Source organism: Hippoglossus stenolepis, chromosome 7, assembly GCF_022539355.2.
Source record: "Hippoglossus stenolepis isolate QCI-W04-F060 chromosome 7, HSTE1.2, whole genome shotgun sequence".
NCBI classification, from domain to species: domain Eukaryota; kingdom Metazoa; phylum Chordata; class Actinopteri; order Pleuronectiformes; family Pleuronectidae; genus Hippoglossus; species Hippoglossus stenolepis.
The window spans coordinates 10610443-10732338 of NC_061489.1; the positions used below are offsets into that span (position 1 = coordinate 10610443).

A 121896-nucleotide genomic window follows, 5' to 3' on the forward strand; every position below is an offset into this window, starting at 1 on the left:
GACTTCATCCTGCTAATTGCAAGACTGATTGCATCTTCTGTCATCATATTATAAGATGACATTTTTGGTGGAGGTTGCTGTACAGGGAGATCAAAGAGCTGTTTCATCCACACTAGCATCACTGGCTCTTATAGCGATAACTTTTTCATCTGAGAAATTCAAATAATTCTCAAACACTGGTGGAATCAGAGCCTCCACAGCTGCAGACACCCAGGCAGAACATAGAGGTGACAGTAATGCTACTACCAGAAAAAGTGTAATAAAGACTTCAGCAAAAGTTAGCCAAGCTTATAGTCTACTACCATCAGTTCACTCCCGCTACCGATTTGAACAAGTACCAGACAACCTCCGTAAAAAAAGAGCCTGTGCATGTGCATCTAAATAAACAACCCACTTGTCCATACAGGGGGGTGAGATGTTAATTTTTAGCTTATGGTTTAAAAACAGAAAGGCTACAATGTTTCTGTTAAATTTATGCCATATTTTACTACACTTTCTGTTATGGAAGTTTTCTGGAAGCTGGTGAACCCAGGCAGCAACTGATGTCTTATGCAGAAGATTTTAATGTAGACTTGATGCATCAAGGAGACCAGAAGGTGAAACAATCTACAAACGCTAACAGAGTAACATGAGCAATTGTCAGCCCCAAGTCTGAAGATGTCTCCCACAGCATCCGAGTACATCTTCCTCTACTTGTGTCACCCATTCTAACAGCCCATCCATGAAAGGCTAGAATTGCCGTCACTCTCTATGCTACATGTAGGTGTTCGTATCGTATCGGATTGTTAAGCTTAAAGTTTGCATTCCTAAATCACATTGTGTCCTAACGTCTTGCCACTGGTTTCTCTGTCTGGGCATCTGAAATAGAAGTGAAAGTCGTAGACACTACAATGTACTGCTAGTTGGCCCTTTACAACCTGACCTTGGGTATTGCTTGGAGAGAGAAGGGAGTATGTGTGGAATTTGACAGGCTCTGCTCCCCTAACGGTGTACAGATGTAATGTGTGAGGATGGTCAAAAATTCCTAAACACTTTTATGTCAAATAGCGATGCACTTCACCACTGTTCACCACTTGTGGAAGGAGAGGCGTGTAAGATATGAGAAAGTGAGGGATATGTCCACACAGCTTGAAAGAAACAACATATATTTATTAACTATTATGGACATTTTTACATTTATAATCAGCTGTCTTTCTGGGGCACTTTTCATGGAAGCAAGGGCTGTAACAAGGAGACATACTGTACAAAATAGAATAATAAAAACAAAGTCTACTAATGCTTCTTTGGCTTTTATTGTTCAGTTATATGAGAAATGTTAAAAGTTTCACAATGGCCTTCCTTCACCTCCACCACAGATAAAAAGTTGTTTATTGCATGTTATTTTTGTTTGATGTGGATAAAAGCCGCTGTAGATGTATATAAACTGGGCAATAATCCGTTTTTGGCAGACAATCATCATGAACACTCACTAATTTCTGATGCACTCTATGTAATTTTGTTCTGGATCCAAGCCTGTAAGCACCAGCTGCTTTGTTCACTACAGCTACGATTCCAAAGGGTAGAAAGTCACAAAAATTGGAAAACTTTTCAGAATTACTAGACTTTTTGGGATCAACAGCACCAATAGCAAATTTGCTGTTTCCTTTATTATCAATTAAATACTGAATTGACAGTTTGAGTCGGATCAATCAGAACATATCAGAAACATATTACACAGTTGAAGTAAGTATTGCCAATCAGTGGCTGCATGGTTTATTTATTCATGCTTTAGAATGCTTGTCTGCAATGGAATTAAACTTGTTCATGAAATAATCGGAGGCCAAGTATGGAACAGGAATAAACACACTATCAATAATACAGTGTGACAGCGACAGTTAAATTAAGTCAATAGAGTTAGATACAAATTGAGGCCATGCAGGGAAATAAAATCATTAATGGAAAACTCTTGACAAAAAAGGATGTCATATTTCAAACAAGCAATGATACTAGATGATGTAACTCTCTTACCTGTGGTACTGTCTCACCAGGACACTGACACAGTTGGATGGAATTCAGCCATTGCTCATAAATAATTAAATTATAGTGTTTACACCTATAGGCCCCTATGTTAGCCCCCCCAAAATGAAGCCATAAATATCTTTAACAACCCCTGTTGGCTGGTCGCAGTATAGGTAAAAAACAGCCCCTTCTCCATGTTAGTTGATAGGACATGGAGCAAATTAAAACAAGTCTAAACACAACACAATCACTGCTGCGCAAACTGGCTCCAAATGACATCAAAGGTGCAAGATGGGGGGGGGGTTAAAAACAGCTCACTTATTTACACATATACCTCAACCCTCTGCAACCGGTGATGCATCTAAATCAGATTTCAATGTGACACAAAGTGTGTCATTAGATATGTAATTTAAAAGGAACATTATAGTTAACAAGACCCCAGTGAGCTTTAAAAGCAGCTTACCAATATCCTATTGCGTACAAAGTAATAATACATAATTAAACTCTTTGATGTCCCTTTTCAGTTATTAATTCAAGGCATTAACTGAGTCCCTGCACCTGTAGGACTTGAATTAAAGTGTGCAATAAGAGCAGAGTAACTTAAGTTCAAATCTTAGGCTGTAAACTGCAATGGACCATTCAGTGTTAAATGAACAGTTGCGCTAAATTATTTTTGGGGGTTCTTACAAGTGTATGTAAGAAGCTAATGTGATTCAGTATCATTTTATATTTTATGGGAAGGGCCTAAGCTGATAATATACAAACTGCACAATTACATTGGCCCATGGGTAATGTGAAATGTAGGTCAGACGAAGAGGGAAATGACGGCAAGAAAGAGGTTGATTCTTCCTCCTCTGCTGAAGGGGTTGATAGATAATACAACCTGCAAATTTCCAAAAAAGGTTTTAAGTCATAATCCCTCCTTCATGGCTCCTAAAGTCAGAACTGCTACTGAACCCTGTGTGACCAAATGGGTTTAAACAGACCAGTCAAGTAAGCAGCCACTATTCCCATCATTGGAGTCCCACGATCTTACAGGTACATAGATACAGTGGAGGGACAATATCCAACACCACGGGCATAAATTAACGTGCAAATGGGACTTTAAAAGAAAAGATCCACCCACACTTTTAAGCTCTGTTCAAAAAGCTTACACTTAAGAGTCCTATACATCATCACACATACAGGGGGAGAAGCACTTCAGGGACAAGCTGCCCTGGCAGCAGATATCTATTAAAGTTCCAGATTAAATTATCTTTCATATCTTTCCCAATTCAATTTAAACAGTGCAATTTAAATCATGGGATACTTTGGTGGAACTACTAATGGTAGTTAGATACAAATTATACAGTGAGAAACACTCTGTTACACTTATATAAACTATGTTGGCAACAAGGGTGCACATGCACACACACAATGGTCACGCTCACACACAAGCAATTCAAGTGATAGATACACAGACTAGAGAGTGAAAGATAAGTTCTCGCGTTAGAGAAAACTGCAGCTGAAACTCTGAGGTCTGACTGTGCATGGACAATAAAAACATTATGGACCATTGCGCGAGCACACGGTACGACAACGTGAGCGAGCAAGCGGCAAATAGGACTGCACACGCCAAGTTAGACATCTCATATTATTATGAGAAATGTAACAAAATGTGTTCATTAATAAACTGTGGGACAAATTAGAATATGGCGAGCACCCACAGTATAATTAATGGGAAGCATTGGTGACATGTTGCTTGAAAATCGATTCGGTTTCCATTGCTGCCGTTTGTTCAAATGTATTACTAATTAAAAACAGACATGAAATAAAGATTAACTTATATTAATATCTTGATATGTATCTTACACAATTTTTATGAAGCAATGCCACTGAAAAAAAGTAGTAGGAAGATACTTTTGTCAATTTACAAATTAAGCACAATGTCTCATTGTGTGTCACCTTTTCCTAATCCTGAGAGCCTTAAAAAATTCCTACTAATGATCCACAAAATGGACACAAAAGCAAAGCTCTTGTGTAGGTGATACTTGATGAGAATGCTGGGAAGAGCATGTGCTGAATTTATCCTGCACACCTTGCACTGCTCACTGCGCATAAACATGGTGTCTGAAGATATTAAATAAACATTGTTCCTGTGGTTAGTTATTTCGAATTGAATAATTGGAAGCAAGTGCTTTATTGCATGCAGTGAAACATGTCTGTGAGATTTGAATTTCAAATTAGCATCCTTTGAAGATTGTGAAAAAAATGTTGTGCATTTGAAAGAAGTGAATATGTCCCAGTGGGGGTCTGTGCGGGGAGGTGCAATGCGATCATCTCTTGTCGTCAGAAAGCAACACTGGGTCAAACAAGCGCACACAGAATTTGCTCCGAGAGTGGATAATGATTACAGGGTCGCCGGAGAACATGTTACAATGCAGACCAATTGAGCAGATGGACATCTGTGATTGAAGATGTTGCTTCAGCGGGGAGTTATCGCCAGAGTTATCGTACAGCGGGGGCTGAAGACTTCTCCATCTGATTGTGCACTTGTCTAATAGAGCTGCTTTCACATACAGTGGCCTCCCAATGAAAACAAGATTAAAGCTGGGAATACATGCTGTTGTTACGTTCTGTGTGTGCTGTCAGGTTTATCGCATCATTTATTTTATTTTCCATGTTCTAACTTCTCTATTCACTCGACAAACTGTTGTGAGACGTGTATTTACCAGCTGAATGTTGAGCACCAAGTTAAAGCTTTGCTGATTGAAGAAGTGAAACAGATCAAATTCTTCTTCTTTTGTTGATTTTTGTTAGAAACATTGTTTTACAAGTGGATAGCCTGAACCCAGTCCCTCTGCTTCTGACACCACACATTCTTCTAAAGTTAAATAGATCTCTGGATACAGGGGTCGTAAGTGTAGACTTCTCTCCTTGTGTTTTCTTCACCGAATATCAGGCAAGATGAGGCTCTCACAGTGATAGTGAGCAGCAAGCTTCTGAATTCTGAGTATTGCTGCTGAATTTCTCTTACGAGGATTATTCTTTCTGTTGGGTTGAGCTCTGTCAGGTTGAAAGATAAAGAAAACTTAATTTCCGGTACAGAATTGTCATACCTAAATTAAAAAAGGTAACACTTTTAGACTCGTGTAAAAAAAAAAAAAAAAGAGGAAAAAAATCTAAAGTGAAAATTAAAGACCCAATTTACATGTCTAGTGATAATGGGCAGTAATTAACATGTTCAGGTTTACTTGACTTCATTCGGATTCATAATAGACTTTTTGCATTTTTTATTCTGAGAAAAGGTCTGCTCCTGACCAGAGACGTTCAAAGAGATTTAGAGCCAATGGAGGAACAGAGCATGAGAGAACATAATAATTAACGGCTCAAATGTCACCATCACCAAAGACCGACCAATTTCGCATGCAGACAATTCGGCCTCATTCTATTGAGGACAGAGGCAGAAAGAGGGTGCTAGAAAGAGAATCATCCTCAGTAGAAACAATTATAGGCAAAAACAATGACTGTAAGAGAAGTGAGCGCCTGTACTACCCTCCCCGAGGAGTTCCCCAGCCTCTCTGCCTCCCACAGGGCTGCAGCTTTAAGGCATGGCCAGACTCTGCCCGTCCTCCTGGGACATGAGGCCCCACCTGCTGCTGTAAGAATAATCATCCACTGGAGAATCTGGGTTCTGTGCGGCAGCAATCAGCCTTCAGCTCAATTACAGCCAGAGCCACCAGAGCAGTGAATCTCTAACAAAAAGTTTGACAATGCGATGCTATCTGTGCGTGTCTGCGGCAGCGTGTTGTGTTCTCCATTTGATGTGCGTTGTCTGTTTGAAGTGAGGACTTAATGTTGGCATGTGTGGCATGTTGCCTGTGTATAGAGCAGTGTTGTGGAGAGCTATCAAAGAGAACAGCTCGGCAATATAAACCGCACTCAGGTTTCCACACAGAGCTCTCGTGATTAGATTCTCTAAAAGCTTCAGTAAAGATAACACTTGTGAGGATAAGCCTTTGCATGGCAGGGCGTGTGTGCGAGTGTGTGCGTGTATGTGTGAGAGGGCATTTATTGGAGGAGGTGGTGGTGGTGAGGGTCATATACCTCGCCTGGTGAGCATGTAATGTTGTTGTCAAGGCCACAGACACCTCCACAGTGCACAGAGAAGATGAAGGCCGACGCTTCTTTACCGCCATTTCTAAGCAGATTATTTCTCCTCTGTATTGAACTCTTTCCTGTGCGCTTCTTCACCTCACCGCCAATACACAAATGGCAGGTAATGTTAATCTAGAAAATTCATCACCAAGGTCAAGGTGTCAGCGTCAGTATTAAATGGAAACTTATTCAGCGCCTGCTGCTGAATCCTGCGGAGGCACTTTGAGACACCATGCCTGGAGCTCGGGCAGACCCAGGCATTAGTGGATATCACACCGCCACAGGTTTGGACCATCGCAGTAACTATCACATTAATAGGTAGTGGCCATGAGGAGCAGCACCTCCGTTTCACTGCATACTCAAGTGGCAGCAGCATGAGATGTGCAGAGATGGTGGAAACAAAGATACAGACACAAAGACAACTGAGACAGAACTGTTTGAATTATATTTTATCACAAAGGATAAAGATAATTTACTTCACCTTTTGTTCAGCAATGGGTCAAAAACCCTACAATGGAGCATGACACTGGGGGACTGAAACCCTATCTATTCAGTATGGTCCCATTCTATGGTGTTCATTACAACATACGTTTTTTTTTCTTTTGCTTTTAGATAAAATCCATCATTCTGTTCCCCACCCTGGGACACAAGCTACGATGCAACATCACATTCACCCCTCCATCCCTGGACGTATAACTGCAGCAATCTACCATCAGCTGTGTGGACAGCAAGGGGTGTGTTACAGTTTCAATGTATTTTTTAAAGCTGTACAATATAGGCTGAAACATTTTTACCATATATTGTTCAATGACACAAATACAATATTGCAGTCAAAGACCCTCTACAGGTTCAACGTGAAGTGAACAAAATGGGTGCTTTAGTGCATAGATTTAAGAGCCTCAGTGCAGAAACAACATGAAATCCAAATGCCTCTATTAAATGAAATCCATTTCCTCTCTGAATAACATTCTAGGACAATGGTGTCCATCAGCCACACACTCAAAAAGATAACAAATTTAGAACATGTATTGACATTTCTAAGTGTATTGTATTATTGAGTTTTAGTGTGAAGACACTACCGACTCTGTCACAGCCAGCTGAAAGGAAAATGTTGGAAATAGAGCAAAGGCCTGCATCTGCAAAGAAAGGCTCCTCTCTGTCCAAACTAATGTGAATTTGAGCTTTTACATACATCTGCTAATGTTGGATTCCAAAGATGTCCTAAGATCAAACTCTTAGGACAAAGAAATGTAATTGAGGCTTGAATTTAACAGATTAACCACAAACTTTATAATAAATAACTATGAATACAAAGAAAACAAATACAACTAAATATATAGACCTCGAAATAAGCAAATACCATAAAGATCATCATGTAAATTCGTAAAGATAAATGCACATTTCTTCGCATTGTTTATTCTGTAAATAATAGTTTTCATATCTTCTCATATTCAGATAATAATAAATCGGTAAAAGGCTCATATTAGCTAATTTCGTTTAGCCAACTCATAACAACTCTGCACTATATCCATAGTATTGTCTGAATAGGATTTCTATTTTACCTGGCAACAGCTTCACTATGAGCAACACTGTAATAAAACTGCTGTACACAGAATAAAGACCCCACTCTGCCTAGAGATGCAACTGATTCAGCAAAGAGCAGCACAGCAGCTGCTAAACACAGTATTCTCACTATTGTCTCACTGTCAGCCACGTGTGTCCCTGAGGGACCACAGTTGGAAAAAGCTTGGCCATGATGCCATTCTTCATCCCAGTGGCAGAAAGACGACCCTCTCGGGTTGTACATTCAAGTTGTTTAGATCTTTTTTAAATACTTCAAACCATTCTCAAGAATACACAGTTATTAATTGAAAGCTTAAAAATGCACTGAATTGTTTTCTCCCCACGCCTGACCTTGTAAACTATCTGTGTATTGAAAGAGATGAGAAGCGGACTCTTGCATGCTCCAGCAGCGGAGGGAAACGGGGGCTGGTACATCTACACACCACATCTCGGAGGCCCCAAGGCACCAGTGATAGCGGTAAATTGACAAAGCAACTAGATGTGACAGGAGGAGTCATAAAATTGCATTTTGTAGGATCAGTGTTTTACCCTCCTCTCTTTTCCCTCAGCACTTCAAAAATTAGATCATTGCTCAATTTAAACTGATATGATTTATCTTAAGCTGGATCCACTTTACCCACTCGTTGAGTTAACATGGAGGAGAATGAACCCTGGAGCCCCTGGGGACAGAGCATGTAGATTTGATGCGGCCGCACAAAACTGCGAGTTGTCTTGTCTTTGACAAATACACGTCATCTTTATGACTCTGTGACTGTAAGATGTTTCATCAGAGATTATATATTAAATCAGTGTCATTTCAGGCCATTCGTGGCTTCCAGGTGAAACATTTTCCTCATATTTTCTTGACGTATTATAAAAGGTGATGACTGCAGCAGAGCCATACTGACAGCAGGGCGCCCATCCATTTTTAGATAGATTGAAACGTTTGCCATCGGCATCAGAAGTGTTCATAATCTGGAAGATGGTCATGTGGTATGCCACACCTCAGTTATGCGTGCAACCATTATGACGGAATAATTGTTACTTCCCAGGGAATAACCTATAAAACCCAAATGACTTCGCTGGGATTCATGGCTCTTTTTTTACAGAACACTGTGGCTGCTGGCTACCCACTTTTTGATTGCATGAGAGAGAGAGAGAGAGAGAGAGAGATGGACCTCTGAGCAAAGATGAAATGTATCAATGCTACTGTAGCTCCCGCCCTAATTTCATGGGGGCTACAGTAGAGTAGATTGCATAGAGGCTCGGTGAAGCATGAAGCCCTGTCTGAATACTGGGTCATCTAACAATCTCAGACCACTAAGATACAGTGGCCCAAGTTTCATATTGGCCCACACCTACTGTCCAGCAAACTGAGATGAGATATAATTGAAAACACTGGACTGAAGCTCTGTGCGACTCAGAACTGCTCCTGAAAACAGACCCTAGAGTTTTCTTCACAATTGCCTCCAATGTTAAGGCCAGGTTTCTTTTCACATTTATCAATTTCACCAGGAAATCTGCACTTCCATTAAAAAAAAAGTTTTGTCATGCATGTCTTTCCATCGTTTAAATAGCTCATTGTGTAAAAGGGCCAGAACCTCTCGCCTTCACTCGTAAATGAATTGTGCTTCATGTAAATTATCTGCTCTTTATGCAAATCCACTTCCAGTTAATAGCGGCTGATTGCTGTGCTATTACTGGTTGTTGGTGTGGAATAAGACACTGCAGCGTACCATTTATTGTCTCCCATAACCTACCACCTCTGTGCAATCACATACCAGGGCAAGAGCATTTATAAACATTAATATCACAGGCTCTAATAAAAAAGAATAATGTGATGAACGATGTCCAAACGAGACCAAAGGACAAAGTCATTTCCATTTGTAGTGGGATTCTCCGTAGCTGCGAGCAGGGATGAAGTAACATTTGGCTGCTCAATTAATTTTAAAGGTTTTTACACTATTAAGCACAATTTATCCTCTCCTCTCTCGTTCTGGTTTCCCTTTGATATTTTTGTTGCACAAGCAAAATTCCTGTATTTTCATCTTGTGTATTAATATGCAGGTTGAGCGTGAAAGGCTGTTTGTCAGCTTGGTTCCTCTCCAGCAGCTGAGCAGACCTACATTTTCCCGTAATTTTTATGTTGTGGCTGGAAGCAGGACCAGTGCTGCTGCTAAGACTGCAGCTCCTCATCCTGACGATAATCATACTGAGTGTGATCATAAATGTCCTTCTCGGTAAAAACCTTTAAATCAAAATTTTTTTTAAAAGGTAATTTTCCAGGATTTATCATCTTTTCTATATTGTGATATGAGATTATTATAAGATTATAATTAATATTTACTGTCAATGATGACGATGTAAAGTTTATTGAATCTAACAAGCATGTTTCCTTACATCTCAGGAATGATTTGTAGGACCATAGGAAAGTATCTCTGTAGCAACACAATTATAAAATGTATGTTGTGACACATTTTCCCTTTATTAAAAAAAATTGTAGCTTGTGCGATTTGGATACAGCATTTGTGAATATTCAATTGCATTATATGATATCAATCACATATCAACCATGAACGCAACAATTTGCAGACTGGTGCCCTCGATCTGATTAAAATATTGAAATAATCCAGACAAACAATTATTTTAGTAATTTAACTTTTTTCATTTATTTGCTGGTTTACATCAGTTTATACATAGATTGATAAATTAAATTGCACATTGTGAGACCATGTATTTGGCCAGGTGCAGATTGTTGGTGTTTACCATAATGAATTCAAGTTTTTACTTTACATTATCATATTGTGTTGTTTAATGTTGTTTTGTTGTGTGTGTGTTTTTACCTACCTAAATTACAGCTAAAGTGATGAAAACGATTTGAAGTTGAACCTTTTTATTTGCAAAACTGCAACTACCTGTAAGGTAAGAAACCACCCAGGGTGAACTGACCCTTTGTTTAAACCATTTTAGAAAACACAGCAAATAAGTCTATTTGAAGTTTTAGATGCTGTGTGTCAACAGCCACTGGTATTGTCTATGCAGTTTAATGGTACAGACCTCAAAGAAGAGGGAAAGTTGTAACAGGCACATCCTAGAAAGAAAATGTATTCTGCCACCAGCGAACACAGTCATGTCAAAATAGAACATATATTATTTATCACATGCTGTGCTTTCAGTCCAGGTATGTAATGTATTTTAGTGAAGAAACATGAAAGGACTTGTAAGCCTAAAATGTCTCAGCAGCGGGCGCCACATTCCATCCACACATTTGATTGTAAAAGGCAGCTCTATCCTTTACAGTTGTTTCGTCTCGCTAGTTTTCATATTCAGTTCTGCGGGGAAGCAAACGCTACACTGATTCTTACCTGTCCACAGGAACTGTGACAACAGCAGGATGATTGCAAAGTGGATTTGGTTCCACAGAGTCGTGTTTATTGGCAGCAACGAAGCCAAGTGTGTCTTCAAACCTTGACAGAATAATGCATCTGTTGGTCGCATGTAGCAGTATTTTCACAGGGTAAAGAAACGGTGGAACTGCAGGAGAAACGTTTTTAGATTAGAGATATGTAGTCTGGTCTCACTGTGTTAACTCTGGGAATTCAGCCCCAACCAGTCTTTGTGGGAAGATTTTCCAATTTAACTGGTTAAACAACAACTAAATCAATCCACACCAACAGAAACAAACATATGACTTCTTGCAATTCTTTCTTTGGCTTCATTCGAAATTTCTCTTACTTAAGATATCACATTTCATTAGAAAGGAACCTGCCGCCAATCCCGACAACAAAGCCACATTATGGGAAATGGCCCGTGTCAAGTAGTGCTGCTTCGAAGGGAAAAATTAAAAGATAAATCCTGCTTCTTGATAAGATATTTACACAGTGCCTTGGCTTGTGAACACTAAGATCCATAGTAAACTGGAATGCAAGCCCTGGCCCTCTAAAGCAATAAAACAGACTATGATATTTCATATTTGCCAGGTGCTTTGGAAAGGCTCACCTCAGAGTTTATGATGCCACGTCACCTCTGCTACTGCTGCATCATCTGCATACTTTAATGTGAAGTGGTGTCAGTGTAGAGAGGGAAAAAATAAACTCATCTGCACTTCAACGTTATATAACATCTCGTTTTTTTCAGGAAAACTTCACGGCACATTGCATGTGAGCACATATCATGAATGACAGCATTTCTATTTGCAGTTATTTACAATGTGCTGTAAGATAACAAATCAAACACCCATCCTGCACTGTGGCACACAAACAACAGTATGGATTTTATCAAGTTGGAAAAAAACAAGCGCAGAAATCTGAATTTCCATCTTGGACTTAATCTGTTCACACTGCCTGGGGCTTGGTGTCCAACCTCAGGGGAGCCCTGGCAATCCCCTGACTCTCTCTGGAGACCAGCAGAGAGAAATGTGCAACAGAATGGAAATCGCAACACACTCAGCCCTCCCAGATTGCTAGTGAAAGCATTTACAGTACACTGGGTACAACATGCAACCAAGCATTGATAATGAGGGAAAGGGAGAGAGAGAGAGATAAAGTGTTAGTTAGGCAATATTTGCAGACAAATACAAGGCAAGAGAGTCAACTCTTGTTTTTATTTACCCCTCTAGTGGGGTTGGGATTCTGGCCTTTGTGCTTCGGCCCCTTTGATGCAGCATTAGTGATCTTATGAATGGCCTTCAGGGGGGGAGGTGTGAGGGATTTCAGATAGAGCAGAGCTGGAGGAAAAGCCCTGAACAGTAGGTCTACCTGAAACATGCAACGACAGAATCTGTCCCATAGAGAGACAGAGAGTCAAAAACAGAGAGAAGAGAGGACGAGAGAGCGGCATCTATAAAACAATTATAATGGACAGCAGTGACATGCCTTATAGAACTGATTGCTTTCCCCGACTTGGGAACAGACGGATTTGAGAGGGAGTGCAGTCTGCAGATGACTACATTATTTATGGATGAAAGAGGATCCAAAACAGAGCGATCAATGCACAGATGAGACCCGCCACCAAACGACTCCAACCTGAGCGTTTGAGTGCACAGCAGAGTGAGAGGTGAGCACTGCAGAACGGACAAGTGCAGCACTGTTTTAATGGCTCCCTGCCCCCTTTCCCCCAAAGACAAGCAGCCATTAAACGGCCACGTCAGAATGACGGCGGGAGAAAAAGTCCAGGCTTGTCCTCATTTGGGTGAACCAGTAAATGAGCCAGCGTGACCACCGAGGAGTTACAGCCATTTGGACAGATCCATCAGAGCAGTTTGCGGCCATGTTTCCACGTTTGAACACATTCCTGCACAGAAGCACCCTCACAAATCTTTTGTTATCACCAAAGTGGCCGCTGTGAAACCACTACACCATGTGTGATATGGCCTGCTCATGCTAGCCAGGGAGGTGCACAGGGATAGGAAGTAGGACCTCAGAGAGTGCATTAACTTCGCACCGATCTGCCAAATACAGCAGCAATTTCACACCTGAGTGGATAAAAACATGACCATTCATTGTTGCCGGTGACAGGGAAAAACCTCACGGCTTGTATTCATCCATCGTGTATAAGACATATGTTCTTCATCATTCATGAGACCATTTTCAGCAGCTGGAGAAGACACTACATTTATTTCACTAATTATCTATTCTCATATTTTGTCAAATTACTCGTCTTCATACCTTCATCTTCTTTGTTTAGATTTCACAGTTCAGTGTGATCATATGACATCATTTTTAGGATGACTAACTCTTATTGGCCACGTCTGATGTGTGGGATGTTGAGAAACAAAACAACAGCTTTTCAGGGAGATCATTATTTCATGATTGATGGTAAACACAACAGCAATTGTTAAGAAAATGTACATTGCGTGTGGTGTCCTTAAATATGTTGACAGAATGGAAAAAAACACTTCACGTGAATGGTTTTAATGTTGAACTACACAGTCCACTGTACCATGCAACAATTGCTTTAAGTAGTCCCAGAGTCCAAGGTTAAAGGGCATGTGTCAAGTCCCATTGAATAATTATAAGTGATCCACTTGACATGTTTAAACCTTCATTTCTTCTTCTATAAAAATATGTACAATTATTGTTTTCATGCAACTAGTTCCATGCAGTACATTTAATTTTGTCAATGTGATCATTGATAGTGTAAATCTGTCCAGGATATGTATCTACTCAGGAAGAAGAGAGATCTCTTTCCCAGGTTTCTCTTATTTTCTGTTTTTCCTCATGTGATCGAAGAGTCTAAGGACCTATAAGGTTTTGTACATGTCCACATGGAAAAGCTCCTTGAGACAAATTTGTGTTATAAGGCAACATAAATTTAATTTGACTTGCAAAACAATAAGATGGTGTTTCATGTTACAAGTTTGAGAGATAACCTTAAAAAATGAATTATTGAATTGCTGCTGTAAATGTCAGCTGTAGATATAATGCTGGCTTCAATTTGTTTTATCTTTTCCCAGTTCACAAAATGTTTTGATGCACAGCCCCTATCAAGACCTCAGTGGTATGAACTTTGAGTTGACACTGCAGGAGAGGAGTTTTTAGATCATTTGATGTGTGATTTCTAGTGAACAAGGGCGAATGGGATGTACATGCGAGAAAAGACACCAATTAAGGAAGGCGCCAGGCTCCCAAAGAAATCACACCATTATTTCTTTGAGATCCACTCAAACTCTGACAAAGGGCATGAATCAAACCAAACCCCGAGGCGAGGGCAGGAAAGGAGAGAGTGAGTGTGTGTGTGTGTGTACAGTACTTGCTCTTCTGGCTTTGTGAGGACCAGTTTCAGCTATAGACCTTAATGGAGAGGGGTCAATTTGGCAAAGTAAGGACATTTGGTCTGTCCTCACAACTTCATATGGGTTGTGAGAGGTGAGGCTTGGCAATATGAGCAAACATTTTATTTTAAAAAAAAAGTGTAATTCAATCAAAAATCATCACGATAAATGTCACGTTATTATTTTTTTTATTTTTTTTTGCTCCCGAGTGAAGGTTGTGGTTTTTTAAAGCAGAGAATGAACAGCAAAACAGATCAGTAAAAACTGATATTTTCAGGGGGTCTTCATGAAGTGGAAGCTCTTGAGATGAACAAGGTGATGCTCTCAGCCCTGAGGCACATGCTCTCAGCACACTGAGCACTTGATGGTTGTTTCTTGAATTCTGGAGAGCTGATTACTTTTAATTGGCTGTATGGGCAGGTGTCACCAGGGCCATTATTTGGTGTGCACCAAGTAACTGCACTTGGTTTGCCTAAAAACGTGTCTTCTGTGTTGTCAGTCAGAATCTAGTCTGAATCAAACCACCTGCACTCAAAGCAACCACTAAATACTTACCTTGACATCAACATTTAAAAATGGGAATTGAAAACTAATGAGGTTAAATTATGTTCACATCATTTCAGTAGCATCAAAGAGCAGTCCGCAATTTTAAGCTGTGACGATAGCAGTTCAACGGTTATTAACTTCTACTTTAATTGTCTGGTTGACCCTGGACCTCAAACATCTCTACTGGTGTGACAGTTGACCATCAGGTCAGTCTGATTAAAAGGATCTGGACAGACAGCCAGAAGGAACCACCCTGAAGGGCATGTTGGTCTTCTATTTTATGTATCTATTTTATGGACCAGAGGTTTCCTACCCCTGTTCCACATAGCAGTTCTTCTGAATGGGACCAAAACAAATAGTTCAACTCAAAGCGACTTCTTGACACTTGTCCTGGGAACCTAACTGAACCAAAAATAAAATGTCTACAAAGTGAATCTTTCCCCTTTCCTCTAGGATCCGTCTAAGCAACCCAGCTCAGGTTATCCATTAAACAGAACGTCTGCAAACCTGCACCCAACTCGCATTTTACACAAATTACAGGACATTTGTTTTTTTTAGAAAAGAATGACCAATAGTTACAATAGAAATAGCTATTGTAGAATTAGAAATGATGGAGGGGGAACTTTACCTGCCAAGTGGTTTAAAAAACGCCTGCATCGTGAAAGTCAGCTTGAAAAATAAGAAAAGAAAAAGGCTTTGTAAATGAGCTGTGTCCAGGTTAGCAATGATTGGCTTGTGCAGTGGAAGCGACAGCCCATCAATAACCTCAGCTATGGCAGCTGGTCTGCTATTATCTGTGTGAGCTCAATACTTCAGTGCTACTGAGCAGGTGTTTTTCTTCTGCTCATTCTACTTTAGAAAATAGCTGCAATAAAATAGGAAACAAATAGAGCCACATCTGTATGGTCTCAGATCGGAATGCAGTTTTACCAGTTCTGTGAACATCAATAATATTAATAAGAATTCCCATGTGGCAACATCTGTCTGCTTCAAACAGAGATTTAATTTCACTGAGCAGAGAAGCTGCTTCAACATGGATGCATCAAAATACACAGATTGTTCATAAAGTCCATTGTGTTGAACTATGATTGCAGAAACCACGAGTGCTTTTTGTAATTTACTGGAATTCAAACATGACAGACCTAACATATAAGGCAGTACAATTAATCGTAATAAAATCGTGATTACGATTCACACCCATGTGTGATCTCATTTCTAATCGACAACGATTCTGCTGCATTTTAATTAGGGACTTCAGCTGCATCAAATCAAGGTCTCCTGCTTTCTCCCTCAACCAACAACACAGTTTTCTTCTCGATTCACTCATGGACGTATACGAGCTCAGTGGGTGCTCGTATGTCATTTATGTTCATGAGGACCAAATGATGTTTTAACCCAGTCTGACTTTACAGATGCATCCATGACAATGTTTGTGTGTCTGTGTTGGTGCAGGCGAGAAATGGAGGAAAATAGCAAGCAGGGTCAGGAGGGGCCGCTCACAGATCTACTATGGAAGTATGATTTTTAAAAATTTTAAACAAACTGAAATTATGTGTTGGTCAGAGTTGATATGTGGTGGTGGCCACAGAAAAATAATTAACGTGTGTACATTGAGAGTAAAAATAATTTTGATTCATTTTAAAAATAAGTCAAAACTCTGTGCGTTGCAAGCAGTGTTGCTGCCGTGACAAATTCACTTTGACCTTAAGAAATTATAAAAAATGAGTAAACATATATATTATTCATAGCATAATATATTCATATAACCATAAGAGTATCTGTAGATTATTGCATTATTCCACTACAATAGTAACACCACAAATTTATATCATCAGCTTAAACACCACGAAATGCAATAAGACAAGATGAGATGATAAGATGTAAAGGCCCAAAAAACATCAAAGACATCAATAACAGAGAAGACACAACCATCTTTTTTGTGGCTTTCTAGTTCAATGAGTGCAAAAAACTTTTATAATGGAAAATAAATGTGAGCGAGAATCTCCGTTCTAAGCAACAAAATAGTGATTCTAATTTTGTCCAGGATCGTGTAGTCCTACTGTTAGGAACATTGCACTACACTGTGTATAAAAACTGTGGTGTTTTCATAAAATGTATGAATTGTTACAAACCAGAATCGTGTATGTATGACAGCTCTTTGGTATTTACCTACTACCATAATTCTGGTGTGGCTGGTCACACTAAATGAGTGTCTAATGCCCTGTGCGATTCACAGTTGTGTGTGTCTAAGTGATATAGGACACATCAGGTCAGAGCGAATGTCACGAGTTGTCAGAGAGCCCAGAATTCATAGTGGCTCTCCTCCAGACAGTGCTGCATGGCTGTGCAGAAAGGACATCGGATATATATACAGTAAGTCCCTCACTACATTTTAATAGCCCCCACCTTAATGAAACAAAGTGCTTTCTGTATTTTACATGACGTTACAAGTCATTTACGAGTTGGTCAAGTCAATTTTAATTAGTTAACTGATTCTCTATCTACCTTAAATCAGCATATGATAAAAAAAAAGGTATTTTGTAGGTTAGGGTTCATGGAGCCACAATAGACAGACATTCAAACTGATGTAGCCACCGATGGTTTGACTTCAAACTTTCCTGACTTTGAGATGATAAATAGAGAAAAAAATAATGCCGACATTTTTTAAAACCTCTCAAATGGAAGAGATTTAGCAATTGCTAAGCTACGGTTGCTATGGTACAGAATAATTAGTAAGTGTGCACATGAGAGTGTGACTCAGCACTATCAGTGTACGAATGGGAGCCAGTGAATAAACATTAAGAGGATGTGAAATAAAGCATTGTTTATGCAGCTGCTGCCTCCGTTGAGTAAGTAGCCCATGCCAGCATCTCAATTCTATTCCTGTTCTTCAAGACTGTCCAAGGGAGAGAGAAGCACAAAGAGACGAAACCTGCTTTTATGGCTGCTTATATAAATGCAGATGAGGAGTCCAGAGTCCTTAAATCTGTGAAAAAGTGAGCACACCCTCCAGATAAGATGCAGGGGTTTGTGCTTTGAGCTGTGAGAATGCAGTGATCTGTTCACAACGTTGGTATATTTAGCAGAGATTAAAGAACCATGTGATGCAACAACAACACATGTGGTTGAAAGATGCATGTTCTGTTTTGTGTTTTTGTGAGGTTCAGTGTGTAATTCGTTTAAAAAGAGAACAAGTTGATTAAACACAGTGGCAGGTAACATTACCTTCTCCCTCTCCATTCTACATATTAGGATGAGCGCTGCAGTCTCATAATACATGTCATGTATATAAGGCCCGACCTTCATTTTCTAGGAATCATCCTTTTTAATTTTCCCTTTTCATTTTCAGGCGAATATCCTCTCTAACATTAGGCTACATTTCACTTAATGGTATGTGAGAATTTATGTCCCCAAGGATTTTCCACACTAGAGCTATGCAATAACCGCATAGTGAAAAAGCAGCTCCAAACATCCATCATTCCCTGCTCTGCTATGATCCACTTTAAACACTACTGGGCTTTGGCAGCAAAGCTGCAATAAAAGCAACTTGACATTGTACGTCGTCACGTGATTCCTACGGTAGTCTCTGTGAGAGTTCAACACAAGAGTGGTGAATCTGAATATGCTTCTACACAGTCAAGTATTTAAACAGGTACACATGTTCTTGTTCTTCAGGCTCTGAGACTCAGCACATTCACTTTGAAATAAAATAATGTGCCAAGTACCTGCCTCAATTTGAGTTGGTGTACAGACATGCCAACGATCCTTGTCAACGATCAAGAGAAGACCACATCACCATAACCTCAGAGGATTCACCACAAGGTGCAACGCTCAAAAACAGAAAGGCTTCACAACAAAAATAATAAGAACAACATTTTAGAGAAGCCTTGATGAAAGTGGACCAAATGATACTATAATTACAGAACATGGCCTGTAAAATCCCTTTGAAAAAGAGCAGAGACAAGTGGGACATTTATAAAGAACACAGGTAAAACAAAAAGCTTGACATATTGTGTCTGATCCTGTTCATCCCGTTTTAACAATTTATGAAACTGCCCTCAGGAGGATGCAGGAGGTCCGCGGCAGCAACCTAGAACATTTACAAAAAGTCTTTCATACAAAATGCAATAACTTTGCTGAATTCGGAACCACCATTCCCCCTAGAACCATGGTCGTTATTTTTGTTTGTACTGTGTATGCTGTGTTATTTATTATTGTCAATTGTTATTTACTCTGACATTCTTTTTTACCCAAAATGTGAAGGCTAAAGCAGATTTCCAATTCTTATCCAAAATAATGGAAAGGGGAAATTGTGTAGGGGGGGAAAGGAGCAGCGATCAAACAAAGCATCAACTCACGTGTCAAACATGGATCTGGTTGTGTTACAGTATGGCTCAGACATGTGTGGCTGCCAATGGAACTGGCATTTACTGAAGATTGAACAGACGACCAGAGCAACCAAAGAGCTTTAGGGTGAAGAGGGGAAAGATCTTTGACTGGAGGAGTCAGTCACCTGATCTCAGTCTGACTGAGCAAAAGACGACTTGGTGAAGACCAGACTAAAGGCAGAGAGCGCTGCAGGAGGCAGCAGTGAATCACCGGGGATGATGAGTCGGCTGATGTCTGTGGGTCGAAGACTTCAGACAGTCAATGGCTGCCAATGATTTTCCACAATATATTAAATATGATTTTGTTTGACTTAATGAGTCCATCCAATTACATTTGAAGCCCTAAAATTTGGGCACTATGTGTTAAATATATCTCCCACTCAGTTCTTTCCATATCGACGTAAACCTACTGAAATTAAAGCTGTCTTGGCACTTGGCACTAATGTAGTGTCCATTATTTTATTTCAAATTGAATGTGCTGAAGCTCATAGCCTGAAGAACAAAAATGTGCAACTTTTCAAAAACGTTTTGTACTTAATATATAAAAAGAAATTGCAGGCAGCTTCATTTACATTTTGTTGCATGTTTCCTCTGTGTTCTTGTCATGTATAAACTAAAAGCTCTAGTATTTTTTATATCTGTAAATCCTCAGGCTCATCCTCAAGAAAAGCTCCATGCACTTTAGGAGAGGCAAATGGAAATCTATGGGTGCACGACCCGATCAATAAGTGAGACACAGACTCCAGGTTTGGAGTGTTACAGATTTCTTTGTATTTATCCATTTTATTTTGCCAGCAACAACAAATGTGTCACTGTAAGTCTGTGAGTGGAAGCTTACAAAAGACTAAGACCCAGCTAGTTCCAGGTCACATGTGGTGATGCGCTGGACCTCACAAAACAATGGGCAGGATGAGCGAGAACTGCCGGGGGCGGTGTGCTGCAAAGCCTCGGATTACACCCTGGTGGAGAAGCTAATTGGTCAGTGGTGTGTTTTAAGTCTGGTCTACACATGATTTAACTCCCTCATCAATTGGTGTTTGTTTTTATCATCTACAGTTGCAACAAACTCAAATTAAGGAGTTTATGGAAAAGATGTACTTGAGCCTCATTTATGAATTACTCTGTGCATTTTGCACTGCAGCAGGACACAGTCTCTAACTGCCGTCCTCTGAGCAAACACTTTATGTTTGTGTTTGGTACAAAAACACAAGCACAGATTAAATTTTGCGTGGCTAGTCTAGTGGGAAATTTGAATCAGCCAAATCCTCAGATGAACAGGTTTTAGTTGCAGAGATGAAACAACCAAACAACAAGCATAGTGAGACATTTTAACCAGGAGCCCAGGTCCAATTATTGACTGAACAGATGTCGTGTTATTATTTCAGGGCACAGTTGTCATGTCAACCGACAGAAACTCAAAGGGATCCGTCCATTTACCTTATACGGCTGACTCTAATTGAGGGACAAACTAATACGCTTTTGGGATGTGCTGTTCCCCAGTAGAGGCCCTTTTTATCCTGGCACAGAAAAGATCGGGACAATGCATATGTCTATTTATAAATGGCTATGATGGCAGCTGTACAGAGCATATTTGAATTTGTCTAACCATGCAGGGAGGCAAAGATGTGCCACTGACCGCAGTTACTGCAGGTCAATTAACCAGTGATTTTGCAGTCACGGCCACCAAGTTCAGCACAACATCAGTTATGATGTGCAATGACGGCTGCCAGTGCTGCTGTCACACTGAACACCAGTGCAGTTCGGGTGGCCACGGGCTCACCATGGCTGACTGCTACAAAACATTACGTTTTACAAACAACACGATCACACCTCACTAAAAGGTCATTTAAAATAGATAAAACCAGATGGCATAAAAGTAAATGCATTCAAAGACGAAGCCAAGCGTTTACTATTATTCGAATTCTGTCACGAAGGCATAACTCCTGCTCGATAAAGTACACATTTATGCAAATGGTTCATGTAACATTTAAATCAAATTGGTGACTGTATTCATATTCATATAGAGACACTTGGCACGTTATGAAGTATTTACATCAAGGACCTTTGTAAAGGATTCTACATACTGGAGCACTTAAACTTTCTTGCACCGCTTGGGGCGAGCGCAGAGGCAGGAGGCCTCTGCAGATGCCCCGGACATGCTGATTACCCGAGTCCAAAAATCACTGCTGCCACTAGAAAGAGTGTGTGCTCTTCATTTTGCTGCACACCTATTACTTTGCACTCCGTCTGTCTGGGCAGAATCTATAGGGCAACAAAAATTACCCGCACGCAGATGTTTGAGTGTTTCTCCGAAGCGTTTAAGGCTTGATGTATGCCATTATAAAAGCAGTGTGACGGCAGCTGCATTGTCAGCACTTTGGTGTTCTACTGGCTGATGGCGGGGCTGGGGTCTGTTTGAGAACAGGCTGACTGGGGATATGACAAGATAAAGAATATGGAATTACACACTTTTTAAAATAATTACATATTAATTTAAGCATGTACTTATTAAGGAATACTGGCTAATTTAATGATTCTCTCAAGACAACTTACTTCTGTTTTTTTATATTATTTGACATGCTAATTGCTAAATTTAAAATGTGTTTTTTCAGTTCATAGCTTGGTTCCAACGAGAGAAGCACAGCAGATATTTACTGATTCTCATTCATGACAGACAGATATCACGATGTCGGTCATGTTATGTTTAACAAAATGAAAAATTCTTTCGGTGGAATTTAAATTGAAGATATGTCTGCAGTATCATCCTCCATGAACCACAGTGAATTCGCTCTAATGAGGCTGAATCATATTGTAATATATGACTTCATCCTAAGTCTATTTCTATGCGACAGAATCAATCTCCAGTAAAAACAGGATAGTGTGTGTGTGTGTGTGCGCGTGATGCCATGACAAGTCCACTCAACCCTGAGACAAATTTAATAGTGCTCCCCTCCTCTCCACTTTCATATTGAACTGTGTCGTCCATATTACAGAGCCTTCGAGGAACAGTGCAATCAAGTCAAGAAAGCAGATCCTCCTGGGGCACTGTTCCAAAGCCTCATTTTGTGTTGTCCTGCAACCCACTTTATCAGATACAGAGACATGCAATCACTTTGACTCACCATTTACTCACCCTGCAAAGGGTTACCAGGTGGGGTGGGGCAAATCGAAACTGAATGGTAGGGGTTGGTTCTGTAATGTAAGATAAACGCTGCCTGATAAATGGAGCTTCTCAAGTGTGCGTGATGACTGAGATCAGGCGTAGAGAAGAGGACCAGGTCGCACTGTGAGGCTGAGTCGAGTTCGTGGCACGATCACCAGAGAGAAATTATTTAACATCACTTTTGATTAAGTCAGCCTACACAGCAGCTGATTACAATGGAAGGTTGATTTACTCATGTATTTCGAACTCAGCTCAGTTTAGTGGCGTTTACACCCCTGTCTTTGTCCATTCAAGCTCACCCCCACACTCACTGTTACTGAAAGCCTACAAACATTACAAGCTGACAGCACTAATGTGGGAACTGACAGTGGAATAAGAATAGCATTGGTAATTGTGATGCATTAGTCTAAATGACCTCCAAAAGAGATACCAGTCTGGGCATCGTGATGAATGCAATGTTTTTCTGAAGGTTACACCTACCCTTCATGGAATTACTTCATTCTTAATGCATCAGTCTGGACCTCCGAAATGTTGTGGAATAAAGATAATGTGTGCTCTGTGCACAACACATGAGAAACCTTTATCAGAATTGAAAGAATAGTGCAGTACTTTGGTGTTATGGTCACCGTTATTAATCACTGTAAGCCTCCATCTTCAGCGTGACATCCATATAATGTCTATAAAGATGGACGACATGGCAGCTCCCCAATTGTGATGCTAAATCATGATGACTGCCCCTGGTGGCAGGCTACAGTATAGGTCATAAATCCCTGCCTCCTCCTTATTAGTTGATGGGACATGGACCAAACTAAAAAGTCAAAGCACATGTCAAATAAATTCTTCTCGAAGATGGTTTCTGTCATTTTAGGCAGTTCTCATCACACTGATGTATGTTCAAGTGTTCATTTGTCTGGAAAGTTTGGTTTCGATTGGTGCTATGCTGTAAAATGATGTAAAAATGGCGTGAAATGTCAGGAGTGACATCCGAGAGTGGGACCTTTATACGATCGTTCAACACCACAATCACTACTGCACAGATTCTGGCTCCAAATGTTGTCAAAAGCCAAATAACGTCCAGAGCTCAAGAGGGTGGCACCCGTATCGAGATATTGTAGCTTCAATTATGTAGAACTGGAGAAGAAGGAGATGCATCATCCATCTTTATTTACAGACGATGGTCACAACCTTGCTTCAACTCCCACCTTGTATTTTAAGCCCAAGGCTAGTTTTTCTTTAATTTACTTATTCAATACATAATGAAACCCAAACCTTTACTTTAGTCAAACTGTCATAAAAGTTTTGCCATAACGGATCGTTCTGAACACCGTTAACCTTGTCTTATTTAGTCAATATATTTAATGTCAGAATATGGAGATTTTTTTCTTGTAGTTATTTTAGAACAAAACAATTAACTAAGCAACTTAGCTTTTTCCTCTGTGCCATAGAGCTCCACCACACGAATGATGTTTGTGCACATTTCACTGACTTTTTATGAGACTCTTTTGGAGGTACTGGCATTTACCTCATTAAATACTGAAATACACATAAAGCGTTAACTCCCCACCTGAGGGCTGTATTAGCCACTTGCATTCGGATGCAGATCATTTAGGCCAACACAGCAAAATAGGTGTGTATACAGCTGGCAGAGAAGGCCCTCTAAGTGAGGAAAAAGACAGAACAAACATTTCCAACAGTGTGGAGGGACAAGTTTCACAGCAGATAAATCTGTGAACTGTGGAGGGATTCATAAGTGAAAAATAAACTGGATGCGTTGCTGCTGTTGCAGGTCTCACTTATTATAATTAACAAGTGACACCAGCAGCATCACAGAAGAAGAAACAGACCAATTAGTGAATTATATTGTCATCATCCCACTCAATCACTTCCAGTTCTCACTCTATCAAGATGAAGTCCGGACTAATGAATTGGTTATTATGCATGTTCCTGACTGAATGTCACAGCTTGCTCAGGTAACCATGGAGACTGAGGCAACTGCCCAATTGGTAAACCATCTCTTTCTGAGAGATGCCCCAATGCCTCTCTCCCATCTGGTTTACTAATAACCCCACTACATGCTGGTCTTTTCATCTGCACCCTGTATTATATTAGACTTCGCTGCCCGTCTACAAAGGGAATTTGGTCCCACTGTGGATTGTGGCCTTTGTTTCACCATCAGCCAACTCACTGCCCCCGAGCAAACATACATTTTTGTGGTCTTAACTAACTCTCGCCCTAATTAGCCACAAATCACTGAGTGCATTTGAAAATCATCACTAACTTTACCTATAAAGAACACCAATAAAAATGAGCAGGTCTTCGATTTAAGCGTTTAAAGCCCATATGTAGAGTGGGGCAGTAGAGTACATTAAGTGATTGTAGTGGATTTCTATTGACATTATGCTATGAAGAGAGAGGAATGCACACACACCCACACCCTATTGCAACCATGACCTACAGAGGTCCATGGTTTCTCTGCTAAATTACTCTATTATGTAGTGCTGGGCTCTGTGCCTCACAAAAAACAACTCTCCATCAAAGTAGTCTTCTTCCTTTTCAAGGTCCACAAATACATTTATACTCTAAGAGAACAGATATTTATCAAAACTCTCACTCTTTAATCCCCCCCAAAATATTTTCACAATGTGGTTTTGATCGGTGTCATATCGTTTTTATGCATTTCTGTATTGTGTAAACATACTGCAAATATGCCAAACCAAGATAAATTAGAGTAATATTAATGGAATTAATAGTTCACAAGCATCTCTCCCAGCACCATATATCTGAATAACCTTCACTGTGGCTCATGCACATACAGAGCCCTCCAAAATCCTCCAGCCCATCTGTGTACAGTATTTATGCATGCAAGGGCCTTTCTGAACAAATAAACGCTGCTTCACAGTCTGGAACCACAGGGGAAGACATGTAGGACACATTCTCTCAATCTCCAAATGCAGAGAATATGTCTGGCTATTTGATTAATGCCGCAGCTGGGAGCGAGATTTAATTGTAAAAGCAGGATGAAGACTTACTCGGAGAAGGAAGAGAAGGAAACGGTGCAAATCAGACCACTCCCCAGAGAATTGAGGAAGGAAATTGGTTTAAGGATGAGACTCGTACTAGCGTACCAATGCGGAGCCCTGTTACCCCTCTCTTACTCTCTCCATGTACTCTCTCCACCCCTACTGCGGCACCTTTGAGGAAATTTTCACAAAAAATTGGGAACATGACATAGTTCCTTTTTTTCCCCTCTCTTTCCCCTCCCCTCTGTATTAGCTATGCTCGTCCAGCGGGCACAAAGTCAGATCCTTGGATCTGATTGTAACTGATGACTTGAGAAGATATAAATCACACTTGAATTGCAGCCCTGAGATGTCAGCCATTAAAATACAGTGCCGGCTAAAGTGGGTACCCGGAATACATATGAGATGATTGGTAGTCAGCAATGCCGTATGACTGCTGGATTACCTTATGCAAAGGTGTTCGGCTGAATGTTTAATATTTAGGTCTGTTTAAATAGCTGTCAGGGTGTATTTCAAGTAAAGCACCTGACCGTATCATTGAGGGAATCTTAACGCCCAGGATGAGGAATATATATTCAAAGTAGTTCTTCCTTGGGGGTTTAAGAAATCACTTTCATCACTGCACACAAGAGAGAGCTGAGCAAGTGATCGAACGAGTCCGGCTCAACAAACTGGATTTAGGTGTTTGCAAATAATCCACTGGCCTTGACTGAAGACAACACTGTGCCATGAGGGAAAACCTGGTAGCCACAAATCACTTGAGCCAAAAGTCAATTAAAGAGCCAGCTAAAAAGCATTTTACATCTAATTACGTCACACAAATCGTCCCAGGCAGCACACACACATGTTCGCCACAGCCATTTATTTGCAATACAATGACAGCAGCCCTCATTGCGAGGCTTACAGTATTTAGCTTCTTTATTCTTCCCTTCTTGCATTGAGAAAGGAGTTTTTAACATAATTACCCATTGTATGTCTGTGCCACTACTGATTCTATTAATTTTTACTGCCTTTTTTTGCGATTCCTTGGGAGCAGATTATAAAAGTGTCTTTAAATGAAAAGATATTGCTCTCTTTAATGCTGGCACCATTTCCCTGGATTACACAACATTCAACTCCACTCTAGTCTGTTTTCCGACTCACAACCCCAGGGATAAGTACCCTGGGCCTGCACTCACATTAGAGAGAGGTGATTTTAGGATATGGATTTTAGGTAACTGCTCTCAGAAGCCGTGCCATGAAAAGGTGAAGGTAGGAAATTATGCTTAGTGAGATAACTACGTGTGGGTGGGTTGTTGTGTGGTGGTTGGGAATTCTTCATAAGAGGGAATGATAATGGTCTTACAGCTAGATGAGGTATTTCCATCAGTATTTACTACACGCAATCTACTGTAAAACGTTGATTTTAAACCCGCAGTCAATATTTGATCATGTGTAATATTTCATATCAAAAGTTTCATTCTGTAGTGTTCAGTGCCTGGTTTGCCACCATAACCAGTCCTGACAGGCTGAGTAACAGCGCTGCGTGAAAAGCTGAACTCCTCCTCGTCTTTGGCTAACGTGGCCAAACGCCGGCAGAGTCGTGCCTATAAAAAGACTGGCCATAAGACTCAGCAGTCACAATAAAATCTCTGACCGGCCAACAGGGGAGAAATTCTTGAGTTTATGGGATGAACGCTAAGGAGATTGAAAGCCCCGTACCACATCACTAATTACACTTCTACGAAGAAAAGCTAAATGAAATCCCCCAATGGACAATACTTCTATTAAACATGATAAGTGGGTTACTATGCTACTATAAACCTGACACAGGCAGGCCAATATACAATTTAGTACCTTACGATAGTTACCCATTTCTCCTGCTGGCCCTCAGGTAATTAATGTTCTCCCAAATTCCCAGCCCTCAGCCTGTAGCTGTGGCTTTAGGGGAATTCGAGATCCCTTTTTCCTCCAGACAGCTCCAGGCAAAAAATTGTTATTAATGTGAAGATGACATTATCAATGAGGATCTAGTCGAGGAAAATGATGGAAGACCTACAAACTGGAATAAATACATTTCCATTCACGTCGAGGACATTTCATTGTCTGTGCTGCGACTGTTGAGTAACTCATCTGAATAATAATCAGACAATGATCCAATATCTTGTTTTAGTTTGATGTCGTACATTTAAAACCTTCTCCCGTCGAATTATTACACAACAAAGTAGCTCAACGCAACATGTAACAACGAGCTGCTGTGTGTTTGGAGGCACCGGGTGGTGCTGGACTCGCTGGACTCCTGGATCCTGCGTAGAGCTCTTGACATTTTAGTAAGGACTACCTTATTTGGCATCATTGCACTCCAGTGTGGTTCACTGGTCCTTTCAACCAGTCATATTTAACATTTATACTCCGACAGTCAGAGTCTATCTATCTGAGACGTCCACCTCGGCACTGACAGACTGTCAGTCCAGCAGCCTCTGTTTACTGCCAATTCTCAGGGCTAATCCTTCAGAAACTTCTCTCTTCCTGTGCTTATGCATGGCACAGCTCGACAGCCCCTCCCCCAAACAACCTCGTCTCCCCATACCTTCCTCCCCCAGCCCCTTTAATTTTAAAATAATGGAAATCTCTGGGAAAAACTTACTCCATTGATTAAACTGTCACACTTGGCCACTGTGATTGATAAAACTTTATTCAAGCATGTCATGCGACGACATCGGTTTGAGTGACACAGCAAAACACGAATGGGAGGAAACTAGCAGCGGAGGGGTTTTGACACGAGGGGCTGTTCTGTGCTGTCACCTTTGGATCATATCTGCATTTAAATGCCTCGTGCAGCACCACTGTGTTGTTTCACTCTACAAGGCCTCGGCGGACTGAGGTCTCCTGTTTCACATCAGAGGGAAACGTGTTCTCCTCTTATCTGTCAAGAATCGCGTCACGTTGGGGAGGCAGCTATTTTTACAGAGATGCATTCATCTGAGGACGAGTGTAGCGGGTTCCATCTTAAACACGAGGTGGGGTGACAGCAATGACATGGTGTCAGCTTAACCACATCAATATATTCAGTTTATGCACTTTGCAGTATGAGTATTAGGGACACTTAAAAAAGGGGGAAAATGTGAGATTACAAGAATTAAGTCAAAATATTACGAGAATAAAGTCATAATTTTCGGCTAAGCATCATGTTAGAGGAGAAATATAAGAAGATCAGCCTACGTTAAAAGTAGGAATGTGGAGCATCTTCTTAATTTAAACTTCAGCAAAACTTTCACAAATATTAAAATACTTTTTGGCTCATTAGAACCACATAATCATAAGAATCGAGACTTTTAGAGGTTGTGGAAGAAACTGTTTATTTTATAAATCTTAGAATATGTTTCTTCAATACAGCCGCAATACTCCGTCTGGTAATGCAGACACTTCAGGGCTTAAACAACTTTAACAGTGATTGTGTTTTGTATGACCACACATAACATCTTGCAAAATGGAGCATGAATTTAACAGAGCAGTTGTGAAGAGAAATAAAACTACTAATCCATTTTACGAAATGCCCTAAAAATGTATCTTGTTGTTGTATTAATTCGAATAATGGACAGCACCAGGTTTTTGCCCATATGCATTTTAAGTCCCACTGGATCGGCGTTCTGACTCTGTATGGTTTAGCAGTTGCTCAACGGCATCAGATCATTACATCAGAAGTTAGGGATATTTTTTTGTCTTCAATAAACAATCGCTACAGTTTACATGCCGACATCTGCTGGCTACAGCTGCCAAAAAGTCTGCGGAGAAAAAAAAATACAGGGGTGCAGCATTGTCCACAAAGTTCTGCTGCACTCAGAGATGAGGGTCAACTACCAGATCAGAAATTTAGATCTCTTACGGTAGACAGATGCTTATTGTCTCACAGTATACCATCATATTGCCAGACCCCAAATCCAACCATGTAATTTATTTTCTACCCAAATAGTAATCAACACGGCAGCGGATTAGTCAGCTCCTCCTCAAGTTAACCAAGGGTCATAACAGCTATGATGAACCAGAAACAATACAGTGAATATGATGCAGACTTATATTTATCTGGGACTGAATGCCTCATGTTTACATCTGAAATTATCTACAGAATGTAATCTGATATGGGGCTATATTGTAAATTTAACAGCTGTGATTGGACCATGGGGATTTGGGCTGCACTGATAAGGAGTTGCACAGTGATTGCAGTATCAGGCGGCTCTGGGGGGAAATGTTTTGCATAAGAATACAATAGTTTTTGATAGAAGGCAAAAAAAAAAAGAAAAAAGTATTACAAGAGAATGCAAAGTTATTTTCACAATTGCCTCCTATAGCCCTTGAGGGACCCCATAAAACACAGAGAGTATTGCAAAGTGGTGTAGGTGTATGCGAACAATATTGCAAGCCAAGTCAAAAAAGATGCCACTGTGGCGTCTTCTGAACTCCACGAGCTGAAAACCTTACTTTATGGAGCAGGGTTTTCGAGTGTGACAGAAAACGATCACATTTCTCGGTAAATTTGCTTTACAACCATTTAGTCTGCATTGTTGTCTGTACACTGTCTACAACTTTCAGTTGCTGCAATTTTAACTGTGTGTTACCTGGATCAGCCTGTGCAGAGCGGAGGGAAAGATATTTCCACTTGTTTTGAACAAATGTAACTCATATGACTCCCTGAAACACGGATTACCATTAAATGTTGAAGCTTTTAAATTTTGGAACTTGACAGCTTCTTTTGACAGGTTGACTGATTCAAACCACCCATACGAGCGCTGTAGGAAAAGGACTCAATATATTCACTCAGAATAGTCAGTGCAGGATCCACTCACATAAAAATCAAGTGGATCAAGATTTACATTTTAAAACCCTATTCATGTTAATGATTATGAGTAATATTGAACGGGTCATTATAAAACTCCAGTCCTACCATGAATTTAGGGCAAGAGCTTAAATACCACAGAGGAATGTGCAGCTCGTGTGGACCAGGTCTGCACAGGCTGCATCCGCCCCCCCCTTATTTTTTTCAGTCAACAGTGTGAGCATGGCAGCACATACAGAATCACTTCACAAAGTATAAAGTAGAAGTTCCCTGAAGATGTCAGGGCCTGGTGTCCGTGACATTTTCTGGAGTGGGAAAGACAGCTTCATGTGGCAGTCCAAGAACTTTTCAGATCCTTGACTTTAGGAAAGGTAGCAACACAACAGCCCAAACAGAGGTGGATTACACACATGGCATTCATACACTATGACAGACAGACTCAGAGTTATCTTAAACTTAGCCACTGGCTAAATATTGCATGACAACACACACACACACCAGACACAGGGCGAGCCGAGCATCCCATTGTTTGTCGCAGCTGTAGCAACATACCGTCAGACATGGCTCTGGCAGCGTTCGCCCACAGTTAGCTAGTAGCCACCTCAAAGTCCAGTCAACACAACAACAAATGAACTAAAGCAAAACGGTCGAAAATGTGAAAGGATTCCGACACTAGGACGTGAAGCAAATGTTCAAGCAAACGCAAAGAGCTAGGTTTTATTATTTTTTATTATTATTATTATTATTATTATTATTATTATTATGTGATGTTGTCATGTACATTTATTAAGAGTCTTGCACTTATTTATATATGTACAATTAAGTTAAACGTACTATAAATTGTTAGATTTAAGGTTGTGAAATGTTTTGTTAAATTTCCACTTTCAATTTGCCTTAGCAATAAAAAAAAAGCTGTATTTATCGTCAACTGTCTGTCAGTGCTTTTTGGAAGATGCGGGTATCGGTACCGGCACCGTTTTAAAAGAATGGATTTAGCACCTGTATAGGAAAAGACCCAGACCATACCCCACCCTACTGAAAAACAGAGACCAGTTCTCCCAGATACACAGTCGCTGTTTTCAGGGCAAAGGCTGGTCACACCAAACACAAACATTCATTTTAGTTCCTCTCATGTTGACTGCAGGTTTTAGGATGTTCATCGATAAATAAAAACAATTTCCACCACCACATTTCTGAAAACGTCCTCACTTTGCTTTTCAACATCAAGTGCGTCAACAGAGCATTGCTGTCTCGCATCCATCCTGAAACTACCCGAGTTTCATAAATGGTCTGGTAAATGGTTTGCTTTCATAAAGAGCTTTTCTAGTCTTGACCACCACTGATTTACGGTACAGCTTTTTTTTGCCATTCCCACATTCATACAGTGCATCTGGGGGAACTGTTTGGTTTGATTTTGTGCTTAAAATGAAAACTTTTTGTGATGGATTTTGTGAAGCACTTTGTAACCTTGTATGGATAAGTGCTATACAAATAAAGTTATTCTTGTTGTTGTTATTATGATTAATATCTGTGTGCCTGGCATGCAGAATGGGGGGGCTGGGGTTGAACCACCAACCTTCTGTTTAGTGGACAACCCGCTCTACCTCCATGAGCAGCAGTAAGTGTAAATACATACAGATTAATGGACAAATAAAGCTGATAATGACCTGTTTTTGATCTGTCACCTGCTCAGTGTTGACATTAGCCTGCAGGTACAGTGTGTATAATAATCAGGGGAGACAGGGGGAACGAACAGGGCTCCACTGAAACAACACAGCAGCAGGTGTCTCCAGGTCACAGTGGTCCTGTCAAAGGTCAACTGGGCCTCTGCTCCCACACGTGTAAACCACCATTTGCTGATGTTATTCAAGGTTACAGCACAAACGTCACCGCAGGATTTCGAGGCGTAGATACCACTGAGGATGTGTGGGTCCACCGACAGTACATCGAGCAGCCCGCCGCCATGACACCACCGTGTTCCTCCTCATTCTCTTGCACACCCTCTCACACCTGGACGTCTCTTACCTGTGTGGAGTCGTCCTGGCTGTTGGGTTGGTCTGACAGCACCGACCCGCAGAGCAGCAGCAGCAGCAGGGTGAGGGAGAGGAGAGGCCCGGCCGACACACCCGCTCCGGGGCTGGAGGCTTCCGGCGGAGACGTTAGCTTCTGTTCACCGACACTGATGTAGCTCTGGCCGGGTTCCCTCTGTGGTCCCCTCCGCCCTGCCCTCTCCGCCCTCTCTGCTTCTTTTTTGACACATTAAAGCTTGTTTTATCTCTCTGTTGGGGATAAGACATGTCAGCTGGACACCGACCCTCCTCAGGACAGACATGTCAGCTGGACACCGACCCTCCTCAGGACAGACATGTCAGCCGGACACCGACCCTCCTCAGGACAGACATGTCAGCCGGACACCGACCCTCCTCAGGGTCATGTTCAGGCATGTTGACTTGTCACACGCACAGGTGAGGATCATAACTCTGATGAAGGCTGCGTTCCATTCAGGTCCCTGGGCTCTGGTCCCGAGCAGCCTCACTGCTACATGGAATGGAGCCATGGTTAAAGGGATAGGTCACCCAAAAATCCAATACAATTGAAGTAACTGGTGACTCCAGAAAAAAACATAACACACGTCCATACTGCTACTGTGGTGTCATCCAAGTGTCCGTAAGCCCCGAGATTCAAATTCGACTCAAAACAAGGTCATTTACACCGTGTTTTAAGCCTAAATGTCCCCTGAGACATACGGACACTTGGATGACACCACAGGAACAGTATGGGGGCATTTTCCCAAAATTTATTTTTGAAGAAACGATCACCAGTTACTTCATTTGCATTGGATTTGGCTGCAACGCTGTTTACCTCTGAGACTCCAAAAGTGTTTTGTCGACTCAAACACTTCACCCACCCCTCCATCGGCATAGTGGTGAGTAGATAAATAGTGCGTTTAGATTTTTGGGTGAACTATACCTTTAATGTCAACCTGTTCTTGCCTTGACAAGTCAAAGAAGTTACTTGCAGTCAACATATTTATCCAAAGTGAAGTTTTACACCACTCTGTCCTGTGTAAAAACATGCAGCATTGTGGGGAAATAAAGTTACTCATAGCATGTTTTTGTTCCGTGATGAGGGAATAGCTTTAATTGTCTAAAATTTGAAATGGTTACAAAAGCATTTGATATTTATATTACTTGTGAATACCAAAAATCAAATACTCATTAACAATTCAAGATTCCTTTATAATGAATTGACTTTACTTGTATTTATTTAAAAGGGACAGTGTACATTAATTAATATGAGCACAATGGTTCATATAAATGTACCAGAGTTAGTCTCTCGCACAAATTTCCATCTGCAGTCCCAGGCAGGTTGATGTTTAAAAGAGAACAGACAAACAAAGAAAGAGAGAACAAGCAACAAACAAATGGACAACAAACTTACAGATAAAAATAACAAAATTTAAAAAACATACACGCTGAGGCAAAATCCACAAAAAACAACAGTTAGACAGTAACACAATTTGACAGTTAAATGGAGACAAAGGGAATTAGATTAACAATAACAAGACAAATCCAGATGATGACATATTTGAGTATTCAGTAACCATTGTTTTACAGAATAGGAGAAATGAGTAGAAAGTTATGTTCCTTAGTTCAGACATCTCATTATACTTGTAAAATTCTTGCAGCAATACACAATGATTGTATGTGTTAAGTGCTAATGTGTGTGTGTTGTGCTCGCGTTGTACGATAAGATACAATACGATAAAATATGAAATAATACAACACAATGAGTTGAGATATGGTACGATGAGATACAATACAATACAATACGATAGGATAGGATAATCCTTTATTAGTAGCACTATGGGGAATTCACAGCAGCAAAGAGGATCGCAAAAACAGACACATCATTAAAAGTATTATAAACATAAGGAAATTATAGTAATAGAAAATGATACATACAATGTAAACATAATATTTAACATTATTGCACATGTATGATATTGAAATTGCACAGATAGAAAATGATAATCACACAGTTGAATTAGTAAGATACTCTGGATGATTGTTGCCGACTGGAAGCAGCAGTGTTACAGCAACAATCTGCGATACCTTTAGACGTGTTGGGGGACTCAGTGTGTGGCTGTGGTGGTGTCCTGCAGAGCGTGGGACTTCTTAGCTCTCACTCTCCCCTGTCCCTCCACCTCCACTGGGTCAAGGGGGAATCCCAGGACTGAGCTGGCCCTCCGAATCCGTCTGTCCAGTCTCTTCCTGTCTGCTGTCCAGATGCTGCTGCCCCAGCACGTCACGCTGAAGAAGATGGCTGATACCACCTCAGAGGCGGAGAGAACCTCCAGGAGCAACACTTGTCTGGCCCTTAATCTGTACAGTCCAGTTTACAAACAATACATAGTCGATGGTTACAAATGAAACCACGTTTGTGTGTGACTGTATTCACTGAACCATCTCTTCAGTCTTGTTCTTTACCATTTAGAGATCTGGAAATGATTGGGGCAATGATGTTTTATGGACCTCCTGCATTCTTCCAATTAACTGCTTTATTATTGTGTATTTCTGCAGTTAAACTTCCAGTTATTGTTAGAGCAAATACATAGTTGTAGTTTAACCATAACAATGGGTCACAGGTGACGTAAAACCACACCACGGGATTTTGTAACATTCCCCCAGAAGACCTTTAATTTTGTGCAATTAGACAAGGAAAAAAGTGTCACCATTGATCAAGTCAACAGAACACATGTTGTACAATCTGAGGAGTATTACTTTGTTTATTGATTTTAAACCTCTCAATTTTTATTCCATTTACAGCTTTTTCTCTCCTCGTGAAGTTTAAAACCACAATCTTTACTCAGGAGAAATAATCACTGTAAACTTATAAGAAATAATATCAATATCGGCTGATATGAACATTTTATCTATAAGAATATTAATTGGCCATATCTTCATATCATCCAGCCGTATGACTCAGTTAAGTCTATGATCAGTATGGTCTCCATTCTTTCAGATAAATTACTCTGTATTTATGAGTGTCTGTGTGTTTGCATCAGATCTGACAAAGCACTCGACAAAATATATCCCGGTGTGATGCAGCTTTCAAGAGTTCTCTTCTGTTTCACGTCAATTCTCTGTGGGGTGTTCAAAGTTATTCTGGGAAACTGAAGTAAGAGGAATCTGAAGTGGATGTAGATGTGTGAAGGTGAGGGGTCTGTCTCTTCAACACAATGAATCAAAATCATCACTAAACACAACCATACGTAAACTGACTTGTGGTAGAATATGAAAAGGTGAGCGCCTCTCCTCAGAATCCTCTCTGCGATAAGTCAGACTCTGATGTGCATTCACTACGACACTTCAGGGAAAAACAAGACGATTCATTCCAAATCCTCTGTTTGGTTTGGATGAATTTATTTTCCCACCGTGCAGTTAAATCTAACACCACATTTCTTTTAAAGACAAAATAACAAGAGCAAACTAATTACAGGAGTTTCATGAGCACATTGTATATAGCCCTCAAGTCAGTAATGCAGACTATATGGGAAGAAAGTATACATAATATAATGCCTTTAATTATGCACGGCAGCATATTTGAGGATGTTCTAAAACGTGTTTTACATTTTACAGCAAAAATGACTCTTAAGGGCTTTCACTTTCAAAGTACTAAACCTGATTAGTACAACACAAATCTGCCGTGATGGCAAAACAAGGCATACAAGAAAAGCATGGGTTCAAGTGAGGGGAGAAAGCAGAGTTTCATTCTGCAGTACAGACAAAAAAAAAATGAAGAAAGTAGTTTAATTTCAATTGTTTATTAGGATATAAAGCGGGCACATGATTTTGAGAAACGTGTGCACTAATAAGTCAGCTCTCAATAACAAACAAAAAAACAAATCCACAGCAAAGTAGTTTGATGCCACTCCAGATTGAAATCCAAACTCTAATACAGCATTAGGAAAACAAACTGCGAGGAAAAAACATACTGGAAGTTCTACAGTATAAAAAAATCCACCTATCAAATAACCATATACCTGCTCACCCTGCTATAGTTCACAGATGTCAAACGAGCCAAACAAAAGATTCAGCCCCAAGTCCAAAGCAGCAGGAGTTCAGAGCCTCGCTGTTCACCAATGCAGCAGAAATCTGTATGACTGGAGAACAGGCAGCACAGTGACCACCCCACAGCTGTTGCCTGAAGTACAGAAAAACTTCCTCCTGTGTTATTTTAAAGCTCCAACACCTCGCAACTTGTTTCTAGTTTTTTGTTGTTAAGATTGTGCTTGACATAACAAAATCTGGATTAGAGTTTAACAGTAAGAATAAGAAGGCTAACAAGGAGACTTCAAAGTCACGGAAATCCCCTCTGTTCTTCAAATACCTCCAAACTGTGGAGACAAAACATATTGATCCCTCAAGCTGGTCTCATTCCGAGATTGTGGAAGTGTTTGGTCTCATTGACATTTAATGAAGCTCATCTGCTGTGGAGAGGACCAGCACGTGGTCGAGTCGTTGTTTAGTCCACTGGGTTCTCCTTGACTGAGCAGCGTCGAGGCTTCTTTACAAAGTTTGGACTGCGTAGATCTGTGTGCCCCAAGTTTACGAGAGGGGACATGTACTAGTCCTGTAGCAAAACAGAAGCCTGAGAAGACCTTTGGTTTGCTGCATCATGTGAACATAAAAAATAACATCAAGAAAAATGTATGTGAGATGCTTAAATTAAAAAATGACATGATCAGTCCAAATGTTAACAGGCTGTGTATAAATCAGGAGTTTGAAAATAGTGTTTATAGTCAGTTTAAACTGATTTGACTGTTTATAGTGGCATAACAATGTTTACAATTAGAGAAATGTAGGGTAACATGGAAATAGATTGACTTTGGTTCTTTCAGGTTGAACCATAACATATTTATATCTATTAGTTATCCCAGCACATCCATGTGAACTACAATAAGGCAGTTGAGATTTTGCATAGTTGACATCTGCAGTACAGAGGGTATTTTTGCCTTTATCAAACATTATAGCGTAAAACACCAGAGACCCCATAGTATTACTTTAAAACTGGTTAGAACACAACAATTAAATGCCTCCTGGAATAAATTCGTATAACATCTATGAAATCAACACCTTTTCCTCCCATTAACGTGAGAGGAAAAGGAAAAATATAAAAAAAAATGCCTTTGTCCAGTTGATTTCCCTCCGACTGTATTTTCCAGATAAGAGACAGTTAATACTACAGACTAGAGCACATCTGAACTTATGGAAGAGAAATTAGGCCGTGTAGGAATATAATTGGTCAAACAAACAAGCCGTCTATAGGAAGATAGAACAAATATGTTAAAACATTTTTTTTTTCTCTTTGAAAGAACGACAAGCTCGATCTCTATATAAACTCACTGGTCGATATTTTGTGTTGTCTGGAATCAAACGCAGACGAGTCTAGATGCTATCCATGGCTTTGAACTCGCTCAGAGCCTGCACGGGGTTGATGTGCTTCTTTTGCGAGGATCTCTTGACTCTGTTGGTCTGGTCATCCTGCTTCTCTCTCTTCACCAGAGGCTTCTTCTCAGGAGCTTTCATCCTCCAGGAGATGGCCGGCATATTGAGGGACTCCATGCCTTTGCTCTTCTGGTACTTAGTGGATGCCACGTAGGAGGCCTTGACGGTGGACACCACTGTGTTCATCAGGTTCTTTGCAGCCTGGATGAGCGACATGGCGCTGTCCAGCTGTTGACATGAAAGAGGCGTGAGAGAAGAGCGGAGAAACAATTAGCCTTGTGCTGTTGTTATTTGGCATCATCTTTTAATTCAAGCCGAGTGAAAGTAACCTGCTTCCGTTCATGTCATTTTGCAAAGGAAAACCAAAAACCAAAATAACAACCTTTCTAAGTTCGCCTGGCTTACAAACAGATGTGAGGAATTGGAGTATATAGAAAAAGGTCACACTAATTTAATCTCCGCAGTTTAATAGCCTCACAGACACCGCTGACACTTGACTGGACGTTTTGGAGCATTCGCAGCCCCACAGAGAGGAGGGAGGAATTCATTATTTCCTGCACACACAGGCAATGCATCTGAATTAATCTGACTAGCAAGTGAGTGGTTAATTATTGCTTAAAGGGTTCGTAAACAGCGGCCTTGTACAATGTTATCTTACGGTTAGGAAACAATTGGGCAGCATTACTTCTTGGTAGCAGACAAATCCATTATTTCTGTTATCTGATCATTCGATGTAAATATAAGCTGCAAATTACAGTGCAGAGAATGAAACATTAACTCATGACAAACAGCAGGCAATGCCATTAAGTCTTTAGTATCATTTCTTTCTTTCAGTAACAGCACATAATAAAACTTAAGAAAGAAGCCAATGCTTTATATCGATTTTATAATCTTTATAGTCAGAAATTAAAAGGTACGATGACGGAATTTCACTAGAACTAAAAGCAGTTCAGTTTACTTTCATCGTTTCTCACCAAAATACAGCATGTGCTCCAGAAAAGACCACACTGCTTATCTCACTTTGAAGTTTTACTCTCTTTTAGGTGACTGTTTTGAATCCTGCTCTGTCTTCATCATTATTCCTGCTCTTCTTTTATCAGCACGTTGCAACCTTTGAAAGTGCATTACTGCCACCAACTCGTACGGCCCTCTGCAGTCTTTAGTTTGGATTTAAAACCTCATTTAAACTGCTCAACTACTCTTTAGCTACTGTGGAGCTTTCCTAAAATGAAGATTGTAAATTGACGTGTGATGTTTCTGCGGATGAAGAGTGAACTTACCCCCGACACAACCAGCTCTCCTCCCAGGTTCTGAACCTCGGCCTTGACTTTGCTGCAGATGTTCAGCTGGTGACAGTACAGGGCGATACGCTGCAGGTAGGCCAGCAGGTCCTGCTTGCAGGTAGAGTCGGGGCACTGCAAGAAAGACAACACATGTCAACTTGTGTACATCAATTAGTGTATAAGCACAAACAGGTTGATTCTAATACTACCTGCTTGTAAGTGGTACAATGAATTAATTTGTGACACCTTATTCATTTGCTGGCACTACTTAATCTGAATATTTATGTGATTCTACAGATGCAACCATCCCGCACTTTATCATGATGAGTTAGTACCAGTGTGACAGGTCGACACCCACATAAGGGACGTGCTCAGAGCCAAAATGACAAATGCACACCCACAACCTGCTAGATTGATAACTCATCTTCACAGGGTTAAGCATGATCAACTTCTACAGAATGCTAATTCTATTAAGAGGTAAAACTTATGTCAATCATTTATTTTCAGCAGGTGGAGATAATCCTGTGTGGAGTCTCTTCGGAACCAAAATTACTTGCTCTCAAAAGTGACACAGGATCCCTGCTCATAGTTTAAAATGGTATTTAAACTATTTAAACAGTTGAACGTCTCATCATCCCATCATCAGTGATCTGGATTCTTGTGACAAAAAACGATCAACATGTTTACATGGACACCAGTATTCTGATATTAACCAGATTAAAACAATAGTCTGAATACAAACTGCCATGTGAATACCTTTTTTCATAATCAGACTATACTCTTTAAAATGTAAACGGGAATATGAATGGAAGATTGTCGTTGCACCTCATGTAAATATCATAATTGGATGTGAAAACTCACTCTAAACGGCTTCAATATGTACATGTGTAAGTACATGTGTTAAAACTATTCTTTAGGACAAATTAAGAACAAAGTTGAAAAGGCCTCTTTGCTATGAGGCATAACAATATTGTCAAAAGTCAGCTAAGAACACAAAACAAAATACATTGGAGCCATAAAAACACCATCAACTTCACAAAATCCAATAAATTCTCATAAAGCCTCCTTGAAAGTGGCACTATGTGAAGAGCCACACAAATGCATCTAATTTAGATTTGGCAATCGTTTAGAAATATTTCATCTCATTATAATTAGACTGGGCTCTACTTTGGAACAATCCCTCTACTAGTTTGCTAAACAAGTCCCCTGCCAGCATAGTAATTAGGCCTCAATATTCTTCTTCAAGCAAGGGATGTAAACACCCTGACCGTTTACTACAGATCGTTAGAGTGACCTGACACCCACAACAGGTAGGGCCGCAATCCTCACGACACAGCTAGACTGAGACTGCTACAGATAATAAGAGGCTAACAGCTTCACGTCACTAAACTTACTACACCTGTGAAAAGCAACCGAGGGACCATGTGACGGAGCAAGCCGAAAGGAGAAACTGGCATAGACACCAGAATTGGCAGGTGCTTGGCTGTGTGAAGGAGTTGTCCTTTGGCAGCTGTTAATTCTGAGTGCATGGAAAAGGTGAAAGGGAGGTAATAGCAGCCAATATTTAATTGATGGAATCTCTACAGGAAGTAGTTGGCAAGGTCGGTACTGTGGAAGTGAAGTACGCTGCGAGTCAAAAATGAAGAGGCATTTTTTTCTGGCTGTAAGTGAGGAAATGACACAGAGTGGACGTCAGTTTTCTTTTTCCATTTGTCAATAATGGCAATTACCACAATTAAAGTGCTCTAATCCACAGAGAAGAAATCCAGCTTTTCTTTTCTCTTTGCAAACAGGAAGAGGAAACGTATTTGGGATCGTAATTTTTGGACACTTCAAACAGACTAGGACTTATGATGCGTCTAATCCTGCCGAGTCCCTGGTGGGAGTGTGGAGCGCTCATCTGAATATAGTACACTCGCTCGCAGACATACAGCCATGCATGCCTGCATTTACACACCACCCCAGCCAGCACAGCCATGCTTATTCATACACATCGTACATCATGACGGTGGGAGACTTCAGCTGAATAAGGACAAAAACACATTTATCAGCAACACATCCTTTTACCATGCTCAATATAGCCCCACTTCATCTATACATGCTAACACAAATTGGTCACACATCCAAAGTACACAACTAACTCCATTACAAATGTCTTTCTTACTGAGAGCTCTACAGATGTTTTGTGATGATGATGAAATTATTTTGGCATTCTATTAAAAGGAGGTATGCATGAGGTGATGAAGGGAAAGGGAGCTGGAGGGGATGATCATCATACAGGAGAGGACTAATACATGGCTGAGAGGCTGGATAAATGGGAGGGGGGGAGTGAGAGAGAGGAGAAAAAAGAGAGGAAAGAACCAGAGAAAGATAAGTAGTTGGAGAAAAGACGAGGAGCCAGAGCCAGAGGGGGGAACAGTATGGAGAAGTAAATAAGGGGGCGAAATCCAACTGGGGAAAAGGGACGCAGACAGGAGGATTCAACTGTAGATGAGAGGGAGGGGGTATAAGCAAGTTATTCTGTGTGTGTGTGTGTGCACGTATTCCTGTACTTATATCTTTGTGAGGACCATTTTAAGCATAGAAACTACAGAGTGGGGACATTTTTGGAAAGTGAGGACATTTTGACTGGTTTCAGGGTTAAGACTTGGTTTTAAGGTTAGGTTCAGAATGAGTGTAGGTTAGGGTTCGGCATTTAGTTTTGATGGTTAATGTGAGTGTTAGGGGCTAGGGATTATGTCAAGGAGTGTCCTCACTAAGATAGAAGTACAAACATGTGTGTGTGTGTGCGCGCACATGCAGCAGCAGCAGAGACCTGGGATGAGGCTGAATGCAGCAGCCATGCTAATGAGGGCTTGGGGAAGTATTCAGACGGCTGAGAGCAGGGCGCTGTGAAAGCATCACTTGTGCTCATACTCCGCTCAGCTGCTGGCTTCACTCAGCACTCAGGAAACTCTGTAAGGCTGCGCTGACTCTGACACGTGAATACAGAAGTTACACGGGGTACAGATAAGACCACCTTGGATTGTTTTGGTAACACAAACAAAAGCCCCAGTGGGCCTCTTACTCGAGGAGTATTCACAATTTGATGATTGCTCCAGAGGCTAAACATGCTACGGACTACCTTCACTGTGCTGTATCAATGTTTTCTGAAACCACATGCAACAACAGATAACTCACATACTACGTACAATCTTTTTAGATCACTTCTTATACTTGAGGGTATAAATAATTAACAGTGAGAAAAACAATTAGTAAATGGGGCATATAATCTATGTATTTACTCAACGTATGTGTCTATGTATATTCAGGTTGTGCAAACACCAAAATCCAACAGTTATGATGAAAGTCAGATCTTGCATTACTATCTTAACAACTCATTTCCATTTCACGGGACTTAATTCACTCATGCGAAAAACATTGGGACAATCACTGAGTGATTCAAGCTTCTAATCGTGACTTCAACCATTACAGGCTATCATTGTAATTGTCCTCGTCTTGCCTGAGTGCTACTGTGGTGATACAGCTTTTCTCAACATGCTGTGTGGCCACTTATGGACTGGGACGGATAACCTTGCATGGTCAGCTACTATTGAGATATGGCAAAGCGGGAAGAGGAGCACTGGAGACTTCATCACACAACTCTGGATACCTTTTCAAGGCAAACTGATAAAAAAGGTGAGACATCTTTCAAAAAGGAGTCAGGAAGAAATGTCAATGATTCTTGTGTAGTGGTTCTCGTCTCTGCACTTCTAGCTTTAAGATCCTTCCCGAAAAATAAAGGTGAAACATCAAAGTTGTGACAAAAGGTAGCAGGTCATTGGTTTCATTTGCTCATTCTCTTTATCTCTTACGCACAGTGGCAAGAGTGTATGCAGCACAGTAGAGTGTGGATTCCCAACCTGAGCTAGGTAGAGCCAGGATTGGGGTCAGTCAAGCTAGCTGGGCTCATTTTTATTTATAAACTGCACTAGGGATGTCACGAAAAAATTGAACAGTCGATACCATGAAATTTTCATGATTCGTGAGACCGTATTCGATACCACGGCAAAAAACAAAACCAGGAAATCCCATAGACTATTTTTTTTCTTTTAACACACTGAACTTTTTTCAGGTTATAGTCAGGTTCTGTTAGTTTCTCTTGGGCTCGGACGGGTCGGGACAGAAAAATGTTACCCGAGCTACACTGATTATTTTAATTATGTCTTCAGTATGAACAAGAACAATACAATGATACAAATTTATACATAAATGATCATACAAAAGGATTAACTAACTTTTTCTTCCTCTTCATGACTATGTTCATTCCATATTCGTAGGGTTTCAGTTCATAAGTGAGTTTTTTATTTGGCATCCATAAGATTAAGCTGTTGCTCTAGAGACGGTCCAGAGTAGAGTGCAAAAAAGGTAAAATCCCCAAAAATACGAAAAATAAGTGAGGGAACAAGAATGACAGAGCAGGATGCTGAACAGAAGGATTGCGCTGTGCTACGTGTTGGGTAATGTCAATGATATAAATGATGATCAGGAAGGTCAGGTCCCATCATTGGAAATGCCATGCAGTTCCACTGAATTCCATTATACAGACCAGAGACAGCAGCAGAGCCACTGTGCTTCTGACGCCCAGCACTGACCTTTCAGGACGAATCACCCAGAGGAAATGCCAATTTCCAATATTTACTGACACGGCAGCATTCTAATGTGCCACTGCCAGCAACCTGTTGGAGAGGGCCACAGGCGCTGAGCAGAATTTGTGTTTTCTCATTTGGTTTTGATGAAAGTGTTTTTAGACCGGAGAGGGGTAATTTTGAGTATTTTTGCTTAATGTCTTCTTTGGAGCGCCAGTTTCTTCTAAACTGATTAACAGTGTGGAAGAAAACTGTTAAGCTAAGCCGAGCTATTGAAATATACAATTATACTTTTTTTCCACCCGTTCCATGAAGCTTATTTTCATTTAAGCTGAGAAACTACAATAAGGAGGGAACACAGATGGAATCATTTCTAAAAGGTAGTGTTTACTGATAACTATGCCTAAAACCTATTAATCAGCCTATATAATAATGTAGTGACAGGGCAATTTGTTCTCCCACCGCAGTTAAATGACGAACACACAAAAAAACCTTCATTGAGGGAAGCTGGGGTGTGCGATGCGGTGGCTGGATTTTCATGGGTCAAAGGGAGGAAGACAAATCCCGAACCTTGGACCAGCCAGCAGGTTTCACTATGCAGCTTTACTGCTCTGACATATAAAGCATCCAACAGGGGGAGGGAGGAAAAAAAATCAGACATTCGTGTGTCCGTGTTACAGGGTTGTGGATAATTAACTATGCCTAACCTGAGAAAGAACCTCCAGGACATAATGCCACAGGGCAACTTTATCTACCATTACAACTCAAAACTGCCATGAGGGTTGCAGGCATGGGGAGATATATATTTTAGTTTTCTGTGGGGAAAATACTGTGAGCGAGATCCATGGCAAAGTTTAAGGAGATAGAGGGAACAAAGCAGTGGAAAGACCATTCTGTTACTTTAGGCAGGAGCTGAAGTAGGAGATAACGCTACGCAGGGGTAGGAAATGATTGATTCCAAGCTGTAGTCCGTAGACACTTCAAGATGAATACACTGCCACATAAAAAATGTTTGATATATTAAATGCAATTTTAAAAGGTGAAAACAGTGGTGGGGATAAAATAGTGAAAAGTGAAGTTAAAAGTGAGGACTTCGAAGGCAGTGACAAATTTAACAAGAGTTTTGTTGGTGGATAAAAGCTTGAGCAGACTTCCTATTCACCAGACCTCAGATAAAGTTGGGTATGATGGTGTTTTCTGTGTACGACCTAGTTATTGGGTTTTACAGTTAATATGTTCAACACTAGATTTCAACCTTTTGGTGCGAATTATATTACGGTTGACGGCAAAATACAAATCTGCCATAGGCGAACAATATCAATCAAGATGCATTTCCAACAGAATGACAGCCAGGTCTCTTCCGCTTACTGCACCTGCTAAAAAGATTCTGCTGCATATTTGGGCGGGGCTGATTGAATCACACTGGAACTCGGGAATGATAATGTGAGATTGAAGCAGACTGAGCGCCTGGCTATGACAGGAGAAAATCAAGCTGGGGGCAAGCCAAAAAAACAACTTCAGAGGTAACCACGGGGACCAATTAAATGGCCCTCATCAATATTTAATGTTCAGGCTGCACCTGTCAGTCCGACACTTCACTGTGGTAGTTGTAAACTGATAACTTAACATTGCCTCAACAGAATAGGTATGCACAAACAGTGTCGATAAATCATTTATGCTCTCAACTTTTTCACATTCAGAAACTGACTTTCATTTGACCCTTGACAGCTTTTTTGTCACATTTCACACCTGACTGTGCCAAAACCTCTGATTTGCATTTTGCAGGTTGAGAGACAAAGACAAAGGCCCTCACATCTTTTAAATATGTATTCAGAAGCTCAACACCATTTAGTCATCCCAAACCATAGTAATCCATTCTCTCCTCAAGTTTTTAACGTCTCTCCACGGGTAAGGTAACAATGCCTTTATGTGGCAATATCAATATAGCTGTGTTTCCCATGCTCCTTCCGCTGACTCCTCCACCTTTAGGAGCTCTTTTGTTGTAAGTCGCTTCTTTTAATCGCAGACTTATGAATATAAAAAAAACATTAAAATAATGAATTATTGTGGGTAAATGCACTTCAAGGATAAGGTGAGCTACATTTGGTTGGGTTGACTTAGGGCAGTTAGCTCAGAGCTGACCCTTGAACTGCTGAGCTGAGAATTTGTGGGATCTTTGGGTTATTTTGCTTCTCCACTGCAGTGGATAATTTACAACCCTGTCTGCTGTAAAGCGTCTTGGGCCAGAGCTGGGATTAGACTGTGACCAGCAACAGAGCCCATGGATCACCATAAATTCCCACTGATTGAATGCAAATTGGAAAAGAACACTATATGTGTCAGTATACATCATGAGAATAAAGCTTGCACAACAAACACGCACACAGCACGTGCATGCCCGTTCTCTAAATATGCAAGCCTTATTTCATGTGTATGTGTACATGTGCTTGCTTGGTTAGCAGGCAAGGAGCAACAATTTATGGCCTACATAGTGGCTAACACATTTGCATTATAAATCTCAATTACATAGCATTATTTGTTTACCAGCCTGCTAAGATGGAATTCTTATAAGGTGCCCTGCAGAGCAGGGTCATAAATTCTTAATAAACTGCAGTGCAGACCTTTGTGTGGTACTGACCTAAATCCTGCAGCTCATCTGAGCACTACACTCATTTCTTTAAACTTTAATAAGCCTCTATTACACATATTTAACAGGTTTTCAGAAACCCCAAACTAAACATTGTCCACCTGCATATTTCTGTACCAAAACATGCCTCGACACGGTCCTGTGGATGAAGACGTGGGTTAAGATGCTGTGCTATCAGTCTAGGACCATCTGCTGATGTGTTTTATATGAGGAGTAAACCCGCATAGGCCCTCCAGGCCAAAGGCACAGAGCACAAGTAATTAATATGCCTAGGTTAATGAGCAGTCCCAGCATTGCCTTTGCTCCTCTGACTGTCAGTATGTGCATCTTGGTACTCACTGTACTACTGCTGCTGCTGGAGTGTAGAGACTATCCCAACATACAATGCCTTTGCCCAGAGTGGGCCTGTGGCATCTCCTGCTTTGTTAGAGATATGGCCCTAAATATAAACCGCTTGTGTAAATAAATAAATTTGAAAAAACTGCCACCTGGCAATTATACTGCTAATTAAAAGGCAAAGCACTCTTAATGGATTCATCTCTCAGGAGGGATGTTCCTGTCTTCACACAAATGCACTGCCCACTCTTCCTAGCTCTCCTATCTTTCCATCATTCTCCTCCCCTCTACCCCACGTCCGTCCCTGGGAGCCCTGGCTGATGCGCTACGGGTGTGTGTTGCCTGGTCTGCTAGTGTTTTGGTCTCTGCTGAGAGATAAAGGCTAAGGGGGACAGCTGGATGGGTACAGAGGCTGGAGGGGTCCTCGCTCTTGGCAAAGACTTCTGTTCCAGCAACCAAAGCTCTTAATTTATTCATACTTTGAGTGCTTCAAACCACCAAATCCCCAAATGGTGTATACACATACAAACATACACATAGGCAGAGAAAAAGATAAAGAAACAAGTCACTACAAATAGTTGAGGTTGGAAGAATAAAACAGTTAACTAAATCCAACACATCCATACACATGTGCCTGCAGAGACCCAGCCCAGTCAACAGTCGTGTTTGCATGCAAGCACACACACACACACACACACACACACACACACACACACACACACACACACACACACACACACACACACACACACACACACACACACACACACACACACACACACACACACACACACACACACCCATCTGTTTTCTTTAGGGGATTACAGTGTTTTCATTAAAGTGAATAAGCATCTTCAAAAGCGGTAGTGAGGCATAAAAAAAAAGTCACTTTCCAGAACGGCTTATTCCCTGTTCAGATGATTCAGATGCAATTAGGTCAGTACAGGTAAGACTATGACTTTGTGATAGATGTGGACCTGTAATATTAAGGATCTTAGGGCACCTTAAATAAAATATCACACGTAGAGGGTTCTTGGAGTCCAGCAGCTCATTATGTCAGACTGAGGGAGAGATCTATGCTGAGATCTGGATGCAGATGTTTCCAGCATATGTTGGCATAATTGAATCCCCCGCTTGTGCCGAAAATCGGACAAAGGTAATTGATATACCTCTTACGCCCCATTTGAGTATGAGCTAAATTTATGGTGAAGCTCTCTATAAGCTTTGGGCTTTTTTGCCGTATCAGCATATGTGGAATATACTCCTCATGTGCACGCTAACAACCGGCTAAAAAGAAGCTGTGATGTAAAACTACATGATCCATAAATTAATTATTTACTACTGCCTTGTGTAGGAAACCCTGTGTAGAGGCAAATATTTAAACTATAGTGCAAAATAGACGAGAGGAAGACAAAGACTGATGCCTCCAAACAAACCAATGTTATTAAAATCCAGCAAACATGTCAAGTCAGCACAAGGCCTGAAGAGCGACCATGTTCTTGGACAGAACTGGAATAAACCAGCAGCTGGTTCATTTCAACCATGGAAGCAAGCAGCATCTCAAGTGGAGAGAAGATCATGTCTTGTTGCAAACATCACAACTAAACTCTTCCACGATTTAACAACAAAGTGTATACATATTTCAGACATGGAGGCAATAAGTCTCTGCCGTAGAGATGGCACATGAATAAGTTGGGGGATAAATCATGTACAGTGTTTCCCTGGGGAGTTGTACAGTGCAAGTATTTAAGTGAAATATGAGGCCATGGATAATTGAATGCGTGTTTCCCTATGTCATGGACCATGGTCTCTTGGGAAAAGGATATATGTGGAGGGATGATGGAATAGGGAATTGGGGAGTGGGAGATGGAAGGATGAGAGAGAGGAGGGGGAGTGTTTGAAAGAAATTGGTAAAGACTGGTAAGGGGTGTCTCATGAATAACACAAATCAAAGCAGTTGTTCACATCGGAAGGACTCTGCTGTGTGAGCCTTTTACTTGGATTTGATCTTTAATGTGCAAATGAGACGAAATTAAATTAATTAAAAAGGAATTTCATGTAGTGAAAGTTGTTTAGTTATTTTTTTAGACATGGATTACAGGAACATTGGCACAGAATACTCCAAAAGTAACGTTTTCTGCTATTTGAGTCTTTAAATCCGGCTTACGTGCACCGCGGTTAAAAGGACATTTAAAAACAAGGAGGGGCTGTCAAGATGTAATCAGTATGAAAGCTTTGCTTTTTCTAACTCTGAGCACTAAAGCACGCAGCAATGTCAGTTCCTTCTGCAACACAGGAGCAGAGAACAAGTTGTGCATTTGGATAATGAAAAAGTTTGTTAAATTCTAGCTCAATAGTGTCAACTTGTGCAATGTAGTCAGAACATCCATGACTTAGAAGATAGTGAATTTAATTAATTAATGTCAATTAATGACCACCACTATGATAAAATGCATCCCTTGTTGAAATATAACTGAACATTGTGCTCGAGGGAGGAGCCTTAGTGAAAAATGTCCCCCCATCTTACAACATCTGCATCTGCTGATATCTTCCGACGAGGTGCATTCGGGGACCGTCAGAAATGAGTGGACATTTAGGCTTTAAAACAAGGTGTAAATGACCATGTTTAGAGTCGAATATGAATGTCGGGGCTTGTGGACACCTAGATGATACCACCGGAGCAGTATGGAGGCATGTTATGTTTTTTTTCTGTTTTTTTTTTTACATCTGAAGATAAGTCCCTAATATCTTCAGTTGTATTATATTTGGCTGCTACGCTGTTTACCCCTGAAACTCCAGCAGTGTTTTGTGCACTCAAACACTTCACCCACCCCTCCAACGGCATAGTGGTGAGTAGATAATGAGGGAATTATCATTTTTGGGTGAACTATTCTTTTTAAGATTTTTCTTACTCAGAAACTGAGTAAATTCCCCTTATCGTTTGTGTTGCTGCACTTGTTGCTGATTTATCAGACCCTGACAGTGACACTACAATTCTGGTTATATATTGGTGTTGCAGGCACAAAGGTGTAGTCTACATCCAACCCTTGGGGACGAAGGTTCATTAACAACTTACATTGTCAGCGATGGTGCGGCCCAGCTTGTCCATCCTTGATCCTGCCTCCGCGATTTTTTTGGCAGCGCTGATGACATCAGACGTATTCTTCAGTGGCCCTTTTCCTCTGGGGAGAAAAAGTGGAAGGATCAGTCACAGTTTCTGATCTACTGCAGCCTCATTCAATATGCAGGATGAGCATCTCAGTCATGGCGCAGCGGTTGGTTTTGGATGGTTGTTTTTCAGTTAGCGACAAGTATGGATAGAGTGGCATGACTTATGGGAGTAGTTCAGGGAAACTTCACAAAATAAATGTATATGCCAACAGACAAATGATGCTACAAATGCAAAACAGTAGGCACCATACTGTTCAGTCAGAGAAGAGAACGTTTTATAACCCATTGTAAAAAGTGCAGAGAGGCAGCCTTCCCTGTCAGGGCTGGGACCAGAATGGGACGATGGAGCTGCTGCTTTCACCCACCCTCTTACAAAATAGGCTATTACCCCCATTTTTCAGCAGTTAAGCATATGATAGACAATATCTATTGATAATGTGCTTTTAAAAAATGCCAGCACTGGTGGCATTTTTTCTGGTGAAAACCCTGATTCAAGGGTCCATCGTATTTTAACGAACACCAGCTTTCACATCACAAACAAATTCTCAATTCAATCTAGTTTTCCCTTTTATTCAAGCAGCTTTGCAGAGTTTATTAGAAGCAAATTGGATTGGTTTCAGGTCTATTGGTGGAGATAAATTGGCTGCCCCCAAAAACCCTTCACTCTTGCACACACAAACAAGCAATGTATTTGCATTGTCATTTTCATCCAGGTTTGGGATTAAGAAGGAGAACCACAGAAAAGAGGGGAGAATTGAGAGTATAGAGATGAGAATATGACTCAACTTTCAGGCACCATTCATTGTTATAACATAATACAGCCGTTCTTGACCCTTCTTAAGCCAAACAAAGCCGGTCCCAACATGGGTCAGCCCAGTCCAGTCCAGCCCTGACCTGATCCACTGTAAAGCTTGTCAACCATTTTCCTTTTTTTTCTCTACCCCCACAAGGGACTCTGGGACACAGTTGGCAAGAGGCACAAATTGGATTCAAAGCTGCTCTCTCCAGGCTAAAAAATGAGCCATCCAACCCAGAACAGATGGAATTTTGTGTTCTGTTCTCCCGCTTCCTCTTCCCTCCCCTCGCATCTCCAACCCTTCCCCTCCCTTGCTCTGCTATAAAGCACGTCGGGGTCCTAGGCCAATGCATCAGAGCACATACTGGAATCTCTCTGGGGGCAAGTCAACCCCCGGAGACAGATCTAGGGGCACTGTGCGGAGTACTGGGAAAAAAAGACAGCATGAAGTGTTTTTAAATTGAGTGTTCCTAGTATAATGTCCCAATAAAATAAACCCCATCACATCATGGTGCTTAAAAGACAACAACCACTGATTTCGTTCCTATAACACCACTTGCTTTAGCCCTAAGAGATAAATGGCTAGATTCCTCGCCATTTCCAGCTCTGTCTCAGTGATATTGTGGCGACTGGGAAAAGCACAAAGAGAACATGTCAAGAGACAGGAAAACTCTTGACAAGGACACCCGAGTAAGATTTTTTTATAGGGAATTCATACATGTAGAAAGGGCTGGGAACTTCAGGTCTGGTGACAGCTGCAGGCCTCCAGATGGGTGTAAACCACATCAGACCGAGCACTCCACAGCACAGAATGCTCCGAGACAGGTGGCTCCCAAATATGTTGCATGCATCCAAGCCACACATGCCTTATTCATGAAAGCTGCCACACAGCCATAAGCGATGCACGAGTCAACGAGAATCTCTCTCTCTCTGTGCAGCTTTGTCAGGAGAGAGGTCCAGATCAATTACCTCATACAGCATTAACCTTGGCAGGGCTTTGTGCCAGCTCAAGGTTGAGGGGGCAATAATTTGGGCGTGGGCTGAATTAGCCAGCGACTGACCTTCCATGTGCTACTGCCGCATGCAAGAGTGGGGGCATAATATGAAGATATATATTCAGCCCTCAGACACACAGCAGGATATATAGACTGCAATCCACAGTCTGAGTGTGCCACATAAAAAGTTCCAGTATTAGCCCATAAATTAGCAAACTCTCCAGAGTAACTGCACTGATAACACAAGCAAAAGAAAATCCTTTCCCTTGGGTTTCTTCTAGAAACTCTGTTTCAATTACGAATAACCATTCTGGCCATATTGACATCTCTAAGGTCAAAGATATTAAAGCTTACAGTTGTGTACATCACAGGGTAAATATAACAAACAATTAAAATATTGTTTTCGAGAAATTAAAAACAACTAAAAACAAGCTTCCTTGGAGTGCTTGACAACTCACACAACTGATGCCATCTGTTAAAAATTATCAACAGCCCTAAGATGGAAGCAGCATCATTTACATTTCATTTACATCCGTGTCTATAGAGGTTGTAATATAAAAAAGAGCTATTCATTTTTTATTATTTGGATGAATAGGAAGCAAATTACAAATTGCAGGGTTCTGTGTAACCTCAGTTAAAGCCTGGCTGTGTTATTATTTTTAACTCTGCTGCCGCTCTCCAGAGTTGTACTTCTTTGGCCGAGGAGACAGGATCTTTGACCCATTCAGAAGATGAAGGCAGAGTGGCAGAATTTCATCATCATTGCGGATGTGACTCAGAGTCGGGCACAAAATGTCCTCTGAGTAATTCACTTGAAATTTTAAAAAGACAGTCATACAAATAGTCAGGCGCAAATATATTCAACCAGTTAAAATGTCCTCACATCCTCCACATACACAAACACATTTTCACAGCATGAGCTGCTCACACAGACGCATAGAAATGCTGTTCAATAAAACAAATCTCAGTAATCCAGGTCATATTTCTAATATATTATATTCATATTGTGCAATACAAAGCATGTGAACTTAAGGTTCTTGAATATGTTTTACCTCTCATCTGAAAAACCTGTAACCTGTTCACAAGTGGACAGCTCTAAGTTCTGATCACTCAGACCATATTTGGAGGTCAGGGTAAATCAAAATGCTTTTACATGCTTGTACATTTATTCAGATTTTTTTCAAAAGGGTAAAATCTTATTTCATTGTAAAGCTATGTGACTCACATAGATTCACTCAGCCGCTCCTGGCTCTGCTTTCTCTCTGTCCCTCTCTCAAATTGACACACACCAACGCACACACAAAACACATCGACAGTGGACCCATCAGTATATAGTCAGACTAAAGACAGGTTAAATAAACAGCATAATTTGGTCTGAACAGGGCTACAGACATTTAACCTACGCAGCCGTTGGCACCTGTAGAGTTGTTGGGGTCATGATTTGTGTGTGTTTTATTAAACTGCATCCATGTGTACACTTAAAGCCCGGTAACACGTTGGCCCTGTTCGTACCTGGCATTAACATGAGTCATGGGTGATCAGATCACAAGTGGACAGCTCTAAGTAAGTCGGTTCACAACTGGCATTAAAATCAGAGCATCGGCTGCTCATTGAAGTCCAGGTGGCTACTTTATCACCACATGTCCTCAAATAGTGACCAGGACCTTCATTTAACTCAACTGCAAACGGTAGCCGGCCTTTGAGACAGGCTTGTATTATTTCCATTTCCTTGTGTTTGATATATATAACTGGCCATATTTTAATAGGAAGCCTTGTTTGCCCTCCTCTCTCTGCCTGAGGCACGACTGCAGTGCATTCCCAAAAACACGCATACAGAGCGAGCTGGGCGGAGAGGTCGTGGTGGCCATGGTGAACCAGGTGAAGTGAAGAAAACCTGAGTTCACAACAAGTACACTTTTTACTGGGAGTGCAATAAAAAGTGAAAGGCCAATTAAGTACTTTGTAATTTTGAAAAGAATTGTTCAACAAACTTGTCGAAAAGCTATATTCACACCCATTTTGTCCAATTTCCCATCATATTTTACCAAACCCCATCGTGGTGGTTAAGTGAGGTTGATTCTAGTACGGACCAAATTCACACACACACACACACACACACACACACACACACACACACACACACACACACACACACACACACACACACACACACACACACACACACACACACACACACACACACACACACACACACACACACACAATTAATTTCTTTATAGTTAAAACATGTATGAAAAGAGCCAAAATGAACACTAAGCGGTGTCTGCCCTGGGTTTGGTGGTAATGTGGCTGTTCTAGTACCACTCTGGCATGGGCAGATGTTAGCTTAGCTACTGTCTGAGACAATCCAGTGACCCCACCTTCTCCATCTGCAGACAGTGAATCACAGCAGCAGCAGGAGGTCAGACTGATATCTGTTCTTCTTACTCTCTAAACTTTACTCTGGAATATTGTTTATTTTACTGACATTTTACATTTGTATCCAGTGACGCATTGAGTTAATAGAGTCTTTGCTGTGATTGCTATAGAAACAGTCTTAAATTGTCATGACAGATCCAAATCATGTTTTAAGAATAAAATACAATATAACAGAGCTTCCTGCAGTAAAATAAAAACCAAAATAGGAAACCAAATTTGGCCTTTTAAAGCCCAAACTTTTCTCCAAGAGGCTACTTATTCCCACTCACTACTCCATAACCCGTGCACTATGTGTCTCCACATGAGTGACAACTTTTGATCAGATCTTGCCTCCCCGCTCTATATGCAAATAAACACGTACATCATTGCTGTTTTCAAAGAACAAATGTGTTGCTGTTTTTAGCTGTCTGACAATGACAGACGGGGCCATAGTCAGCGAGAAAGAGAGAGAGAGAAAGAGAGAGAGTGAAAGAGAGTGAGTGAGTGAAACAATGTAAACAAATCTGCAATGAAATAAGATTTTACCCCTTTGAAATAATAAAAAACAACAACAGAATAACAATATGTGGCGGTCAATGTTAATATTGTTTTAGTGACCACAAATAAATCAATGTATGGAAAAGACTGAGAAGTATAAAAAAAAAATTGGTTGATTCCTGTCGGTTCATTATGAAATCTAGTTGTGAACCAGAGGAAGTCAGCTGAGCAGATTGTCCTTCAAGGTGGCCCGGGACACATTTGGGTTCATACAGCTAAAGAACGTGGCCACATGAGTCTCTTATGACCTCTGTATGTGGTGAGTGATCTGATCTCAAATGTATCCTTGATGCGTCTTCTGTGTTTTTACACTTGTACTTAGAGCTGTCCACTGGTGATTGGATTACTCGCCATGCTTCTACATCCTGAAGGCCAGTGTATTATCATAAGAAAAATAAAAAAATCTTGCAGAGAGATAAGATGCCAACTTGTTTGGTTCAGTGTAAAAAAATCGAAAACAGCACAACATGGGGCCTCCTTAATGCCAATATAGTGGGATCTCTTGGATTTGTGACTCCAATGACTCATACTGTATATGACCTCAATGATTGTTAGGGTGTTAATGGCTCCACAAGAGGTGTGACTTCCCTCAAGTCAGTCAACACTGATGACGCCTTTATGGCCCTGTTAAGACGTGGTACTAACGTCTGCCCTGAGAGATCCAATCAAAAATGTTCAGCTCTAAGAACGTCTGTTCACACCTAGCAATAGAATGTGTCCTGAATGAGTCTCTTGTGACCGGATGTCCCCCGTTCTATATGCAAATAAACATGTACACCATTTCTGTTCGCAATCACATGAGTATTAAAGATGTGTGCTGTCAATATCGTTGTGTTTGAGAAGGAAAGATGGAGAGGAGAGAGTGGAGCCAGGAGAGGCTGAGCGAATCAATGCTAGTAGCTTAACAATGAAATAAGATATTTCCCATTTGGGGGAAAAAAGGAAAAAAAGGAAATCAAAACTGTCTGTGAGTGCTGCTATCGTGGCCACAAATAATTCAATGTATGGGTACTGAGAAGTGTAAAAATACTTGTGTAGGTGGTACTTCACAGCTAAAGAATGTGGCTGCATGCGTCCCAAAGTGATCAGATCTCAAATTTCCTTTACCAAAAACAATATTCATTACTATATTTTTCCTGGAGTGTATAAAAGTCTGGTTTATCAGTGTCACTTTCTTTGGCAAAGGCCTGCCAGAGGAGAAAACCAGTAGGATTTTAAAGCTGCTGAGCAAGAAGCATGGGGCAGCAGGGAGCTCTGTGAGAGCTTGAGAATCTAAGTACACTGCATTGCTAAAAGCACCAAGAGTTCATTACACTTGTCTATCAACACAAGAGGGATTACCGAACTAATATGTCAAGGGGAAAGAATTCAGATGCATTATTTTTAATAGTTATAATGTCTGATGTCTGTTATATTCTGTTATGATTCTTAAGAGGTTTATGAATAGTGCCTAAGAAAATAAAACAATTACAGTAGAGTAACAATTAATTTTGGAGTGACAAGCCTCTGTTTATGTTTTGGTGAGGGTGATACCTCTTTGTTGGCATTTGGTCACATTTTGTTTGAAATGAAAAATGTCCCCATTGTGGGACTAATAAAGGACTTCTTATTCTTATTATACCCATGTGATTTTGATTAAAATCTAAACATTTTTAATCCCTCTTAAATTTTTTTTTTTGGGTTACATTAGAAATCGTATCTGCTTTAATCGATAGTTAAATATGAACCAAGTTTGTGAGTTTCCTGAAAATACTGACAGCTTGAAACCACAGAATCTTCCACACATTCTTCTTTTAGTAGAGGCCGATTTTGTAGGAGTATTTCCAGCAAAGATGTTTCATATTATAGCAGGACACATTATGATTCTGGAGATGGTTTTCCAACCATTTCTCTGCCATCTTTATTGTCTCAGCAAACCACTGACACGGGCGGATAAGGCCACCCTGTAGCAGCTCTGCGTTTAAGATTTACAGTGCTCACCCAGCTGTATTCATGAACCAGAGAGAGGGAGATTTGATGCACTGCTTATGGTTGTGCATATTAAGATTAGGGAAGGATGGAAAAATAATCAAGAAGAAAATCCTACCTACAGTGCTGCTTAAGGAAAATGAAGAGCATTGATGCATGAATAGTAGTATTTTACTGGATGCATAGCATTGTGCAGATATGGGCAAGTGCTTGGAAACAAAAGTAAGCTTATTGGACGATGTTGGGTGTATTTGACACAGGCTTAACTTAAACATGTGTTCTGTCTTGCAGGCATTTTGCTTGAATTGCACAACTAGAGTAATATTAATGTGAGGAGAAGTTAAGACGGCACATATACATATATATATATATATATATATATATATATAAAAAAGGACAAATACACAGACTAAATTTTGGCCGACATCAATCAAAGTGATTATTTAAAATGTATAAATCATTAATTAAGATGAATTGTAAGGCAAGGAAAATATCTAAACTTTGGCTGTGGGAGGGAACGAGCTTGTCAGTCAAAACTCACCTGGTGAAGTCTGTCATCTCCATCATGATCATGCACATCTGCTTGGCCAACACAATGATGTCATTGCCGCTGTCATCCCACTTGGATACCTCGGCATCCAGCTTGCTCTTCTCTTCTTGGAAGCTAGCCACCTGTTCTGCAATCTGCGCCCTCTGCTCCTGGGGCAACTGGGCCATGATAGCCTGAAGGAGGAATTATGGAAAATGTGGTGGGTTAGCACACTATACATCAACATACTGTGAGTGAGGCCATTTCTGTGTCTCCGGGGCTTTTTGTTTTACATCATTCCCTATGGTTTCCATGGATGCACAATAGTTTTCTTGCCAGGCAAGTACCCGAGCCACAGTTGGACTATATATTGCAACACTGCTGTGTTCCTAGTTTGAGTTCTAACTATACTCTCTGGACACTTTATGTTCACCTGAACTACCATACTACTCCCTTATGAAGGTTATAATGCTCAGTTCTTATTAAAACATTCCGTTATATGTTACATAGGTAGGTGTTGTACAAAACTGCAATATAAAGGATCCAAATGGGGTTCACAGTAACTTAGAAATATACAACCTCTCCTGAAAAAAGGAAATTACATTGATCTCTGAGCTTTGGGCCAAAGAAAAAGATAAATATAAAGCATTTGTTTAGCAGTAATTAATATCATCGGCAAGCGTGTTTAGCAGCATTTCTATTCATCCTGGCTGAATGTTCTATGGACAGTTTCAAAAAAGGAAGTCAGACATTCAGTGAATGAGGTTGCGAGGCTGAGGAGGGCTGAGACACGTGAGAGCATGAAATCAAATATCATCACAGGAGCGTTTATTCCCTTACTGGTAAATAAGACCCTCAACTAAGCTTCAGTAAAGCTGTTCAGGCGAGTGCAAAGATGAAAAAACACCCCCATCTGAAAAAATAAAAAAACACCATGGTGGAAATGTACTGAATGATCATTCGCCCATTAGATATTTTCAAGATTAAATTATTACTCTATTCCATTTAGGATTGTAAATCACTCAGAGTTGTCCCCTCCTCCCCCCTCAAATACATTCAAACGCCTGGCATCTCATGATCTATTACGAGTCTTCTCAGGTAGCTTTCAACATGTCGCCTAACACTGGTTCACACACAAAACAGAATGTGGGGATAATTGAAATAACTCTAAAATGCTGATTGAGATGAATTCACTGTGGCTACTCGAGAGTCACTGCATGTATTAAACAGGAGGGAGGAGATCATGAGAAGATCATAACTCTGATATCTTGCTAGAGTCTGAAGTATACCACTGCAGTGTTTCCCAACTGACGGAGGGTATGAGTCAAATTGATATGCTGTTGTATAAGCTGTAAAAATGAATTACTTTATAAAAATACTTGGGTCTCATATTCTGTGTTGGTAACATGCCAACTGTGGATGATCAATAGCGTAGGAGGGTGGGGCATTTTGAAAGAAAAACTGTCTGGTACATTAACATGAGTGTACTGTTACAAAAGGATCATAAATTAATCTGAATTCTAATAAATCTAAAAATTATATGAGTACTGTTCTACAGCCTAATGTATATGGCATCAAACTGTAATGTATTTTATTGTACAGTGTTTACATTTTCCACTACATTGTCAAACATTAATTTAATCAAGTTGAATGGCAATATTCAACTCAATAACTGAACATATATTAAAACTTGTAAGCCAATATTCAACTATCCTCAACTAAGCTTCAATTCTGTGGGCCACTAGTGAACGAATCACCTAAATACGTACTGTACGTTCAATATGTATATTTCTTTTGCACTTATCTCCCATTTCTCACAAGCTATCATTGATGCCATATTAAGAGGCAGGGCATTAGACTCAGTAATATCTGTAAATACTACGAGAAGCAATTTACAACTTACCCGTGCACTCTGGCCAGCAATAAGCTGGTCATCCTCTGTCTGCACGCTGGTCCTGCTGCGAACATCAAAGTCCTCAGTTTCAAAGTCGGAGTCGTCCAACTCCTCTGGAGTCTGTAATGGCACAACAGAGAGGGAGGACGTATTAAAGGAAGGGTACAGGAGGGGAGACGGATCAAAAGAGCCAAATGTATAGGGTGGGGAGGGGCAACAAGAGAAAGGGTAGAAAAGGGAGAATTGGTCAAAGAAAAAGCAGTAAGCTTTGAGTAATGAACATAAAATAATGCTGGCATACCATAGCCTTTTGAGCACTATTAAATAAGCAGTCTGTTTATTAACAATGAGAAATACCTTGGCACTACGAGCCACAGCAGGGTCAGATAAATGTCTTCTTCCCTATAGTACCCCATGGTACTAGAAACTGCAAAGTCTAAATGTATTCGCAAATCAAGTGTAACGTGCTGCCTGTGCATTTTGAGAGGGAAAATGAAGGTACGGGCTGGTATGAAACACATTAGGAGCAAAATGCTTCAGAGTTCCATCTGTCGCTCTCTGTAAAAAAAAAAAAAAGAAAAAGAAAACGGGTAAGGCATGAGTGGCCTTCTTCTAGAGTGTCGCTACTTCATCTCCAATTCTTCACCTCTTCCCTAACATTGAATGCAAAACAAGACACGAGCAACTAATTCCCCATAAATATTAATACTAAAAAAAAAATCCATCCCAACAGCTCATGCTTACTGTGAAAATCCAACACTGACTGACGGGAAAATGTATTTCGTTGTGATATGGGCACAGGAAAGATGATGTGGACAGATTACGGAGCATTATCACACCTCTGCGGTTACTTGTGCTTATCAAGCTGTCTCAATACGTCTCTTCTGTAATGGATTTGGAACCGTCACATCTAAAAATAGCTGAAGGTCTCTGAACAACCTTACATTCCTTTATGCAATGTAGAGATGCTCTTGTTCTCAAAGGAATGGGGGTACGGTTTCAGAAAGCTACAAAGCTGTAGTGACTCATAGGCATCTCTTTCAACCCAGACAATGCTGTTCAGTGGGGCAGAGATATCACCTGCTGTGGCCTGTGCAACAGATAACCTGTGGACGTGGGAGGCTCTGAAATGATAGTTCATGGTGAGCACCCAATGGTAAATTGCTGTAGAGAAGCAACAGCAGTTATGCTGTTTAATAAAATGAAGTGTTGACGAGGTAAATGATGCCACAGTAAATTAAATCTGAATACTTCTTTTCATGATTAGGCAAAGTAACGTCCAGCAACTCCAGTGTGACTCTGGAAGCTGAAATACCCAGTTTCACCTGGATCCACCCACTAGAGGGGTTCTAATACCATTTTTCCCTTCACGATACGGACACCTGGACTTTGTGCATCGACCGATAATGACTTAAGATCAGATACCAAAATAACTAGTACAACTAATTTTGAAATTTTGAAATTGCGTACTTGCTGATGCCCAACCAAACATTTTCCTCAATATACGGGACATTTACGATTCTGGTATTAGATCATTTCTAATTAACACAAAGTGCAAAACATAACTAGACAGTAGCTGTGCAATAATAAAAGAAAACAACATAGTTAAAGTCACAGTTTCATGACTGGAAAATCGTATCTAGCTTTTCTGCCTGCTGATGTACATGGACAGAGTATAACCCTCATTGTTTTTCTTTGACATTCTGCTCATTACATCTGTGAGAAGAGCACTTTCTTTTTTTGGGGACACAGCCGGGAGAAACACCTTGTGGTGTAACGTACTTCACAAATCACAAGGTAACGACAGCTGTCCCCTGTATCTTCCTGTCAGCATCTTGCTGACTTTGAGACAGTTCAATGTCTGGGAGGCATTTTCTGTGATGTGACTGTGGGTGAGGAGAGGGTCCTGACCACCAACATAGACTGTGTCTGCACCACTTAGAGAGGTTAAAGACTTGTCTATCTTAAGTAGCCCAAGCCACACACTTGTCTGTTCTGATTTAATAGTAGGTCACTGTGCAGTGCGAGCAATGAGGGTTTATAGAAAGATGGATAGAGAGTGTGTTCTTGTGCGTTTGTGTGGACTTGCCCTGTAGAGAAGTTGTATCATAGTGTTCTCCAGCTGATTTGCAATATTTGAGATCTCTTTGGACTCATTGCTCAACGTTCCTAGTTTCACATATGACCTGTGCCATTAAGGGACTGTTCAGCCAAACAAAGCATTATGTTTTTTGATCCATTTCTCTGATCTCATCCCAAACAACAGCAATTGACGTTAAGCATTAAGAGATTACTGTGTAGATGCTGATGGGAATTCAATAACCATTTGCCACTAAATGATCAGCTAAATAATCACCTCTAAACCGGTGGTGATTACCTCTCACACCTGACCAAAAATCTCAGGAAACTGGATCATTTTTCACTTTAGATAATGGATGAAGTCTGAGTTGAGCCTCATTGCTATCTCCTGCTCTCACTTAATGGCCAACTGAATCTGACAGATTAATTATAAATAAGCAAGATTTTTCATAAATCCTCAGGTTTCTTTAAACACATATGCACACCTACACACACACCCACCCACCCACATAGTTCAGCCCACTCAGCCCGCCCCACGGGTCCAGTGTTTTCAGCTTAATCATTCTGGATAACAAGAGCCGAGCTGGGGCAGATGGATATTGAATGTATTTCTCAGTCCGACTAAAAAATGCTAATTAAAACCCCCATCTTAAATCAATTGCTTATTATAATGCAAATACTGCATAATGGTCTCCCTCTCATTTGGTTTTTGTCTATGTCTGTGCAGCATTATTAATGAGAGCCCATGCTTAGTTTTAGAGCACTACTGTCAACACAACATGTGCTGTCAAGACCAACGATTCAAATTAAAGTGTTGAAAATAATGGAAGAGGGCATGATACAACCAACCAGCACATTGTAACTCATCGCAGTAAATACATAATTGGGTACTGTTGGACATGAGGAGCAGTTTAGACAAATCAACTTACTTACTAGTTAAACTATACCATCTTAAGAACTATCAATTTCTCGCTACAGTGCATTTTGTTGTCAGTCACTTACATAACGCTTCAGTGGTACCCATCCACCATCTGTCTCAGTTATACTTCTACTCAAGCAAAGGCCATTAACCCACAGACAACTAAGACTGTTAGACTAGATTGCAAGTCTGGTCAATTAGGTCGGCTCTTGCCTGAGACAAGTTAATCATTGGCTTCTAGGGCTGCACGCATATACAGTTTCTCACATACCATTAAAAACAGCATCTGGTGCTCCAAGACCAAGAGCCATATTATACATTCACACACACATTAAACTACTATAACCAAGCACTGTTACAATGTTGTGACCTGTGTCGAAACACTTCAAATTAAACCACATCAAAATGAATACTGCCCATGAATAATGAATGTTTATCTTTACACAGGGTTTGTGTTTCTTTTAGGGCGTTGCAGCTTCTGAATGTGATCAAAAGGAAACCTTGCTATACGTGCAAAAACATCCAGAAATAAAAGAGAATTATTTACTCAACACATTTAAAACTCACTCCATGCTCCAGGGACAAAAAAGGTAGATAATGCAAATGCAAATGGATTAGGGAAGAGCAGATGACATCATTAAAGATTAAAAACTGATTTTCACACTGCGATGAGCTCAAGAGTCATGTTTGAAAAATGGAGGGGGAAAAAAAACTGTGCAACTTACTCGGATCATGAGGACAGCCTTGCGGATGTCGCGAATGCCATCATACACCAGACGGGATGCGTCAATGAACTCGTTCTCGTCCACAGGTTGTGAAGGATTTGAACTCAAGGCCTCCACCGCACACTCCACTTGCTCGGTGAACCGTGGCATGACTGAAGGAGGGTGAGATGAAAGGTTGGAAGAAGAATGGAAAAACAAAAGAGAAAAGAAACACAAATGAAAATCCACTCCATAAACTCTGAGAGAAAAGGTACAGAAGTAAAGAAAGCAGTTTATAAGACAAACTATTAATATGCCTTGAGTGAAGCATAGCATGTGTCACATTAATATTTGAAATAAAACTTGAAGACACACAGAACAATACCTTGCATAAACCTACCGACAACAACCCCGTTATTTTCATACAGCCAACACAGAGGCAGTAGGTTTGTGTAAGCAATGGCAATAAAGTGAGAATTTACATCTCTTCCACGTCTAATGTTGACAAAAGGAAATTTGTTCTATTGATCTATTGACTGCCTTATATGGTTGCAGGGCAAATATGGGAAATGATGAAGGAAATAGATCCCATTTTCCAATAGAAGGAATCACAAAGCTGTCCCAGAGGACATGAATTTTAACAACAGCTCCAGAGGGCTCTCCAGCAGCACATCTGCAATAATAGTATTTCTGATTGAGGATTAAAATTTAGATTCAGGATTCAGCTGGGCCTTCGTGGGAGAGGAATGGATGTAAGGATGCAGAGAACAGCAGGAGTAAGAAACACAGGGGACCAGGGTTTTGTGCTCACAGGTTGTTGATAACCTGCAGGCTTGTGTGGGAAAATTCAAATAGGTGCTGGTGTAGAGACCCTGTGAAATGTTCACTCTTTTCACTATATTTTATTCTGTCACATAATGAAGACAAGATTTCAGTTTTCATTCTGTTGTGAAATATATTCATGTTTTTAATTTGTCTATGTTTTATGCATTTGCAACTAAATTCATACATGAATATCCAGCAGCATACACAACATTCCCTGTTAATTTTAATCAATGATGAATGAAAGGAATAAATACTTTAAAAAACCTACAAGTTTCATAAAACTTGATTCAGGTTCAACAAACTAATACTTACATATTTCTATTCATATACTTACTGTACATTTGTTACACAAATGCACGTGCATGTCAGAAATTCTATAATTAAAAAGTGACTGTTGAGTTTTAAGCTGAATCTCATCACTTTACTGTTGACATGGTGTGAAAGAATCTGACAAGCAGTCTGTGTCTCCAGATAGCGTCACCTCTCTGAGCCTATGTTAAAATCCAACTTGAACTACAACAACTACAACTGAACAGTGCCTGCTGTGCAGATAAATAGTGTCAGTAGAGTCAGACCTGGTTGGATCTCACGGCAATAATAATAATATAACTGAACAGTCAACTTCACAGAAGGAAAATACACTTTTCTATGCCAAGTCAGTGCATATCTGAATTTGTTTTGGCAATTTAATGTGACTAATATTTCAAGTAACAATAAAGATTGAACTAGCCTTTTAAAAATAGACTTCTGAGGAACAAGAAACAGCACTCATATCTGGGTGTGGCTTAGGCAGTGACAAAAACACTTAAGCAGGCTAGGATAGATGTGTTCAGATCATTTAAAGGAGACATATTCTCATTCAGCTTCATCATTTAAATTTGTGTTATTTGTTTAAAAGATTAACATGCTCTTGTTTTCTAAACACATCAGTTCTTCATACTGTCCATTGCAGCAGCTCCTCTGATTGGCTAGCCGGCCCACTGTACTGTCATTGGTCAACTGCTATATAAGGGGGCATGCCAGAGTAGCTTGGCTGATACAGACACAAAAACCTATATAATATGCTGAAAAAATGAAAAGCAGGTCTCCTTTAGGAGATGCTGCATTCATAATAAGCGATTAAGTACCAAAACCTTCAAGGCTGGATACCAGTTTCACTGATAAAGACCATGGAAGGAATTAAGATAAGAAATTGGGAGGAATGTTCAACCCTGTTCCTCGTCACACTGGGACAAAACATGGAATCCCTGCAGGGAAATTTGTATCTGGTTTTATGTGTGTAATCCACAAATATGGACACATCCATTGTTGAAAAGCAAGTTAGGTTTTACTTTTATATAATATCAGTCAATAACCCTACCCTATTAGTCAATTTTAATTGTGCATGTGCAGAATCACTAACACAAAGGCACATAACATAACAAACAAACATTGTGCAATAAATAAAAAAGCCACAATAGTACTCCTGGTGAGTCCAAGTCCAAGTCATGAAAACTTAGTCAAATGATTTAAGAACATGTAAATGCACATGTCTGTTTGGCAGAAGCAGATTTCCAATTGGATAATAATATATTTGTATGGTACCTGTGTTAGTGAGGAGCTTGGTGGCCTCCAACACTTTCTCTGTGTAGATTCCAGGTTCATAGTTGTCCATTTCACAAGTGACCACATGGACGACTCTTGCAGCTCGGCCTCGAATCGCCCCGGCAGTGCGATCCAACCCATCAACATCTTTCTCCTGCAGTGCGATGACACACTTATTCACATCCTCCAGGATGTGGTTCTCTGGGGACAAACGAACATAATGCTATGAGTGGCATATATGTCTTATTAGTTTAACACGTTGCTCCAAACATGCCATCAGCCTGCCTCAACTTTAAATGTCATTTTCATTTGTTGATCTGAAACACACTTTAATCAAACCTGGATCATCTTAATGAGAGTAAATGAGAAAATACATATATTAAGCAACACCCGTGTGTTTGCATAGGGATGAAATTAAGAGGACCACTGGGAAGCTTAAGTGTATATTGGAGAGGGCTGAAGACAAATTCTCAGACTGCTTATTAATGGGAGCCTGTAAAATGCAAATGTCCACTGTGTAAATTACAGTCTGTCCTTGGCTGGAGGTGAGAGAAGTCAGTCTGCTTAATGCTTAATGAGAACTCTTTAAGGGTATGCCTGACAAACCATTTGTGTGCTTTAACGCACAGGACAGGGTGTCAATTTCAGATGTAGTTCTGCTGATGCTTCAGTGCTTTCCTCTGTGGAAACCAATCAGCCTTGGTATGTATGGCTCTCATCAGAAAAAACAAATAACACAGATCCTTTACAGCAGTTTTACCTCCTCTTAAGAATGGTCTTAAAAGCTTTGTGCAAATCCATCTTAATTCTGACCAAAAGTGCTGTCTACCAATAAACAGTGCCCCGCCTGTTTACACATCACTAATCCAAATCATCCCAACAGTACATTTTTATTTGTCCATGCAGAAGAATACCACTTACCAGACACACAAAGGAAGTCGTCAATGGATGTTATGTCATCAACAGCATCAGTGAGGACGCGAACCTGCTTCTCCCACTGCTCCTTGAACAAATCCATATTGTCCTGGGCCACCTTACTGTTGGGCTTGGCAGCAAGGGCTAACGCTGCATTAATCACCTGTAATCACCCAATTACAGCCATTAAAGCTCCATTACAGCATAGCCCTGAGCCACAACATTTGCATAGGTTGATTGCACGAAGCCCCCCCCACTCTCCCGCCTCGATGTTGGGACTGTAGTATGAAGCCAATTCATTCCTGGGAGTGATTATAGACACAGGGTGTTTTGAAGGATTGATTGAAATAAAACTAATAGCTGCTTGTTTTGGGGGTAGAAACATCTGTGGGTATCAAAGCTCAGGATGAATGGGAGTCATTAGATGAGATTAAAAAGAGCAGTGGCAGCATAGTGAAGGGAGCTGGCACGGCTCAAAGGTACAGTTGAGGGACTGGTAGTTAGGGTGGTAAGAGGTATAAAAAGATGGGCTCAATGATGGACAAGACTTAGGGTACTGATGTTTTTATATTTTCCCCTTGCTATTTCTGACTTGTCCACTTTAGTTAATATAGTATGTATGAAAATGGAAATACAAACTGCAGGTATTTCCACTGTCTATGCAATTTCAACTACATTTAAAACTGGCATCAAAATCTGTATTTGGTTGATAGGGTTGCAACCGGATAGTGCTTGACCACATGAAAGTGGAGAAAAAAATGAACCAGCGGTGCATTGAGGGCGGACTGCAATTGGTCAGGGATGCACTGTGACAACATTGAACACAAGTATAAATGCAACTAGGTTGTCAGTCCAAATACAGTAACTAGATGGGGGCGGATAAAATAATCACACATGACTGGTCCAAACCATTAGCCCATAAACACACAAAGCAGTTACATCATGGATGGCTACCATCCTCTGTTCTTTCTTTATTTGTTGTTTTAATGGACTGAAATTAGCAAACGTGACGTGAGCTGGAGAAAGCGATCAGATCTGCAGTCTGATCTGTGAGGTGGACACTGGAGACATAATACCAGGTGTAAATGTAAACAGGATCAGATTATATCCAGATACAAAACACATTTTAATGCCAGGTGTAAATGAAGTCTTTGAGTGGCATGTTCTGTGCCCATTTTTCATTTCAGTATTGTTCAAGTTAATTATTTGAGAAAAAGGGAACAACGCCCACACAATGTTTCATGTCCAGTTTGACTGTGATTTTGTCCTACAATTGATCATTCCATCAAGGTTTGTACATGGCAGATGGGAATCTTCCGTTTTTTAAATCAGGTATTAAAATACTAAACTGCTTGTAAGTGGATCAAAAAAGTATTTTTATCAAAATGATGATTTGGTGGAAAAAACTGTAAGACTGTGTGCTGCAAAATGCTTTAGACACTGTCTATAAGCTGCAGTTTTAACATTGACAATGCTGTTTCTAGTAAGAGACAACGAGGACACATCAAAGAGTTGTATTATCAATGAACTGAGTAAAAGTCAGGGGTGCAATTGCCTGGTACCTGTGGGCATAGAACTTCCAGTTGAGATGCTGCCATGCGAACCAGTTTCACTCCCTCCTCATTGTTTGAGATGGAGCATGCCAGGTTGGCAACCTAAAAAGAAGAAGAAAAAAAAACACAATCTACTTTTAAAACACAGACAGAGACACTAACACAAATGTATTTTGAGAAAAGCAAATAGAGCAATACATAATTAAACTTAGATAAGTTCATTATGGTAGCCTGGTTTCTTCTCTATCAGAAATGGAGCAGCTCTGCAACACAACTAATCCCAGTGGAATACAAACACACGGCCAAGGATTAATTTATAGAGATGCTAAAATGATACAATACGATGCCACAGAGGGGGGAAAAAAAGAGAAGTAGGAGGGTAAACCAAAGCTAAGTGAGTGAATTGATAAAATATAAGTTTTGTATTTGTTTCCTCAAGGAAGGGGTAGTTCTCAGCAAGGAAGGGGTAGTTCTCAGCAAGGAAGGGGTAGTTCTCAGCAACTAAATCACAAGGCTGCCAGATTGCCATTACACTCCTGGAATCAGAGAGGCAAATATTCCTGACACTTTCAAAAACCGAGCAGCCGAGTGAGAGCTGGAGTGCTGAAGTAAGCAGGTCTTTGCTTTGCAAGTGCCAACATTTATGGTTTGTGAGTATATTTTCTTGTACTGACCAACAAATCAAGCTCTCCAGCAATTATTTGTAAATGTTCTTGCATCTTGCAGAGTAACAGTATGTTTCTACTCATACTCCAGAATTTAGGTCACAGACGTTGAAGATTCCCATTGGTTGGTCGGGATGTGTTGGCAACAGTTTTGAAACAGAATGCCTGGGTTATGAGGAACTGTGCCAGAGTGGGATTATCCAATAGAAAGAAAATGTGCTGAAACATAAGCAATTACAAAGGCAAAAACCAACTGCTGATTGCTTTAAAACAATAAGAAGGAGTGAAAGGTTATTGTTACAATGTGGGTCTTATTTTTGTAGTTGCTGCAAACCGATTCCCAATTTAAATGCTGAAATCTGGGTCACGCTGTAATGTAAGCAGTGACGATATCCAACATGTAAACAAAACCCTAGTTTTACCATGGCATCTAACATTGAGTGCAACAAGACTGTTATGATTGCATATGATTTTAAGCACTACGTGTTCACAGCTATAGAAGTCGGATTGGACAAAGCAAAAGCAGGTTGTTTTATTTAAAAATTTAAATTAATGTTTATAATGGACAGCTTGGTTGTAAATTTTAATATGTGTAATAATTTTCTCTTCAAAATGAAAAGATCAGGATTAGTCATTTGAATTGAACCCATGTGATCTTGTCATTGCACATGTTTTTAAGGTCTTAAGAATTAAACAGCTACGTAAAAAGCTACGATTTAAGCATAGAAATGTGGGATAAAACAATTAAAAATAGATACAGTGGTTAAAAACTTCTAAGCAATTTATATATATATATAAATCAGCAATTTTTCTGATGAGAAGCACTTATTCTAGTGCGCTGGTGAAGCACTGAAACATTGACACAAAAATATTGTGCATTACTATGCAAACCCATGTAGAGACCACAGGGAGAACATTCAGCAACCCCAGAGGAGTGGTTATGAAAAGAAAAACGGGTAATTTATTGATCGACCTGTGTTTTCTACTTTCTTGATCTTTCACGTAAACCTTTCTTATTCTCACTGTGACACCCCTGGGACTGAAGCCATTTCAACATGAAGAGACTATGGAGGTGACTGAGGAGACTTGTAAGTAAACGAACACCCTTTCACTTGCTATGCTGTACCACACATTCTAAAGTGTCAGGGAAGTCAGAGTTTAAGTCTGTGCAAACAATTACAAACAAAGTGCACCAGTCCATATTCTCAATTTTTTTTCAATGAAATTATTTTGTTTATATTAGGCTACACATATATTATTGGCTTGACTTTGCCAATAATATATTTCTTTCATACAGAGACAATGAATATGACAAATTACATCAAATGATATCTAACGCAGATACATAATGGAAGGACCATCCTATAAACATTGTGCCTATGACTTTAAAATAGTGTGTTGTTTTTGCTGCGTCATCTCTTTTACTGCAATTCTATGCACACTGGCTTATTAGAAATGCGTGAAACAACATGATGCATGTTACATAGATTTAAATGAATCAGACAGCACTGGTTGCGATCAGAAATATGTGCTCCTACTGTCTCATTATTCCAAAATTATGCATTATGAGCACAATTAATGAATCCAATACGTCTCACATATCATACTACATATCTGTATTGTTCTGAATGAGAAGACTGTAAATGCCTGGAGAATGCAGACAGAAGGCCCAAGAAAGTCTAGCCAGACAGGAGAAGGTACCAGATCGTAAATATTTTCCCTGTGGTTGCCAGGAGAGGAGAGAGGATACGAGGAGAGAAGGGGAGAGGAGGAGAGTGTGTTTTGGAGGCTAAATATGCAATGTCATCATTGTACTAAATAGAATCAGAGGTAAAAATGTGTAGCTGTATTTCTTTTTTAGTAGCCTTCGGTTGGAGACTTGATAACAGGTCAGCCATGCTTAAAACACTGACAAGAACTCTGCCTTTTCCATTTTCTTGTCTCATTTTAACAGAAAAAATGAAATAATGTCTTCTATTCTGTATATGGAAGAGAAAAGCATTCAACTTGAACATCATGTTGCTCATCGTACATTAAATAATGTAAAAGAAAAGAACATCTTAATATATTTTAACGCATTTCTGTACAACTCTCTATATGAGAGTATATTTCTGTAATTTTAGCTCCGTGCAATTATACTACAAAATAAAAAATCCAGAGTAGGGTACCATCAGGTAAATTCTGTCTTTCAACGGATTGCATTATTCCATAGGATCACTGGCAAGTCTACATGTTGGCCTGACATTTTGGAAATCTCCGACTTTTTTTTATCTAAAACTTGTCAGATCAGAGCATCAACTTATCTAAATAGCATAAACCAACCTCCTATCTTATGTCACTACCATCCCTCTGCCTGGTTAAGAAGAGCCTTACACTTGGTGCATGAAAAACTGAATATATTTTTTTAATTCCCACCGTTCTACGGCTATCAATCTTCCAATTTCATCTTCTCATTAGGATGGACAAGATACTTCTTTTTAGTCATAAGGAGAGAATTGAAATGGATTTACAGTATCTGATGAGAACATTACAGATTTCGGTATAATCAGTCGCCTTTTGAGTTACACGTTTTTTCTCTGCTACTGAATTCTCCACACAGCATCCTGAGCAGCCTGGTTAAGAAGATAGCCTTGAGGTAAAAACATTAAGCTCAGTCTATTTTTTCCTCCTGCTCTTAAGATGATGCATTTCTCAGCTTATAAATGTTTATAAACATGGGAAAACCTTTAAACCACTGGATTTGGCTATAAATGTCAATACCCATTTTTACTGCCACAGCTTGCTTTACGAAATGACTACAAAGGGCTCCAGCCATGGCAATGTCTTGTTAGGTCAAATAATCTGAACTTACTTCCTTCTGAGTAGAGGAAAACGTTGTCATGAGACATTTACTGACTATCATTAAATTATTGCAGTTCACATGAAGGAAACTTAAAGTAACACCTCTTATTATTTAATGAGATAAACATTAGGTTTCGATAAATTGATGTTCTGACAAACAAGGGTAGAGAAGCTGCTTGAAGCCTGCCTGAATGAATGTGGGTCACTCATAATGTTGCTTTTAAATAAATGTGTGTGAGCTAATGGATCATTTGCCTTTGGGCAGCCTACAGTGGCATGATGTCATACACACAGAGGCTGAGATTGGTGGCACTTTGCTGTTCGTACCGCTGAATTGGGGACATCACTTTTACTAACATATTTGCTGGTTTATTTGATAATAAACCAAAACTATTACTTCTCACTCGGGACATTGCAACACCATACATTTATATCTGTAGTGTTTGGCCGAGGGTCATTTACAGAAGTTACTTGCAGTACTGTTCGATACCCACTTTGCACATTGCATTTAGAGGGAAATGTCAACCATTTTCAGTCAGAGGTGAAAGCCAAGAGTCCTACTGTGACTAGCCTATTGCTCAGCTGAATGCATTAAATGTTAGACTGCTCCAAAGGATCGGGTTTTCACGAACAATTTGACTCTCATATCAGCCAGTGCTCTATTATACTGAAATAAAGCTGGGAGTTAACCGAAAATTATAAAAATGCGACACTGGCTGCTCTTAAAAAGATTACAATTCTTAGCCACAATGAATCCATTCTGACATCCAACCTCTTCATATTTCATTGCAAACAATACAAAAAAGTATGTAAGCAAATGAATCTACTGTATCACATACTCAACTGTATTTAAGTGCAATGTGTAACTGAATCCCCGGGATTTTAATTTATTTTTGTGTTAATTTACTGATAACATCATCACTAAACTCTTAAAATGCAGACACATGCTTCAATTTATGTCAAGAATGAATGAGCGCCTGGTTGCATTTGCACCTGCCATTACATTGTCTTCGGATGTGATAATGCTTCTTCTAGAATATATTTAGAATAATTTAGCATATTTTTGTGGTTGAACTTATGAATTTCATATTTTTAGTGGTACATTCATGGAATATAACAGTTTCCAATATTCGTTATGTAAGAGAAACAGACAAGACAAATTCTACAGGGGATTTTTTCGTAACAACTTACTGCACTTGTAGGGTGTAATAAAAGATTAAGTAGGAGTATCATTAGTTACAACAATTAGTGAGCAGTCAGTTTTGGATGTAATCATGTCTAATCTAAATAGTTATACTCATGTTTTAGTAAAAACTTACGTATAATGATCAGTTTATGTATCTTTAGTCATGAGAATTCAAGTTTGGCCAATTCTCAGGACACAGCACAACTATATGCTATTCAATGGTGCTCCTGAGATATTCAGCTTTAATTCTTAATTTATGTCTAACAAAGATCCTGTTGCTGATGAATAATTTATGAAGGATTAGATCAAGCAAGCAGTTTAGAAAGGCATGGATATTGAGCGAATTAAATATTTTGTCTAAAGGATATAACAAAACCTATCACCCAGAACTATGACTGCATGGGATTCTATTGAACAACTTCTTCTGTTTCATTGTTGATATTAAATCAGTGTATAGAGGAAAGTTTGTTCTATTTGTTCCTTAAAGAGGGGAAAACACCTTTCATCATCTCTACTTTTATGAACAGCACTGCCTCTCAATGCTAATGCAGTGCAGTCCATTGTGAGATTCACTCAATCACATCTAACTGCATGTGGCAACTGGCAAAGTATTTACATCTAATACCATTCATCTAAAACAGCCATCAAAGTTTAAGAAGCAGGAGTAGTGACCGAGCGCTCGAGAAGTTCATCAATGTCACGGTCTAATGCAACTCCTGACACTTCAGCCTTCAGGAGCTACTTAGGGCTCTACTCCCCAGTGTGGTCCCCTTTTCCCTTGGATGCCTCAGCGGTAATCCCAGTCAATGCTCACACTGCCCTGCTCTTGCTGGACAAACCGATCCAGCAACACTCATGGTAATTTGCCCATGGGAGAAAAGTGACTTTCAGCATAATGCTCTGACAAAGGCATTCAAGAGATTTAAAAGACCTCTAATTAGGTCAATGATGATTTTATGAGAATGTTGCTCATCTGAGACGTTGCCTATGCAGCTGCTTTCGTATTGCCATGTGTCAAGACAATATCTGTTGTTCCTGTTAAGCCATGAGTCCACACCACAGAAAGGGATAAGAAGTATCACTTTAGCGGACATGTGGACTTGGTCAGTAAGAAATCATACATCAATCTGTTGAGGCAAGGACAACATTTTCCCAGAGGTAGCATTATCCCTGAGTTGTGGTTGTTGCTTCTTTCAGTTGTGCTTAAATATTTGATTTGTTGTTATAGCCACAAATTGAAATGTTGTTTGTCTGCTGTCTGTAGCGTCACAGCATCAGATTACAGTCAGGATTGCCTTTAATTTACAAACAAATGCTGTTGGAAAGTATTCTCTGTGTGTATTTGTGTGTGTGGGAAAGAGTGACAGACAAAGACAGTGACCATAGAAAATAATTTCCATGTTTTAGGCTTTGTTTTCATTAGGGAAAGAACATTCCAGATTGCTGTTTTCGGAGGCCTTGTAATCCTAGAGTTGTATCACAAGGGAATCTCTGAGAACAGAGCCACAAACATAGGAGCTGGATGAAGACTGATGTTAACCATAAGCCAGGTTAAAATGTCCATAACCAGCAGGATGAAAATGAAAAATATGTTGGGTCACATCAGAATTTGACTATGGAAGAACAATAAATTGGACGTTACCTCGATCAGCTTGTTGGCATGCTCGCGGAACACCTGTGCATATTCCTTGACTTCTTTCTCGTTGCCGTTCTTCGCAGCTTCGATCAAGACCAAAAGGGGAACATTAGTCTCCAAAAAAGAGTCGGAGACATGGTCCATTACAGCTTTACGCAGCTGTGAAGGGGGGAAAAAAAGGCACCATTAAAATAATATATCCCCTTGTGTATATGCATTAACATCTTACAGTAGAGCTTGTTTACCTGACTAAATAGCATACATTACCTTCATATACAAGATAGACAAAGAAAATAGCTTATCAACTATATTAGCTAAACTACAGTGAAGACATTCCTGAGGTGAAAAAAATATACATGAGCAGTTAATAATATATATATATATATTATGCATGAAATAGATATCGTAGATGAAATTTAAACAGAGAACAAACCTGTCTGCGAAGGTCTCTGGTTTTCTTTGTCATCCTGTCGATGGCTGTGTTCAGAGCATCACTCCTGTCCTTCCTTCCAGCCTAAAGCATGAATATGGAAAAGTAATTAGTGTGCAGTAATAAAGTACCGTGACAACTGCTTCCAACATATTTGTTGTGGATGCTTGTATAAACTAGCATTGGGATGAGAACAAGGATAACACTGAATTTAATCAATCTATGTCGGAGTCTGAAAAGACTTAACATCTTACGGACTGAAGTGAATGAAGGCAAAAGGGAACAAATCTGTCTGAACTGTAGTCGGACAGTTTAGAGGAATGTTAAAAGTCATTTATCTCTCTGACGTGGCTTTCTTTTCAGCCCCATTGAATTTACTGTTACTATTGCTTTCTCTCCTCTAACTAGTACGGTTGTTGGACATCTGAAAAATGTTGTTGAAATATTTTTGTATGTGTTTTCTGCCTGAAATGAAAGAATCTGCAGCACTTTGTAGCTTTTTCAAAAGCTTTGTTCTCCCTATAAACTCTTCAACCTGAGACCAGTGCTTTCACAGATCTCCAGTTGCAGGACTGAAATCCAGAACCAAGATGAAGAAGCAAGTATTTATTTCTCCATATTAGTGTGGACATGGGCAACCGTTAATAAAAATGTAAAAAGGCTGTGACAACACTGGGCAAATGTAATGCAAAAGTCAAAATAACATTCTAATCTTGTTTTCCATTTTCACTTTCTTATCTCGAATGAGAAATGTGTGACGAATAAGAGGTGAAAATTTGTTCCACATGGGTAAATACGAAATTATGTACAGTAATACCATAGGCAGTGGTCATACAGCTAAGCACGAGGCAGTTGGCCATAAGCACTGCCCCCCCCCCCGCTGAGAGCAGAGCGATGCTCTGCAAACTGCTCAAGCAGTGAATATCTAAAACTTTCAGGAATGATGGAGGTGCAGCATGTGAGAGATTGAGAGAGAGAGAGAGAGACACTGGACTAAAATAAAATTAGAGCAAAATTAGATGAAAGGTATAGGGTAACTGAGAAAAGGCAAAGAAACAGTTGGACTCTGGGCTGTTAATCCCCCTTATAAAGCTTAAATCAAGTGCGACATAACACATGGATGGTGGTGGCATTGACCTACCCCATCCCCCACTGCCCTTTGCCTATTGAAGGGCTGTGTACATAGTTAGGGGCTGGGGAGCTCCAACGGCACTAATCCCCTGGGTTTTTTTGCAGGCTGGATGGAATGCTGCGGTAGGGTTTAGTCTGCTTTACCCCTACTCCCTCAATCCTATTTCATTCATGCCTAGCCTATATTTTATTTCCACACCAGAGGGTTCTAAAGCACTTCTTCTTCAGGTGCTTATTATGGAGGCTATTTCTCTGCGGCATCTTTTATGATACTCAAGTGAGTCTCTATCCATCTCCTTCAGGACAGATTTAGGAACATCCCTTTTCTACAAAACCACTAGTCCGCTGGATTATGGAAAGATTCAAAAGGAATAGCTTCACGTGTCAAATGATCACTGAGCTCAATGATATTGCTTTTCAATATTTCATCAAGTTCACTTAATTGGATGTGCATATATATAATTTTTTCTTGGAAAAAATGTTTTTAAACAGCTTGAATTCCAAGTGCAAATCTAGTACCCCTTAAGTAAAAGGAATATCCATCATGTCCCCTGAGATTTAAGCATTTTTCGCCATGTTTTCCACTCTCACATTCTGCAGGGGAGTCCCAGTGGGAGATGTAGTCTACCACAATAACTGTGGAGAATGACAGCAGCATGCTAGTCAGCTGACCTGGAAAGTCACAGCCAGATGTTTGTGTTGTCTTAAGAACTGAGAATTATGTGGTGATAAGATTTAATAGGACATAAACATTTGGTAACAATCATTTTCTGGCTCTCTCCACAGTTCTGTGAATTTGTGACGCAAGTTAGCTTTTAATTATTCACATTTCAATTATGAAAATAGAACATTTGTTTCAGTTAGTCTTTGACTACAATCTACTGCCAAAGCACAGTGTGAATTGCATTTCATTTCATTAAGTACAACCTATTGTCTGCAACAGGTGAAACAGGTTCAAATAAATTAAGTAAAACGATGCTTGAGTGAGGAAAGGGATGACGGGGTAGAAGACAACAGTACGCGTCTTTCGGATGTTCTTTGGTATCTAGTCTTTTGCTGCTTTCAATCTAGTTCATTGCAATTACCTTCACATCCATCTCCACCCCCATTAAATAATTAAGAGAAAGTCTTACTGTTTTCACACACTGAACAACATATATATATAACATTCTAAATGTTGCTGGAATATGGCCTTGTTTTTACAAAACCACATATCAAATCCATTTGCTCAATACCGGGGGGAAAATATCATATTAACACCATTTTAGTTTCTTTGATCTCACCTTGTGAATCGAGCAAGAATTCTGCTATTACATTACTGCAACCATTACATGTTCAAAGCCAATCTCATTTAACTTCAGAGCAGCTGGTCATACATCACATGCCAGTGCTCAAAAATTAAAGCACTGCACTCAGGATATGTAAATTATGAATATAAGCCAGACACCCCATGTTAGCTCTGCTATAGCATACTCCTATGGCAATGCAGCACACCTATTTTTAATCCTGTCCATGTTAATTTTGACTAAAGGCACGTGTTACAAATTCAGTTTAGCATTGTTATGCCATTTAGTTTATGTCTTGAGTATACTTCCATACATAGCCCATGCAATGCAACGTCAAGGCAACACTCAGATTTACAGCTGTGGTTAATTTCAACAGCAAGCTGCTGCAACACCTTCAAGATATCAATATTCTGATGGTGACGAGCCAGTGGGGGGGCCGAGGAGGGTTGGGGGAGGCAGTGGGAGGTGGGGGTAAGACTGAGGTACACAAGCAGTGTGTATGAGGCAGAGAGCAAGTGACTGAGCAAGAGAGTGAGAGGGTGTTTGTGTGTGTGTGGGAGGGAGAAAGAGAGAGAGAAACAGTAGTGATGATCGACGCCAGGCTGCCACCACTCTGTAGCAGTGAGTGGCTGCAACAAAAAGCACAGAATAACATCCCTGACTCCCTGCTCTGGTGTTTTCTCTCTCCCTGCGTCTCAGCTAGCAGACGAGAGCTTCGCTCACAGCTCTGCAGAGGCTATGCCGAGATTGAGCCGGCGTCGGAAGCAGGATCTCTAGCTGCCATCAACAAGTTAGGGTTGGAAGAACACGGCCATGAAAGAGGAACACTTGATCTTCAATTAACCATTTAAGCTGACATCATTGCCGTGGAAGGGAAACAAAAGGGTAAAAAAAGAAAGAGGAAAAAAAGGAGAAGGAGGGGGGTCTGTTCATCGGAGTCGTCTGGATGCAACTGATCAACTTAAAAAAATATAAATATTTATTTCAAGGATTTGTGGGATGAAGGAAAAGATTCAACACTCTCTTTGAGCTTGGATTTTAACGGACTGAGAAAAAAAACGGAATAAGCATCATCTCGGGACATGGAATTTCAGATTTTGTCTCATTGGGGTGGGCTCCGAATTGCTTTATTTCCAAAGAGGCTGATTCCTTTTGTGCTTACTCAAAAGGGTTTTTTCCCTTTGGATTTTTTTTCCATCTGGTTGCTCCAAGAGTCTGCAGAAAAGGACAGTTGAATGCAGCCTCCGATGTGCACAAAAGAATGGGTAAGTTAGCCTCTTTATACGGCAGGTCGGGACATGAATAGGGAATACAAGTAAGAGAGAGGGAGGCTGAGGACTAAAAGCTCTTCAGCCCAGTCTATTTACTGCAATTGTCTTTCATGTTTTCTTCTTCGCTGAATCGGTTTTGTGAATGTATACTTTTTAAATACCATTATTATTTTAGTGTAAACCTCTTGAGTGATAACAAAACTCGATAAAAAAAAAGCAGAAAAAACTAAAGATTAAAAGGATGACAGCATATCTCATATATGCTGCCCAGAAATGGGCAAGAAACATAGAAAAATTAATAAATGAATGATGTAAGCAGCAGAAAATGTATATTTACATCAAATCGCAGAGCACACATTATGAACAAAATAGATAAAATAAAAAAAAATAAGGGGGTGGAAAGAAGTGCAGCTCCTGTATGCATTTGATAATTAGATGCCTCAGTAAATGATATCTCGACTAAACCTAAGCTTAAAGATATCATGGTTAACCAGATTGGGAAAGTTGTCAATGTAAAATACCTAAACTGGTGCATGTGCATGTGTGAACCAACAAGACCACAATCGCCACCATGAATTAGTAATAAGTGCTCTGCAGAGATTAGCTTTCCCGCCCCATAGTTCATTTTCTTATCTTTGAACCCACCCAGGTTTCCATTCAAGGTGGCCATTGGTGGGACCTGCACCAGCGGCTCTGTGTCTGTGTGTGATCAGCATGCTCCTAGTGTGCCAGCTGCCTCCTGCATCGTGCACAACCTGCCCTCAAAAATGCCGCTGTGAGGACCTGCAGTTCTACTGCGACACCCAGGGGCTTCAGGCACCCCCAGATGGCGTGGACAAGGGGGCCCTGGGGTTGTCACTACGTCACAACAGCATCACTGAGCTCAGCCCTGATCAGTTCTATGGATTCGGCCAGCTGACCTGGCTACACCTTGACCACAACCAGATTACCACTGTACAAGAGGATGCCTTTCAAGGGCTCTACAAGCTGAAGGACCTCAATCTGAGCTCTAATCGTATCACCAAGTTGCCCAACACAACCTTCATCCACCTCATCAACCTCCAGATACTGGACCTGTCCTTCAATCAGATGACTGCATTGGAACCAGAACTATTTCATGGACTGAGGAAGCTCCAGATACTCCACCTTCGTTCAAATTTACTTCGCACCACACCTGTTCGAGCATTCTGGGACTGTCGCAGCCTGGAATATCTGGGCCTGAGCAGCAACCGTCTAAGGAGTCTGGCACGGAATGGATTTGCTGGGCTCATTAAGCTTAAAGAGCTCCACTTGGAGCACAATCAGCTGACCAAGATCAACTTGGCCCATTTCCCTCGCCTTGTTGCTCTGCAGTTTCTATATCTGCAATGGAATAAAATCAGCAACCTAACATGTGGCATGGAGTGGAGCTGGACCACTTTAGAGAAGCTCGACCTCACAGGAAATGAAATTCGTGTCCTCACACCTGATGTGTTTCAAACGCTGCCAAATTTAAAGATTTTGCTGCTGGATAACAACAAACTAAGCAGTCTGGATCCCCAAGTCATGGATATGTGGCAGTCTCTGGGCACCGTTGGGCTGTCTAGCAACCTGTGGGAATGTACCAAAAGGATTTGCTCTCTGGCCACTTGGCTAAGCACCTTTAAGGGAAGGTGGGAACATTCCATTCTCTGCCATAGTCCTGAATATGCCCAAGGTGAGGAGATACTTGATGCGGTCTATGGATTCCAGCTTTGTCAGAATTTTTCAGCGCCAGTTGTTCAGACAATCAGTACAACCACAGACGCTACTACAGCTACAGAGATCACAAGCTCCCTGTTTGGAATTATGCAGCCGACCCCCACGCAGGACTATGCAGAGGATTTTGGGAGCTTTACCACAGTCACTACCACGACAACCACAACACAAACACCACTCACTGCTCAAGCAACTACTGCTGCATTGGAAGAGGCAGCAGTAACGGATGACTTCTCGGCAACGGACAACACTGTTATGACTCATAGGGTTATAATTGGAACTATGGCCCTTCTATTTTCATTCTTTTTCATCATTTTTGTTGTGTATATCTCACGGAAGTGCTGCCCTCCCACCCTGCGCCGGATACGCCACTGTTCGGCCATACAGAACCGCAGACAGATGAGGACCCAGCAGCGGCAGCCTATGGCAGATCTAGCAACACAGGTACCCTATAATGAATATGAGCCCAGCCATGAAGAAGGGGCACTCGTGATCATCAATGGCTATGGGCAGTGCAAGTGTCAGCAACTGCCTTACAAAGAGTGTGAAGTATGAACTCTTATTTATTCCTAGAGCATATGGTTTTCCATTTGACCATTTCAGATGATACAGGGTTTGCTTTTTTGATTTTCTTTTCCAATTTATGTAAAAAGCATAATTTCTACCAGTGACATTTGAGAATATGTGAGAAATATTGAATGCCACAATGACAGAGGTTGGACGTGACAGTTTAGGGATGAGGTAGGGATAGTCACAAATTTATTTTTCTATGAATGCAAGGTTGTTCATATCAGGCAGGGGGCAATCATTTTAAACAAGAAAATTGTAAACTGTGAGATTTGTCTCCACATTGTCTCTATATTCTGCAGCACAGAGAGAATACTATATAACAGCCAAATGGCCCACTGCATACAGAATACATTAAGTTGAGAAATGTGATTTACATCTTTTACAGATTAAATATTTGAAATCATGATTCTAAATGCACCACAGACACTGTAAGCTAATCACTCTAACACTGAGGCAAATTAATTGGATATTGGAGTGATTATATATATGTTGTTTTACAGCTTCATTGTTTTGGGGAGAGGCATGACACATTAAAGGCTACTACGACCAAATTCACATTCTGAATTATAAATTCATGATATTATTATTACGTTATAAATAAAAATAAATCCTCTCTAGAGAGGAGAAGAATCCTATTCGGTATAGGGTAATTATATTACTTTTGAAAAATCAGACATGAGCCTATTAAGGAAGTCTATAACTTTCCATCAAACCAAAAGGCTCTCAGTGTTTCCTATTTGCAGAATTTATTTGGGCAGCCCACCCCAAAAACAGCTGTCCTTAGCCAAAAGGGGATTTTCGGGGGAAACTTGGATTTCTTCCAAAATATCTTGTGTGCAAATGCAACTAAAAGTGTATACTGATTGAAAACACTGCCAGTATGGTGAATTTATGTTCAATTATATAAATTGAAAAAAATGAACTCTTTAATCAGATGTTAGCTTGTAAATTTAATGCTGTTTTGCAGCTGCAGGTTGTTGGATGTTGGAGCACCCACACAAAGGGGCCAACTGCGACAAATAAATTCTTAACCTGTGGGAAACACTAAGCATTGTTTGTCTGTGGTTAATCTCCAATACGCTACACTGCTTAGCAAAGCACATGGATGTCTTCCTGACCTTGGACATCAAGAACAAAATTATTAGACCTTTAAATGTACCATAACTTGTACATGGATTCTTGAGCACCCAAATGCCATACACACTGTGACCATAACCATTCCAACAGCTTCACCTAGTAAGTACAGTTTACTGATTTGCTAATATATACCAGGATCAATATACAGACCAGCTAGAGTGACATGAGGGTAGCAAGTGAAAGGATAATGAACAGCGCAAATACCAGATAGGAGAGCATTTCACTCTGAAAATTAAACCTTTCCCAGTCACCCAGGATCTTAACTGCTTACACTCTAATCAGGACTGACAGGCTCAAGATTGAACCAATTAAGGCAAGGCAAAAAGAATCTAATATTCTGTCACCCACACCAGTGATCCAGCAACATTTGGCTTGTTCAGCCACTCGAAAGTAGTTCCACTAGAATCGTCCTCCACACCACACCACACAAAACATAACCTTTTATTTTAAGGCATTGCTCTGGTTAGGGACACTGAGTTGTCATTTACAGTCTTAAAAATGTGGTTAGGGTGAATAATAAATTTGAGAGCAGTTCCTTGGTTGGCAGTCACAAGTGTCAATTTAAACTGTGGTTAATACCCTGAAAGCAAATGGAGATCCAGTAATAAGCAAACAGCAAGCCTGGGTCAGGACACATTTGTATGCAGCAGGGAGAGGATGTGCATTAGCATCAGACTAAAGCTGCTGCCGCAGCTCCGCACTTCTTTGTGTTCAGTTTGGTGGTGGGGGCAGGGTGAAAGAGAGGAATTAAGAGGAATTGATGGGACGATGGAGAGGGGCAACTATGGGGTAATGTCGTAGTTTATCAAAACCATTGAGCATTTCTCTAGCCAAGTAAAGGTAGTAGAAAATGGAACGACGAATGCTGACTGATTGCACTTGGGCTTGAAATGTATACTGATCCCACAGCAGCAGCAGTTTCATTACTGGTTAACTGATGAGCTGTATGGAGCAGTTTTATAGTGAACAACATTTCACTCTGGGAATCAGGATATGGCATTTTCTAGACAGGTAAATGTGTGGCAATGTTTAACAAAGTCAGCCATTTAGACAGCAAGAAGTGTCATAGCATGTTGAAGTGAGATATCTGGTTTTGAGCAAATAGGTTGCCGTGTGTTGGCTGGTGCCCCTAGAGGTAGCCAGGGGGTAGCATTTGTGGCTTTGTGTCTTGGGAGCCTGCAAAATTTGGATTCAAACTTTTAAATGAATGTTTGTGTCAATGTTTCTCTACACATGCTCATAAAATGCATACAAGTTTGAAGAAAGTGTGTAAACCAAAACTTGTTACACTTCACATGAAAAACATACACTGATCATACCGATTTCCAAAGCCTCGCAACTCCACATTGTTTATTTTCTTCCAGCTTTTCTTCCAGCACTGCTTTTACTGTTGCCCTTCTAATCTGTCTTGCATGTTCAAAAGTCGAAATTGAGTTAAATATTCCTAATGTCATTCAGCAAACATTATGGGGGGGACCTCATTTTTGATATCACCAAGAATGGGGATGTATGTGGAATTCCTATAAAGGTTTTGTCAATCAATGAAATTAAATTTCACTGACTACAGTTGTACTGAGTGACTGAAAATCCACAGAATTTGTAGAAATATGCATCCCTTTGCACTGGGTCTTTGTAAACTGTTTTTGTTTCCTCTTGTCATCCTCTAGCCCTGGTCCCCATCCTGCCTAAAAAAAATAAACAAAAAAAAAGAAAAACCAAGTGAACCAATCCCCCTCTCTCTTACCCAACATCTTTGTGCAAAATGAATGCTTTTCTCTTCCCATTTTCCTTTTGTATTGTAAAATGTACAATTTCATATCTGTATAGTGGAAAAGATGTGCCAAACTGAAAAAAAAAAAAAACATTTTCCCCTCAAAACATATATTTTTTAAATAAAATCGTTATAATTTAGACTGTTTGCGAAATGATGGATGCTCACAACATGGTTTGGTCTTTCAATTTTTTGTTAAATGTATACACCTCACGCTCTTGAAAAAAGCCTTCCAAAAATAAACAACCCTTGATGAAGGTGAAATGCAAGAGTATATTGTGAAAATTCATATGTATCGAGCATAAACGCTTTATCTCTAACATGTTTTTCTATTAACAGTCACTAAAGTAAAAAAAGATTACCTTCCAGCAGGGTATGTCAGCAAATTTATTAAATTATCTAGTTTGCAAATGGATGTGATAAAAATACGAAGCATTAACAGAAGGCAGCATGATGGTCACAAACTGCAATCCCTGCTCCTTGGTTTCACAGAGGCCAAGGTTATTTCCAAACTGCTATTTCTGTCCAAACAACAATGGTAAACTCAGAGCTTTTGAATATGTGATATCTAAAATAGAGAAAAGTGGTAAATCTTCATATTTGAGTAAATCAAAGTACCAAATAATATTTTTACTTGATGAATTACTATCTTAACTGCCTCCACTACCTCAATAGCTAAGGTTTTCACGCAATGAAAAAATCGATATTCTAAAAATGGCCACAGGCATCAACTTCCAGATAAAATTCAAGATTAGAAATTTGACAGTTAATGGTCCATGCTAAATCACAATAATGTTGTCAGTTATAGAAAAAGACGGTGATAACAAAACTTTTATTTCCTCCCTTGTATAAAATATGAGCTACATGTCAAAGTGTTGAATAATCGTAATAGTCACATTTTAGATAAATTGACCATTTGACATTGATTCTGGTCAACTGTGGATTTTTTTTTAAGAAGGCTTTTCAAAATGGAGGTTCGGGTTGGGTGTATGTCTATAGAATTGGCATTGAACTGTAGTGAAACGTAATGGGGTGAAATCAAGGTGGTGTGTGTTCTTTACACAGTGACAGCAATGTTCTACAGTCTCACCTACAAAAAAGTACTTGACCACCAAATCTCTTTTTTGTGATTTGTGTTTTCCAGGCAACCACTTGCTGTAGTAGGAGTTTGGGTGGTGTCTCACTATTATGGTGTGTTCACATCAAACGAGGTGCAGAATTTACATTCACAATCAATGCAAAGACACATTTAGACGTTTAGCAAGTATCTCGTCTCTCACAGTGTGTCACGAATGGCACTTTAAAGGGATAGTGCACTGAAAATGTTAATTCACTCACCACTATGTGAGTATCCTTAGCAAAAACATAATTTGCTCAAAAGAAAGAATAGGACTTAAATTCAAAGTCTTGAGTTTGACAGTTTCAGGTTGATATGTATACTTTATCTAAAGGCAACTTATTTATGTCAAGCAGTTTGGAGTGCAAACATTGTGAAGAATATAGGCTGACCTGGCCTTCCAGCTCTAAGAGGTACTTCAATTTTACCTTCTCTTTTTTGATGAGGCCTTCAGAAAGCACGTAATTAACCTACAGAGTGTACCCAGGCGGGGGAGGCACTAAACTGATGAGTCTGACTGTGAGGCCTCTGTAGTCTGGAGGGTTCAAGGACTCAGAGCTCATGTATGCTGCAGGTATTATTATGAAACCTCCAATAAATCTAGAAAATGCTTGGGAAGGACATATTGATCTGGACTCTCATCAGCAAATACACCGCTAATGTATTTATTGCTTAACACATTTAAACCCATTCCTCAACTACATGATTGGGGGATTCAAGCACAAACGATAGAGGGATGAGCAACACAAAGGTCAGACTCTGTTTCTATCTGCAAAATGCTGAGCCCTTTTGTTGATCTTTTTAGAAGATAAGGCAACATTAGCTACAAGCTAAAGAAGAAGTTAAGCTAACAGTCTGAGTATAAATATGTGAAAGCAAAAACTAATGAGCCACTTGTAAAACAGCATCATTGCTATCACCTATACAGACTCGTACTGCATCTCAAATTGGATAATTTGGTCAGTGCAGTCACAGTGAGCATGGTAAACGCACTGGCATTGAGTTCAAACTCCAGCAGGATATTGTTGCCCCAAATACAACATGACCATTTACCGGTTGCTTTGAATACAATTAACATTTTACTTTCTTGCGTGTGCCCCATTTCATATGACAGGGAAATTAGGTTGCCATTGGCTCCAACAACCTGTCCTTCCTCAATTGCCATTTTCGCAAATTCAAAATCCAGTAGTGCCCCATCCAATTTCCTCTTCATAGTCAAGACGGCAACCATAGAAAATGAAAAGCGTCTTTTTATTTTATACTTTTAGACTAAGGTCAGCTGTCAGAGCCACAGACCATGGTTATTTAGCACAGTTCTAGTCTTTTGTTTGCCCCTTTTATAGTATTGGTTTAGATTAAGTGTCCAAAGAATAAAAAAACAGGCACTCCGTACTGCAAGCCTGCCATTGCTGATTTCTCTTCCCAGAAGTCAGTGTTGTGTCAAATTGTGACACATGATTTAATACAACGCACTGCTGAAATCATGTTCTCTAAGCAACAGCACTGACAGCTCCACCTCAAACCTTGTTTTCTGTGCAGAGTGGACGACAACAACTTTCAATAGGTTAGCTGAAATACCACACCATGACATATTACAAACAAACTGGTTACAAACTGGAAACGCCATTTCATTCTACCTGCTTTACTGTTGTATGCCGGTAAAATGACAATAAAGTCTGACTTGATTTGATAGTACGGCTTGAACAAAACATTGTTGCTGTCAATTATGCATGATGATTTTAGTTTTTCACTCAAAACAAAGATATCCACATTATCCATCGTCATTTAATATCTCGTTGCCAAGCTCAGTGGCATGTCTTATGATGGGACTTGCTACAATATGTAATCTGAGTGAACAAGTCAAAACATGCCTAGATGAGGTTTGCCATTACATTACATTTAGCTGACGCTTTTATCCAAAGCGACTTAGAATAAGTGCATTCAACCATGAGGGTACAAACCCAGAACAACAATAATCAAGAAAGTAATATATCTTCAAGAAAGCCAAACTACAAAGTGCTATAAGTAAGTGCCATTTAAGTGCTACTAAATTGTTAGTTTAAACTTGTATTCAAGGTATAGGCGGAAGATGTACAGACTTTCATCAAAGCTCGATTCACTTCAATTCAGTCTGTTACTAACCTGTAACCTCTAACTAATGTAATGCTCTGATACGACACCTGAGAAGAGAAGATTCTAATTTTGGTTTCCCCTCCCATTTTTAACAATGAATGCAAGTGGACATCTGACTTATCAAGGTAAGAAACAGGGTCAAAGGGTTGAATTATGTTCAGGATAAGAACATTTTGTGGATTTGATTGTATTTGTGTGTGTGATAAATGCAGTGTTCCAATGAGGGTGAAACAAAATGGACACTTCATGTACCTCTATTTCAAGTGGCTCGAATCCAAATTTTTATAGCAACAATAGAAAACCTAACTACTCTCTAACTGAAAAGACTATGCAGTTCCCCACAGTTCTATGGAGCTTTATGAGAGCTTTCCAAATTTGGTTCACTCTCACTACTGTCATCAGCATCAAAAAAGCTGCAACAATCCACAACATGCTGTGTGTAAATGAGAAACTTTCCTTACATCTCGGACTCTCCCAAGTGACCAAAACATACATAGGAATTATTACAGGTTTTACCGTAAGCTTGGTGTGGCTTCTATGTTAGTGTAAAAGCAATCAAGTTGGGCTTCACCTATGTGGTACATGTTACAGTTAAACTAGCAAGATGACCAATTCAACTACTGTAAAAGTTAAACCGGGAGTTCTTCAAATGAGTAAAGGAGTTGAATTTTTGCAGTAATTTCCAAACCTTTCAAACTGGTGTCACAGAGGATTTTAAAAATGTATTCATAATTGTGGGAGATCAATTTGTATGAGTATGTACCCAAAAAAATACTGAGAAGACAGAGCATTTATTACTGGATGGATAAACTTGAAGAGTAGCTTCTTTTTTTTTCTTCAATCCACCACAGGTTTCACAGTCTGAGCTAACGCCCTCACACTAATATGACTGCTAGGTTCTTGATGATTGTGTTACATCAGATACAATTCACTTAAAGTGAATTTTAAGCATAAAGTGCTTATCTGAATTTATCCTCGGAACTCAAATTTAACACCGTTCCATTAAATATAAATCTGTGAAGGGAACATTATAGACAAAATTATAAACACATTACCCAGTTATAAAACCTAAAACTTGGGATTTATTTTCCTTGGAAAATGCAAAACAACCAAGCCAAGACATATATTTATTTTAGCCCCAAATGTACAAAACATTTGAGCAACAATGATAAAAAAGACTGAACCACTTACAAGGACATTATTATCATGCATATTTCATAGAAATAATTTCCATCTCATATAGATACGCAAGCACGGTTGAAGGAAGATGATTCAACTAAGTACAGTGCATCAACTTTAATGATCACTTTGAGCACAGGCCGAGCAGAAACTGAAAGTCTGCTTTCTTTCTCTGTTTGTGTTGACAAGACATCAGCTTGATATCTGGAGACAGCTGTTAGCAAATATTAGCCCTGGCAGGGACAACTGAATGAAGTAAAATGCACACAACGTTTAGTTGACTTCTCCCCCCCTCACATCTTGTAGCCAAAGAAAATTTATCTTCAACAAACACAAACAGAGCTTGGATCAGTTTGCAGTTTTCTCACTTGGTCCCTGTTGCAGATGCAACATCAAGACTCTCCATGATAGCAAGAGCTGACCATTCTGATTTCCACAAGACAGTCATGACTATAGGTTTATAATATAAGAAAGCCATCAGTTATGTTTCTTTACACTGAAATTGCTTTTTTGTGCAGAGTGCAATTACTGAATTTCAACAAAGTAGCTTTTTTATGTAAAAACCCAAGCCATAGTCAATTTAATTTACACCCATAACTAATAATGTGAAGGTTAGACTTCGCTAAATGTCAAATTGTGAGGGCGTGGCCTTCCTCACTGTTTGACTACAGTGGAAAAACAAGGTGCAGGAAAGCCAATCAAAAAGCCTAGATTTAACCAGCAAGAGATCAAGGGCCAGGTCTGGGAAACGTTGCCTGACGGGCTGTTACTGACAGACTAGTGTTTTATGGAGGCCGTAAATATTCGAAAAGCCTTGGGGACACTAAATCTTTTCCCTGTTACATTGTGTAGAGTGTAATTTGTTTTAATTATGCATTTAGATGAGATTACAACTAGATAAATTGAACTCCTTTCACGCAGGTCTTGCTTTAGGTGTAGTCCCCTTGAATGTTATTCGACTTTTTTTTCTTCAAAACATGGGGAAAAAAGAAAAACCTACTTTGAGCCATTCCACTACATTCAGTTTATCAGTTCCCGACCACTAGAAAGACAAAATATCCTTACCTAACAGTATGCTGTTATAGCTTATGTTTCATGAACTGGTAAAAGGTCCACTGGGAACCGAATTAAAGATTACTTGGTGTGCAGGTGTTTTTAAACTTAAATCAATAATAATTTTCTGTTAGGTTACACATATCTCATTAATGTGTCGGGTAGACGGTCTGAAATTCATTCAACCTAAAATGTGTTTAAATGAGAGGCAACAATGTTGGCACAGAGTAGCAGGCATAAAGCAAAATTCTGTCACTCACTGCGGATGCCTGAGGCAAAAAGACTGCAAGAGTTGGCTGGGGGAAGTGAGCTGTTGCACGACAGGGATGGACATAAACGGGGGGCAGAAAGGATTGCAAGTATGGAAAAAAAGGGGAAAGAGAATTCAACCAGGAAAAAGCAAAGTGTAAGAGAAATGCTGAATCCTACAGAGTGGGAGACTTTATTGAGATACAAGGTGGCAAGCGAAGGGAGAGGCTCGGGTCCCAATGCAGTGGATAGGCATGTCCTTTTCATACAGGTCCAAATGATAATGTATGTATTATATATTGTATATATGTAAGTTGAAGAATTTAAATGTCAGTAGCCTAATATGTAAACGCGACCTAGCATCACTCTCTTATGTGAAATAAAACCCTGACAGAAACTGGGAACAAGAGATGCATTATTAATAAAAAGTGGCAGAAACAGTTACACTCAACACACACCATGCCGAACTGTCTTGACAATATGGAGTAATTGAGGTCATGCTATGTGGCAGTGCTGGGGCAACATTACCCCCCACATGCCTTTCCCCTTCAATGGCTGAGTGCACAAGCTCTAGTCTTGTTAAATGATAATCACAACACTGTGCAAACGTACATTTCCACTCAGGATTGGAGGAGGGAAAACGTGATCCAACAACAAAACATATTCTGTATATTAAGACATTTTCCAAATATCTGTTTCCCACAACCTCAAGTCCACAATCAGTTTAACCCAAGGGCATCAGAGCTTTTCAAATCAATATGCTGCAGCGTTCATCAGTTTTTCAAACTCAAATTTAGCTTTTAGGCCATAATACTAAATGCTTTAAATAGTGTAAAATAATAGAGGCATTCATTTCAGGAGAATCACACGTACTATCTTTAAATAATAAATTGAATTGGCAATTTCAACTTGTACATATTACTAGAGGGATCTCTTGTAAAGTGCAACTAGGGTTGTACAAGTGACAGTAAGCCTGTTATACTACTACAATTATACAAACCTTGACATGTTCTTAATGTCCTTGTCTGAGCTTATTTGAAAAAAATGTATTCAGTGCACAAACAGTAATCATAGCAACAGATTAATGCATTTAGGATGTCATCAAGGGTAAAGCCCTTCAACATGGTAATTTCCTTGATTGTGCAAGATTCTCATTTCTTCCATTCAGTCAAAAGTTGTAGAATTCCACCAACATTCTTTGATTTGTCCTCCTTTCTTTGAGAGGCTGTATCAAGCAAGAGAAGGTGTGAGTTTCTTCTCTGTTTAGAACAGTGGTCTTCTCTATCCATGGTCTTAATATAGCCTAAATTCTACCACGACAATAAATTATATTTTCTTTTGAGAAAACATTCAGCCTAATTATTCTCTCAAAGACTTTGGGATGCCTGAACAAATACTTTGAAATTGGGACATCTGGTCGCCGTGCTGCAAAAGTACATTCCTCAATGTCATGAAATACTTAGAATATATGGAATTTCAGAGTAAAAGCATTGCCTATCTGCATAGGTCAGATAGGGTCTGTTGTGAGCTCAGATCAAAGTAAATACTGTTGGCAATCTTAGTGAAAATTATTTTACCTGTAAAAAATTACCGGCATGCTGAACAGAACTACACAAAAGTTCATGAAATATTCTAAAGGCTTAAGTGTCATCCTTGAAATGTCACTCAAAAAATATGAGAACGAAAGGATCTCAGACAGAATTTTTTTTCTCAAGAGTCAAATAGGGAGAGGAAGAAACATGGAGAGAGGGGGGGTAGAGACATATTGTAGCTTGAGGGAATGAAGGAGCAGAAGGAATGAGAGAGAAAGTGAATAGGAGATAGGAGTCTATCAAACAGCATCAGCTGTGAGTGTAAACCCATATGCTATAATGGCAAAATATACTGATAAATGACTTGCACTGCAGTTTCCACACCCAGAATAATATGTGCTAGGTATGAACTTGTAGTGAATAATCGACTCAAAAAGGGTATTTCTTTGCTGCATAAATTACATATTTCATTCCAGCTCTACCTCAGAATCATGACAGAGACATATCCATTAAGCCAGTGTGATGTTAGGTTATTCTGTCAAGCTCAATCAGAGTTATATGTCAACGTCCAACATTGGTTTAAAGGGATAGTTCACCCCAAAATTGAAATTCACTCATTATCTACTCACCACTATGCCGATGGAGGGGTGGGTAAAGTAGAGTAGAGTCCACAAAACACTTTTGGAGTTTCAGGGGTAAACAGCGTAGTAGTAAGTTACTGGTGACCACTTCTTCAAACGTAAAAAAACAGAAAATGCCTCCATACTGTTCCTGTGGTGTCATCCAAGTGTCCGTAAGCCCCAACCTTCAAATTAAACTAAAAACGGTGTCATTTACACCATGTTTTTAGCCTTAATGTCCACTGTTATCCTTGTAGCCCGGAACCACGTTCAGGAGGGGAGCCCGATGAGCTCAGCGAAAACTTGCACGTTCTGCAGAAAGTTCCGTCTTATCTCGACTCTGGCACCTTTGGCGAGAGCTTGTGCGGTGTGTGTGCGCGAGTTATGTGAACAGCCGACATTTAGGCTAAAAACAGTGTAAAGTTTGAAGAAGGGCTCCCCAGTTACTTCAATTTTGTTGGATTTAGCCCCAATACTGTTTACTCCTGAAACTCCAAAAGTGTTTTCTGGACTCAAACACTTCACCCACCCCTCCATCCGCATAGTGGTGAGTAGATAATGATTGCATTTTAATTTTTCAGAGAACTATCCCTTTAAGGCACCAGAAAATAAAGAGTTGCACAGGGTGGGAAATGACATATGTTGCTCCTCATTCATTCCCTACATCTGGTCAAATGAGAAGCCAAATTTCTGTAATGTCCTCTTGTCAGTGTGGTGATGGATCCCAAGTTCTCAGGTCATACAAGAAGATGCTGAGTGACATGGAGGAGTTCAGTCAAGTAGAAAACTTTGAAGCAAACCAGAGATACTGCATGAATGGACTGAACCTGAAATAATCTGGCAATGTTCTGGATCACCAAAGCAAACAAACTACTGCTGCAATGCCTGTGCGGGGAGAGGATGATACACAGAGAGAAACATTTAAGCTGGATCAACATCTGGTCATCATCTTGAAAATGTCCAGTGAGAACATATTAAAACACACAACCACTAAAGCAGGAAAAGCACAGGTGTAGCACTAATCACCTTGAGTGTTTTAGAAAGACATGACTGTGAGCCAGCGTGCACAATACCAGGACCCCGAAACAGAAGGAGCACAAAATAATTCAGCCATCATTCCTTTCATCATTGTATAATTTCTGTCTGTGACATGTCAAATAGTCTGCACTGACAAAAGGCCTCTTATCAGGTTACTAATGTCATATCCACCAGCGTGAGCAATGATTTAAAACTAGAGTTTTCAAATCTGGTTTATTTGATGATTCTCCTCAACCTTTTTGTGAACATGTCATTGAAAACCCATTCAAACATCGATACAGCTACATTAATCTATTTCTCTTGCCTAATGTATTCTATAAAAGCTGATTACACGACAACAGAACAGAGGGAAAGGATAAAAATGGAGCAAAACAAAATGCTTTTACCACCCTTTTAATATCTAATACTTGCCCCCAAGGACAACCAAAGTGAAGCAAACTACTACTGTAGAATTACAAAGTACTACTTTGTCATACTTAAACAAAGCTACACGCTCCAAAATGTAAAGTTACTGCAATTCATCAAATGCCACCTTGCTATGCAGTTGTTATCTCTGCCAAAGAGTTACTTTGCAGAATCTCTCAAAACCTACTCCAACACATTTCAGTGACATTGCATGGTGCATTAGGCCAAGGGCCAGGAAGACAGAGTACATTTGGGTGCAGAAAGAACACCAATTTGCTCACCTTGTTAAGCAGGCAGGCTTAGGCTATTGCCCAGTTCTCTACTGTAGTAAATACCCTGACTGAGCAGTGAGGCAGCAGATCTGCCAGTCCTAAATTGGCCCATTTAGAATGTAATACTGTATTTAGATTATGTTAGGTTACCTCTTGGCTTAGGAGGGAAATTACTACAGGTAGTAGGCCAGTTAGCAAGACAAGCTAAAATTTGCTGCCACCAGTTCAGACTATGGCAGGTAATACAAAAAGACAGAAAATTTAACTACAAATCAATTTGCATCGTTAAGATACTTGTGTTCTGGAAAAACTACTAATGTGTGTTGATAACTTTTACACAAAAATTTGCACATGTATGCAAGCTATTTACACACAGGTAAAAAAGCTGATTGACTTATTTCCGGAAGACAAGTTTGCCTTACTGATTTGTTTTTATGGTTTGCAACGCTCAACATTAAGAATGTGACGGAAAACAGGGTTAATAAACAGTAGAAAGTGACTACGTTATAGCAGTTGTTTTTTATATCTTTTACTTCGGTCTGTTCGAACTTGATGCCAACTGAACAATATCGGTGCATTGCTTGAATGGAGATGGATGGAATTTGTGGCTGAGACAGATGGAGGCGACAAGCCATCACAGAATCGCATCAGAACAGGGGTGAAAATTAGTGTGTCCAGTGTCCACCCAGGCATCATGTTTCCATTACTGCGCTTGAAGCTGAAGCCGATAAAATACCTGTGATGACTCTATAGACAAAAGCCAGATATTGGTGGGGTTTTTTATCCAGTGTGAGAGGGGTTTAAGAGTTAAAATACAGCGATAACAACCTGCCTGACCACACATCTATCACAGACACAGGAACACTTAAATTTCACCAATGAAATAAGGAGGCTGTGCAGTTTATGATTTTTCCTCTAACAGCCAACAAAAACAGCAGCAAACACAAAGATCAGCCTCATAGATGATAAGACATTACACAGCAATGATACTCCTCACACACTGGGATCCTGTTGTTAAAGAAAGGAGCAAGTAAATATTATTTAAGGGCTCCAGACTAACTGTTTACTTTTTACTGATTTGTGATAAGTGTTGGTGTTTGTTAAAAGTGTAAAGTGAGCGCTGGTCAGCAGGAGTGTGGAGGGAGCAAACCCAGACAGGAGACTCTGACAGAGTAAAATCCAACCGCTGCTTCTGCTCTGATCCTGAATCAGTGGCACTAATCGTTTATCATTAGCAATCCGTCGTGTAGACCCTGTATTCACACTTTTTGACAGCACTGTTCGACATTCAGCACCTCGTTCACCGCCTCTCCTCTCTTATCTCCGCTCACTGTCCGTGTGTCTGTCTGGTGTCAGTGTGTGAGTGAGCCCGGGGGCCTGTGTGTGGGTTAATGTAAACTCCGCAGAGGAGAGATGAAATGAGGAAGCGACATGACTCGATTAAATACACATAGACCGACTAGCTTAATGTTTGGTGCACCGGTGCGACCAAGGGAAACTTTGAGTCGCACTTCAAGATTTTTGGTCGCACTCCTGAAATCATACATTATAAACAATTTTTGGGGAATCAGATGTTATATATATTATAGAACTATTTGTCAAAGTTAAAAAAATGTATTACTTAAATGTCTTTTGATCTCACAAATATTCAGTCAAAATTTCCAATAAAGACTAAATGTGAATAAAAAACTAGAGAACTAGTTATGCTTACAGAGTCGAAGATAGTGGCATAGCAAGAACAAGGAAAAATCAAAAGCTGTGACACTTACGTTGCCCATATACTCAGACAGAAGGTCCTGAAGAGCCTGGCGCACAGAATTGCATTCGGCCACGATACGCTCCCTGCGGTCATCACGTGTGCAAGATGAGTCGGCCATGAGGGCAGCACCACTGATAATGCTCTCAAGGCGCTCCTCCAGGGAGGGACGGAAACGCTCCTCACTAAACGCCAGAGGGTCCACGATGATTTGTTTCTGTAGGGGAAGGAGCAGAGGGGAAATTACACATGGAGGAAAAAAAATGCAAAAAGTTATTATGGTACACTGATGTCTCCTTCTCCAAGCCCAGAGAGAAAAGAGGCGAGCAAGAGGAGGGCGGATTAGACACACTGGTATATGTGTATTTAGGGTATTTATTTATATGTAGGCCAATAACTGGACAGTTTCAGAAATAGTTATGATAATGGCCACATCTTTCATAAAATTTTAAAGGATTTCACCAGGATTAAAAAGAGATAACACAACATTTCCTGACTAATTCATGATAGGGAAAGCAAAGAATTAAGACACAGTACCTTGTTTCTTTAATTCAATTTTTTAAAAAAGGCCTGTACTCAGCACTAAGAATTAAATGTGATAGTAAAAGTTGAATGTTGCTTATTAGGTACACAACATGGTAAAAAAGTTTGGGACAATATCAACATATTTTCAGAGACTTTTCTATATTAAAGTGCAATGTTGGGGGAAAAATGAAAACCTGAAACAGCTCCATTCTTTTTAAATATTTGTTATCCAGGCAACACATCACCATTAACACATCACTATACAAAAAAATAAATAAAGCATTTAAAAAGGAAAATTAACATTTCTGAATCGAAAGTCTGGTCAGAATTTCTTTTCAAGATTACCGTTTAATGCAATGCTGTATATTGATGACAATTCATATTCAACTGAAAACAATTTGAGTTGGTTTTTCTTTTCTAAACTGGACTTGAGACTGTCCTCGATTGAAAAAGTACAAAGTAAGCATGGGTGAGTATTTTTTTTTTTATAGCCTTTTTAAGCATAAGCCTGTTCTTTTGCTCTACTGATATAGTGTTTTGACTTTTATTGCTTCAACAGGCACATTTATGGGCCCTGGCTGGAGAAAAAGTGTAATTAAAAGGACCTTACTGAGGGATAGTGAGAGCATTTTCAAAGGACCTCATGAAAGAATCCACTATGAGTCAAAAAAGGACTGATGTTGTACTACTGTATGTATGCAATGTGGACAAGATCCATTTCAGACAACAGATGAACCTATATATATGTAATTGTATATATAAATGTATAATCCTTTAGTGAAAGAATTTGATTTGCTACCTTTCATTTGAGCTCTACAGTAGCACACTCCTCTTTTTTTATATCTGCAAGATGAGAGAACAGCCAAATGTCTGATTTTACAGGGACAAGCCTGCTCAGATAGGCAACTAGTTGACATTCTGAAGAGGCACTGCAGAGGGTTAAGATATCACCGTGACGCCTGTGGCAGCGAATCAAAGAAAGACAACTTCTCCATTGAACTCGGTGCTTCCACAGATGTCTTGTTGCTACAAAATATTCAACAATTCAGCGGATAAAACTGTGGTTTATTAGGCAGCCCGCCCTCTATCACATCCACCTCCAGCTCCAGCTCCCTCCATTCCGTCTCATCTGACCTCATCTGCTTGCGTGTCATATTGCCATGGCAACAGGCTCACGAGAGAGAGACAGAGGAGGAAATAGAGAAAGAGGAAATTTGGTAGGGGGGGTGAGTCATGCTAATTTTGCCTTGCTCTTGAAGGAGCTAGTCGGAAAAAGGTATGCATCCAAGTTTTTGGAGTGACTACCAGTAAAATAATAAGTGGAACTAACCCTAACCCTAAACATGCAGAAATTGGCATAGTTTAAGTACTGAGTTCAGAGACTATTTTGAAAAGCAATGCTTAATGAAGGATGCTTCAAACGTAATGTCAAAAGGACAAACTTTGCTGCTTAAAAAGCTTAGCGAAAGTATATTTTTATAAGTCTTGCTAAGTGCTACCGACTCAGGTGGAAAATCTGAAGATGGGCCTAAGAATTTTGATGATTGGGTAAAGCATTGTGGCGTGTGATTTACAAATGTAATAAGACTAAGTGATAACATTTCTTAAACTGCCACTTTGACCAGGTGTTACATTTAAAAAAGAGATAAAGTATTTCAAGGGAGTTCCTGGTTAAATAAAGGCTAAATTACAGATTTTCTCCAATTGTGTAAGCTGCATCACTTAAAATTTGACAAAAATGAAAAGCTTTACAATAACGGTAGCAGTGGTGGTAACAGGGGTACACTGAGAGGATAGGCAGGTAGAAAGAGAGAGGGCCTGTGTTATGCCAAGATCTGCCTGCCAGCTGAGAACTGAATAGTGGTCAGGGAAAAGCACAGAGCTAAACCTAAAACTACCAATGGTATGCCGAATTCTGAGTTCTAAAATCTGTGCTTCTTTTTGATGGTCCACCGACAGGAAGAGATTTCTCCTGGTGCTCCCAATCACCAGTCTGACTATGATGGACGGGTCGATTGTCAATGAGTTTGGGAGAGGGAGAGAGAGAGAGCTTGACAGCGGGGCAAAGAGAGTCAGGCATCACTTTTATGTCATTCTGAGAAGTGAAACAAAAATTCAGATCACAATTAAACTGTGGCAGGACAAATTAAACTGGTGGGCCGCCACAGTCATGGTAATTATTGAGAAACACTGCTGTGAGTTTTTAAGAGCACATTATCCCACACACACAGCAAATTGTGAAACTAAATAAATGATCAATACAAGAGAAGTGCTGTGTCTAGTGAAAGGGAGCACACAATGGACACTTGTGGGGGAGACAATGGAAACTTGTGCTTCTATAGAGCTCATTGAAAGAGAGTTAATGTGTCGCTGTGGATCTTGTAAGTGTCTTTGGAAGCTGAATATGAACAATCTTCAGTACATATTTTATTTTATTTAAAAAGGTGCAGTCTGACATAAGTCAATTTCAGAACCAAAAATCTGGTTAATCATCTTTGTTTTCTTCACCACAGACTGCACTGAGATGATTAGTTCAATTTTAAATCCAACTGATATCCTAATGTTTCATGTCAATATTATGATGATTACTGTGACATGTATCATATATATTTTCATTTAAATAATATATATTAGACTATCTTGTTTGAATAACATCTTAGAAAACCTGTTAAAGGTTGAATGGGCAGTTTCATATCAGCAATATGAACAATTAAAGATCCAGAGTAGGAAGAATAGAGAAAAAATATTCCCCAAAAAACATTGGATGACTCAACGCCTTCAAGAGAAATAAAGGTTTTCAGGAAAAATATATAAAGGACTGGACAGCAACATGCTAAATTAATTTAAGTAGATTAGGGTTTGTGCCTGCGCTAAATGCCCAAAAAGTACACTTTTGTTTGCAACTTAAGAAGCATGTATACTCCCCATCTTCCCAAAATAAAACATTATGGTAATATTGCAGTTTGCCATGTTTTTCTGATAACTTCTCTAAAATATACCAACCTACTAACAAAGCTCAATAACAACCAGCAGAGAAAGGGTTTAACTATATTTATTTAAACTCAAGTTGTTGATGAGACAGTTATAAATGCAGCCTCATGTGCGTCTCTCTGTCTGAACGACAGAGTTGTGCATATCTCCTTCGTTTGACAGATAGAAGCAAATCAAGGAATGTAGTAGTGACTCACGACTATATTTTGAGGTACCCTGAAGGCATTTTCCAATTTGTCCACATATCTCATCCTAATTTCCACCTTGACCCCAAGCCCTTCAAGGGTTTTGGTCATTTTATGATTCAGTTGGGTTTGCTCTATAAACTAAAAATATGACCTCTCTATATCCTTCAATAACACGCCTTCATCTAACTCTGTTAATAAACCCTTTTAATTGAAACTGAGCCTTGTTGGTGTTGGAAAAATATGATATTTTGAATTGATCTGGCAGATACCTGGATGTGATGTGACTAGTGAACTACTCATTTGACTTACATCAAAATTGTTGAGGGCGTAGGCAAGCTCTCCACCCCCTGCTGGATGATTGAGTGCAGAGTCCTCAGATGCGGTGGCCTGGGCAGCGTTGGAGATTCCAGAGACTGCATGCTGCAGCTGTTTGTAGATGAGGTCACGGTTAGCCTTGTAGGCTGCCACGTCGGGGTGCTGGAGGCAGGCACGGGATGCTGTGTACAGCATGGGGATGTTCCTCTGGAGAACCCCACGAGCAGCAGCCATTTGGTCCTTGTGCTGGACGTCCTTTAGTTCCTAACAGAATGAGATTAAAAGGAAAGTGAAAAATATGAAAAATAAAGGGTTAAACTAGAAGATGGAACACCTACAGGGGGCGGGGTGGTAATGTATTTTAAATTCAAAATGGGCCTGTCATGCCCTTGTGGGGACACTAAGTGTGACAGAGTTTGTTCTGGATGACCCAGATTTATTTCTGTCCCCTGCGGTAACACAACAGTCATAATCAGGCCATTATAATATGCCTTTGCAATTTAATGCGCTGCTATTCAGACCTCTGCATTATATTGCAATTACATTTTCATAGGAGGGAGGAGAGGAGATAGTGATCGCTGGCATAGACTTTCAGCGTAAAAAAATACTTTGAATACACAAGACCTCTCCTCCAAAAGGAACGCTACCAGGACTCCACTTCTGCTTGAGACATGCACCGTGAAAAAAAAGTTGTGACCCCCTTTTACTTCCTGCATTCACTTAAGTTAAACACATTTAGTTATCCATTACAAGTACAACTAACTTACTCACAAAATCATCAGATTACTCTCGCAAGTTTTCCCATTTAAAAAAGGGGTAATATGGGAAACAGTATTTACTGATTACATTTTTTTTTGCTTGAAGAATGTACATACAGTAATTCAAATATTTTTCCTATATGATGTAACGGCTGCAAAGAAAGTATTAATTTCATTAACCTACAGAATTACTGCCTCATGACTGTATGCCCCCGCCAACCAGTCAAGTTGCATCCTCGACTTTCTACACTCATGTGTAGTGGGGACATTAAAGAGATTTAATATAAAAGGCACTAAATGTATTTAATGCCATAATTAGCATATGAATTATTGAGTTAACGCATTAAAACACTATTCACTAGGCTTTCTCCATATGCAGTGGTTTGCATGTGTGTGCATCTCCTTGATCCTTGCGAAGAATGTGCTGGAAAATGTTTCCTTTGTTGAGTACCACGAACACCACAGTAGAGAAAAACATTGTAGATGCCATATCTGATCACAAGGAAAAGGCTTTTGTCATTTTGTTTTCTCAAGCCTGCATGCTCCTGCATTCCCACACCACGTCCTTGCAACTGGTAATTGATTGTTCATACATATATATCGTAGTTTATGCATAAGGCACTCTTCCTGTTTACTTTCTATTACAACTCTACTTACAATTTGCTATGACATTTGGATAACATGTTTTGTAATGATTGACAGGAGCAATAATACCCACTCATGTACATGATGACCTTCAGACACGGTCAACTCCAGCAATCCCCTTTCCCGCAATCAGAACCTGTCTCTCTTTCATGCTAACTTGCCCTTACCTGTTGTCTCTTGGCAGCCATCATATTCAGCTTGTCCACCTCTGGTTTCAAGGCTTTATATTGGATTCCCAGGTCCTGTTCTGTTCCTGCATTACGCACTTTCACCAGACTGTCCTCCACCTGCCCATGGAAGATGGAAAAGGTTAGAAAAAACTTGTTTAGTCCCAGTTCAGTTCCACTCAGCTGAAATGATCAATTTAGTATGAAGTCAATAATAATAATACAAAAATTAATACATTTATATGGGGTTTTGTCAGAAGAATCCAAACTCTTAGCTTTTGAATTCATTTATTAAAAAGAAAGATGAAAATTTGGGTTAATACCTATGACATAAGTCCAAGACAGATATAGTCCAAAAATGTGGCTTATTCAGTTTTCCTTTATTATTTACACATGTTGGGATGAGCCTCCCCTAGCCCAGAAGATATCGAGCAGGTCCCATCATACCACAGGAATAAGTTAAGTCGTTTTCAGATTCAAGTTGAGAGGAAATGATTTGGCAAAGTCTTACAAATAAGCTTGTTTATATAGTGTAATATGCATAGAAATCTGACAATCTCACCAGTTTCAGTTGCAGTAGAAGTTTGTAGACATCAGACATGTCAGCCAGCACCAACAGATGTGTGACTGCTGACAGGAGGGCTCTGGCAGCACGAACCATATTACCCCTCTTCACAGAAGAGCAGGGGTCTTCTGAAAAATCTCCAGAAGACTGGCGCATGGACTCACCTAAGAACAAATGACAAAACATCTGCTTTAACTTCTAAAGTGTAAATTACAACTTCAAATGGAATCCAATTCAAAACAGCAACAACTGTTCAAGAATGCCAGCTGTGATTAATTAGGTTTTAGTGTTAAAAAGTGCACTTAATCCTCAATTGACTGTGACCAGGAAACAGTTTTCCATCAGTTTGCAGTGATTACAGAAGAAATATTTTAGCACCAAGCTGTGACCATTTGATTACCTCAGCACTTGCCTCACCAACAGGTTATGATTTGAAAATGTGATGCAAACACAAATAAAATAATTGTTTTTTAAATGCAAGCTATTACAGTACTTCTGTCTGTTAACCATTAAATAAGACAAAATTCATCATGCATAAAACCTGTTGTTACCATTATTGGCACTATTTATGATATAACCCTACAGTAGCTGTAGTAACATCAGTGGTAGTAATAGTGGTGGTGGGAGTACTGCAGCACGTTTCTGTGAGGGGTCACAGTCACAATCACTAGAAATGAGGATGGGTGTTCAGGAGGCGGACAACTGTTTGGCACATTTTCCCTGCCTGACTTGGGTCAGCATGTGTCATAAAGAGGGGCAGCGACACACACAGACACCCACACCTCTTCAGTGTCCGGTAATAATTTCTGCTTTCAAATGGACATGCACCCACACAAAAAAAAAGAGGTCAAAGCCACAACAAAAGGCTCAGTGTCTGGTTTGTCCAGCACCCTGCTTTGTCCTACATTGGCTGGGCCTGCACAGTTGACTGGGCACACAAATGGACTTTGTAGGCTCACATTATGAACAAGACAGTAAATCCGTAAACAGTTTACATCAGAAGAGGTATGGCCGAAATTAAACTCTAAAAAAATGAATGATGGGGTCAAACCAACAAAAGGATGAGTACTTATATCGTCCACTTTGCCATGATGTGGGACAGCTCCAAAGAAGCTAAGCATTAAAAAAAAGAAAAATGATCTATATACTTCTTTACCAATGTAGTATGATCTGAATTTTTTTTTTTATGTATTCAGCAGCAGTTGTTACAATCTTGCTAAATACTATTTCTTTGACAGCAGTGTATTTAGAAAGCAGCTCTATTTTTTGGCACCAATCCTAAGAGAGAACTGCTTTCATACAGGATGTACTTTCCCTTTAGCCAAAGTGTTACAACATCACAGCTACCAAAAATTAAGAAAGGAAGTAAAAATACCTGCATTTAACATAATAAAATCACAATAGGTTAACACAAAAGACAACACTATAAACATTTAACGGTATGAAACAAAGAAGATGACGCTCAAGGCCCTTTAACCTACATTTGATCTGGGAGTCCATAGTTAATTTTAGGATCGACTGGTACACAAAGGAGTTTTTCAGTCTCACCTTATTGTGGAACCCTGTATTTCCGTTTGGATGGTAACAATCTATATTTACTGTTCAGGACATGATGGGATCAGAAACAATGTTGTTGGACAAATTCCGGTAGGCATGCAACATACTGAAAAAAGGACTGCGCAATGAACTAAGTCTTACAAACTGGCTGAGTGATCAGTCTGGAGTAAGTGCCATAGTGTATTTTATGAAGTCAAAGCATAAGTATACTCTTGCACTCCTTGATAAGAAGTGAGCTGTATTTAGATACAAAGTGAAGTTTGGCTTAGACCCCTGGAATGTATTCAAAAACAGATTTTTCAAACTGACTTAACAAGAGACGACTGGATGTGTGACGCTTAGACTCATTTCCAAACTCATCAGGGATGCCACTTTCTCTTAAGCCCAATTCATGCTTCTGCGTCAAAGCTACGTCGTAGGTATGCACATAGCCTATACAATACAAAACTACAATGAGTCATTCGTTTCATCAATATTCTTGCAAAGAAACAGTTTTAGAAAATGCACATTTAACTTCAGTGAAGCAGTGTGATTGGTAAAAAAAAAGAAGAAAAATATTGCACCATCAAATCTTTAGCACAAAGATCTGAATCAGATTCATGTTACCCCGACAGAGAGCTAAAGCTGTTGTTGCAAATGATTGACAAAACAGACCTCAAACACAGTCCACATCTTCAGGCTGTTATTCCCCCCCTGTAAGCAAAATCAATAAGGCCATTTTCAGGGGGCAGATAGTGATCAGGGCTCCTTTAATAAACTTCCATCCATCTAATGCTCACCTGCAAGTGCACGGTGAAATGATTAAAATGTATATCACGCAAAAAGCCTTCCAAAGCAGGACAACAAAGACTTGAGACGGGGAGGAAAGGACAAAAGGGAGAGAACAAGGAAAAGAACAGAGAGAAAAGGCTTAGTAAATAAAGTGTTGACAGGATAAGAAATGTCTACTGTAGAAATGTATACTGATTTCAATTGTAAATAAAAAATGAATATAATATTTAGAAAATCATTTAACTGGCGCCAAACATCCACTGCATTTCAAATCATTTGAAAAACCAACAAAAAGTCTGCTGGCCTCTTCTACATGAATTTTATGCACAGTCATCCTCAATGATCATGTCAGAAATTTTTCTCCCATTTTAAACAGCTGGTAGGCCACAGCTGGTTGGAAAATGTTTTCCGAATCCAGTGGGGGTGGGGGGGTGTTACCCTACTCAATGGCCGTATTATCAGTCTAGGCACGCTCCACTGAGCAGCATGGCATAGCTGACAGCCAGGCCTAGGCACCAGCTAACAACAGTCACTGAATTCCGGCCCAGTGACAGCTTACCACGACGACAGTAACATTCCTGGGCACTGAGCACAGCACAAGCCATCTAGCAACATGTCATCTACCACCCAACTACTCAGAGCAGTACTCGAGCAAGGGACACAGTATAACTCGCTGGGCATCTGGGGAGAGGAGACAGTGACACAGATGTTGCTTCACAAGGTGATAACAGCCACCCTGAAGTCAAAGCTCCCCGGTCTCAATGGTCTGCTATTGTGTCAAGAGAGAGACACATATTCAGAGAAGAAAGGAATAATTGAGGCTTCCAAGTGTGCTTGTTAGATGATATAACCTGTTATCACGAGACAAATGGTAATTTCATTGGCAGGTGATTTGATGGTGGATTCCTGTTTTGAGACTTGTGGGAGGTATGCAATTGAATTGGAAATGGACCGTGCATGGGTTGAGTCCCTCAGGCAGGTGGATATAGTCATTTAAATACATTTGACATCATCAATGACATCTTTAGACATTGTTTTCCCTTTATCCCTTGATGAAGGACAAGCACTTCCTTCTTCTGATCACCATGGAAACAACCAAAAAGGGAGGCATTTTCATTATAAAATCCAAATAAAAAATGTATGCGTGTGTTGATAGATACCTTGTGTGTCACTTCTGTCGCACAATGAGCAGATAACCTTTTACACAGAATGCTAGACAAATCTCAACTACCAACGCGCTCCCTACAAAGACAAGACGAGCCTCCTGGTGTTTGATGATTCACTTTTGATTTCGTCATCATCATTACAGACAAATTCAGCTCCAGAGGCTGCAAACTAATGTGCTCTACAGACTGGCACAAAGGATCCATTTACCACCAGTCTGAGCAGGATACCACAGGTAAATCAAGCTGAAACTTGTTAATGCTGCTGACAAAGAACCATCAACGGTCTACTGCTATCAAAACAGGGCAAACAGGACATGATTATTCTATTTTGCCCTTGTAGCTTAATTTCAAAAAAAAAATAATTCTCACATTTTCTCACCTTCACTGATAGGACAGATTATAAGCCTGAAAGGGGGAGAGAAAGAAGGGGAAGGCTTGCAGCAATGCAGAACCAAACCTGCAGCTGCTCCTGCAGAGGATTCAAGCCTCATTATATGGGATGCTCACTATATACACCTACATTCTATGGTGTTAAATACAAGTCAAGAAGTAGCAGTTTGGGTAGAGTTCCTGACATCGGGCCATGCTCATTTAGGTGCATATTCTCATGACGCTCTCTCAGGTTGCTGATGCCAGAATGGTGGGTTAACTGTAGCTTACAGAGCTTGCATGTAAATGTATGTTTCGATTCGACAATTCTGCGTTCTACTAACCAAAATCCAAAATGTTTTTAGATAGCTCTGAGCATAAATCACTCTGCTAATGTTGAATTATTTACTCATTTGAGCGTGACATACATCTCATTATCAATCAATGACTGTGATGTTGTGTGACTCCTGTCTGTCATGCAGTGCATACACTGCAGCGGCTCAGGCTTTTGCCACAGACAGCCTCAGCAGTGCCTCTTATTCCACCCCCAACTGAATATTAATTCACACAATAGAATATCTGTTTTTATTCGTTGACAGCCCAACAAAGGTCTTATGCTGCTCAAGCACAGGGGTGGGGGAGATTTTCTATTATAATCAGAGGACTTCAGTGGAATTATATTGCAGGGAATAGCGAGGTAAGGTGGTGCTTGGCCATGTCAAAATTATTATCCCACTATAAACATGAATATGTTCCTACTGAAAATGTAAAATGAAGATAGATTATTTTGATATTTACTGCACTATACATCAGAAAGAAACGTGTAATAAACATACTACAAAAACCTAGGACAATTTTTTCTTCACACCATATCGTTATGATAGACAATAACATTGAATTATTGCCCGGCCCTAATTTATGGAGTCTTTTATTAACCTGCTATCGCTTCATCACAATAGAACAGACAAGAAACATAAAAGAGGAGAAATACTACACAACAGCTTAGGCTTAAAAGAGTGAGGTTAGTGTTGCTGAAGTCCATATAACTTCCGAGCAAACTTACACTGAGCTACAAGAACCCATGAACGTCTGAATGGACACATAATTGTAAAGATCCTTGTAGGTGGCATGGTAATGCCAGTGTATGGACTGAACCAAATGTGAACCGTATAAAGTCTATTAATGGGAGCCCTGAAAACCCAACCGCAAATCTATCAGGCTCAAAGCATGATCTTATTGCAATGTCCTCCACTGGGGCAGATGAAATGTACATAGCTTATGATTTATTTATTATCCCAGCTATCTTAAGAGGTACTCTGTACAAGCTAGAAATCACACGCTACTGCAGTATGCATTTTCAATATACCTTGCTTGCGGACATCTTCCACAGCTGCAGTCAGCTCATCCTTAAGGAACTGACTTTCCTTTGCAATCTTTTCTCCTTTCTCCAGGAAGTTCTGGGTAGCATTTTCCACTGAAGCAGCCAAAACATGAGCCTTCTTTGAGCGTCCCTTCTTCTTGTTAGACGGACCTTTGTTGCTGGAGTTTACCAATGTGGTTACCTATGTATGGCAGGAATAAAAAATGGCTCAGTGTAACAGCTAATGTCAGAAACGGCAGCTTCAGGATTTAAATGTAGTAAACAAATGATGGTTGTAAGGGTCATTTTCACAGGTAAAACCTATGACCCCACAGTACTAGCTTTTAGTTTCTTATCAAAAGAATTAGCATCCACCAATTGAGTTTTTATGTAGAATACATCATTTCCACAAAATACATCTTTAATGATTAAATCAAAACACATTCAAATAAATGCTTGTTTTCAAGCATTTTTCTAACCAGGATGTCAATTCCCCATATGAGCTATCTGACCCTATCCCATCATTATGGATAAAAATACTCTGTGTTCACATTACCTGGGTGACCAGGGGCTCAAGCAGCCTCTCCACTGCAAGAGTGCGGATCTCCAGACTCTTTGGATCCCATTTAAAGTTGATGTTTGCTGTGTTGATGGTCGTCATGGTGTCTTGAATTTGGAGAAAGGAAACAGAAATTTAAACAGAAGACCAGGACTAAATCAATTTCATTCTACATGCAATAATGAAACACAATTCAGACGGCATCAAACGACACAAATAAGTGACTCTCTTTTCAAATAAGAAGACTGTGGTTGTATGTTACAAAAGACAGCTTTTTGCTTTAGCCAATAAAAAGGAAAACTACTTTAGAAGATGCAGTCAGTAAAAAAAGTTTGCTTCCTAAATCAATATTCCTTTATGAATTTCAGACTACTCTCTAAAGGTTTGTGCAATAGTCAAAATATTAGGTTCCTTGTGAGAGCCAGCAATGCCTCATCTCTCACAGAATGTCTGCCAAAAGCCGAGCACAGTAACACTGTGGCCCAATTTCGATTTCTCTTTTCACTAAGTGGCTGCAGCTCCATTGATTAGCTATCAAACATGGAGGGGCAGGGATAATCAGCAAGCCCTGAGGGCTGAGGGCCTTAAGCTGAAAGGCTGGCCAGTTGTATTATTAGAACAATATTTTAACTAGCCATTAGCCTATATTGTTGATTATTATACCAAAATATTAAATACACCACAAAAATATTTGAAGGACAACTACCCAACATTAAATTCAACTGTTTTTTTTACTGGGTGGAAGAGCTATGAATTTTGCTGCCAAGGATACTGACTAATATTTGCACTTGGATGGGCTATAGTTGCATTTAACCCATCTGAAAAGAAAAGAAAAAAATGCCAGCCAGTATGAATGGATGCAGATTGTCTGTCACGGTTTCAACTTGTTTTATCCAGCACAAAATTCACAAGCACAAAATGTCTTTCCACAGTATTCACTGAGGCCTTCATCTGCAATCACTTATCAACCACTGCATGTTTAACATCACACAAACCAACAGATTCAATATATAGTCATTTTAACCATGACAGTAGCTTTGTTTTGTGGGGGTTTTGAGATCTCCACTGCTGTGACATATGTGACTTTATAACAAATACTGTAACACGTGAACCGGAAAACTACTTTGAAAAAACTCGGCCCTGAAGGCTCTTTATAAAAACATCACATTCACCAGTAATTCACACGCACCTAACTGAATTATTTCAACTGAGACAACCAGTAACTATTTAGTTATTGCATTCACAGCCAGCCTGTTGATTATCCCAGGTAACTGCGACATCACTGGTGAAATTCTGTTTACTTCCTCTGTGAGGGTCTGGGTGTGGCGAGAGTAGTTTCAGGGGCAGTCCGGCAGATATCTGAGAATCTGATCAGATGAAACTAAAAGTCTGCAGGGCTAAAGGCCCCAGAATATGACTGCGGAAGAGCTGGACGATACCAAGCAAACGAATGTATTAGGTCCAAGAAAAACCAGAGGAAAAAAACTTTGATGTTGTGGTTTACGAATAAGAAAGACACAAAATAACATGTTTGGCACGTATTCGAAAGGGGCGCCAGGGTGGGTCGAGCACCAGGTGAGCTAGGTGCTAACAGCGATAGGTGGGGTTACACCTGTTGCTGCTAACTTTACCTGGATTTGTGATTGTTTACACCGCTAAAGTTCGCACAGTTCGTTGTAACGGTAACAAATAAATGGTGCGGTTAAACACACGTTAAACCCCGGTGCTGTCGCAGACTTTCAATGGGTTGTTCTTTAAATAGGACACCGATTAAATTTAAGCCAACTTGGCTAACCTGGTAGCTTAGTTGGTTACCTGCTAACGTTCGCCGTAGCAGACACGGCACCTTGCTAACGCTAATGCTAGCCGACACAACAACCATCAGCGGTAGCTCCGTTAGCCTGCTTTAAAGCTGCGGGGAACTTTAGCTGTCGACCCAAAGGCCCGTCCCATCCACTGCCAATAGCTGGAGTCTTTGTCTCGAGTGAGGTCGCAACAAAAGTTAGTAAACTTACCGACAACAGTCCGCTAGAAAACCCCGGAGTTTAAAAGTTCAAAATGGAGGAAGGAGAACTACGGAATTCCTCGGCTGAAAACTTTTCCTCCCCTCGCTGACTGCAACTCAGCTGCGCCACGAGCCACCGAGCAAACACGGCGCAAGTTTGACGACGAGTAAACCCGAGTATTTTGTTCAAGACAAAAAAGATTTGCAGCGAGTTACGTTACCTGGAAAGTTTGGGTCACGATTGTTTCGATGTCGCAGGCTGTTGCCCAACAATGGATGAAGCGGAGGGGTGGGGACGTGGGGGAGGCAGGGGGGCTGAGCTGGAGCCGGGGCGGTGACCGAGTTCCTGAACTTCCTGGCAGCGGGGGCAGGAGCAGGCCCGGGCCGACCACAGGACACAGCAAGCCCGCAGAACGAGGAGGTGTCCCGGGCGTGGCACTGGCTGTGTGTGTCCATATATGGATTAATTACTGCTTCCATGAAACTAGTGTGGGAGCAGGCTGTAGTTTCTACACAGGCACGTCTGAGAAGGGAACTTACTCAACGGCAATGACAAAACCATGGAGCCACATAGATAGTCATGTGGGGATCTGATGCTAAAGAATAAATAATGTTTTATTTTGTTGACAGTTTAACATAAAAGCTTTTATTTCTGCATTTGTTTTATCAGTGCAGACAGAAGTGTATATTTATTTTAATCCTCAAAGCAATTTGTTCCTATCATAGATTCTATACGTCTCCATTTCCTCCCACTATCCAGAAGTGAAGCCAAAACATCCCGGATACGAACGCTGCCATCTTGCACTTTTGGAGTCAGGTAGTGAGGGTCACGCTGGTACAAGGGCTTCTGTCTATCATGACGTTTCAAGGTAGTGTTTCTGTCATCCAGTAACTATATTGAATGTCACCAAGTAGACCGTACACCTTCGCCAAGGCCCACCAGGCTCCTTCAATTCAATCCCGCTGCACCAAATTTCCCACTTATAGATATCAGCTCCCTAAATGTACCTCATTATTTTCATCAAGATCCATGAACTATTCTATATTTTGCTATGTTAAAGAAAGGGAAAAAATGTATACTGTATCTTTCCCCTGATCCGGATCCACACCAACATTTTATAGCTTCTTCCCCTGACCACATCTTTCCCCCAAATTTCATTGAAATCTGTCGAGTGGTTTTTGTGTAATTTTGCTTACAAACAAACAACATACAAAGCAACACTCAGACAGGGTGAAACCATAAGCTCCTCGTCAGAGGTAATTAAACTAAGATTACCGGAAAAATTAAGACTTGAACATACATCAATTTGATAAAATCTACTTAAAATGACTGAAATTATGTGTGCTTTGACTTTTTAGCCTTTGTCCCACCAATTAACATGGAGGAGGTGGGATTTATGACCTATACTGCAGCCAGCCAGCAGGTGGTAATCGAGACACTTTGGCTTCACTTTCGGGGAGCAGTCATCTCATCCATCTTTATGTACAGTCTATGCTCCCTATTCCCTGACTTTGCTACAGTGGAAACTGCCAAAAAAACCTTGGTGTTTGATTCAGTGCTCACCTTAGATTGTCTTATTATAACAAATCAACACACACTACACCTTATAGCCACCTTGGAAAGCATTTTGCTTCCACGGTGAAGGATTTAAATTATTTACTGCTGAGGTGAAATTTAATCGTGCTTTCATCCCGTCTCATGTTTTCTTGTATTGTCCAGCTGCACGCCCTCCAACCTCACAACCAACATTACTCAGTAAATCCACAGCATTTCTGCTCATTAAAACTGATTCCGGTTAAAGGTTTCATTCTCAAGTAATGTCTTGGGAGAAACCTTACCTTTAATCTATTATTGAAATGTTTCAAGTCATACGTGACTGCAATCTTCAAAGTATTTTTACCTTCACCTGCAGTTATTTAGCAGCATGTGTGACATATTTTGTCCATGGTAGGTGGATCATTTTAGAATTTGCTTGCTTAAAATCCTTTTGATCTGAACCCATATTTCTGCCAACGTCAAAGTGTCATATAACGTCTCAGTTGTCTGGATTTTAAAAAGACCTTTTTTTTTTTTCTTCTTCATTGCTAACATACGGCCTATTCTGATCCCTGTGGAGGAGCTCGGTTTCAAACCTTCTCAGAAATTATATATGACTGCATTCATTCCATGTATCTTAACTAAGGTTGTGTTTTAAAATGTTAATGAGGCCAAATGTTGGAGGAACAAATTCCAGTATAGCAGACTCCAGAGAAAGATGTGTACTCCAAAGTCAGCTGATGCAGCATCAGGTTCACACGCAGTGAGCAGGTTTCTCAGGTGAGTTGGTTTCTCATATTTTATTAATATATAATAAACATCCTCCTACAGCAGTGCTGACCTTTCATATGAGACTTTATTCTTGAGCTAGAAAGGGCACGCAGATGTCACGAAGATAACAATTTCAAGGTCAAGGAGAAAGTATATAAGCCATGGTCAGTATGCAGGAGGGTCACCTTTATGGGTAGTTGCATCTGTGACTGATAGCAATGAGAAAATTGATAAACATATTCAAGAGGCAAGTATTTTGGTTCAGACGTAATGAAGTGCAAGAGCCATAAATAGATTATCTGAAGAGGCCAGGTGCCAGTCCTCCCACTTTACTTTTTCACCTCACACACACACACACACACACACACACACACACACACACACACACACACACACACACACACACACACACACACACACACACACACACACACAGCCACTTACCCTAACCTTAATCTTAACCTGATTCGAACCCTAACCCTAAAACCAAGTCTTAACCCTCTAACAGCTCTTGGAAAAAGTGAGGACCGTCCTCACTTTCCAAAAATGTCCTCACTTCGTAAGGTCTATGATCAAAATGGTCCTCTCACAAATATATAAGTACAACACACACACAATGGAAACACTATCTCTTTAAACAGAGGTATCATGTTATATCATAAGTAGAAAGGCAATGACAAGTGCTAATCTGGTAATTAAGTTTTTACAGCCTGCATCCTTTTCTGTAACCTCCCATTGGTGTGTGCTCATTAAACCTCATTGGCAAAGGATAAGTCTAATTACAAAACAGAATATATAATCTAATATGTCAAAGAAGTGCAATCAGATGGGTCATAATTCTAATTTTATACACACACACACACATATATAAATATATATACATGTATAAATATATGTTTAGAGAGAGAAAACAGAAACAGCTATAAAAAATAGGAGACAGTCATTTGCAATCCACAGTTGTTACCACAGAGAACATTATAAGCTACAATGGTGTTTTGTTCTGTGCTCTATTCCAGCTGACACACTTGTGTTTGTTGGCTGGAGTAGATGAAGCTCCACCAGTGCAGAATGAATTACAGTCCTGATGAGAATGAGTTTACAAATGTACTATGTACTTACAGAGCTCTTTAATGAAGGCCTCAGAATATAATTATCTCCCAGAAAGACGCCCCTGAATATTCTTCGTGCAATAATAATTTGCAAAGTAATTGTTTTCTCCATGGAGATTTGACCATGCCGAAACTGAAGGGTCATGCATTAAATAAGCATATTAAATTCCCACAAACTGAGATATATAAGTGAACTGTCTTGTGTGCAATATTAATTTCAGTCAAGCACAGAGGTGCCTGCCACGTACATCGTGTGGCAGAGATTTGTTTATCCAATTAATTCTCTGAGGTTGAGAGAAGGATTCGATGTTGTGCGGCCTTGTGCTTGAATGATGAATGTTTGTCCGAGAAACAGCTTGCTTGGAGGACAAGTTCGGGTGTCCTTGAACTTCATCTTTCGGTACCTGTTGGGCCCGACAAATGATAAGAGCACAGCATGCTATAAATAATTCCTTCTCATTATGAGAAAGTGCACATGTTTGTCACACACTGAATCCAAAATGGAGCAAATGCAAATCTGTCGTGTGTGGCATATGAAAATAAAGCGTTATAGTGTATATTTGCAATCGTGATCATAATTTGGGGGGTTTGTCCAAAATGTAAAATATACATTCAATATACATATTACATTACATGCTTTTTTCCTGAGCTTTCTGCTCAGTGAATCTGTAGATTAGATTTGCATTTCTATTCATGGAACACAATGTCTTATCGAATGGCAGTCCTGGCGCTGGTCTGCACTGATAAGAGAACCACTCGTGATTGCAGCCATAGGCGAGCGTCTTTCGCAATTTGTTATCATCTGTTGTTTTTCAGACGTGGAAGTAACTGTACCTTATAGCTTGCTGTCAAATGAGTTACTCATACTTTGACGTTGACTGGACTGGAAGCTCCCTCACTGAAGGAGGATTTTGTTCCCTGACATAAGGACCACAGCGACTTTCACTCTGCCCACATTCACCTGACTCATCCTTTCCATGGAGCTGCATGATGTCATCTGCAGGCTCTTCCTTCCCGAGTAAGACCTTGTACCTTCGCAATTAGAAATGAGCACGGTGCAACGTATTAGCATCAGTCATCCACTGCAACACCCAAGGGGTGGAGAGCAAAATCAACATGCTAACAACACTAATGATTCTCCCCGGTAACAGTGATTCACTGTGACTTTCTCGCAGAGGTGAAAAGAAACAAAAAAAATGTCCATTGGGAAAACAAATCAAACATGTTTACAGACGGTTTGTTGGGACAGTGATGTGATGGTATCAGAAGGATGTAATGCCATCTGATTGGGCCGTTGAGATGGGTGCAGTTAACTCGTTGTTGGCAGTTTGTTGAGCTCCACCTGCTGGTTTACATATCATCAGACCGCTGCCTTCTGCTCTAGTACAGTCAGTCTTTGTTGTACATCTCCTTGGCTCTAGAAGGGGAAGGAAGTAACTGAATTATATGCATCTGCCCGCTATAAGACCATTAACCAACATTTGATTGTGTATCATTGCATTGATGGTTTGTTAAGTGTTAAGTGTAGCGCATAAAACATAAACATGATTCAGGAAGTAGAGAGGGTCGCCCACAAACCAGAAGGTTGGTAGTTCGATCCCTGGCTCCTTTAGTCTGCATTCCAAAGTGTCCTTGGGTAGGATACTTAACACCTGACAGCCCTTTGAGCATTGCATGAATGTGTGCGTGAAGTAAAACTGTAAAGCACTTTGAGTGCTCGATAAGACTCAAATAAATAGAGTCCACTAACGCCACCCAAAATGCTTTGTATTTAGTTTGTATTTATTTATAAGTGTTATTGCAGAGGAGGAGTAGCACTCAGTGAGGAGTTGTTGATGTTTTGGGGGAGCAATGCTACAGACAGTATTCCAACAAGTGAATTTGCTGTTACTGCTCTCCCAGCAGTTCTGCCTCTGTTTCTGGATATGTTTACCTGATGTTAACAGTGTGTTCATCACCATTTTTAAACAATCAGTGATTACTGACCGAAACACAATTACCAGCCGACCAGTCTGCACTTTTCTATACATGCACTATATTCCAGAAGCTTTGTTTTATACCAAAATTCTCCAGGGAGCTACTGCCCTAATTTCCAGCACCATGTGGGATTCAGGCTAAGAGGAAGGTGAAGAATGTGGAGGAAGCCACAAAAGGAAACATGAGGCATTTCAGATCAGTAATGAGTCACAGGTTCAGACACCCGTCACAACGTTAGAACCAAACGTATTACTCAGATATTTGTGCTTCAGAAATACAGTGTCTGGCACACACTTGGTTAGTGTATGCACAAACATGCACAAGGTCACAACATCAGCGGCACTGAAATAGCTGAAGACAGCTTATATAACATCATACTGTACATTATGGGTGGCTTTAATTTTTAAAAGGAAGCTCTGAGGACATCAGAGTGCTGCTGTCTTTTTTAAAATCTGAAAATCTGTGACTTTTAGTCACTAAATAAAGTAAAAACTGGTATGGGTAGAAATAAAATTGAATGCATGTTTGGACTTGGGAAGGTAAAGTGTAAGAGGTTTTAAAACTAATTATGCATCTAAAATTAAAAGGATCATAGTCTAAGGTTCCTAATTAGATAACTACGAGGCAGCCTGAAATCAAATAAAATCTAATTTCAAATTAATTCTGGGTTCGTTGTAGTTGGCTGTGACTTCTAATGTGCCAAAATAGATGATGACAAAGTCCACAATGGAAACTTGATCTTAAAAACTCTTAAAACTAATAAATCAGTGTCCATAACCAGGGGGTACGCTAAGCAAGCAATCACCTGCGGCCCCAAGCTCAGAGGGTCCACTCCCCAGAGTACAGCAAATTTTTTGGGAACCCCTTAAATTCTAAGATCAGCCATGTACAAGAGGTCAGAAAGCCCCTAATGAGGCCCAATGTGACTGTGAATGTCTAATATGATGTGCCTTGGATGGTGATGGGGGTTTGCTCTAACTACTTTAGTTAAAAAGGAGGGGGGGCCCTTTTGCCCAAGGCCCCCAAAGTCTCTTGATACTCTCCCATGACCATATTATCAAATCAAACTCAGGTTAGATGTTTATACCTGAATAAATGTGAAGTCAAAGCAGGGTTAAATATTCAATGCAGAGAAAACGGAAGCAAATCTCTACAGTTTTCTATTTTTAAAGAAGGTAACATCTTCAGTATCAAGAGTCCGTTCAGTCAGGCTTTAAACACAAGCTTTCCACTGAAAACGTCATGGGACTATAGGAGGCAGGCAGTGGATGATACAGTATGCTACCGCTTCAGATCAAGGGCTCTATGGGAAACAGTAAAATAAGCAGTCAGCTAATTTCCAGAGGAGTTTTACAACACGTAGGTAGTCCTTCCACAGATAAATAGTGAAAATGACCCAGGCAGTCTTGTGGCAAATTGGAAATTGAACCCCCCCATGTGATAGACATGACTTCCAAGTAGGGGAAATGACCTTTCAATATTAATGATGCAGGGAGCCATGACATCATCAGGACCTGATTGGGTCCATGTGATCTATGGGGAAATGAATGGATATGAGCGTTTGAGACGACCAGCTCACCCACAGCCAACATTTACACCGTATTTACTTTCATAAAAATGTATCAGACCAAACCACCGCGCTCCGAGCTCAAGTAACTCTATTGAAAGCAGCAGCGGTAGTGTGGTAATTCAATGAGCACCTTCTCCCCATCTCCACACCATTCAGATGATGTCTTGTTGAAATGCATTTAGGGTTTGTTTTTTTTTGTCTCCTGCTCAAGCAGAACTGATACCCCCCTAACATCTGTTTGTTTACTGGCCTGCTTAGAAGGTGCCTCACACATTGCACCGTGGAATCAAATTTTCTCCAAATATAACAAATGCAATCACCTTCTCAGAACCATTTAAGTCTTTATTCAGGCAGTGAAACAGCAGGGGGGAAAAGGGAGGGGGTGGTTATGTTGTTCTTTCTGTGTGCTGGGCTAGGCCTGGTTTTTAATGTAGTGCAAAGCATGGGTCATTGAAAGCATAAAATTCTCACACATCACAGAAAATGCAGCAAGGGAAAGTGAAGCTCTGCTGGTCTGACTTTAATTCTTTCCGATGTCAGGAGTCCTTGTCAAGAGGATGTCACCAGCATCGTCATTTACTTGTGATTTCCATCTTGAGCTGTTCTACCTGACGCGCTGCTGTGATTTAAATGGATGATCGGTGAGTGAAAAGGTTCTTAGCCGGCACCTGATGGAAGCAAAAGGCATCTTCCCTGTTCAGGGTCTTTGAAATTCAAGAAGTATTTCTTGCAAAAGTAGCTGCAGTTTGAATAATGAATACGAGATTGAAGAAAAGCTGATCCACTCATATGCAAAAACCTTGTACGAAATGAAAAATACACAAACTACAAATGCGACTGAAGTGAATGTTTTATGTGCCGACCGCTCTGCAATGCCAACATGCTAGACAGCAGTTTTGATTCCTCCGAGAAATATTTGCAAATCTGAAGGGAATTCAGGGAAAATGTTGATATTCAAAGAGCGATGGATAATTACCCATGAATTAACCACTCTCACATTTCTTAGTCTCTCGACACACCTGAGAGTGAGAACATCAGCTGGAAGAGGTGTCAGCTGAGTAGAACCCAGCAGGGCCTCAGCAGTTAAGGCACAAACTAGCAATGCGTACTCGGTTGAGTGGGGTTTGCTGTGAACCTGCTCGCTGATGTCTCCAAGGAGTGAGCTACAATGTGAAATACTGCTGGACCAGACAGCAATAAACGCCCAGTCGTTGCCAGGGTCCACCACAGTAAACAATCGTTGGGTATCTGTCAGCTGGATGTCTAATCAATCATGGGGATGTGTCCAGTTTAATGCACTGTCAAGAGAGGTTTATGGATTTCTATTCTGACACGTCAGTTCGGCCAATAACAGGGAATCCCATGTGTCTATTATCAAAATTTCGTGATATTTCATAAGTGGTGATAAATTTTGATGTAGCAAGAAATCAATGGACAGATTTCTTGGACTGTACATTTTCAATTTGCTGATTTTGAATGCTAGATTACCTGATGCAGTGAGTAAATGGGAGTTTGTTAGATTTTACCCCAATATTAGTTGGGGTAAAATGTTTACCCTCAATTAGTTTTATTACTCATTAATCTAATTGTTTTTTAATGAACCGTTGGTCACTAGAATACCAGAAGGTTAAATGCTCATCACAATTTCCCGGAGCCAACAATGCATATCGTAAAGCTTTTTCATTTTACACCCAGAGAAGCTGATCTGTTAACTTGAGCTGTTTTTGCTTGAAAATTACTTTTATAATTTAAATAACAGTAAAAATAAATGGCAACTATTGAGCTATTCAACTCAACTGCATGTTGTTACTAGTACACAGTCGTATTGATACACATTAAAGGTCCTATCTGCAGGTTTTAGCTTTTCCCACATATCCAATGATAGTATTATCAGCTATTTACCAACCAACACTGAGTACGGCATTTAACATTTTTTCTCTAATGGTTTAAATGAATATTAATATTTTTATTTAACTTCTGTTTATCTTCACGATCTTCTATTTATCTCTGTTTCAAGTTAACATGCTAACCAAATAGCCTTGGCCTAGCCAACTCATCATTTTCCAATAGTGAGTCACTGCAGCATCCAGTCTGCCCTGAAGATGTAGCGTTGCCCAGAGAGCGTATTCTCGAATTTAAATTAAAAAAAGACTGAAGCTGTTGGCAAATGACCGTCACCGCCAAACTGAGTTCAGCAGCAGAGGAAACTTATTCATACGACCTTTCAGGCAGATAAAAACATGTCAAACAACCTGGAGAATTAGTAATGAACTTTATATAATCAAAAGATGAAAATGCAACAAAACAAATCCAGTACTTCAAGATATGTAAGACAAGAAACTCATATTTTTAACAACCTTAAAAACAAAAAAATCAAATTATGTCCTTGGTATTGCAGTGAAAAAAATAATAATTGTACTCTCTTTGCAAATTTGAACACATTTCAGAAGTGGTGTAGGTTAAATGTGAAGGTCCTAACAGTGATAGACTGTGAAAATGAGTCCAGTAATGAGGGGAATGACATTTCATTCAGTGGCCTCTCACTCAAAGGTTCTCGAACTACACTTCCACACGAACAAACAACCTAAACTCTATCCCCACAAGGATTTATGTTGGGGAGAAAGATGATCACACTCACTGTCAGTTTACATTTTGTTGTGACTGAGCTGACATCCATCTGCAGCAGTACATCCACAGTAGGATAAAGTACATGGCAGCGAAAACTAATCCCAGGGTTAAACTACAGTCAACTGTAGTGCTGACATGTCTTTGAAGACAGACAAAGACGAGACAAAGTGATAATAAAAGACAGTGTCAAACTGCAGTTTCATCTGGGAGAGAACCATTGTTGCTCCATTTAACAAACCAAGGTTATCGAGTGACAGGAGACGAGTCTGGAAAAACCCTAGCTAGCCTGTGACAAATATAATGCAGCTTATCCCAAAAATGTCTCTTCTCTTAACTATAATGAAACCATCAAGCGTGAAGCATGAAAAGATGAAAATAACAAATGGAACAAGAAGAATGACCCAGCTGTGTTTTTAACAGAATGGAGAGGAAGAGGAGGAGGAGGAGGAGGAGGGGTAAATGAGCTTTGGAGGGGCAGGATATGATGAAAAAACACAAAGCGAAGAATGGACCTAGTTAAGAAGAGGCAGTGATCAAAGCACAGGAACATGTAGGAAATGTGCTGCCAGCCTCGGTGTTGCAGCATCCATTGCAGGTACACGATGTCAAACAGCTTCGGTCGGCGGTTTTTCTCACTTGCAGGTCTGCACCTTCGACTCATTTCCTGCTGATTGCTAAGCTTCATTTCACCGATTGTGGTAAATGTTTCATACACTACTGGGGGGGTGGTATGCCCACGAGGAGGGCTTCCTTATGAAAAATGTATCCTGGCAGATGTCTCTCTCCTGCCACGCAAGACTCATCTAAGCCAGCAGAGAATTGATTAGAAAGCCATCCATACTCAGTGTGAGCACACCTTCTTCAAATGCTGTGTGCATTGGGTTACTTTCAAAGAATTTAACACCAAATGATTGCTTGCACATTCGCACATTATCAAGTGTTTGAGCCCTCAAGTGGAAAATCCCACATGAAACTGGAGGAATGCATTTACGCTATTTGATTATCCTTATTGTCAAATCAACTAATTGTAAAATTAATGTGATTTTTAGTAGCTTTAAATTTCCGAGACAAAAATTATTTCTTGTATTTGTATTCAGTAAGTTATGTGCAATATCAGAGGTGTTGTTCACGGTGCTAAAATCATGGAGCATTCATTTTCAATCTTCAGGTTTACTAAAACACTTCAGGCTTTAATGTTTTAAGTTTACACCCCAGCAAGTAAAACCTGAACTGAAACAACAGTAAATATTTAACTTTAATAATAATAGTTTATTTCTATTCCTTTCAAAACCAGAGTTGCAAGGTGCTCCATAAAATAAAACCTAAATGCAAAGTGAGCCAATCATTAAAAAGCCAGAACATACTCAGCAATGCAATAAAACAAAACAGATCAAGGAAATAATTAAAGCAATAAAAGAACAACATTGAGTAAATTAAAGAAAATAAATATATAAAGAAATTAAATTAACTTTTTCAACTGAGGCACTGATACTGCTGATCTGATGTTGAGGGAGAGTTTGTTCCACAGCGAAGGAGCTAAAAACCATAAAAGCGAGATCCCCTTTGTTTTAAGCCTGGATCTGGAGACCTTTTTACAACATGAATCCTCTGATCTCAGGGGTCTCGGAGCAGAGGGAGGGGTTAAGAGTTCTGAAACATAAAACGAAGTCAGACCATGTTGTGATTTGTCTCAAAACTTCTGAATGAATGCTCTGTGTCTTCCTGATGTTTATAATCGGCAATTGTGTGCTAATGCTTTATAACCACAACAACTTTAAAAAGTCGTAATACATTTGTGAATGTATCTGTGAACTTGTTTAGATTATTTTCTGCCCCCTACTGGCCATATGTCAGCATTAAAACAGCTTAGATGGATTTATAGAAGTGAAGCTAAGTCCCTTTAACTTAATTTGTGTATTGCTCCCTATCACATTTCATGGAGTATGTGCTGAAAATACTGACGTTTCCTCCCTTATTGTTTAAAAAAAAAAGATCATAAGCCTGAATGACGACACCCGCAGTATGTGTATGCGCAGGAGTGTGTGTGGGCGTCTTATGAGCTGGTAGATGAAGACAACACATTTTTCATAATAAGTGCCCTTCACTCGGCAGCAGATGCTATTCTATACGGAGGGATGAGCCACTTCCTAATCTCTTAATGTAAGAAAGTAGGAGGATGGTTAATACTCTTGACAGCCTTATTTAATTGTTTTTGTCCTTCTGCTATGACTAAACTCAAAACATGACATAAAGAACAGGAATTGTTCCAGACACTGTGAGTATGATGTCAGGTTTATACATTTTGTTAGTGCACCTTAAGTTAAACTCAACTGTTGCTGCTTAAATGTTATTAACCTGTAACCCAGAACCGTGGGTGCTGCGGCACACTTAGTGTCACACGCCCACACGCTCACCCTGTTTTACACAAGGTGACACGAGGTAGAGACTGCTGACAAAATCAAGAACTGATCAAAATGCAAACTTGTAACATCCACTCAGCACTTTCTCATCTTTTTTTACTGAAACAGTTTTTGAGTTAACATCGGGGTCAAATCTACATCCCAGTGAGGGAAAGTGTTCATGTTTTAAACACCACCTTTCTCATTTTAATGTACGACTGACAAGTTTTGTAAAAGCCTCTGGATGAGTCTGGGGTTCACATCCTCAGTCCCGTCACTAGGCAACAAATGCATTTTGGAAGGATTATGTTTTTTCGAAGAACACATTGTGTCTGCAGTCACTGTGTAAACTTTTTTCTGTATTGAACTACAACAATAACTAGAATTGCACTCAGAGAGCACATTTACCTTCGCCAAGGCCCAACAGTTCCCTTATGAAACCATATTTAAATTCACTAGATCCAGATTATTGGTTGGATATGCACCGAATTGCACACACTCATGGATATCAGTCTCATAAACATGTCTGATAAAAAAAAAATCAAGATCCCTGAATTGTCCTCTGAGAAATCAACAAAAATGTTGAAAAACGCCATATCTTGCGAAAATGCTAAGCAATTCCTGGATCTGCTCCCAACCCCCGAGATTTAAGAGGTTCTTCTCTGACCCAAACAACATCCTTCCACCAAGTTCCGTGGAAATCCATCTAGTTTTGTTTTAGTTTAATCTTGCTCATAAACAAACCAATCAACAAAACATGAACAGGGACAGGCGTTAAAACATAACCACTTTGGCGGAGATATTGAATATTATTGAAGTAGATATTGAACTTCAAGATTTTGGAAGTAATCAATTTGTAGTCCATTAAGATTTGGTTAAAACATTAGCTGTCAAAATATTTGAGACCTGTCAAATACCTAATTAATCAACATTTATTTAAAATTATTGCATTAATAGAAAACACAATACAGTTGTAGTTTCAATCTGTATCTGCCATTGAAAATTACTTAAATCTTAAAACAGTTTCTTAATTTGATATATCATTTAAATTAGGATTTCCTTCATGTTGATGACACAGCTTAAACAACTTTCATTAGAATAACCTGTTTGCAACCCCTCGTCCTCATTAACTCACTGAATTCAAACAGTGAACAGATGTTTGTAACTGTGCTGCTCTCCAGTAAAAAGCAAACACACATTTTACTGGAGCGAATTCTAAAAATAGCAAAAAGTTTG

The 121896-nt window shown here is 40.0% G+C and overlaps 2 protein-coding genes across 3 annotated transcripts; one reads left to right on the forward strand and one right to left on the reverse strand.

Moving 5' to 3' along the window:
* Positions 1-36211: 36211 nt before the first annotated feature.
* ctnna1 (catenin (cadherin-associated protein), alpha 1) lies at positions 36212-108995 on the reverse strand. Of its 2 annotated transcripts, none has more exons than XM_035162142.2 (18): positions 108891-108995; positions 106662-106771; positions 106112-106307; positions 100880-101046; positions 100318-100437; positions 98742-99011; positions 94742-94945; positions 74475-74555; positions 74048-74200; positions 67723-67815; positions 66167-66323; positions 65246-65446; positions 62858-63009; positions 59144-59254; positions 57253-57434; positions 49882-49987; positions 39192-39326; positions 36212-38139 (listed from the first exon to the last, which is right to left on the reverse strand). In XM_035162142.2, the coding sequence occupies exons 2-18, from the start codon at positions 106764-106766 to the stop codon at positions 37852-37854; spliced, it is 2721 nt and encodes a 906-aa protein (XP_035018033.1). In that variant the 5' UTR covers positions 106767-106771; positions 108891-108995; the 3' UTR covers positions 36212-37851. The 2 variants fall into 2 exon arrangements, with proteins under 2 accessions (XP_035018033.1, XP_035018034.1); XM_035162143.2 differs by lacking the exon at positions 108891-108995 and adding an exon at positions 108680-108874.
* Positions 77421-83318, forward strand: lrrtm2 (leucine rich repeat transmembrane neuronal 2). The gene is made up of 2 exons (XM_035162144.2): positions 77421-78153; positions 78809-83318. Exons 1-2 carry the CDS (start codon positions 78150-78152, stop codon positions 80449-80451), a joined length of 1647 nt encoding a protein of 548 aa, XP_035018035.1. The 5' UTR covers positions 77421-78149; the 3' UTR covers positions 80452-83318.
* Positions 108996-121896: the final 12901 nt, after the last annotated feature.

What these genes read in the sequence shown, in the direction of transcription:
- ctnna1 (XM_035162142.2), bottom strand. Translation starts at nt 106,766, where the DNA reads ATGACGACCATCAACACAGCAAACATCAACTTTAAATGGGATCCAAAG. An exon ending in GGAAGATGTCCGCAAGCAAG is followed by an intron (nt 101,047 to 106,111) that starts GTATATTGAAAA and finishes ATTTGTTCTTAG; the next exon opens with GTGAGTCCATGCGCCAGTCT. An exon ending in TGTCTGAGTATATGGGCAAC is followed by an intron (nt 74,556 to 94,741) that starts GTAAGTGTCACA and finishes TTCATGCTTTAG; the next exon opens with GCTGGAAGGAAGGACAGGAG.